Source organism: Primulina eburnea, chromosome 1 (genome assembly GCF_022965805.1).
Source record: "Primulina eburnea isolate SZY01 chromosome 1, ASM2296580v1, whole genome shotgun sequence".
NCBI lineage: Eukaryota > Viridiplantae > Streptophyta > Magnoliopsida > Lamiales > Gesneriaceae > Primulina > Primulina eburnea.
In genome coordinates this window covers 51,983,355-52,117,569 of record NC_133101.1, presented here as the reverse complement: position 1 = coordinate 52,117,569, position 134,215 = coordinate 51,983,355, and the positions used below count along the sequence as shown (strand labels likewise).

The window sequence follows — 134,215 nt, the reverse complement described above, 5'->3', positions numbered from 1 at the left end:
TATTGTTAGATATCAGAAACAGGAGAACAAAGGAAATTTATCTCCTGATGAAAGACAGCAGTGTTTGCAAAACCTTGCATACACAAAAGGTAGACTCTTACAGGCCGAAAAGACCAGATCTTCAATGATCTGTTAAATATGCCAGGGACTACCATCCAGTTCGAAATTGAACTTATTTCCTTAGAAATAATTCAATTAGAACAAGAATTACAGCGAAGAACATGCTTCACTGAACTCAGAACGAAAGGTATGCGTTTACAAGGTTTAAATAACCGTAAAAACATACTTCAAAATCTACTCATGAAGAAATTCTTCAGAGAACAATGGATCTGTATAGACAGAAGATCTACGAAGGGAAGCAACAGCACCCTCAGGTAAAAATTTATGATTCAGAATAATAAATTTCTGGAGATAGTACCAGACTCCTCTAAGCTCTCTCTGGATCTTAGAGAAATACAGAAAACGGTACAAAATTATGGCAATATGCTATATTATGTACCTCAAAGGATTGAAAAGGTCCTAGAGAAACAAGAAGAAATTCTTGAGATCTTAAAGGATATTCAAACAAGAATACAGAAACTAGAACAACAACCAAGTTCTAGTAGAAGAATTTCAGGAGGCTGGTTACCACCATCCTTTGGTACCGAACCTTTGTTACATCAACAAGGAAAGGCCAGAGTGGTGTCAAAACCTTTAACTGGAGAAGAAAAGATGATCAATCTAATCAAGTCTGTTTCAGAAAAGAAATTGATCTGATGACAACTTTAGAAAGGATTGGTTTGGAGGATCTACAAGAGCTTGCGGAATCTTTCGCAAATCTCAAAGTAGTAGATCTAAAGATGAATACAGCAGTAGGTGAAACACCACCTGCAATAACCTGGTCATCTTCTCAGGAACCACCAAGGGAAATTATGGGATCTCATAATGAAAATATGAGAGAATCTCAGACTGATTTCCATACTGGTGGAGGATCACACCCAGCGGGAACAAGAGCAAGGAGAACTCAAATCCCTTTGCACCAAACACCCTATGGGAAAACTGTTTTAGATCCTATACATCCTTACGGGGTTATGCTTAACCTTGATGTATTGGACTTCAAAAACAGAGAAGATCTCATAGACGATTGGACATCTGCTATGAGAATTGCAGCAGGAACACTTGATCTCAACAAAGAAGGATTCATTAAACTTTTGGAAATGAGTCTTATGGGATCAGTAAAAATTGCTTGGGACATGACTTCAGCAGACATGAAAGAGTCAGTCCTAGTTGGAGAATCTCTTAGTGAGATCGCTGGAAAGATGGCTACCCTATTCAAAGCACACTTTATAGGGGTAGACTATTTCAACAGTCAAAATACAGAGAAGAAGAAAAAATATACTCAAGCTCTATATAGTCTTGAATTACATGATATATGTTTGGTAGATGAATACATTATGTTATTCACCAAATATAGATGGAATTCAGGAGTCGAAGAAGATATAGCTATGCAGCTTTTCTTCGCAAAAATGCCAAGCCCGTGGAGAGAAATGCTCATAAGGGAATACGTACCTGGTAATCCAGATACATTGGCAAGAAGAGCCTCTTTCCTTAAAGGGAAATTAGCAGAATGGTGTCACATGGCAGCATTACAAAAGAATTACAAACGACTAAGGAGTATCAACAAAAGAACTCCTTTGTGTTGTAAGGAAAATGATCTTCCAACAATTATTGGAAGTAAACCACAGAAGCATAAAAGGAAAAGTTTTAGGACTCATCCTTATGCACGAAGTGGAAGAAGTTCTTGGAAACCAAGAACCGTATGGTCTAGACAGAAAGCCAGATCTTATAAATCTGGACAAAGAAGCGGACCATCAAGAAGTAGGATATCATCCCAAGCATCGAGCTCATCTCGAAGCACGGGAAGAACACCTACAAAGAAAACTTTCAGAAGAGCTCATACTAGAGCCAATGAAAGTTTCAAGGATTGTAATTGCTGGACATGTGGAGCAAGAGGTCATATCTCGACCAATTGTCCAGAGAATGAGAAAAGAGGTATTAAACGTTTTGATCCTACTCCGGATATTGAAGAAGCAGTTTATTACCAAGATCTTATTCAAGTATATCGATTTGAGGATATCGCCTCAGATGAAAGTATATATGAAGAAGAAGAAGTCGTCTTAAGTCAAGAAGAATCTGATGGAACAGAATCGGAATCTGACTGAAGATGAGGTGTTTCGACACGAAACACATGAAGATTTGTCTGGGTTTTTTAGCCAGACAACAATATCTCATAACATGGTTCAAAGAATCATGAGAGAAAATCCGAGTCTACAGAGATATCAAGGTTTCTCTGCAGGACAGGTAGAAAAGTTCTTAGGAAGTCTTGGCCTAAGAAACAGAAAGCATCATCTAATCTATAAAGTTTCTAGAAGGGAAATGGCAATCCCAATGGAACTTACAGGAAATAGAATGGAGATGCAGTTAATTCCTTCCGAAGAAATAAAGGAGGAATTACAAAAACTCAAGATAGAAGTAGCAAGGACTATGTCCTGGATTCATATAGGAGCAATCCAGATTATGATAAAGGCTACTTTCAAAGAAGGGATAGATTCACCAATTGATATCGCCATATGCGATAAAAGAATGGGGAATCTACAAGATTCAGTACTGGGAACAATCTCAGGAAACCTCTGTGCAGGAAAAATTGTAGGAGTAATCTATCCAAGGATAGCCTACAACCTGGCAGATCGAGATTTCAGCCGAGCCTTGACATTACATCAGAACTTCAAGGAAAAAAGGTTGATGAAGGAAGGCAATAGACCATATTCTATTACCTATCAGATTTCATATGCTCTATCTAATACACATCATTCTGAATTGTTTATTAGAAACGAGTTTATTGAAATACCTGAGATATTTGGAAAAGTTGCGCAGGCAATTTATCCAGAAAGAATTGAGTTTCCTTTAATACAGGAAACAGATATCCAGATCCAAGACAAACCGATTCTACAGAGAAATCAAAGTCTTAGACTGGAACCAAGAAGACTATCTTTTCAAGGAGATAGAATTACAAGTTACAGATGGGATAAAAAGCCTGTCATAGAAACCCAACAGGAGTTGAAAAGTTTTTCTACAATAGGAAAGCTCAGATGCCCAGAAGGTTGGAAGGAAGTAGAAATAGTATTTGATATTACAAAACAAAGGAATCAATTTCCTTGTAATTCAATATACTATTTGGAACAACCGATGATAGGAACTTACCAAGGACTGATTAATATCGGAGAATTGGAGGTTCATATTCAAGGAATTCCAGGAAAAGAATCAGAACGATTGATTCTTGGGCTAGAGTTTCTCGAGGAACATAAACCTTGGAAACGTCTAGAGTATGGAATGGAGTTTATGGCAGAAGATAAAATGTGGAAAATCCAATGACCACAAGTCCATTCTCCATATACATTCCAGTAGGAATGTTGTATGAACAATATAAGGCAGAATACTTTGCTGCATATATTGATTCAGGTGCTGGAATATGTACAGCAAAACGAGGAGTTTTTCCAAATAATTTGGAAGAAGAGTTACCCAAGATTGCTGGAAGAGATTTTTCCAGAAGAATCTTAATCTTATGTAAAGGGATTAAGATGACTGAAATCATGATTGGCGGTGCTGGACAAACACCTTGGTACAAGGTAAAGACACCACCAATTTATTTTCATGATACAGGAGCTGACATATTGTTAGGAAATAATTTCCTACAAATGTTCAAGTCCTATACACAAGAAAATGAGACTAGAAGATTAGTGTTCACAACACCATGTGCTCACAAAATCATAGTCCAGAGACTTAGGGAGGCATTTTACAGAAAATTGCCAATCCAGTTTCGCAGCAAGCGTGGTGATTCAGGAAAACTTCTGAACCCAAAAATGAAGGATTCAAGACGGTTTGGAGAAACAATGCTCCAGTTAAGAGCAGATAAGGAACTCCAACCAGAAGATATAGAATGCCTTAAGATAACTCTACACACAAATGAAGTAGAGTTTGAATCTAAGGTATCACTGGAAGATGTCAAGAAGAGGATCAAAGAAAATTATAACGAAGATCCCTTGGCATGGTGGGACAGAAATCAACTCAGGGCTTGCCTTAAGATCAAGGAAGGCAAAGAGTATGAATTTGTCCGTTGTAAACCCATCCCAATGAACATCATTGATCAGAGGGATATGCAGATTATAATCAAGGAACATTTGGACCTTGGATTAATCAAAGCAGGTATGTCACCATATAGCAGTCCAGGTTTTCTGGTAAGAAACCATGGTGAAATTAAACGAGAAAAACCCAGATTGGTTATTAATTATCAAGAAATTAATAAGATTCTGGAGTTTGATGGGTATTTTATACCTAGTAGAGAACACTTGATTAGTTGCATTCGCAATGCCAAGATATTCTCTAAATTTGATTGCAAGTCTAGATTCTATCAGATTCGGATGCAGGAAGAAAGCAAGAAATTCACAGCTTTCTCCACACCTCAAGGACATTATGTTTGGGAAGTATTACCAATGGGATTGGCTAACTCACCCCAAATATTTCAAAGAAAGATGGATAATCTTTTCAAAGATTATTTCAAGTTTATGTTTGTTTACATCGACGATGTTTTAATAGCATCCAAAGATATGAATGAACATGTTAAACATTTGGAAATTTTCTCTAATGTTTGCAAGAAAGAAGGACTGGTTTTATCTGAAAAGAAAGCAGTCATTGCTATAAGAAAGATTGAATTCCTCGGAATTGAAATCGATGAGTCAGGAATAATTCTGCAAGAGCACATAGTAGAAAAAGTGCAGAATTTTCCAGAAAATCTCAAAGACAAGAAGCAACTTCAAAGTTTTTTAGGGGTTGTTAATTTTGCTGGGATGTTTATTAAAAACCTAGCAAAACACAGGAAGGTGTTCAGTCCATTATTGAAAAAGGATGCTAGATTTATATGGACAGACGAACACACAAAAGGACTTATCCATTTAAAGAAGGTTTGCAAAAATCTTCCAAAGATGGCTATTCCTCAAGACGAGGATGATCTGGTATTATATACCGATGCCAGTGATCATTGGTGGGCTGCAGTATTAACAAAGCTCACACCAGATGGAGAACAACCATGCAGATATTGTAGTGGGTTATTCTCAGACGCAGAAGCCATAAGATGGCATATCAACGAAAAGGAATTTTATGCCGTAAAAAGGGCTTTTGAAAAATGGCCGTTATTTTTACTTGCAAAAAAATTCACTTTGAAAGTTGATAACACTCAAGTTAAAGCCTTTTTGAGGAATAGAATTGAGTCTAAACCGGAGAAGGCTAGATTATTACGATGGCAAGCTTTATGTCAAAATTATATTTTTGATATTATGATAATAAAATCTCATGAAAATATTCTTGCAGATTTTTTAACAAGAGATGGACATCATTGACATTGATGCTATTATCAAGATGCAGAGGCATTTGAGGGAACACCTTGAAATGCTTCAAACCGAGTTCAACAAGTTAGCTGTTAACGCAGAAGTTGCGGGAAGGCTACAACAAGCTGATAAGAGAATTGTCTCTGATCGAATTACAGGATGTTTACAGGCATATACTCAGTTATGGTCTGTAACGCAAAGGCCTATCCTCCAGGGCATTGAGAGACCACTGGTTTCTCAAATGGAGAGTTTTCGAGTACAGGACTCTATACCTGTAGCGGGGGATTCAAATACCCCTTGCACAAGTGTTAAGTCGGGATCATCACGAGATGAGTCGGCTGAAACAAAAATTGAGACTCCTGATCCTTATCTTGAGTCCTCAAGTCAACCCTTCACCTCGGGGATTGAAGAGGGAGAGATCAACCTTAGGCCTCGTATTGACAAAGGCAAAGCTAAGGTTGGTACTAATGAAGGTGTAATTTCTCCATTCCAGGTTTATCAGCAGAATTGGGAGAAATTAAAAACACGTATTGGCATTAACCCAGCTACAAATAGGGTTGATGTTTCAGGAAAATATCCAAGGGTATGGATGAAACCTAATTCATATCCCAAGGAGGTTAAAGCTTGGTATGAATTTGGGGCTCTTGCCTCAGTTTATACTACATCACCCAGCTTTCCGGAAATCTCAGGTTTACCAAAGTGGATCCAGGAAGCTGTTCACGAGACTTGGGCAAACAATGATTATTTGTCCAGAGGAGATGTTTTGGAGCTATACTTCTTTAGTGCAGCACCAGAACCAGCAGGGAAAGGTTCTCACGAAGCCTTTCATTTCATCAAGCTAAGGAGGCCAGATTCAAATATCCAGAAATTTATCAAGGACCCTCCGACAGAAGAAACACCCCTAGTGTCTTCAATTACTGAAGATGACATTTCTACCAGAAGAGCTTGGGGTATTTGGGTCTGTCTCACTGAGATGGACAAAGTCAAGTTTCTGTTCAAATTCTACAATCATTCAGTGAACGGATCATTCCTGTTAAATACCATGACAGGAAAAACAACAAGTTTTGCAGAAGATCTATTTGAAAAGAAAAGAAATCTTTTGTGGAATAGCAAGCTGCCGGCAAGTAAAGAAACTCGTCGGAAATTCTGTAATATGGCACATGTAGGAAGATGGTCTGAAAACATCTGTCCAGAATGCCAAAACCAGAAGGAACCGGAATTTGGTAAAGGATTCAAGCCGAGATCTGATCGGAAACACTTTACCGATACCAGTACAAGTGGGGATGGACCACATTCACGATTTCCTCGAGGAAGCCGAAAGCCAAAGATTCCTCGACAGAATTAAAAGGGACATGTGACCCTCCATTACAAAAGCAGGACCACTACCATGTGAGTGGTAGAAACAAGACAACCACTAATTAGTGGAAAAGGACAAAGAAACCACTAATAACAAATGGTGGATGACTCAGCAAAGCATTGGATACCAATCTAAAAGGAATCCAATGAATAAAAGTAAATTAACTGGTCCCGAAAATTCATCCATAAATAAGGACAGAAAGGAAACCAGTTAACACACCAAAATCAAAACTAAAAAATGTATCGAGTATATTTAAAAGTTTTGAAAAGAAGGATAACATACAAGAGGAAAGAGGCAGAAGCTCTTAAATGGTCAGTAAATCATTTCAAAGAGTATAAAAAAGATGAAATTACTGCCGATATCCTGGAAACTCATCGCCAATAGTATCTAAAAGTGATAAAGGAAGATGAGAAGTTGATGTCCAGATTAATAATCTAGACAGGGACCCTTCAACCACTACATGGTCCCCAAGCAAGCTGTAAAGGCTAATGAAGATTTGAAATCCGAGTTTCAAATCCGAAAGAGCCTTCTATAAATAAAGCCGGAAGAAGGAAGTGAAGATCATCAAATATTTTCTCCATTTCTTTCATACAAGGTTGTAATATTTTCTTTCAAGTTTTATGTGTGTTAAGAGTTCAGCTACGATAAGTAGCTAAAACAAGTTTCTCCTCCTCTACAGGAGGTTACTATGTAATAAATAAATGTTTGTGTTTGAATAAAAGAGATCTTTGCTCTTAGCCCCTATCATGTATTATTTTCAAAAATTGATCTTTTGCTGTACGCTCTAAGGTAGGAAACGAATTAGAGCTGTGCTAAGTATTGCTGAAGGAATCTGCTTAGTAACCATCGGTTGCGATCGTGTGGTTGGACTGTGAGGAGCAGTTCGTAAAAAACGGTGGATATAACCCGGTGGTACTCTAGTCAAAAAGGTAAAAGATTCAATTTATTTTACGGAAGCATGATGGGCCTTTTACTAAAAAGAAAATCAATTATTTAAAATAAATATATAAGGGCAAACTTGGAAATTTGAGGGATATGGGGAGTTGAAACAAAGTTTTAATGGGGTAGGGAGTAAAGAGGAGGTTGAGAATGGAAATAGGGAGTTTTTGACAATTTCCCCTTATAAATTTGTTTAAAAAATTATTTTTTTAGTTTTTTGGGTTTTGCACTTTTAATTCTTTTTAAAATTTAAAACAAATCAAACATTTATTCGATCGTTACAACTTATTTTGTTTATTTTAATAAAAACATTTAAAAAAGACAAAAACTTGTATGAGACGGTCTCACATGTCGTATTTTGTGAGACAGATCTCTTATTTGGGTCATCCATGAAAAAATATTATTTTTTATGCTAAGAATATTACTTTTTATTGTGAATATCGGTATAGTTAACTCGTCTCACAAATAAAGATTTGTAAAACAGTTTCACAAAAAACTTAGTCTAAAAAAAATTAGATTTTTGTTTGATTAAAGAGGCTCGTGAGTTAAAAGCATTTTTTTTATTAAAAAAAAAACACTCATTTCTTGAAAATATAGTGTTTGGTTACAAAAACTATGTTTTTTAAGTTGTAATTTATGGCTTTTTTATTTTTAGTTTTGATTCTTTTAAAAAATTAAAATAAAAACACTTTTTAGTATTTATCCAAAAGAGAAAACAATTTCTATTTTTTAAAAAAAAATCACTCAAGAAAGCTGAATTTATTTAAGTATTTTTTTAATTGAATATTTTTTTAAGCTACAACTTTTATATATTTGAAAATTAACCCCCTGCATATGAAATCGGATATAAATAGTGATGTGTTATTCTCGCTCCAAAATTGATTATGAACGTAATATAGTTATATTTTAAAAAAATATTTTAATATAAAAATGTTTAATATTGAATAACAAAAACCTCCACACATTATATATTTGCCGGAAATTGCCATAGATTGTTTGAGATTACATAATCCAAATATTGATTGCAATAATAAAAATTAGTTCATTTATGTAATTAAATTTTTTATTCTTTCCTTTTACGTTTTCTTGTTTTGATATCGTTTACAATGGAAAAACGATTATAGCATCCAAAATTGTGAGATTATTGATAAAGTGAAACGTCTACTATTAAAATATAATTAGAATTTTTTTTAAAAAGCTCATTTCGAAAATATACTCAAGCACATGCATGCAATAAAGCTGTCAATCACATATTATAAAATAAAAGTATTCAACTACTAGTAAAAATACTGCAGTTAAAAAGAATATATCAACATCAAACCATATACTGTCGTTTAAAATAATTCAAATATGTGACATACAAAGTCCTGTCATCCATCAACATATAAAAACAAAAGCGTATAAAAATATTCATGTTTACTCATAACTCATAACTCATAAACATAATGTGCGAAAAATATGATCATCGGGTTAGCGTGCGCACATCCAGCCACGCCTACTCAGTCTTCGGTGCCTCCAGTCTCCATATCAATATGCTCACCTGCATCATTCACATCTAGTGAGTCTAAAGACTCAACACAGAGTCTAAAGACTCAATACACTCGAACCGTGATAGCAAGTACACATACAACATGCAACAGTGAAAAGTACTATAATTAAAATATATTTCATGATTTCAAAATCGTACGCATAGACATGACATGTCAAAGCATAAATGTGTCCATATCGCATCATATCAACATATAAGTGTTCTATTTTCTTTATTTAAATTCCGTTCATTAGTTGTGACTTTCGTATCAGCTATAGTCGATGGATATGTATAATTGTGCTACCCGGCGGCGGAGGCATCAGCGATAATATTACCCATCCACCGAGCCTTGGCCTTATATGTTCGTGTTCGTGTTTGTATTAGTCACAACCAAGTCCCATCTTTCAAAACATTTCATCATATTCATAACTTATAAAACCATACATATACATAAATTTCCTTAAAATAAAGCATGCCACGTGATGGATCGGTTCTGACACCTGCGAGTGTGCTTCAAACACAATATTCTCAATGAGCTGCAATATCTCGTGTTCTAAGAATGTAAACACCGATAAATTAGATCGAGTTTGGTTTTAAACCAAGCGGAAAATACTCGAAATAATAATTCGTTAAGAAAGCTGATTAATTTGAGAGCCTTTTACCTGCGTGACTGAATAACTGAAATGAGTGGGATCAGTTCTTGCTTTTATCAGTTCAGTTATGGCGGGAATCGAACTGATATCAGCTCGAACTGATCAAATCAATTTGAAAACAATAGTTAAACAGTTACGTACACAAGATATGTTTATGAATGTTTGGAGGCTTCGATTGCTCTTACATCACCCCTTCTAACACCTCGGGTAGGCTCTACTAGAAGACTTTGATTTATACAATACCTTGTACAAACCCACTCAGCATAGGACTTACGCTACTGCCTAATTGAACTCCTAGCCTAGACTGAAGCCATCATCTTCCAGCCAACACTTGTTTAATATATATGTGTTAAAGACTACATACACAAATTTACCATCTTTGTGCAAGACTCAATCAGCTATTCAATACGCTCTATTCTCTGTGTATATGTGAGTGATAGTGTGTGCGTGTGTGAGAACTGATATATGAATACAACATGAAGGTGTTCTCACATACTGAGGGAATTGTGCTTCTAATCTAAGCTGATAACATGTTGAAGTATTCCATCAAATCTAGGCTGGTTGCTTCTTGTAAGCTGAAATGAATTGAGTATGCCCTTCTTGTTTTCTCATGATTTTCACACACTTGTTTGTTGATGGTCTTGGTCTTGTATTTATACAGGCTTCGTGACCATTCTTCAAGACTCATCAAATATATATGTTGCAGTTTAAATATGTTCCTCGATATTTGTGTCTTGTTCTTTCTGATAGCCATTCTGGAACGTCTTGTCTTTAAGCTCTGCTGCAACGTTCATTATTGTCCTTTGACTAGACAATCGCTTTTATACCGTTGAGCACAGTTGGATTTAGGGATGTAAACGATCCAAACCATACCAAACAGTTTCAGGCTTGAGCTTGGTTTGTTTAAAATTGTTTGAGGCTCGAGCTCGATTCGAGCTTCTATTAACAGGCTCGAGCTTGGTTTGTTTTGAAATTATTGAGCTCGTTAAAAGCTCGAGCTCGGCTTGTTAAAAGCTCATTTAGCATGTTAATCAAGCCAGGCTCGAGCTCGTTTAACATGTTAATCAAGCCAGGCTCGAGGTGGATTCATTAATAGCTCATTTAGCATGTTTAACAAGCCTGGCTTGAGCTCGTCTCATTTTCGAGCTCGATCAGCATAGAATTGAGCTCGAGTTTGAGTTTGAATCGAGTTTGTTAAAAATTAAATATATCTATAAACTAATTTTAAATCAGACATAAAAATGTAAATTCATTCATAAATAACCAAACCGACACAAATAAGTGCAAAAAAAAACATAAATAAGTATATTATTGAACATTCCAAAATCATGTTTGCGAGCCACCTAAACGTGCCGAGCTCGAGCTCGAGCTCGAGTACGAGCCACCTAAACGAGCCGAGCTCGAGCTTGAGCTCACGAGCCTATTATCGAACATGTTTACGAGCTCACGAGCCGAATATCCTTAGGCTTGAGCTTGGTTTGATTAAATTTTTGAGCTCAAAATCGAGCTTGAAGCTTGGTTTGATATGATTAACAAATCACGAGCCTATTATCAAACATGTTTACGAGCTCACGAGCCGAATATCCTTATGCTTGAGCTTGGTTTGATTAAATTTTTGAGCTCAAAATCGAGATTGGAGCTTGGTTTGATATGATTAACAAACAAATTAAATGAGCTTTTATCGAGCCGAGCTTCGAATAGCTTGCAAACCGTTTGGTTCATTTACATCCCTAGTTGGATTCCATTTAGATAAGCTTATCGTGCTCTGCAAACTGGTCGACTCCTAACTGATGTCCTGAACTGGTCAGTTGAACTGGTCTAGAATTGGTTTGGTGAAATCAGTTGGCTCATCAGCTGAACTGATTTCACTGCTTCGGTTGAACTGGTCAGCTGGGCTCTTCATCAGTTGAGCTCATCATCAGCTGGCCGTGTTTCTGAAGGTCTTCTGCTGAACTACCTATCAGCTGGACAATCAGTTGAACTGGTCTTTGATATATCAGTTGAACTGGTTCAGTTTGGGCAATCGGTTGGTGTTTTCAGTTTGCGTCTCGATAGCTTCAGTTAGGCTCGGTAGGTTTCTGCGCACTTAGGTAAATTCATTGGAAAAAAGATAACAAGTTTTGTTAACATCAAAATCCCAATACAACGTATTTTCGTATTATCATAAAAATTCATGTTCATAATATCATATACATTTAAAACATGTCAATTTGTGATCAGAGCGCTGCCAGGAATGCTAACTCGACCCGGGTGCAAAATGACTATTTTGTCCTTGGAAACCCTAATTGACCATTTTACCCATGGACCTCAAATTTTTGACACGAAGCCAACCAAAATCCTTGAAACACCTCAAAACATAATTATAAAAAATTCCTAGACGTAGCCTCGAGCCTCCGCATTAATTTCTATAATTCATTTTAAAACTTGGACCAAAAACCTGGTTGTAATCATAACTCAATTTTAACTTAAAGCATAGTTTGAAGACTCATAATCAAACTCCGTATGACCTAATTTAATTGTCAATAACCTCAGTCATATCGACATATCGACACCCAAACGAGTCATAAACGCTGAAACCACTACCTCACCCACACTGGGCTTGTGCCTAGGCACTGACACTGTGGTGCTGCGGTGCTTGGTTAGCGCCTAGGTTCCAGAAATCAGCACTGCAGCGCTACCAGCCCCGAAGATCAGGCACTGCGGCGCCTAAAAGGCAATGCCGCGTCGCTAGCCCTGCGCATCAAAATCCCAAACAACAATTGAAGCCAACCTCTACCCCACGTTCAACTAGACCGGACCAGGCTCGAACCAAGCCACCCTAGGATGTGACTGGACTCTCCTAGAACGACCTAACCCCAGTCCACATCCCCATGCATGTGCGAACGTGCAAGCTTCTCCCGAACCCCACCAAATGCGAACTCTACCACGACTAACCCCTTCGATCTACTCCTAGTCCGCAACCAGCTGTGCTCGAGCCATCCTAAGCCATGTCCTGGACCCACCAGAGTCTATTCCACAGCCTGGAACAACCCTTGCACCACTGCTCACGAGCCATCATCCAAACAAGCCAATAAGTGCACTACAGACCCAACCGGTCGGCCCCCTTACGTAGACTCGATCCCGATATGATCTTGGCATCTAAGAACCTCCAAAACTTGCTGCAAATCATCTCTCACACGACAAAGCCCATCAGCCCCTTAGAACATATAAAAACATTACATAAAAAGTGTAGGCATATTTCAACATGATACGACTATGATTTTCTCATGCAAAAACATACAAACCAACATATATTTATGTGAATGATGAGAAAAACGAAATATATGTGTGTCTTTGCATTTTTACACTCGAAAACCTTGATACCAATGCGTGAACGTGCACCAGAGAGACGAGGAATGACTTCTTTGAAAAACCTTGAGAGAATTTAAAGGTGGCTGCTGATATAATTTCGAAAAAGCTGATGGAGAGTGATGAAGGGGGCGTCCGATAGGTGAGTGATTAGGTTTAGGATTTAATTGGTAAGTTTTAATATAAAGATTAGTATATAATGGGCCCTTAATTAAAATAATGTAGTCTTGAAGAATTTTGGGTCCATTATGCATTAGATAAACCCATTAAGCCCATACATTCTCTCGAAAAATATTTCGTTTAGGTACGTTTTTGAAAATATTGTTCGAATCTTCAAAAAGTCTCCCGACTTGCTAAAATTTGCGTATCGATTTAAATATGACCCGGCGAGTAAAAATACTCCACCTAGGCCCATTTTCGAAAATCTCACTTATTTAAGCCATATATTAAATAATTAAAAATAATTATTTAATAAAAAAATTCTTTAACTTTCACCGGTCCCCGTTCCTCGTTCGAGCGCGAAATAATACTAAAATCCCTAATGTATGAAATCTTAATAAACCATGAAATGAAACACATATCCATACAATAATCATGCATCTAAAGCTTTAAATAATTAAACACATATTTTAGTATTTTAGTAAAACCCTAAATTGCATGCAATCAGGTTACATAGCTCAAATTTCCCGAACCTTACAATTCCTCCCCCTTATAAAGAATTTAGTCCTCGAAATTTAAAACATACCGAATAACTCCGGGTAGCGACTCCTCGTCTCGGTCTCGGTCTCCCAAGTAGCCTCCTCCTCGGAATGATTCAGCCACTTGATCTTGACCATCTGGATCACCTTGTTCCAAAGCCTCTTCTCCTGTCTATCCAATACCTAAGTGGGTCTCTCCTCAAAATACAGCTTCAGCGTCAACAACAGTTGCTCATAATTTAGCACATGCACATGGTTCGACATGTACTTCCGCAACATCGAGGCATGGAACACATTATGATCTCCCGCCAGATTCGACGGTAATGCAATTCTGTAAGCTAGTGTCCCAACCCTCTCGAGGATCTCGAATGGTCCTATGAATCTAGGACTGAGTTTGCCCATCTTTCCGAATCTCATCACACCCTTCATTGGTGCGACTTTCACGAACACATGATCGCCCACTACAAACTCTAGATCCCTGCGCCGCTGATCTGCATAGCTCTTCTGTCGGCTCTGAGCGGTCTTCATCATGTCCCAGATCTTGACCACTAACTCTGTAGTCTAACTGAAAATTTTCGGTCCCAATTCTGCTCTTTCTCCTACCTCATCTCAATAAACTGGTGACCTACACTTTCTTCCGTAAAGTGCCTCGTATGGAGCCATACCGATAGATGCCTGGTAGCTGTTGTTGTACGTGAACTCCACGATAGGTAACTTCGGCTCTCAGCTGCCCTGGAAGTCGATAATTCAAGCTCTGAGTAGGTCCTCCAAAATCTAAATCATCCTCTCTGACTATCCGTCGGTCTAAGGATGGAAGACAATACTGAATAACAGCTTAGTACCCAATGCCTGATGTAGACTATTCCAGAATGCAGACGTGAACCTCAGATCCCTGTCTGACACGATGGAAACTGGAATCCCATTCAGTCTAACTATCTCTCTGATATACATATCTACGTACTGAGTCACGGTGAAAGTTATCTTGATCGGTAACTATCACCCAAATAACATTATATCCCCCAGTTGTCCTCGGTAGCCCTGTCAAAAAATCTATAGTGATGTTCTCCCATTTCTACTCGAGAATAGGGAGTGGTCTCAGCTTCCCTGTAGATCTCCGATGCCCGGCCTTAACATGCTGACACGTCAAACACTCAGACACGAAACAAAGATATCTTGCTTCATGTCCAACCACCAATATAGAGACTGCAAATCTTTATACATTTTCGTACTCCTCGAATGAATGGAGTATGGGGTGCTGTGGCCTCTCTCATAATATCCGCTCACAGAAAATCACCACTAGAGACTCACAGCCGGTCACGATATTTGACTAGGTCGTCCTCAACTGCATACAATCTCATGCCCTTAGACTCATCCGTCTGTCTCCACTTCTGCAGCTGCTCGTCAGAAGTCTGCCCTGCTCAAATCCTGTCTCTCAGTGTCGGCTATACTGTCATGGTAGAAAGACTAGGGGTGTCGCCCCTGGTATACACTGCAAGCTCAAACCTCTTAATTTCTGCATGCAACAACCTCTGTACCGACAACTGATCTATCACTGCATCCTTCCTACTCAGGGCATTCGCGACCATATTAGCCTTACCCGATGGTAGCTAATGTCGTTGTCATAATCCTCACTAGTCCTAGCCACCTCCTCTGTGTCATGTTCAGTTTTTTCAGCGTTAAAAAGTACTTCAGGCTCTTGTGATCGGTGAAAATCCTGCACTTTTCCCCATACAAATAATGCCTCCATATCTTCAAGGTGAATACCACTGCTGCTAGCTCGATGTCATGAGTGGGATAATTCTTCTCATAAACCTTCAAATGTCTGGATACGTAGGCTATAACCCTGTCTTTCTGCATCAAAACTGCGTCCAAACCGAGCTTCGAAGCATCTGTAAAAAGAAAAAGCTCCTCTTGCCCTGATGGTATAGCTAGAACTGGTGCTGAAGCCAATGCATGCTTCAGCCTGTCAAAACTCTTTTGGCACTCTGATCCCCAAATGAACTTGGCATTCTTCTTCGTCAAGGCGGTCATGGGCACCGCAATAGAAAAAAAGCCCTTAATAAACTTCCTGTAGTACCCAGCCAACCCCGAGAATCTGCAGATATCTGTCACACTCTTAGGCGCTGGCCAACCTCGGACTGCCTCGACCTTGTTGGGATCAACATCCACTCCATCTCGGGATATGATGTGGCCCAATAATGCTACTCTGTCTAGCCAGAACTCACACTTACTGAACTTGGTATACATTCGACGGTCCTGCAAAACCTGTAGCACTGTTCTCAAATGCTGACTGTGCTCTTCTCTGCTCTTCGAATAGATCAGGATGTCGTCTATGAAAACTATGACGAACTGATCCAAATACAGCTGAAACACGCGATTCACGAGATCCACGAAGATCACTGGTGTGTTCGTCAGTCCGAAAGGAATAACCATAAACTCATAGTGTTCATAACGTGTCCTGATAGCCGTCTTGTGCAAATCAGACTCTCTCACCTTCAAATGGTGGTATCCTGATCGGAGATCTATATTCAAGAATACTGATGTTCCATGAAGCTGATCAAATAGATCATCGATCCCGGGCAGCAGATACTTATTCTTAACGGTGACCTGGTTCAGCTCCCGGTAATCAATGCAAAGCCGCATGATGCCGTCCTTCTTCTTAACAAACAGTACCGGTGCGCCCCATGGAGAAAAGCTCGGGCGAATGAAAACCTTGTCTAGAAAGTCTTTTATCTAATCATGTAGCTTCTTGATAGTTGTCATTTTTACGTGTTTTACGGCATTAGTTTTGTGTGTGGTTGCATTGTGCATGCGTGCATTTAATGTACTTTTTGTTCGTTTTAGCGTAAGCATATGAAAATGATTTTGTCTCACTTCTACGTGTTGAATTTGCATGTAAAATGGCCAGAAAACTAGAATCGGAACTAAAATGTGCAAACCAAGAGGATAACGAGCAGAAGGGGACACGCCCGAGCGGTAAAATCATAACACTCGGGCGCGAGTGTGAAGTGCTAAGTTGATGTTCAGAGGACGTGTCGCTCGAGCGGTAATATTCTATCGCCCGGGCGTGAGAGATGTGAGCTCAGAAGCAACTGACAGAGGACTTGGCGCTCGAGCGGTAAGACCTTACCGCTCGAGCGTGGTTGGTGCGGAAAAAAAGTTGAAAACAGAGAGTGTGGCGCTCGAGCGGTAATATTCTACCGTTTTGGAAAGATTTGATGGCTGATTTCTTCCTTTATTCCCTCAAGAAGGTGGATATGGACGAGATTTTGGGGACAATAGGAGGCATTCAGAGATCATTGAGAGCAGCCAAAGGAGGAAAAGAAGAAAACTTGGAACAAAGGCTTGGATAGAAGATTCGAAGACTTCCGGGCACCGTTCCTCGCACTTTCGTCACGAATAGTATTCCTAATCTAGTTTTCATCATTTAAACATTTTTTTATTTTTTACTATGAATTCGAGTAACTAACTTAAATATTTGTTGGGATTTAATGGGATCCTACCCCGAAACCGATTTAGTTAACTCATATTTCGATTTTTGGTTTATTCTTGTTTATTTTATTGTGTTATCGTGTTGTTAGAGAGTAGCTAAATTTAATAACAAATTTTATATCGCGATTGAGTTCGAGAGTATAGCTTGTGATAGGAATGAATAGCATAGTCCGTGATTTACAATTTACATAGACTTATGAAATTAGATACGCGACGATAGTCATAGTCCGGTAGGACGAAAACTAGGGGATTTCATATATCGATATGTGATTCACTATTGATAAATAATTAAAGAAATTTAATTACTTCATTGAGTAGAGTTAGTTTGGCATAGCTCGAGAGGGCGTGCTCAATTAATTAGAAAATCATGTCGGAAGCGCAAATAACTAGCGAACGAATTAAGTAAATAACGAGGGGTAGGTGAATCGTTATTCCCAATAATTTCATTTCTCATTGAATTTTAATTAATCATTCTAGATATTATATTTCATTGTTTAATTCATGAGACTTTCTTATTTGCATTTTTATTTAAACATAGTAGAAAACAATTATCCAAATTTCATTGCTTAAAGCTTTAATAACTGAAAATAATAATTGCCAAATACAGTCTCCAGTGGAACGATACTCGTACTTTAGTACATTATATTATAACTTGACATAGTGCCATTGCGATTATTTCGAGCTTGAATATTATAAATTTAGACTAAGAGTTTTACATTGCAAGTTTTGCTCGATCACTCCTACATCTCTACAGGTGCTAGACGATAGGGTGTCTTAGAAATCGGCGCTGCACCTGGCATCAGCTCGATAGAAAAGTCCAGCTCTCTGTCTGGTGGAATGCCTGAAACATCATCCGGAAAAAATGCTGGGAAAATTCCTGACAACCACGACATCCTCCTCGTGCTGGTGGGCTCGGTCACTGTCACAATACTCGCCAAAAATGCCTGACAGCCTCTCCTTATGAGCTTCCTCGCACAGATGCAAGAAATGATGTGTGGCATGTGCTGATATCTGGTTGCCTAAAAAATAAATGGCTTACCACTAGGCGGTCGGACATATACTGACCTCCTTCGAAAATTTATGGCAGCTCCGTTTGAAAAAAGCCATTCCATACCCAAAATAATGTCGAACTCCGACAACAGTAGCACAATCAAATCTGCCTGCACCATATTTTTTCTGTAACAGAAGCTCCAATGTCTTCACTATCTGCGAGGTAAACATATGATATCTGGACGGAATCAAAACTTTCAATCCCAAATCTATAGCCTCTGATATGATTCATAGTCGCTTGAAAAATGACCCGAATATAGATGAATGTGTAGCTCCTGAATCTAGCAATGCATATGTGGCTACACACCTGAAATATATTTCCTTCCTGCGACAAAACATACCATCAAATCTGATCGTGTTGAAGCTTAAGAAATTTTCTATCATTGATTAACCCAAAATGTTCGAAAATCTCCAATTTAGTCCTAGAAGGCCCTCGTAAATTACAAAATTTGCCCTTAGAAATTTTTCAAAAATTGCATTCTATTCCCCAAAAATTCTAATATACTCGATTTAGGCTTTAAATTTTCAAAAATTATCAACTTTATCCCAAAATTTCGAAAAAAATGCGAAACAACCCCTCAACTTTTGAATTTCGCAATTAGGTCACTGTAATTTCGGTTACTGCAATATGGTCCTTAAAGCTTTTAATTAAGTCAATTCAACCCTTAAGTCCACTTATTAGAACATCAAACCTATTTTATTCTAAGTTCTCAATCCCGAAAATAATTCCAACAGGCAACATAATATCCCATACAATTGGGGCGATAAATAAAAATTTTAAACGTAAGGGTTACCGGTGATCTTTCTCGAGTCTAGCTCAGCCTCTGTCTTCTCGTCATGCATCACATATGCCCAGTCAGTAGTGGAGCCCTTGTTCATAGGGCAGTCAGCTGCTTTGTGGCCATCTTCTTTGCAAATGAAACAATTGAAGGTTCCCCACATACACCTACCGTAGTGGAATCGGTTGCACTACTTGCACGACTGTCTTTTCTCCGGCTTAGGAGCCCCTGGAGCCTAGGGTGGCCTCTGCTGTCCGGGCCTCTTGAACTAACCTTGGGGCTTCTGCTGCCCCTGAGACATGGGTGGCCCTGTGAACTGGTTTTTTGTTGTGGCAGCGAGCTCTGCTGGGCCTGATGCCTCTTTCGCTGCATCTCCGCGTCAATATCTCTCAAGGCTTGAAAAGCACAGACGGTGGCAGCATCATAGGTCGTCGGTCTCATCAGCATAACGTCCCGACGAATAGTGGGTGTGAGGACATGCATAAAATGCCTCAACTTCTTTGCCACATCTCTCGAAATAAGGGCACAAAGTGACAGCCCTTATCAAACCTCCGGATGAACTCCGCCATATATAGCTCGCCCTGTCGGAGACTCATGAACTCCCTCGTCAGGCGACCCCTGACATCCTCGTGAAAGTATTTGTTATATAATATATCCTTGAATTGACCCCAAGTAAGGGTAGCCAAATCCAACCTGTGTTCTGCTCCCACCCATCATAGGGATTCATCGTCCCTCAGCATGGCGCATTTGACCCTGTCATCATCCCTCATCTCTCAGTACTGAAAGTGTAGTTCCAATTACTGTATCCAATCCTACGCCACAAAAGGGGGGTAGTAGTAGCCCCGAAATCCTTCGGGTTGAGCCATCTAAACTGCTCATAGATGTCAGTCTGGGGTCTGGGAGCCTGCTACGCATGCTCCATCAGTCTCGAAATACCATCAAGGACTGGGTATCTGCGTCTCCTGGCGGTGGTAGTGGTGGTGGAAGGCCCCTATCGCCTCCAGAAGTATCATCTTGTTTGTCGGTTTATTATCTGAATAGAGTCCAAATTCTAAACGTAACTTGTAATGCAATTGAATCTAGTTTTCAAAATATTTAATCCTTAAATCATGTAAAAAGCTAAGCATATATGCTATAAATCACTGAAAAAAATATATCATGTACATATGCAGGTGATAACATTAAGCTATTTAAAACATGCAAACTTACAGACTTGAGGCTTGACGACTGAGCGGCTGAAGCTGATGGTGGCACAACCTTTAACCTGACCTTTGTTCTGATACCAACTGAAACGTCTACTACCAAAATACTACTAGAATTTTTTTAAAAAAAATCTCATTTCGAAATTGTACTATGCATGCAATAAAGCTGTCAATCACACATTTTAAAATAGAAGTATTCAACTACTAATAAAAATACTGCAGTTAAAAAGAATATCTCAATATCAAACCCTAGACTGTCGTATAAAATAATTAAAATATATGACATGAAAAGTCCTGTCATCTATCAACATATAAAAACGAAAGTGTATAAAAATATCCATGTTTACTCCTAACTTATAAACATAATGTTCGGAAAACATGGTCCTCGGGTTAGCGTGCGCACATCCAGCCTCGCCTACTCAGTCTTCGGTGCCTCTAGTCTCCATATCAATATGCTCATCCGCATCATTCATAAAAATCAAGCATGCAACGTATTTTCATATTATCATAAAAATTCATGTTCATAATATCATATAAATTTAAAACATGCCAATTTGTGATCAGGGCGCTGCCAGGACTGCTAACTCGACCCGGGTGCAAAATGAACATTTTGCTCATGGAAACCCTAATTGACCATTTTACCTTCGGACTTCAAATTTTTGACCTAAATTCAACCAAAATCTTTAAAACACCTCAAAACATAATCATAACAAATTCCTAGACGTAACTTTGAGCCAATGCATTAATTTCTATAATTCGTTTTAAAACTTTGACCAAAAACCTGGTTGTAACCCGAACTCAATAAAACTTAAACCATAGTTCAAAGACTCCTAATCAAACTCCGTTGACCTAATTTAACTGTTAATAACCTCAGTCATATCGACATATCAAAATCCAAATGAGTGATAAGCGCTAAAACCACTACCCCACCCACACTGGGCTTGTGTCTAGGTGCTGACACCGTGGAGCTGCAGCGCTTGGTTAGTGCCTAGGCGCCCGACATCAGCGCTGCAGTGCTATCAGCCCCGAAGATCAAGCGTTGCAGCGCCAGCTCTGCGCATCAAAATCCCAAATAACAATTGAAGTCGACCTCTACCCCACGTTCAACTAGACCGGACCAGGATCGAACCAAACCACCTTAGGATGTAATGGGACTCTTCTTGAATAAACTAACCCCAAGCAACAGCCCCATGCACGTGCGAACGTGCAAGCTTCTCCCGAACCCCAACAAAACCAAACTCTACCATGACTAACCCCTTCGTTCTACTCCTAGTTTGCAACCGGATGTGCTTGAGCCATCCTAAGCCATGTCATGGACCCACCAGAGTCTAGTCCATAGCCTGGAACAGCCCTTGTACCACTGCTCACGAGCCAACGTCTGAACAAGCCAATAAGTGCACTACACGACCCAACCGATCGAACCCCTTACCTATGTTGTTCAAATTGTATGGAAAAACAGGACAGATATGCAGTAAACCAAACGAGCGTGCTGTTCACAATAGAGTATGACTAATGCATAAAACTAGCAAATCAGTATCTTGAAGAAAACAATAGTATAATGCTTAATTAAATCAAACCGAGGCCTGTAGCTTGTACAGTTTCCTTAAAACCGATTCGCCCCCTCCAGTATGTGCTCCGAGGATTCAGCGGACGTCTGTTTCCCAGGATACAACGGGCAAACCAGCAGAGTTGCAGCACAAAGCACTATGCTAGCGAACAAAATCAGTATCTGAACTTTATCAGTGAACAGAGCAGAAGCAGAACACGCAGAAGCAGTACTGTAGCAGCAGAAGCAGCAGTACTGTAGCAGAACAGAAGCACTGTAGCAGAAGTTCTACTGTAGCAAAACAGAACAACTGTAGCAGAAGTACTACTGTAGCAGAATAAGCAGAGGAACTGTAGCAGCAGGAGAAAGTGGATTTTTTCGGTCTTTTTCTCTAGGCTAGGCACATCCCCTATTTATATATGTCAATACCATCCATATGAAAGGCCACAGGTTGCCTTAAATATGTCTTAAAGATGGTAGATGAAGCACTAACAGTTGGGGAGATGAAGCACCAACAGTTATGCCATGCGAAAGGTCTCAAGGGCATGTGAAAGGTCTCAACTGAAAATAACAAAAGATGGCATAGACTGCTCGGAAAATTTTGCCTTGATTGGTCCGACATTCGACGCGCCCAGGTCGCGCTCGTACGCTTGCACACAAGTCAAGCCTTTTTTCCCATGCAAATCGGGCCCATGATTTGCACCCCCTGTGCCTGTGTGCGCGAGAGAGAGCCTCTTGGACAATCATAGTTACACCTCCATAAAGTGTAACACAATATAAACTTATCTATACCACTTCATTTTTCCAATATGGGACAAACCCACCTTTCCAAATTTCCATTCACTCACATGGAAAGCCCATAAGCCTAAAAGCCCACCTTTAATCCAACGATCCCCCACATGAATGGGAATTTAAAGTTATACGAAAGGATTCCACTGATAATGTTCGACAGTTGAGTCTTGCATAGGATAGGTAGGTATTACCCTTTGAGCCTTCCTTTGTGAAAGCATATTAATTCACTGGTTGACAGTAGCATGATGTCTTTGAACTGTACATCCATTTGTGTGAATTGTGATATACTTCACACAAGACTCTCCCTGATACTATTAAGTTCTCATGATTGTGTTCTTTTTGGCCATGAACACACGCCTGGTTCTGCAAGAGGGTCTAGAATTGAGCCCTGCAATTCTTTCGAAGCGGCCTCACTTCTCTCTCACATAGGTGATTCTGTATTTTTTCAAATCAGAATCATTAAAAGCCGTAAGCTTATCCTCAACATTCAATGTTTCATAATAGGAATGGACTAGGGATAACCCCCACAGTGATTCTCCAAATTAGTGCGATTAGGTTGTCCCATTGAACCTAGTTCTTGGGATCTCCAGTCAGCGTAGGTTGTCTTTTCCTTCGCACCAATTTATTCTATAGGCTTGAGCCCCATTCCCCTTGACGATTTCGCAACTAACTATCTGTTTAACCCCTTGGTCAGTGGATCCGCTATTTTATCCTTTGACTTTACATAATCAACAGAGATAACTCCAATTGAGAGTAGTTTTCTAATGGTATTATGTCTACGATGTATATGTCTAGACTTACCATTATACATTTTATTCTGTGCCATTCCAATCGCAGATTGGCTATCGCAATGTATGCATATAGCTGGCACTGGTTTTTCCCATTCTGGAACATCTTCTAAGAAGTGACGCAGCCATTCAGCCTCTTCAGCACACTTGTCAAGAGTTATAAACTCAGATTCCATTGTGGATCTGGCTATTATAGTTTGTTTAGAAGATTTCCACGCAATTGCTGCACCTCCTAAAGTGAATATAGTATCCACTTATAGATTTTGAGTCTTTCATAGCAGATATCCACTTTGCATCGCTGTATCTCTCAATAACAGCAGGATATCTGCTATAGTGCAGCCCATGATCACGAGTGTACCTTAAGTATCTTAGCAATCTGATAATTTCTTTCCAGTGTTCAGCTCGTGGATTACTCGTGAATTTACTCAATTTTCTCACTGCATAAGCTATGTCTGGTCTTGTACAACTCATTAAGTACATCAGACTTCCAATGACTCGAGAGTATTCTAATTGAGACATACTTTCAACTCGATTCTTTGATAGATGTTGACTGGTATCTATCGGGGTTCTAGCCATTGTAGAGTCATCGTTATTGAATTTCTCAAGTATTTTGTCACCATAATGTGACTGACTTAGGACTAGCCCTTCTGATGTTCTATGGATTTTAATTCCAAGGATTACATCGGTTAAGCCCAAATCTTTCATGTCAAATCTTTAGTTCAATAACTTCTTGATGGATTTGATCATCTTATCATTACTACCAATGATAAGTTTGTCATCTACGTAAAGACATAAAACGACATATCCATTTTCAGTGGTTTTTATGTATACACATTTGTCACAATCACTGAATTTAAATCCACTTTCCAACATGGCCTTATCAAATTTTTCGTGCCAAGCCATACAGAGACTTCACCAGTTTACAAACCTTATTTTCTTGCCCAGTCGCAGAAAATCCGCAGGTTATTCCATGTAAATTTTCTCTTCTAAATCTCCATTTAGAAAAGCTGTCTTTACATCCATTTGGTGTACTTCAAGATTCCGCAACGCGGCAATCATAAGTATCACACGAATAGAGGTTATTCTCGATACAGGAGAACATGTATCAAAGTAATCAAGCCCTTCACGTTGATGGTAACCTTTAATTACCAATCTGGCTTTATACTTATCTATGATTCCATCTGATTTCATTTTCCTTTTGAAAACCCATTTACAGCCTAGTGGTTTGCTTCCCGGAGGAAGATTTACTAATTCCACGTATGATTTTGTAAAATAGATTCCATTTCGGAATTGATAGCCTCTTTCCATAGAGGTCCCTCAGATGAACTCATTGCTTCCTTGAAGTTCTAAGGTTCACTTTCCATCATGAAAGTGATGAAATCCGGACCAAAAGATTTCTCAGTCCTAGCACTCTTGCTACATCTAGGTTCTATGTCTTGATCAAGCCCTTGTTCTTCATCATTTGTTTCGTATAATCTTTTGGATGAACTTGGTTCTTCCTTAGATTTGCATGGAAACATGTGTTCAAAGAATGAAGCATTTCTTGATTCCATTATCATATTCTTGTGAATATCAGGTATTTGAGATTCATATACGAGAAAACGATACGCACTACTATTTTGAGCATATCCAATGAAAATGCAATCCACAGTTTTTGGTCCTATCTTTACTTTCTTTGGAGTGGGTACTGCTACCTTGGCAAGACACCCCCACACTCGCAAGTATTGGTAAGAAGGACTTATACCTTTCCATAACTCATATGGACTTTTATCTTGCTTCTTTTGGGGCATCTTATTTAAAAGGTAATTTGTTGTTAGAACAACTTCCCCCCACATGTTCTATGGTAAACCAGAACTTAATAACAACGCATTCATCATTTCTTTCAATGTGCGATTCTTTCTCTCTGCAATGCCATTTTGCTGAGGAGAATAAGGTACAGTTCTTTCGTGTTTGATACCGTGTTGAGCACAAAACTCAGCAAATGGTGATTCATATTCACCTCCATGATCACTTCTTAGCACCTTAATTTTCTTGCTAAATTTTTTTTCAACTTCACTCTTATATTGGACATATTTGTCAATAGCTTCATCCTTACTTTTGAGGAGATACACATAACAAAATTTTGTGCTATCGTCAACAAAAGTGATGAATTATTTATTTCCACCACGAGTTTGCACACTTTTTAGATCACATATATCATTGTGAATTATATCAAGTGGTTCACTATTTCTTTCAATAGTTCGAAAATATGATCTCGTTAGTTTTGCCTCAACACAAGTTTCACATTTGTGTTGTTTATCAATTTGGAATGCAGGAATGCTTTTCATGTTAATTAGTTTATGAATTGTATCGTAATTAACGTGTCCAAGTCTACCATGCCATAAACAAGAAGGCTCAAGCAAGTAAGCAAAGGTATTAACTTTATTCATCACATGCTTAATAGCCATTACATTGAGTTTGAATAAACCATTACAAACATATCCTTTGCCAACAAACATTCCACGTTTCGACAAAACCACTTTATCTGACTCGAAGACAATGCGGAAACCATGCTTGTTAAGAAGCGACCCTGACACCAAGTTCTTGTGGATGTCAGGCACATACAACACATTGTTCAAAGTCAGTTATTTTCCAGATGTCATCTCTAGGACAACTTTCCCTTGACCCTTGATCTCGTAAGTGACAGAATTTCCCATGAATAGTTTTTCCCCATTCATAGATTCCTCAAGAGTAGCAAACATCTCCTTGTCGGAGCAAACATGGCGAGTGGCACCCGTGTCGATCCACCACTCCCTTGGGTTAGAACCCACCAGATTAACTTCTGATATTACAGCACAAAGATTCATGTTCGAAACCTCATGAGATATGTTCTCCACTATATTCACCTCTCGGTTTCTCTTTGGTTTCTTACATTCAGATTCCTTGTGACCCATGCTATCACAGTTATAGCATTTTCCAGAGAACTTCTTCTTTGAAACACCTCCTTTGGGTCTGAGGTTCAACTTCTTGTTGGAGGGAGAGAAGTTTCTCTTTTTCGAGCTTTGGCCATGCTCGACAACATTTGCCTTAGCGACAACAGGAAAAAACAATCGTCTTTCCGAACTCTTGTTGTCTTCCTCGATGCGAAGTCTAACAATGAGCTCTTCAACATTCATCTCCTTTCGCTTGTGTTTCAAGTAGTTTTTGAAATCCTTCCAAGCTGGTGGTAGCTTCTCAACTATAGCAGCCACTTGAAAGATTCGCTCAACGTCATCCCCTCGGCGTGAATCTCGTGAAGAATCACTTGGATTTCTTGAACTTGACTGATAACCGGCTTAGAATCCACCATTTTAAAATCCAGAAAGCGGCCTACATGAAATTTCTTGGTCCCGACATCCTCGGTTTTGTACTTTCTCTCAAGAGATTCCCATAGCTCTTTGGCTGTCTTCTTTTCGCAGTACACATTGTACAACGAGTCTGCCAATCCATTCAGCACATAATTTCGGCATAGGCAATCAGAATGATTCCAAGCCTCCAGCGCACTGACGGATTCAACATCTCCTTCACCCTCTTTCAGGTTAGGAGCATCCTCGAATAGGAATCTAGCCAGGTTCAGTATTGTCAAGTAAAACAACATTTTCTGCTGCCACCTCTTGAAGTCCACACTAGTGAACTTCTCAGGCTTTTCACCGTGGCTAGCTGGGACATTAATCGCAGCAGCACGTGGGACAACAGTAGGGACAACATGACCAGTTTCCCTTTGCACGCTGGTTTCAGTAGCCATATCTGAACTTTAAACCACGTAATGAGTTTATCTGTTTTAAGTTTGTTGTTCAAATTATATGGAAAAACAAGACAGATATGCAGTAAACCAAACAAGCGTGTTATTCACAGTAGACTATGACTAATGTATAAAACCAACAGATCAGTATCTTGAAGAAAACAATAGTATAATGCTTAATTAAATCAAACCGAGATCTGTAGCTTGTACAGTTTTCTTAAAACAGATTCGCCCCCTCCAGTATGTGATCTGAGGATTTAGCGGACGTCTGTTTCCCAGGATACAACGGGCAAACCAGCAGAGTTGCATCACAAAGCACTATGCTAGCGAACAAAATCAGTACCTGAAATTTATCAGTGAACATAGCAGAAGCAGAACACGCAGAAGCATTACTGTAGCAGCAGAAGCAACAGCACTGTAGCAGAACAGAAGCACTGTAGCAGAAGTTCTACTGTAGCAGAACAGAAGCACTGTAGCAGAAGTACTACTATAGCAGAATAAGCAGAGGAACTGTAGCAGAAGGAGAAAGTGGATTTTTTCGGTCTTTTTCTCTAGGCTAGGCACATCCCTTTTTTATATATGTCAATACCATCCATATGAAAGGCCACAGGTTGCCTTAAATATGTCTTAAAGATGGTAGATGAAGCACCAACAGTTGGGGAGATGAAGCACCAACAGTTATGCCATGCGAAAGGTCTCAAGGGCATGTGAAAGGTCTCAACTGAAAAAAATAAACAAAATGGCATATACTGCTCGGCAAATTTTGCCTTGATCGGTCCGACATTCGACGCGCCCAGGTCGCGCTCGTACACTTGCACACAAGTCAAGCCTTTTTTCCCATGCAAATGGAGCCCATGATTTGCACCCCTCCTGCGCCTGTGTGTGCGAGAGAGAGCCTCTTGACCAATCATAGTTACAACTCCATAAAGTGTAACACAATATAAACTTATCTATACCAATTCATTTTTCCAATATGGGACAAACCCATCTTTCCAAATTTTCATTCACTCACATGGAAATCCCATAAGCCTAAAAGCCCACCTTTAATCCAACAACCTAGACTCAATGCCGATCTGATCTTGGCGTCTAAGAACCTCCAAAACTTATTGCAAATTGTCTCTCACACGAAAAAGCCCGGCAGCCCCTTAGAACTTATCAAAAACAATATTTACATGAAAAGTGTAGGCGTATTTCATGTCAAAATCGATTAAAATGCACATAACATGATACGACTAAGATTTTTTCATGCAAGAACATACAAAACAACATATATTGATGTGAATGATGAGAAAAACGAGATATAGGTGTGCTTTTGCGTTTTTACGCTCGAAAACCTTTGATACCAACGCATAGAACATGCACCGGAGAGACGAAGAATGACTTCTTTGAAAACATTGAGAGAATTCAAAGGTGGGTGCTGGTATAATTTCAAAAAAGCTACTGGAGAGTGATGGAGGGGGCGTCCGAGAGGCGAATGATTAGGTTTAGGGTTTAGTTGGTTGGTTTTAATAAAAAGATTATTTTATAATGAGCCCTTAATTAAAATAATGAATTCTAGAAGAATTTTGGGCTCATTATGCATTAAATAAACCCATTAAGCCCAAAAACTCTCCCGAAAAAATATTTCGTTTAGGTACGTTTCTAAAAATATTTCTTGAACTCTCAAAAAGTCCCCCCACTTGCTAAAATTTGTGTACCGGTTTAAAATATGACCTACGAGTAAAAATGCTCCACCTAGGTCTATTTTCGAAAATCTCATTTATTTACACTATATATTAAATAATTAAAATAATTATTTAATAAAAATATTTTTCCTTAACTGTCCCCGGTCTCCGTTTCTTGATCGAGCATGAAATACTATTAAAAGCCCTAATGCATGAAATCTTAATAAATTATGAAATGAAACATATATACATGCAATAATCATGCATTTAAAACTTTAAAATAATTAAACACATGATTTAGTTAAACCTAGATTACATGCAGTCAGATTATATAACTTGAATTTCCTAGACCTTACATAAAATATATAAAAGAATAAAATTAGCTATTTCAAAATATTTGACGAAATTTCTCATCAAGTACAATAGTGGTGTTCATCGGTCGGTTCGGTTCGATTTTTGGTTTTTTATTTCGGTTTTTTCTGTTTTAGAAATATATAATCCTATATCCGAACTATTTTTCTTTGGTTCTGTTCGATTTTCTACCAAAATGGTTCGGTTATTTCGATCGTTTAATCGGTTTTGGTATAATTATTTAAATTAATAATATAAATATATTGTAAATTATAATATGTTAAATTTCTATATGTTTTCTTAGTAAAATATTTAAATATAAGTTTTAAATTAATTAAATAATCAACAATCAACTAAAATTTTTCAAAATGGTTTTTAATTCACTAAATATCATATCAAAATATATAATATAAATAAAAATATAAAATAATTATTAATTTAATTAAATTTCGGTTTTTTCGGTTTGTTCGGTTTTGACATATATAATCAAAAATCGAACCAAATAAACTTCGGTTTTAACATTTATATCCGAATTACAAAATTCGGCTTTCGGTTCGATGTTCGGTTTTTTCGATTTTTTCGGTTTTATCCGAAGTTTGAACACCCCTAGGCTACGTTTGGTTGGAAGGATAGGATAAACTAATGATTAGTACGTAAATGATAAAGAAAATGATTGTGGTAGGATTGTAATATATGGTGTAAAATAATATTAAGTTTGGTACGATTTTTAAGTGTAGGATAATTTTGAATTTTTTGATGAAGAGACGAAATTGCCATTCTCTTTCGCGACGGCGACGGGTCGGAAACGGTCTCCTTCCTGCCGGAAAATTAGCGACGACTTCTGAAAACCCGTCGCTAATAGCGGCGGTTTTTGAGAAACCGTCGCCGATCTTGTGAAACCGTCGCTAATTTGACATTTAGCGACGGTTTATTAGTGCATGAAACCGTCGCCAATCTGGAGAAACCGTCGCCGATCTTATTTTGAGAAACCGTCACCGATCTTTTTTGAGAAACCGTCGCCGATCTTTTTTGAGAAACCGTCGCTAATTTGATATTTAGCGACGGTTTATAAAACAATCGTTGCTATTTGCGAAGGATTTTTACAAACCGTCGCTAAGCGATTTTCTTTAGAAGAAATAGACTCACCCACTTGCAATTTTTTTATTCACGGTAAGGGCTATTATGGTCATTTCTTTTTTCAGTCCACTCGGATAAAACTAATCCACCCTGAAAGCATGGATACATTTGCCCAGGTAAACAGTAGAAATTGTCCTACAATTACTCAATCTCAAATTTATAAATGGAACCAAACATAAGATTATCTAACAATCCAAACTTAATCACACTTACCAAACTGGGCCCTAAAGTACAATTCCATCACGAGATGTAATTTTCTCTTTCGACTCTTTGTTTTATAACTCTTCTGTTCTTGAATGATTTTGTGAGATTATTGAATAATTCTTCGTTTTTATAATTCTTCCATTCTTGGCCTCCGTTATGTTTTTGGTGAAGTGAATGTATATTTTTCGGTTCGTCAGTATAGTTACTTTGTGCTAAATTGCTGAATTGCTGCATGATTTTGTCGTTCTATCCTGAAAAACAGTTGTCCGTCCTGATCCTCGAAGCACATACGGAAGGGACAATTTTTTTTAAGGAAACTGTACTTCGTATATGCCTCGATTTGCTTTACTGTTTTAGTTTTGCATGCTGTATTTTCTCATGACATTGTTCATTGGTTTCTGTTCAGATTTTTGTATCTTTTACAAGTTTACCGTACTTTATTTCTCTTTCGAGAACTATGACATTTGCTTACAGTCATGAGTTTAAATCTTACCGATTGAATTGCTTATTGTTTACATCTTTACACAATTTGTGGTTTTTGTTTACAGAAAAATAGAAGCTTACAAATTGAAATTAGGCTTTCTTTTTCTTGAATTTTCTCGAGATTTAGATATGTTAGATGCAATACCTGAATCTGGGAAAACATTATGAACTTCAAGCCAAGTTAAAAAAATTTAGTTACGATTTGTGGGATCGAGGTTCATTGGATGTTAATGTGAGTAGGATGTTCAGAAACCAAATATTTTCATTCAATCATGATTTGAATTGGTTTTAAAATCAAATAAACCGAAAAATTGGTTTCATGTAAGTTTTGGATGAACCACCGATTATAATAATGTAAAAAAAAAAAATTCAGATAAATTTACTTAATTAGTCTGATTTTTTCATATATATAAAATATTTTATTTAATTTTTAGTTTGTATTACAATCCACTCACATTAAGAATTTATTTATTACATATCTTAGCTAAAATAACACAAGACAATTCTAAAAGTTTAGGTTTTGAATAAAAGATAAAATTATGTAACCTGTAAAAATATCATAATTTATTTTATTTTACTTATGATAATTTTAATCCACGATCAAATAAAATCTTTACTCAAATTATATCAATTGTCAATTGCTAATTTTTTTCAAAATTATAATTTTTTATCTACTAATTCTTTATAAATTCAAACTTAAAACTAATAATCAAAATCCGACTAAACCAAAATAATTCATGTTTTTGTACAATTTAAGATTTTGTGTGACCGATAAAATATGTTTTTTTAAATTATTCATCTAATCAAAACTAAATTGTAGTTGATAACTCCTAAATATTAATAATATTTTTTATGTCAAAATATTTTTTTCTCCACTACAATAAGAAATAGGTTGGAGTAGCCCACAGAGCGGTAGATCGTCGATAGCCCTAAAAAAGGTACTCAATTCCGACAACCTCAATAGTAAACGTCATTAAAGAACTCAATTATATAAAATAAAACTTTAATAACAAGGAATAGTTTTTAAAAGAGTTTCCTACTTTACTATTTACACTCGGGGAGCTAGCAATTGTTGTCTGGAATGACTGCTTACAATTATACAATGACCGTCAGAAATGAGGATTAAGCCAATTAGCCTGAAGGGAAGGTTTCGAAGAGTGGGTCTCAAGTGAGATCGTTTCACAGATCTTAATCTGTGAGACGGGTCAACTCTATCCATATTCACAATAAAAAGTAATACTCTTAGCATAAAAAGTAATACTTTTTCATAGACGACCCAAATAAGAGATCCGTCTCACTGACATATGATCCGTGAGATCGTTTCACATGAGTTTTTGCCCGTTTCGAATGCATAAGCCAGAGCTATAAAGACGCCGTAACCCTATATTCGTCCTGCAACAAAAACAGAAAAGCACGTGCTAAACAGAAAAGGTCAAATTTCATTTCCACACGGTCGGGTTAACTTGGGTTTAGGCCCCACGTGAGGTTTACGCATAATTTCATCGATATAAATGTAAAATATACACGAATCTTGATTCTTAATTGTTAATTGTGTTTTCAAATCATCATTGGTACTATATATTTCGGAGTGAACGCATATATCAGAGCAAATTAGGTGGCTGCGATCAAGAAGAAGAAAGATTCCAGCCGAGACTCGCAACGCATCCCGCTTCCATTCGATATATGCAAACGACAAATGGCGCAGCAGCCACCGCACGTTGCGATCGTTGGGGCTGGCATCTTTGTGAGAAATACTTACATACCCAGATTAGCGGAAATCTCCAACCTCGTCGTACTCCGAGCCATTTGGAGTCGCAGCGAGGCAGGCAACTCTGTTTTATCCTCTTTTCTGTTTTATTTTCCATGTTGATCTGTTCTCTTAGAGTTTCTTATCTGGGTCTCTGGGAATTCAGTTCGTAAGTTCGTTCTCTTTTTACTGGATTTACTAGGATCGACTTGTCTGACAAATGAAGTTGTGGGATACAGTTTTTATTTTCTTTGACAATTGATTTGTTGAAAATCCATGTGTTTTACAATATTTGGTGATTTCATTCTTGGAAGTTTACATTAATCATAACACAACAATAATGAAAGGACCCCTCTACAAACAAGAATGTCTTTAATAGGTACACAAATACCACGGTATCATAAGCTAGATCCTGAATTGACTTTAAAGGCAAAACCCAACTGTTGTACGATAGTTGCTAATCCAAGTTGCCTAGGATTTTTTTAGTTGTTTGGTGCCACTTCTGCGAATAACAAAGATGATATATCTGGATTCTGAACGGCATATGAATAGATAATCTTGATTAGTTCGATTCATTTGTAAATCCAGAAAAATTACTCAGAAGTTTGAGGAAAAACTTGCCATTTTATTGGTGAAAAATGTCTTCCTCGTACAAAAATGGCTAAACTTGAATTGGGTCGATCCATTTTGAACATCCTAGCATTATCTTTCAATCTCTATCCTTGATTTGAAAAGCCGATTACAGGATCTTCAATGGCTTTTTATCCCCATATAGTTGAACATAAAAATGCATGTGTGATCCTCAGTCAGTTTTTTCGTTTATCTTATCACATCGATAACTTATACATCGGGTTCATTGAGATAACTTGCTTTACCAGTGATTTAGCATTTTGGGGACCAAATTAAGTTCCAAAAGGCAGTGAATTTTATAATTTTAGAGCTATAGAAAATCTAATAACAACTGTGAGTGCTTGTACAACTGGCCTTTTAATTTAAACAGGAAGGCCATGATTTTGAAAACTTTAAAAAATAGTTTGGCAAATAGTGTATTTATCATCTTGCATGTCAAAAACTGGAAGTGATGACTGTTAAGAGCAATAGCGAACATTTTTAGATGTTTATGGGGACAATTTTCACTTTCAAGGATGAAAGAAAAATTTTAAAGTTGGTGAGAAAATATAAATGTTAGTTGTTGTGGTCATTAAGAGCAAATAAATTCAACAGGGAAACATGTGTGTATGCAGGAGTCAGCCCGAGGTGCTGTTGAAATTGCTAAAAAGTTTTTCCCAAATGTGGAATGTAAATGGGGAGATACAGGGCTTAATGAGATCATTGACGATGCCTCAATCATTGGTGTGGCTGTAGTCCTTGCTGGGCAAACTCAGGTATCTCACTCTTGCTCATAATTAGATTGGCATCTGATGTGGCCCAACGATGAATGCATATACAAAGGTTATTATCATATTAAAAAACAGCGGTTTAAGTAGTAAGGACTTCCTATGGGCACATACTAATTTATGCAATATACATTTTATTTTAAAAAACTAATATGAGTAGCGTGATACAAGCATTCAAACATGATAAGTACGTAGCTGTCTAACATTAACTAGTTTATTACATTCGCAAATTATTTAAATATCATGAACGACTGACATACGTGCAAAAACATGCAAGACTCTATCCTCAATGTTCCTTCTCCTGGCCTAGATCATCGCCGCCCTCTTGATGATCTCATGACTCCACCTGCAAGCCCAACCCACCGAAGTGAGCCGATCCGTACATACAACAACGTTAACAAGACATGCAATACTAATATAACTGTAAATCGTAAAATGTATGAATGCGTGAGATGCATGAGGTACACTTGTACAATAGGTACATGTCAAACTGCTCCAGGGCAAAGGGTGCCCTCAGACAGTTGACTTGACGCCTTTCAAACTCCATGAGAATAGAAACACCAAACTTTCCTGATTTAGGACAACGTCAGAGTAGCAAGCAGAAAGACCCAAACTCGTGTAACAAGTATATAAGAAGGGTATCTCGTTTGTCAAAGATTGAAGATTGCACAAGATCATCAAACTAAACTTGTGAACATCAGGAGCTGACCTCTAAACGATTCAAACGAGAGATAAAGCAATCTAAAGCTTTACCATTTCAGCGAACCTTGTAATTCGATATAAAGAAATACAAATGGGTTGATGCACCTATCACTAAACTGTACTTTCTAATGCATTGTATATACCTAGAATATTGTACGGATTGATGAATTTAGTGCATTGCACTTATCCATGGCCCGATGCATACTATAAACCTTGAATATTGTATGGAATGATGCATTTAGTGTATTTCACTTATCAGTAAAATGTATTGTCTAATGCATTGTTTATGCCTCGAATATTGTATGGATTATGATGCATTTAGTGCATTATACTTGATTACTAAATGTATCGCCTAAAATATTCTATATGGCCCGAATATCGTACAAATTGATTAATTTAGTGCATCACACTAACTCTAAATGTGTGGTTGGATGTATATTATACGCCTAGAGTATTGTATGGATTGATTCATTTATTTTTATTGCACTTGTCAGTTGTCACTAAATGTTTGTATATGCCACAGATATTGTATGGCTTGATTGATTTAGTGCAATGCACTTATCATTGAATGTGTGTCCAGTGCATACTAAACACCCATTTAGTGCTTTGTACTTGTTACAAAATGTAAGGTCCGATGTATTGTCTATGCCTCGAATATTAAAAGCTAGCCCATGAAGCAAATGAGGTATAACCATATAAAATATAATTATATGATTGAAAATGGTTTATGTTTTGATTTTGTTCAAGTTGTTAAGTAATCAAATATGATGTTTATTGAACTTCTGATAGTTTCAATATCTATTTTCAAATTTGTATTCAATTACTCGACGATTCATTTCAAAACTATCATATCTCCATAACTATTGATAGAATGTCAAATTACCGTAAAATTATTGATTTTACCATGAATTAGTTTTTCTTACATCTATGTTCATTGATGAATTAATATATATAATACTTTCATGATATATCTTTTGTGATAATTGTTTTATTTTGGTCTGGATTCAATTACTATCAAATATTGGTAGTCATTACACAAACTACTTGTAATGCAACTAATTAGAATAATTTGTAGAAATTAAATTTGCAAAGACAGTCGGTGGAATTTTCAAGCGGCGTGTCACGACCCGATAGTTTTGACGTGCAACACGCAAGGATTTTGGCAAAGGAAGTTGTGTCACACAGGCTTGGTGTCGTCCAGAACCTTTTTTAATACTCTAACATTCCTTTGAAGACAAATGAATGTTCTATAAAAAAATGTGAAGGAGAAATAAATTGAAGGTTCTAGGTTCATGCGGAAAGGACCTAAAACATTGTGGACAAGATTTGAACATTCAAGGTTCGTGTGGAGACTAGAAGGATTTAGATATTGTACGAGACTTGTAAATCTAAGGGTAAGACTTCATTTGTAACTCATCAACTCAACAATTGGACAATTCATTCTTTCCTCAACCAAGTGTAATATTTTCTCTCTATACAAATTCTTCGAGTCACTTGTTCTTATTTATCCACTTAACCATACAAGATCACCCTCTAAGTGTGTTTTGCTCGTCATCGTTAGGGCGAAGTTAAGGGTCAAAAGTCACACTTGTACTTAGAAGGTCTGAGTTAGTGACATGCGAGATCTAGATCTTGTTGATCATCTAGCATTGAAGAGGATAAAGATGAGTCTTTTAGCAAATGGATATCTAGTACTATAATAAAAAGAAAACTCGAGAGTTGAGCCAATAAAAGAAAATCAAATTATGAACAATTGTTTTGCTCATGTAGTATAAACTATACTCGTAAAACAAGAAGGTGCAGATGTTTTGACAAAAGAAGATAGTTGCAACAAGTTATGTAAATGTGACCCATCAAAATGTTGTAATAGATAATTAAACTCTTTAAAGTTTGACGAAGTACAAATTGTGAAAGTTTATAGAAGATCCAAATGGACGTAAGTTATTGTAAGATTGTTCCTAAATTTACTATTTTTCACGGATTTTTAATAGAATGTCAAATTGCATTATAAATTTCACATTAGAATAATAAATATTGCAGCATATTAGTTTTGTTTCATCGATGTTTGATCTTATGTTTTAAGAGCTATTAGTTTGTTTTACTTCTTACACATATATAAATTTATTTATGCAGTCGTCATCAAGTTTAATTTCTTAATTTGATACGAGATAATCATGGTATACAAGTTTTTAAGAAAATAAATTGCAACTAGAAAAGGAACTACATCAGCGCACAATTGTTTATGAGGTGATTAATTGTGAAATTAACTTTAATTGGGGGAACTTAGTATTAATTTGCTGATAATTTAATTTAATTCAAATATTTCTGTCCCGCTTCTGGAAATCAATCCCTTCGCAATCCAATTCCAAAATTTTGGGCCAGAGCACGCCTTCAGCTGTCAAACTTCTTCAGAATTCCTCATGTCGCGCTAGGGCTGCAAAATTTTCGGCCAAGGCACATCTATTCTGCTCGAGAATTTTAGCTTTTGTCCTCGTCCCACCGGGGTGCAGAAAATCACCACCATGGCTGATCCTTGGCCACATTTTTCATTAGTGTTCACGCCATAGTGGTTTATTTTAACTGCCCCGACGCACAATGTCCTATGCCGTTTCTGGAAATCAACCCTTCGAGCTTCAATTCCGCCGTTTCTCCTACGATTAGTCTAAACTAAGTGAATAGATACTATAATGCGCACATGGTTTAAATGCAAATCGGCTTAAAACATAATAATCGTATGCAACCTATGGACTAGAATGACCTATTTTAGTGTGTAAAATTAACATCTATTAACTAGTAATAACATGTCACATAAATATTTGAATTATTAATTTACAGTTTAAATACCTCATAAACAATTGTGTCATGTTGCAGTTCTTTTTTCTAGTTGCAAAGTGTTTTTCCTAAGAATTTGTATGTCATTATTATCCTGCATCAAAATAATAAATAAAACTTTATAATGACTGCATAAATAAATTCATATATGTATAAAAGTACGTAACAGTTAAAACATAAGAACAAACATTGATGTAAAGAAAAAACTAATATGTGGCAATATCAATTATTCTAATGTAATTTGACATTCTATTAAAAGTCACCGAGAAATGTTTTAGGAACAATGTTATAGTATTTTACATTCAGTTGGACATTCTATAAAAACCTTTACAATTTTTATTCAGTCAAATTTTTTATGGAGTTTTATTTTCTCTTGCAACATTTTGATAGATAACATTTACATAACATGTTGCAACTACATTTTATGTCAAAAAGTCCGCACCTTATTGTTTTATAAGTAGAATTTCTAGTACATGAGCAAAACGCTTGCTCATCATCAGATCTCTTTTTATTGAATCGAGTTTTTTTTTTCTTATTAGTAAATACTAGGTACCCATTCACGAGCAATCTAATCTTTATCCTCTTCATTGTTAAATGACCCGCAAGATCTAGACCCATATATCACTGACTTACCCCTTCTAAGTATACGTACGACCTTTGATCCTTGACTTTGCTCCTACGAGTATTAGCAAAACATAGTTAAAGGGTGATCTTGGGTGGTTAAGTAAATAAATAAGCACCAATGACTTGAAAAACTTGTAGAGAAAGAAAGTATAACACTTGTTTAAGTAAATAATGAATTGCCCAATTGTTGAGTGGGTTACAGATGAAGTCATGCATCTATATATACAAGTTCGTTACACTATGTAGATCATTTTAGTCTCCAAAATATTTCATGCCACTCTAAACACGATAGAGTATTCTAGATTTTTCTACAAATTTACATTTTACAAAATAATGGAAAGTTATAGAATAGTCTAGATTATCCAAGTCTTCACATTTTGGTAGATTGTCCCGTAAGTTTCCAGACCCAACTTTTTCCATAATATTTTTGGTCATTTCACATGAACTTAGAATGTTCAAGTCTTGTCCTCAATGTTATAAGTCATTCTGCAAGAACTAAAACCTACAAGTCCATCTTTCTCAACTTCTCTAGAACATTCTTTTGTCTGCAAGGGGATGTTAGAGTATTCAAGCAAGTTCTAGATATCACCAAACCTTTGTGACAGTTCCTTTGTCAAAATCCTCGCTTGTTGCGTGTCGAAACTGTCAGCGAAACTGTCAGACAGTGAGACGCCGCTTGAAAATTCCTCCAACGGTCTTTGTAAATTTAATTTATATAAAATGTTTTAATTAATTGCATTACAAGTAGTTTGTGCAATGACTATCAATATTTAATGCAATTGAATCAAGCGAAAAATAAACAATAATCACAAAAGTTCAATCATGAAGTATCATGTATATTAATTTCTCAATGAATATAGATGTAAAAACAAATTATTCAATAATTTTACATTCTATCAATATTCATAGAAAAATGATAAACTTCGGAATGAATCATCTAGTAATTATACACTAAAATTGAAATTAGAAATTTAAACTATAAGAAATTCAATAAATACGCTGTTTGATTAGTTAATAACTGAAGCAAAATGAAAGTAAAAATATTTTCGTTGAAATAACTATATTTTATATTGGTTAGACCTCATTTGCTTTATGGTCTAACTTATAATATTCTGAGCATTTACAATATATTAGACTATACATCTTGTAAGAGCTGCAATGTACTAAATGCATCAATCCATACAATATTTTGGGCGTATGGTATGCATTGAACAACATATTTAGTGATAAGTGCAATACAGTAAATGCATCAAGCCATACAAAATATTCGGGGCACATACAATGCATTAGACTATACATTTTAGTGATAAATGCAATACACCAAGTGCATCAATCAATCCACACATTTAGAGCTAAATGTGATGCACTAAATTAAAAAAATTACAAAATATTCAGGCCGTATAGAATATTTAGACCATACATTTAGTAAGAAGTGTAATGCATTCAATGCATCAATCCTCACAATATTTAGTGCATATAGAATGCATTATAGAAAATACATTTTAGTGATAAGTGCAATACACTAAATGCGTCAATCCTTCAATATTCAGGGTATATTTTTTTAAGCCTTCACACCTTTTCTTTATTCAATGCTAACGATAATTGGCGTGTCATGTATGCATAAATTACATATTAATTTTAATTTTAATTTCATTTGAAATATTTTTTTAGCAAAATATATAAAATTGGTATAATTTTTCTTTATCTAAATTTTTGTTAGTGTAAATTAGGAAAAACAGGGTTTGTAGAATTTAGGAGAAATGGGGTTATAATTGTAATTTCAATTTGGCCATATCAAAATACCAATACATACAACAAATCGACAACTATCCCTGTGATGATTGTCGATTTGGGAGCTGGATCTTATGAAACTTTAAAGGATGCTTCTTTCAAGAGCAACCCATTATGATTCCACTTGTTAGGATTGTTGAGGCAGTTTAAAGGGGTCGAAATAAACTACTGATCTGCTTTTGCAACTATTTTGTGCAAAGGTGGTTTTGCAACTATTAGATCTCAAATAAGTGTTCTTGAAAGTTTAAGCATCGAGAGATTAGGTTTGAGTTCAATTCATCAAATTTCTTAAAGTGTCTCCTTTCGATGAATGACCGAAAGGAGACATTTTAAGAAATGAATATTATGAAATCAAGCGGAAGACATTCAATCGTACCCCTCTGATGTACTGATCTGATTTAAAAGAGTTTGTTCGAAATAAGTATTTCAGATTAGTGCGTGCTGATTAAAATGGGTACGTAATAATCAGACGAGTTAAAGGGTTGAAATGCAACACCTGTACGAATTCGGATGAGTATGCAGATGTAGTATAAAATATGCAAGTACTTAATAATGTAAGTAAAAGAGATGACATTTGTTTATCGTATAGAAGAGGAGGTTGGACTTTTTTTTCTAAAATTAAATAGCATGTGAAGTTGTAAATGTAGAAATTTGAATAGTTGCGCAATTTTCTCCCTGTTGTTAACAGTAAAGACTGCTGAATACTGTTGTATGTTTTCAATAATAAACTATCTAGCAAGTAGCAACTGGATAGGAAACTCTCAAATCAGGCCAATGAATACTTTGGCTGCCGAACTAAAAAACATCATCTCCTTCATGCAAACATTTACTACGCTAAGATCTTATGTTTCATTTTTAAAAAAAATCTCATGTTTCTCTTATTTGTCTGGGTACGGTGAAGCTCATGTCACTATCTAAGAGTAGATGCTACTTTAATCTCGACGGTTGTGTAATCACAATGTCACTTGGGAATCATTCTATGCAGGTGGATATGTCTCTGAGGTTGCTGAAGGGTGGAAAGCATGTCCTGCAAGGTGACTGACTACCAATTGTTTTCTATATTGAAAATTACGTACATTTGTCACATGGTAAACTAACAATTTTACATTTTATGCATATCATGGGCTTTGCATATTCTGGTTCTAAAGAGAAACCGGCTGCAGCTTGTAAGTGAGATGCTTCTCTTTTATGTGAAAGTTTGAAGATTTAGGAACCTAATCATTTTTTTTCCTGGGACTGATATTTATCCATCTGTTTAACATTTTAAATTGTATGCAATTTTTCCCTCTATAAATTTCATTATTTCCAAATGTTGTCAAAGGAGAGAACATTAAAAAATACAATGTTCTCAGCAATTGGAATTTGGAAATCTTATCCATCAGGTTGTTATTCAACCCCTTTTAAGTCAATCTGGAAGCTAATTTTCTTCCTTGGATATTCAAGAGGCTCACGAGCAAAGTTGCTAAAAATATAATGTTCTCAGAAATTGTCTTTTTGAATACTTTATCAATAGGAACCCGCTTCATTGTAGAGGTTATTTTTATGTTTATATGTTTTTGATGAAAATGCGTTGAAAACATAAATAGTACCAACAAGGATGTTTACTCTAATTTCTCTCAGATGTTCTGACTTCTGATTATGCTGTAAATAAAAAGGATAGATTAATTTCAATACTACTTTTGGGCTAATCGATCGATCCATTCCATTTATGGATGCATTTATGAAGTAACAGAATTTTCGTATCCCCCTCCATAACAAAAAGTTATTATGTTGCACTTAAAATGTTGATTCATGTGTAACAACCTTTATTTTCATCTTCCAGTGAGATCTTATTCTTTCAGGTTTTGGTTTAAATTCCTCATCTGAATTTGCTCTTTGTGCTGTTCCCTTATGTTTAAATTCTAGAATTGCAGACGCAGTTTACAAGGTTGCTTCTGGTAGCTTTCTTTGAATCTTTGTGACACACCTATCTTTCTTTTTGTGTTCTGTATCTATGGGGAATGTTAGATATAAATGATGTTATTCAAAAACTACTCTCGCTCTCCACCTCCCCCTGTGATTATGTTTCTGTATCTGTGGGAATGTTAGTTATAAATGATGTTCTTCAGAAACTACTCTCTCTCTCCCCCCTTCCCTCCTGTGGTTGTGTTTCTGTATCTGTATCTGCTGGAGTGTTAGTTATAAATGATATTTTCCAGAAACTATTGTTGGAGTGCTGATTACTGTTGCGTATTCAGCTGTTAGTGAGCTTGAAACAGCAATTTCCTGCTACAACTCTTTCAATGTTGCGCCAATCTGGGCAATTGCTGAAAACTATCGTTTTGAACCTGCCTTTGTTGAGGTATATCTTGTACACGTAGTATGTACTCACTTGATATGATTGTTGTGGTCGCCTAGTAAAACCGAGTGTGGATTTCACAGGGCAGAAAACTTCTTACTGAAGTTGGAGACATAATAAACGTCCACACCATTATTGAAGGTTCAATGAATAGCTCAAATCCATATTTTTCAAGTTCCTGGAGACGCGGCTTTAATGTGAGTGACTTCATGTTTTAATTCCTCGAGCGTTTATCTGGTAGACGACTTTTTCTGGTGATAAGTATTTATCTGCACGCAAAGCAACAACGTAAACGGATTTCGTTCAAGTTCATTTCTATCTTTTTTATGTAAACATGAAAAGTATTCAGTGCCTTTGTCTGTGCTGATAAAGTCTAAATGGAAGGAATAATTTTCCTACATTTTGTTTTAGGTCTCAAAATAATATGAATTCTATTTCTCATCTGTTGTGGACAACTTTTTGCATATTCTTGAGTCAGTTTTCTTTGTTCTGTAATCTATCAGCCAAATCTGTATATTTTACTGATCTGTGTTTTGTGTTCTGCAGGGGGGTTTCATTCTAGATATGGGTGTTCATTTCATTGCTGGATTAAGAATGGTTAGTTACCTTTTAGATGAATCTGAATGATAATTCTGTGATATCTATTTATTGGAATCTACTTCAGCGGTGCAGCCTATCAATACTAACATTTCAGATTTAATTCATTGAATGACCATCTTACCAAAATATTATTCTTGGATCATAACTTGCTCTAGTTTGAAAAGAGAAGCATATTTCTGAATATCACATTCAAGTTGTGATTATATCGTCGATCTATTGCTAAGAATGTTCATACTGCATCTATCTGGTTTTGATGATCTTTGTCTTCTATACGAGAAGCTTGTCGGGTGTGAGATAACTTCGGTGTCAGCTCTTACATCTCATATTGATGGGACTTTGCCTGCCCCAGATCATATCTCCTCAACAATGTAAGATTTTGATAATGAAACTATTTATAAGAAATTTTATATTATTGGGCATTTGAAATATTATATTTGCATTCTTCTTATTTGCATATCGCCTTTAGTCAGCTGGAGAATGGGAGTTCTGGTGTATTTGTGCTGGTGGTGTCATCTAAATCTCCTAAGGTATGAATTACACAGACTGAATGTATAAATTTATTTCGTCTCTATTTGTACCATATACATCAGAGTGTTCATTTGAGGCTGTAAGCCGCCTGTAACACTTTCGACATTTGCGTTGTTCACTTGTATTTAGGTGCTCTGGCGAGTTGTGGGCTTGAAGGGAACTATACAAGTTGAGCGCGGAGACATAGATGGGAAGCATGGCTACGCAGTTAATAATTATTATTTCTGCAATCTCCTCTTATCATTCTTGAGTCTAAGAACTTTAGTTTTTTATGGGTTATATTATTATCATAGGTCACGCTATTTACAGGAGATGGCGGAAACAAAAGCTGGTTTTACCCATTCAGTGGTGTGACTGATGAGCTTAAAACATTTTTGGCAGATGCTTCACTTGCGACCCTGAAGGTATTGTTCCCATAACAATCTTGAGTTGACTAATCAAAAGTCTTTTATGGCTCGATTGCCTCATTTCTGGCGTTTCTATTGTCCTTGTTGGCAGGAAGATCAGAGTTATCAAGTTGAGCAGCGCCTTTCTTTTCTCGAAGGTGCCCGAGATGTTGCTATTTTGGAGGCAATGCTTGAATCTGGGAAGAGTCAAGGTGCTGCTGTCCAAGTGAGAAAGTTTTAGCTTAGCATCTCCTCTTCAGGTTCAACTACACTTGTTTGCAAGACGTACTCAAAACAAGCTATTAGCAAGATCAGTAAGAATCCGTGTCGAGAGTATTTCATGGCAGCTACTTCCCCACAATCATACTGTTAAAATTATCTAATATTCATGTTCCGACCACCTTCACACTCGAGTTATAATTTGCAGTTTAAGTTGTATCTTTACATAAAATTTATAGGCATTCCAGTTCTCCTTTTTTTCCTCTGCCTTCCGTTTTCACCGTTTAGCTTATTTCTTGATGAAATTATACAATTCTTGACGTGTTGCACCGTGCACGATCCCTGTTTTGCCTGTTCCATGGACAGAGGATTTCCTTAGTTTTTTTTTTTTTAATAAAGATTTTGGTACTTCACTCTTTTCTGGAAACAATTGGGATAATCATAGGACTATGCCAAAAGAAGGGTGGTTAAAAGGGCTAGAGAAGGTATAGGGAAGTGCCCTTATTTCAGGAGAGAATCACCGCGCCGTCTGAAACTGACAGGAACTCGAAAAAACGATTCACATGTAAATGCATACACGGGCTGACTCGCGAAAGGAGTTGTTTAAAGCAGTACAATGATGGAAAAAAACACTTGTATCTTTTACGAACAAAATCGAATCTTCCGATGTTACCTGTGGGTGTATACAAATCAAGCTTGACCATAAAAATTGAGCTCTAGCTCAAGATATACAAGCTCGGGTTTGAGTCGAGCTTTAAAAACTTTTCGTAGGAATTTTCGAATGGCTCGAATTGAACTAGTTTAGGCAATCGATTATTATGCAGTGAATGAAGGCTTCACTTCGTTGACTACATGCATTATATATGGTAAAAAAAGTTTTATATTTTTAGAAGGTAACATGTGTGTAATATATCAAAACTATATATATATATATATATATATATATATATATATATATATATATATATATATATTGTGTGTAAAACTATAAAATAGAAAATAAATAGCTTTATTAAAAATTAAAACATTAATACAAAAATATGAAAACATACTTATTTTCGTCTCTATTGTATGGCTGATTCAACTCATCTTCTTTATCATGGGGATGATTATAGTTTACACAGTAAAGAAGATAGATTGAATCGGGAAATTACCTAAACTATATAGATAAAAATGAGTATTTCCCCCAAAATATGGCAAATGCACGCACTGCATGCTCTTGAAACACTAGTAGAAATCAAAAGATTCGGAAACCAAAAAGAAATTTTACTCCAAATAAATAAAAATAATAAAAAAATGGAGAAACAGTCAAACAGAATCAATCAACCAAGGTGATAGCTAGCAGCAGGCTGAGATAATTTTGCCTTAAACGAACAAAATCTGCCTAACTTGAAAAGTAGAATCATTTTGTTTAATTCTGTTTGGATCACTGCTGCATATTGCAAGAGTCTATATACACAGAGCATTTCAAGTCCTTGAATTTTTTTTTTTTTTATGATAGAGCAGTAGGTTCACAGCGAGCTAATTTGTGGTTTGAGTTTTTTTTTTACTCTTATGTAAAAACAATTTTTATTTTAATAATATTTTATAATTTTATTTAATATGACATTTACTTTATTTGTATACTAATGCAAGATGTATAAATAAAATCATTGAACATACAATATGTACAATGAGGTTTGTCTCTCAATGTAAGATCATAAAACTGACTAAGAAGCGTACTATATATTTTAAATTGATTCCTAATCAATTCACCCGTCTAAAATAAGGATAAATGTCGCTCGAACTTAAGACTATCATATGTAATGTAAGCGTTATATTTCATTGGTAAGAGCATGAAGATTTTAATCATTTAGATGAGTGAAAATTTGATGATGAATTGAACAATATTCCCTCAGAATTTTTAAGTGGTTATCACTTATTGAGTGGAATAGTCTGGGATAATAATTGTACACCATTAGTCTTTTGACCCGAAACAATGTGGATGCTTTACGTAGTAGCATGCACTTTGATTTGTTTACCAGCGCCATTATGGGTTACCAGATGATGAGGTTGAGTGTAGTTTAGAAATACGTAGGAGTTAATGTATTGCAGTCGAGGATTCACAGCTCACCAATAGGTGAAGATATCCTATGTGATCTGATGAGTTATTGCTGCAATTAATCTCTTGCCATAGTAATACATATGCATTTTGAAAAATTGTTTTCTCAGTTGCACATATCATGTCACTTTTAGTACTCAAAGATACATTACATTGTTGTCGAATTTATTTGCAACTATCGATATACCAATGGTTGCAGATTCGATCGGAATATATGAGTTGAAGGGACCGTACTGTATGTTAATCATAACTTAAGATTCTTGCAGGCACTATCAGTGATACTCATGGGATCATGAGTCAATACTACTAGACGCTTCTACCATGATCTGAAGGGTGTAAAAAGACTTGAGTTCTGACGTTCTTAAATATTCATCAAAGGGTTGATGAAAAGAATGAGTCTAATTAAAATAAGCCCGAATATGAACATATGTCGTTTTGAATGACATGAACTTGTGAACCCACAACTAGCTATATACCCGAAACATTGAAGGTCACACAAGTATAGGATATTGTGTTCCCATTGAAATAGTCAAATTCAAAGAGTTGAATTGGTCAATTGTAATTTGATGAAGATCAAATATATTGCTTATAAATGAATTTATAAATTGACTGCATTGTGAAATTTAGCTTAACTGCTAATTAAGTGAGAATAGTAGAACTACCCGTTTCAGTGAAAGAATTCATGAAACTAATTGCAAAAAATGAATCGGTTAAAAATTTTGTTCTTCAGAATTTTCATTTTTCATTAACTGAATGAGATTTGTACCTTTAATACATCGGTGTTGTCTGTTAATTGATCGGGGATATAATGATTTCACAATTATTTATTTAGAAAATTTAAAATATAGTAATTAAATAATAAATTAGTAGTGATGACTACAAAATGTAAAATTTTCATGAAACATTCTAGAAGAGTCTAGAATAGATTAATTAATAAATAATTAAATGTGTAATTATATAAAAGATATTTAATTTAAGGAATAAATAAATATATTAAAGGAATAAATAAATATATGTGTGTGTTTATATATTATTATTATTATCATCAAAGTTGATAATAATTTAATTGTGTTGAAAATACCTATACTAGAGTTTTTGAATAATAAAAAACAATATAATTATAAAAAGAAAATCCTGATTAGATCGGGAAGATGCTTTTATATATGTGTACTTAATAGTTGAATTATACACGTAACTTTTACACATAAATTTTTGCCAACAATTTTTTCTACTCTCTCTTCACAAGAATAGACCACCTTTTCCAAGGGATTCGGTCGAACCTTCCACCACATCACCGTCATGACGCCACCGCACTATGAGTTGAAAGGACCGTACTGTATGTTAATCATAACTTAAGATTCTTGCAGGCACTATCAGTGATACTTATGGGATCATGAGTCAATACTACTAGACGCTTCTACCATGATCTGAAGGGTGTAAAAAGACTTGAGTTCTGACGTTCTTAAATATTCATCAAAGGGTTGATGAAAAGAATGAGTCTAATTAAAATAAGCCCGAATAGGAACATATGTCGTTTTGAATGACATGAACTTGTGAACCCACAACTAGCTATATACTTGAAACATTGAAGGTCACACAAGTATAGGATATTGTGTTCCCATTGAAATAGTCAAATTCAAATAGTTGAATTGGTCAACTGTAATTTGATGAAGATCAAACATATTGCTTATAAATGAATTTATAAATTGACTGCATTGTGAAATTTAGCTTAACTGCTAATTAAGTGAGAATAGTGGAACTACCCGTTTCAGTGAAAGAATTCATGAAACTAATTGCAAAAAATGAATCGGTTAAAAATTTTGTTCTTCCGAATTTTCATTTTTCATTAACTGAATGAGATTTGTACCCTTAATACATCGGTGTTGTCTGTTAATTGATCGGGGATATAATGATTTCACAATTATTTATTTAGAAAATTTAAAATATAGTAATTAAATAATAAATTAGTAGTGATGACTACAAAATGTAAAATTTTCATGAAACATTCTAGAAGAGTCTAGAATAGATTAATTAATAAATAATTAAATGTGTAATTATATAAAAGATATTTAATTTAAGGAATAAATAAATATATATAAAGGAATAAATAAATATATGTGTGTGTTTATATATTATTATTATTATCATCAAAAGTTGATAATAATTTAATTGTGTTGAAAATACCTATACTAGAGTTTTTGAATAATGAAAAACAATATAATTATAAAAAGAAAATCCTGATTAGATCGGGAAGATGCTTTTATATATGTGTACTTAATAGTTGAATTATACACGTAACTTTTACACATAAATTTTTGCCAACAATTTTTTCTACTCTCTCTTCACAAGAATAGACCACCTTTTCCAAGGGATTCGGTCGAACCTTCCACCACATCACCGTCATGACGCCACCGCCCAATTGTCACCATCTTGCCGGATTTCTGAAATTCCGACGATCAAGACTTTCGTTTAGATCTATATTGCGATTTATACGAGAAATCCAGTTTTTGATCATAGACTTGATTAGACGATTGAACATGGAGAAAGACCCGTTCGTAGAGATTTATGACAATAGTTATCACCGCTTAAAATCTAGAATATTTGGAGCCGACGTTATATACAGGAAGATAAATTATTTTAAAACACCTTATTAATAGTTTACGTCCTACGATGTCCAAGGAGCGTTTTGAACGTAAATTTTTTTTTTTCGTTACTTCTAACATACAAGAAAATGGTACGTCAATATTTACAAGAAAAGTTTTACTAGCTTTCCAATTTAGTTGCAGCAACTCTCCAATCAATTTGAATCATCCCCACCCCCGCCCAAACCTGCGACGCCAAAAATAAAATAAAAGACACATTTCACGCACACCCTTTTATTGGATGGGTATCACTTCCATGTTTTCAGAAAAAGTAAGAACATCGTTATTATTTAATTTCTTGTCTTTATTTCAAATCCTTGCTTGCATGGATGGAACAGTGGATCATTTTTATGCTTACTAAATGCTTATCAATGAAGCAATCATTTTTATGATTTATGTTATTTTTATGATTTATGTTATCTGTTTTCCTGCCGTGAATGGAAGTTTTAGTACAAATAGTGTTAATTTTTTGGTTCCGGCCAAGCATAATGTTTTCTTTTTGGTGGATTTTCTTCTTGATGGCTAGTTATTATACAAAGGCGCTGCGTGTTCTTGGTTGATAACTCTGAAAAAAATTTAAGGTTCTTTCGTCCAGTTGTTAATGAGAAATATTTCAGTCATCCATGTTTCGTTGTTCTTTATCTTGAAATTCTTCGGTTAAAGAATCAATTTTTTTGGCGATAAAGATTGTGATGAATTGACGTCAATTCATTCCAAGATGATTAGCAGATTCTGGTTTTATTCGATCAGTTGGATTATGTGATCCTGATCAAATCTCCATTCTTTCTTTAAGGTTTTATCCATTTGTTATGACTTATTTCAATAATCCATGGAACGGCTGAATCTTGTAACCAACTTGCATCAAAATCATTGTCTCAGGAAACTCGTGTAGATGAGTGAAGAAGCCTAAGCCATATATCTGTTCGCATGAGAGAAGTGATACCAATAACTGGCAGCTACGAAGTTTTTGAGACCAGTGGACTGATAATATTCAAAGATAATCCAAGAAAATGACGTGGGGTCCGGTACCCGAAGAGTTAGCTCTGAAGCAGACGGCTCCCAAAATAGTTGGCTCAGGGGTGATCACTAGTGGTGACAAGGTTATCTGTGCATATGACCTCGTTGAGCAGATGGAAGATCTCTATATTCGAGTTGTAAAAGCTAAAGAATTACCCGCAATGCATGTTAACGGTTCTTGTGATCCATATGTAGGTGATCCATATGTAGAAGTAAAGCTTGGTAACTACAAGGGAATCACAAAGCATTTTTCAAAAAAGACTAAACCACAGTGGAATCTCGTTTTTGCCTTCTCCTAGGACCAGCTTCAAGCTTCATATGTTGACGTGATTGTGAAGGAAAATGATTTTGTGGTAGATGATTTTATTGGTAAAGTCACCTTTGATCTTGTTGACATCCCACGATGTGTTCCGCCTGATAGTCCCTTGGCACCACAATGGTACAAGCTCGAAGAAAAGAGAGGTGAAAATCTCAGACGGGGAAATAATGCCAGCTCTTTGGAAAGGTACTCAGGCAGACGAGGTGTTTCATGATGCATGGCATTCTGATGCAGAAGCTGTTGGCAGTGTTGGAGTTTCAAAAATTTCGTGGTAAGGTGTACCTTTCTCCAAGGCTTTGGTATCTCAAAGTTAATGTGATTCAATGCCAAGATTTGCGGCCAAGTGACAAGAGCAGGCTTCCTGAAGTTTTTGTGAAGGATAATCTTGGAAACCAGGCTCTTAAAACGAGAATATATCCATTGAAGAGTGTGTATCCATCTTGGAATGAGGATTTAGTTTTAGTAGTTGCGGAGCCATTCGAGGAGCCACTCATCTTGAACTTGGAGGATCGATTAGCACCCAACAAAGACGAAATCTTGGGCAAATGCATGTTTCTGCTAAACACCATCCCTGTGAGGTAAAATATTGATGGAGACGATGAACCAGAAAGATTAACTCCATTGATTATAATGTGTCCAATATATACAGCCATCTATACATATAATATAGGAAAACAAACAATAAGTAGCTAAGCTTGTGCCTAAAGAATAAGAATCAAGAAATATAGGAAAGAAAGATATTCTAAGATATGGAACATCTAAATAAGGAACGTGAATCACAACACTCCCCCTCAAGTTGGAGCATGAAGATTACAAATGCCCAACTTGCTTAATAAGTGATGGAACTGTCTGAATCCTAGTGCTTTTGTGAAAAGATCTCCAACTTGATCACTTGAGCGAACATGAGAAGTTCGTATCTCATTACTAAGCAGCCGATCACGACGAAATGACAATCTATCTCGATGTGCTTTGTTCGTTCGTGGAAAAGTGGATTGGCAATGATGTGGAAAGCAGCTTGGTTGTCACAAATGAGTGACATAAGCGACGAGAATGTAACTTTGAGCTCCAAAAATAGGGATCATAACAACATTAACTCACATGTTGCATTTGCCATTGCTCGATATTCAGATTCAGCTGAAGATCATGAAACTGTAATTTGTTTCTTTGATTTCCAAGAGATGGGAATTTGTCCAAGGAAGACTATGTAGCCAATGGTCGATCGTCTAGTGTGGGGCAACTTGCCTAACCGAATCACAATAGGTTGTCAAGTGTAATGAGTTCGAAGAAGAAATGGTGATGCCTTGACCAGGCGCAGAATTTAAGTAACGAAGAATGTGAAATTCTACATTTAAATGAGGCATTCGAGGGTCTTGCATGAATTGGCATAGAACTTGTACATGGTAAGTGATGTCAGGCCGTGTAATGGTCAGATACAACAGTCTACCAATGAGCCGGCTGTAACGATCATGGGCCATTAGGCTGAACCAACAAAGGCCTCGGCCTATACCCACGCACCACTACTGGTCATGGGTCGTTAGGATGGCCCATGCCCATGCACCGCCACTCACAGAATATCTCACTCCTGGAAAGTGGTTTCTTTCGCCTTCCCCAACACTTGAACCTAGGACCTCCAGGATTAGTACCTAGATTCCTAAGTGTTGGTACCAGTTGAGCTACTAGCCCAACTGGTACCAACACTTAGGAATCTAGGTACTTATCCTGGAGGTCCAAGGTTCAAGTGTTGGGGAAGACGAAAGAAACCACTTTCCAGGAGTGGGATATTCTGTGAGTGGCGGTGCATGGGCATGGGCCGAGGCCCATGCTGGACCATCCTAACGACCCATGACCAGTGGTGGTGTGTGGGTATGGGCCGAGGCCTCTGTTGGTTCAGCCTAATGGCCCATGATCGTTACAAAAAAAAGGCGCCTTTTTTTTTAACGATCATGGGCCATTAGGCTGAACCAACAGAGGCCTCGGCCCATACCCACGCACCACTACTGGTCATGGATCGTTAGGATGGTCCAGCATGGGCCTCGGCCTCGCCTGGTACCAACACTTAGGAATCTAGGTACTTATCCTGGAGGTCCTAGGTTCAAGTGTTGGGGAAGGCGAAAGAAACCACTTTCCAGGAGTGGGATATTCTGTGAGTGGCGGTGCATGGGCATGGGCCGAGGCCCATGCTGGACCATCCTAACGACCCATGACCAGTAGTGGTGCGTGGGTATGGGCCGAGGCCTCTGTTGGTTCAGCCTAATGGCCCATGATCGTTACACCGGCGATATTGTCCCACATCTAAAACTAGATCTCCAACATTGGCAGCAAGATTGTGTCGTGATTCCATGGGGAAGCTTGCTGGTTTAGCATCCAATAAGCCCACCTCTTTAAGGAGATATAGTGCATATTTTTCGTTGGCTAAGTGTGATTTCTTCTTTGTTGCGTGCCACTTCAATGCTGAGAAAATATTTAAGGGTCCCTATATCTTTGATGCGAAAGGTTGAGTCCAAATAGTCCTTTACTTGACTTATAATGTGCAAATCATTTCCTGTTAGAACGACATCATCAACGTAAACCTGCAAAGCTACAAAATGATTATCTCGTACCAATGTAAACAAGGAGTTATCTGCTGCACTTTGCTGAAAACCAAAATGTTGAAGAGACTTAGAAAATGTTTGGATCCAATTTCGTGATGCTTGCTTAAGTCCGTAAAGGGATTTTCTTAACCTGCAAACACGATTATCACGTGGTTTAGCAAATCCTTGTGGGAATTTCATGTAGACTTCCTCATGTAAGCCTCCATGGAGAAAGGCATTGTTTACGTCCAGTTGATGTAACTCTCAGTGACGTATGGCAGGAACTGAAAGCAAACATCGTAAAGTTGTAATCTTGGCAACTGGTGCAAATGTATCACGATAGTCTAACCCTTCAACTTGCGTGAATCCCTTAGCGACCAAACGCGCCTTAAAACACTCAACAGTACCATCGGATCGATATTTAATTTTATAGACCCATTTAGAGTCAATGGCATGTTTGCCTTGCGGTAAATGTTCCAAAGTCCATGTATGATTCTCCTCCAATGCACGAATTTCTTGCTGCATCGCATGTTGCCACCTAGGTCTTTGACAACTTGATGGAAAAATTTAGGCTCATCCAATGAAGAAATAGAGGCCAAGAAGGCTTTGTGGCTATTAGTAAAACGAGAATAAGATAGACAATTTGAAAGAGGATAGGACATACCAGAGTTCGCTGATGGATGAGAGCCTTGTGATGGCGCTAAGGATGGCAATAGCTCATAGTCGAAGCCAGAGAGCTTTGTGGACACACGTCGGGACCTGACTGGTCGTTGGAAGAGAGAAGAGCTAATTTCATTATTGGTGATTGGTTCAGGTTGAGTGGGATTATTGGTTTGGGAACTACAACGATGAATTTCAGGTGTGTTGTGGTTGAGAGATGGAGATCTGACTGGTGAGGTCATTCTGGTAATCTCTTCGCCTGTGTCATCATTTGGATAATTGTTAATCTGAACATGCTCGATTTGGTCGGATACACCATGAGCTGAAGGATGTGCTGATTGGTCAACCGACAGTGATGGAACTGGTGTATTCAGGTTGGTGTTAGTTTGGAATGGAAAAATCCTTTCATGGAATATCACATCTCTAGACACATACAATTTCTGTTTTTCCAATTATAAACCTTATAACCCCTTTTTCCATGTGGATATCCCAAAAAGATGCAACGATGTGCTCTATGTGAAAATTTGTCTCTTGGTTTATCATGAACGAAACATAGGGAGCCAAAAACTCTCAAATGGTCATAATCAAGTTTCTTATGGAATAGAACTTCATAGGGACTCTTATTGGCAAGAATGGGTGTGGGCATCGAATTTATGAGATGGACTATAGTAAGAACACACTCTCCCCGAAATTTTAATGGCAAGTGTGCATGGGAGCATAAAGAACGTGTTACCTCAAATATATGACAGTGTTTTCGTTCCACTCTCCCATTTTGTTGTGGTGTATAGGCACATGTAGTTTGGTGTTCTATCCCATGATTAGTAAGAAAATCCCTCATTCTGTTTGAAACAAACTCTCCCACATTATCACTTCTTATCACCTTGATCCTGGAATGGAATTGGTTTTGCACAAGATGGTACAACATGGTTAGATAATCATAAGCTTGTGATTTATCTTTCATAAGATAAACCCTAGTACATCTAGAACAATCATCCACTATTGTCACGAAAAAATTAGCACCACTTAATGAATGAATTGAATAAGGACTCTAAACATCCATATGAATAAGGTCAAAACAATTGATCCTTTTTTTTTTTTATTGCTGATAGGAAAAGATAAACGAGTTTGCTTTGCTCTATGACATGCATCACAAAATTCACGAAAATTATTAGAAGGAGAATTCTCAAAAATAAATTTAAATTTGCTAAATGGATAATGTCTTAATCGCATGTGCCACAAAAAATAATCTGTTTCAAGAACACTTCGACTCGCTATTCCATATTTTCGTTCCATTTGATAAACGCCATCTCTCAGCTTACCCGCTCCAATCAATGTCCTCGTACGTAGGTCCTGGAAGATACATAAATTAGGAAAGAATGTGGCTGAGCAGTTCAGGTCATTAGTTATCTTAGAGATTGAAAGGAGGTTATATTTAAAACCAGGTATGCACAAAACCTTTTTTAACTCAATGTTTGGTGTAATGCGTACATCACCAACATGAGTGACTGAGAGGGAAGAACCATCTGGTATTTTTGCATTTGGGTGTGTCAAAACATTCACATAGTGATCAAATTGCCTCTTATCCTCCATCAATGATTGGAGGCACCACTATCAACAATCCAAGGATCATTAGTCAAGGAAATTTTACCTGCAAAGTTTTCTAAACCTTCATTACCATTGTTCTGATTGGTAGATGATGTGAGAAAAGACATCAATTTAGAGCATTGATCTGCTGTTAGTCCCAGAGTTTGCTGAACTTGATGTTGTGCAGTGTTAAGCTCATGATTTCCTGGTCCTGAGTTACGCCATTGCTGTTCACCAAGGCTTGATGATCATGATCCTGATGTGGTTGTATTGTTGTAGCCTTGCTCACCAAGGCTTGATGATCGGGACCCTGCTGTGGCTATATTGTTGTAGACTTGTCGCTGCCTCAAGGCACCTTTTCCATTGCTTCCACGGTTTTGTTGGTTGTTTTTCCAATTGGGAGGATACCCTATGATCTCAAAACATTCTTCCTTGATGTTTACATTATTGCCACAATAGACACATCTCTTTTTAGACCGATTTGCTGAGTTTTGGCCTCTATTTGAATAGTTCTTTTCGTCATCATTTTGCCTTGTTGCGAACGCTGCAAATTCTATAGTAGATGGTTGATCTGTATCCTTTTGCATAAGAAATTTTTGTTCTTCTTGTATTGCCAAAGAGAAAATTTTGTTGAGTTGTGGTGCTGGTTCCATTGATAACACATGAGACCTTAACCTATCAAAATTGCTGTTCAAACCCAGTAAAATTTGATGAGCTTTTTCCCTTTCGCGATGTTCTTGAAATCTTTTTGCTGCTTCACACCTGCAATGGGACAAGGGGTCACAAATTTGTAATTCCTCCCACAAGGTTTTGAATTTGGTATTGAAACGTCTGCCCTTTTTATTGCTTTAAAAGTACTAGAAAAAAAAAATTTCCCAATTTTTCGGCCATGTACTAAACTCCATAAAAATATTTTAAAATAAAACATCCATTAACTAGCATTTTAAAAAATCAAGTGAAATAGTCATAAAAATGAAATCATCGCATGTTTTACCAACCTAAAAAGCAATAAGTTTGAAACGTATAGCCCATAATAAACCGCTCAAAATCTCTCAAAAACATAAATAAATAGTCTTAAAATCTTTGACGTAAATCATGAACCATAAAACGTAAATGCGGAAAAGAAGAAGCGCTGGTCCTCGAGTTGTGTTCATCGACAGTCCAGCAAAATCACCCATCAAGTCCTCAAATATCATAGTTATTAATATAACCTGCATCACACACACCTAGTGAGTCTAAAGACTCAATATGTCATATCCTTGATAACTAGTAATACGTAATACAGTTCACAGACAACAGTGAAAATTACTTGTACTTAAATATCGTTTTCATAATAATACATAAACTTTAACTTAAACATTTTCATAAACATAATCATATAAACATATTCATATTCGTATCCATATCCATATTCATGTTCATGTTCGTGTTTGTTGAATTCAGATCGTGATTGTGACTCGTATTCTTAATAGTATTGGGCGATGGATCCATCTACATGTAACCACAGTACAGGGCGGCGGGGACACCAGCGACACTCTCACCCGTCAACTGGGCCTTGGCCAACGTGTTAACATATTCGTATTCGTATCACGTATTCGTATTTGTATCCGTATCCAAGGAAACACGATCGTCGGGTTCCCACTAGGACTATAAGCCTCACGATATTTCCAACATATTTAGTCACAATCCATTAACGTCCTTCAACATTTCGTATTTCCATCACTTAATAAAACATGCATATAATATCATTTTTCTTTTAAACCAAGCATGCAACATATCTTTTAAATGTCAATGTTAAACCATAAAAATTCATAAATATTTAAAAATCATAATTTTACATATTAAAATCATAAACATCCATAAACAATTTAAAATAAACATTTTAACATATTAAAAACCCGTAAACATAAACGTTTTAACATCTTAAAAATTCATAAACATTTAAAATTGACATATTAACATATCAAAATTCATAAACATACGTAATCATTGAAAATAATCATATTAGCATATAAAATAGCATTCAGAACACTTCCATGACGTTTACTAATTTCTAGGTATAAAATGACCGCTTTACCCCTAGACGTAAAATTTCACGTTTTTGATTTTTTCTTAATTTTCTTGACTCTAACATGTCCCCAATAATTAGCCTACTTGAATTTTCTCATATTTTTATTTGACTTAAATCGACGACTTTTAAATTAATCTTTAAATGTAACGTATTAATGTGTTTTAATCCCGAATTAACCAAAGCTTAATATATCATTCCCAAATTAAAAACTTAGACTTATAATAATTATTAAGTTTAAACCTAATTTTTCATAATTTTATAAAGCCTAAAATTAGTCGTTTCAATTAACTCGTTAATTAGCGTTTCGTGCGGTAATTAAATCCCGAATAAATCCAAAACTCGTTATTTTGATTCCAAATTTTTGACATAACATTTTTAATATTTATTCTACCCTTAAAAGTCATGAGCCACCCCCGTGGACCCATGGATTCAATTTTAGTCTAATTAAATTCGAAATTGACACTTTATCGAACACATCGATCCATCTCCTAATTTCATCGAGCCACCTTGAGCCAAAACCTAGCCAACCCACCTAAGGACCCTCCTGACCAAGCCCATCCCAAAAACCCGACCCTGGCCCGCTCAAAAACTTGCTGGACAGAAGGCCCGATTGCATGCTTGTGTGCGTGTGTTAGTGTCTTTGAACAAAAGAGTTCCTAACTAGTCTAGGACTTCTCCCAACCCTTAACCACCGAACCCACCTAACACTGACCATCCCTGGACCACGCCTAGACTGGACCCAGACCAGCCCAAGCCCATAAACCCGAGCAGCGAACCCCTGAAGCTGACAGCAACCTCACGCAACCCCCTTGGTGCCAACTCACGTTTCCCATGTTTTTTGCTGCTAAGGCCCCAACCACCAAGCCAAATCTTGAACCATCCCCTCAAGCACCTTCCTAGGACCCTAAGGAACTAACCTAGCCCAGCCCCAAAGCCCCTGGCCGAGCCACAAGCCTGCACAAGCTGCTGCCAAACTGCGGAACTTTCACAATTTATTCTCGGGTGGAGTCCTTGTTGGCAAGGACTCCTCCCAGCCCCTGGATTTCGAGTACTAGCATGGCTAGGACTCTTCCCTTGACCCCTCACTCACCCTAGCCAAGCCATGGTCCCAACCGAACACCAGCCAAGCAACCCAACTCAAAAAGACGAGCCCCTCATCCCCCTTGATAGAAAAGTGGTTCAGCTTATTTCCCTTGATCGAGTGCTGTGTTATGGTTGAGTTTTATGACCCTAAGGCTTCGAGTAAACCCCCTTGATTGTACTCCTAACATGGCAGCCCTCATAACCACATAATAACATGAATATGAAATAAAAAACAAGCCAAAAACAACCAACACATGAAAAGAACGTGAATATCACAAGTTATCCCTTGTTTTCCATGCAAACTAATTTTAAAAATTACTATGGTGTGAATGATGAGTAAAAAGGAGAATATGGCGTGCCTTTGCATTATATACGCACGAAAAACCGTTGGCGACGAAGAACGGGACGAAACCTTTGGCTTGTTTCCCTTAGCACCCTTCGAATTTTCTCTTGAAATTGTGAGTGTGTGTGATGTGGGGTTGAGAGTGGTTGGGAGAGATTTCAGAAATTAGACGTGAGTAGAATACATAGGGTTTGGGGTGATTAGCTTAATATATAATAATAAAATCCTTAGTTAAGCTTAGGCCTATTAAGCTCATAATTTAGGCCCATTAAATGCTTAATTAGGATTTAATTAAAGTATTAAAATATTTTTGGTTAAAATATTGTGAATTTAATAGCCGGGTTGCTATAAAGTTCGTATTTTTGTTGAAAAACCAACACCGATAAAATTTACGTCCCGACGTATAAAATCACCTAAAAATCCCTTATTTTCAAAAATAAGAAAATCCCACAATCATATTTTTAAATAATTAAAAATAATTATTTAATAAAACATTTTACGTTTTTCAGCCATCGGTCTCCGTTCTTCGATCGCAATTTGAATAATACTCAAAATTACAATTTTATGCATAATGACCATAAAATCCTATTTAACATATAATCATGCATATCACATAATCAAGTAAGCAATAATTTAATTACCCATTTTTCAGAATTCCTAGATTTGCATGTCGTTGGATTACGTCGTCGTAATTTTAGACCTTACAGGTATAGTATTGTGTTAAGGGTTGTCCATCTTCTTGACTGAGATTAGAGAACTCCTTTTTTTTCATTGCTTTCCCATATCTCTTGCAAAGTTCATTCCATGTTGATGGAGACGATGAACCAAAAAGATTAATTCCATTGGTTACAATGTGTCCAATATATACAGCCATCTATACATCTAATATAGGAAAACAAACAATCAGTAGCTAAGCTTGCGCCTAAAGACTAGGAATCAAGAAATATAGGAAATAAAGATATTCTAAGATATGGAACATCTAAATAAGGAACGTGAATCTCAATACCCTGAACGACCCGACAACAAGCCAGTATCAGCCAAGTGGCAAAATCTTGAGAAGCATACAATTTTTGAGGGAGAAAAGAAGGATACTAAATTTGCTAGCAAAATTCACTCGAGGCTTAGCTTGGATGGTGGGTACCATGTGTTGGATGAGTCAACATATTATAGCAATGATTACAGACCAAGTTACAAAATTCTTTGGAAATCGAGCAGTGGTCTTACCGAGCTAGAAATCATAAGCACCGCGGGTCTGTCACTGATTAAATCAAAATATGGAAGAGGAACCACATATGCATACTGTGTGGCTAAATATGGCCCTAAATGGGTATGAATAAGGACAATCATCGACAACATTTCACCAAAATATTATGAACAATACACATGGGAGGTATTCGATCCTTGTACTGTCATCACGATCGTAGGTTTGACAACGATCATTTGCAAGGAGGAAAATATGCCAGCATGGGAAAAGTTAGGATAAGGCTATCCAACCTCGAAACAGAACATGTTTACACAAACTCATACCCTCTACTCGTGCTGAAACTGGCCGGCGTCGAAAAGACGGGGGAAGTTCAGTTAGCTGTGAGATTCTCCTACACATCATATATCAACATGCTAAAACTCAGCCATTAGTCGCATTTAGAAGGAGGGTTGAATAAACACTTGGAGATTATGAAATCTTTTCGTCGAAAAGTATCAGTTTGGCGACAAACTGAAGCAAGAATCTTGTCGGTCAATGACAATCAGTTTAACTGATAACAGTTGCGGAAAATAAACTTGTGAGGCCCGGGGCCGAAGAGGGCGAGGGTGATTGCCGGTGCCATGAGAGGTGGCACGGACAATGAGCGGCTCCTGGCAGGCTTCTAGGTTGAGGGAACATGAATGAACCGTTCTTACACCGGAAGGAGAGGGATTCCGAGACTGTTCAATGTAATGGACTGTGCAGTTGAAGAGAGCTTATAAGATTTGATTGGTACTACTCATATCGAAGGTGCATCTTCTTTTCGGTAGCTCATCACATAAGAACTCCAAAGTTAAGCGTGCTTGACTTGGGACAATTTTGGGATGGGTGACCTTCTGGGAAGCTTTCTAGGGTGCGTGTGAGTGAGGACATAAGCACGCTGGAAAGACTCGTCTTGATACAGTGAGGACAATCATCAAATCTGGGGCGTTACAAAACTGATTGACAGATATAATAAGTAACTGAAATGATAACACATACAGAGTTATGGATGTTCGGAGAATTAAATACTCCTATGTCACCTCTTCTATCACAAGGATAGGATATGCACTAAAAGACTTTGATCGATACAAAAATTATACAGATCCACTTCAGCTTGGACTAAACACTGCCAAAACTGAAACTCTTAGTTAACAACAATTTTCATAGTTCTACAACTGATCTTATCACAACTGATCTAGTTAAAGATCGAATGTGATAGAAAATAACTTGTGCTAGTTAACTCGAAAGGTAGCTTCCACTGCTACAAATGAATCTTATAAGCATGAGCTTTTTATACTTTGAGTATGAGTAAATCTTAGCAGAGTAACAGCAAGGTTTTTGAGAATAGTTCGCGTATTTCTTCTTGACTGCTCTTCTCTTATATTTATAGGCTTCTCTTTCAACGGTAACATTAAATAATATTTGAATCTTATATGCGTTGATTGCCACCTCACTATTATTCTGACATTCGTACACTGTAGACTCTGAAATGCGGCGTTCCACTGCGAGTTGCAGTCTACTTTGTACTACTGTCGGTTGAACGGTTGAATGTATTTTTCAGCTGATAATGTGTACAGCTGAATGATTAGCTGATATGCAATAGCTGGTAAGCTCATAACTGAATGAATCAACTGATCAGCTTCCAACTGACCAGTCAGTTGTAGATTCAATTCAGCTGGTATCAGTTGCCTTTACTAATGCTAGTCTTCAGTTAGGCAAACTGTCATTTGAATTGTGTAGTTCGATTTCTTGATCAGTTAGTCCAATAAGTATATAGTTTGTCAAACAGCCGAAATTATGTTTCCAACAATTTTCTCCTTTTTGGTGTTTGACAAAACTTGTAAAGTATGAACTGATCAACTGAACTAAATAAAGGTTCTTCAAATTTATTGTAGATAAAATAATTTTTTAGTGTACAGATTCGTACAAGAAAAATCCCTTGTCTTCTTCTGATCTACTAGTCTTTCATCAATCTATCTGCTTCACCCTTTTTGTCAATCACCTTCTTTCATCAATCTATCTGCTTCACCCTTTTTGTCAATCACCTCAACTCTTCGAGATAAGATGCAAACGTCAGCTGCAATATCTTTCACTGCATTTAGCACAACTTCTTGCAGTAATTCAATCTTTTTGGTGACCATACTTTGCAAAGAATCAAAACGTTTGCCAACTAATTGTTGAGTTTGGAAATGAGATTCAGTCACAGTCTGTCTTTCTTGATTTCGTTGATATGAATGTAGAGAGAATTGACATGCTGAGTGAGCTGATTTAGTCTGCTAGATGTAGATTCATGATTAGAGTTTAGCTTTAATGAATGTGAAAGCTTAGTCGATTGAATTGCAGAGATTGCATTCATCATGTTGTAGAGATTTTGCTGAACTGTGTGAATTTCTTCAATCAAAGCTTCTGTATCAGAAATTTTAGGAGACAAAACTCTGGAGGGTTCTGGACTATGCACCCTTTAATGTTGAGTAAACACGACCAAGGTGCCTTCATTTGTTTCAGTTATGTGTTCCGATAATTCCGAAATAGTTTCAGTTGCTTGCTTTTGTTGAAGCTGTGAAGGAGAAGAGACAAAATGAAGATCCATGGTCGAAAATGGTTCTTCAGTTTGATGAGCAATTGGTTCTTCAGTTGGTTGAGAACCTGGCTCTTCAGTCGGCACTCCTTCAACTGTAGCTGAGTGTAGTTGGTTCAAAAATTATATGTGCAGTCACTGGTTCGACAGTTTCTTCAAGAATAATCATCACAGCTGGTTCTTCAGTAATTTCAGCTTGAGCAGCTGATTCTTCAACACAAACAGTTTCTACTGATGCCTCAACAACAAATGTATCGGCTAGTTTCTCAGTTAATGCATCATCCTCAACTGTTCTGAATAAATCAAAGTGAAGATCAGTGGTAACTGACGTGATGACCTCATCAAGATTTGTCAATGAAAATTCAGCTTCATAATAAATTGTTGAATCATCAGTAGGAGGTGCTGTCAATGATGAATTTTGAGCAACTGAAGATGAAGGTACAACTGCCTTTTGAGAAGAAGTAGCAGCAGTGTCCTTAAAAGGCTCTTCAGCTGACTTTTCAGCTGGATCTTCAGTTGAGAAATCTTGAGAAGTCGCTGGGATGATCAGCTCTTGATTCAATTCCCACTGTTTGATTTCTCCTTGTGATCTATAAGATCCGTTTCCAATTGGGCATACACTGCTTTATCATTGAATGCAGTTGGACTCGTAGGATTAAAGTTTTGTCGCAGCTCATCAACTATCTTTTGTAGCTTCTTTTCTCTTATAAGATTAAAGAAATATTTCTTCCTTTCCAGAATTTGAGCAACGGTTGATGCCTTTACTGCTTTCATAACTACATTCTCTAAGTGAATGAACTTTCACAGTTTAGACTTTTTTTGAAGGTCTTTGGAAAAAACTTGAGTCCTGAATTTGACCCACTCATCAAAAATTTGAGTTTTTCTTCTGAAAATTCATTGACCTCTTGCTAAATGAGATCAATGTGAGTTTGAATAGCATTTGTTGGTTTGGGATCTTCTTGCATTTTGCCTTTGCCCTTTGTATCAGTCAAAATATGATGAATGCTCAATCCTAAGGTAGTTACATCAATGCCCTCTCTGAGCACCACCCCTTTTGGTCTGGCAAAAGGTAGAGGAGTGTAGCTAGAGATAGTGATCAGTGGAGCTTTGACTCCAGCAATTTTCTTCTTGTCATCAGATTCAGTGACTTTCTTCTTCGGTAGAATGAAGGAAAGAAGCAACTGATCCTCAATTGCAGTTTCAGCTAGAACTGATGTCAGAAGAACAGCCTTGATAGGCTGTTGAGCTTCCGATTCCATTAAGCTATCAATTGGCATGGTTCCAACTGTTGCAACAGGATTAGTCTTCAAAGTCCTTGGCTTTTTGATAACTTTGGGAGACAGATTCTTCTCGGAATCAGATTCACTGACAATCAACTTGTGTTTGATTGTCTTCTTCAGGACAGTCTTATTCTTTTGGACTAATTTGGGAGCTTCTTGAGTCCCAATCTCCTTCTTGATTTTCAGAAATTGTTCAGGTGACATTTCCAACTTTTGCTTCGGTGGTTGAACATTTTTGGCGTTGAAGATTTTCAGTTTGGATGATCTCTCTGAATCATCAGCCACTATCCCCTTGACCTTCATCAAATAGATTAGCTGCACCACAAAACCCTTGGACTGCTTGGTCGACTGAAACATATTCCTCAAAGTGTTGAAGATGATGTTCTTCTAGTTCACCTTCCGACCAACCATAATAACAGTCATGGCTTGAAACTTTTCCAAAGTCAGTGCAGCAAAGGATACAGCCTTTGCCAAGAGCTCCTTTGCTACTATATCTGCCAGCAGTTGTACTTCTGGCTTCAGTTCCTTTTTGGGATCAGAAACTTTGATTTTCCGATCATCAGCTGAGAGTAGGGTTTGCATTTCTTCAATATCAGATGATTTAACTTCAGTGAGATAAGCTAGCCCGTCAGTATGCAGCTGAAAAAGGTTGCAAAATAATTCTTCCTCGATGACCAACAATTGACCATTCACAGTAGTCTTGATCCGTTCTGATCAACGAATCCATTTGCATAAATATCCTGAATCTCTTTGGGATAGATTTCTTGGGAAGATAAACCCAAGAATAATTTTAATTCAGCTGCTTCTAGTTTCAGAAAAACATTCTTGATTCCTTCGTCTTTCACAGTAAAGATAGAGTCAAAATCAATAGCCATCACGTTCATTATGTGAGCAGGTTCCTGTCCAACCGATTGATATAATATTTCTGGTTCAGGTGTTTGAAGGATGTTTCGATTGATGTAATTCCTTAATCTTCATCATCTTCCAAACCGATTACTGTAAGTCGATCAACTAGCTCAACTGGATCAGTTGTCTTATCAATTAACAGTTTTTCATCAAAATTAACATGGATGGATTCTTCAATATTTAAATAATTCTTATTAAAGACTCTATATGCTTTGCTAACTGAAGAATATCCAAGAAATATTCCCTCTGCATATTTAACATCAAAGGCATTTAAATGGTTTTTACCGTTATAAAGAATAAAACATCTACAGCCGAATATCTTGAAATAAGAGACCACACTTTTTCTTCCATGCCAGATCTCATGAGGTGTTTTCATATCATTCTTATTAATCATAGATCTGTTCTGAGTATAACATGCAGTGTTTACTGCCTCTGCCCAAAATATTTGAGAGATACCAGAATCAACAAGCATTGTTCTAGTAGCTTCTTTAAGGGTCCGATTTCTCCTCTCAGCTACAACATTTTACTGAGGAGTTCTAGCTGCTGAGAGCTCATGCTTGATCCTTGTATTTTCTAAAAAAATTGAAAGATTTTGATTGATTCAGTCCCTCTGTCAGACCTGATTTTATCAATTCCAACTGATTTTTCATTTAGAAGACTTTTGAAAAACTTAATCATTTGTGGAGCCCTTTGGTATTTGGATTTGAGAAATATAACCCGAGTAAATCTTGAAAAATCATCTACAACCACCAGAGTGTATTCATTCCCCTTAAACTCGTGACTGTATTGGACCAAAAACATCCATGTGTAACAGTTCTAAGCATCAGGAAGAAGATTTATAACCTTTTTTTGTCTTTAAATGAAGATCTTACTTGTTTACCAAACTGAATGCTGAACAGAGTTTGTCTTTGGAAAAATCAACTTTGGGCAAACCAGTTACAAGATCATGATTACTCAGATATGCAATAGATTTAAAATTCAGGTGGTTCAGTCTCTTATGCCACAACCAGTTTTTAGAAGATTTGGAAGCAATGAAACAAACTGGTGCATTAGGTTGTTCAGTCCAACTTACTTTGTAAGTGTTTTCACAACGATTGCCAGTGAGAACAACCTCACCAGTTGAGTCTCTAACTGAACAAATGTGTTTATCAAACTGAAGTGAGAAGTTGTTGTCGCATAACTGACTGATGCTTATCAAGTTATACTTCAAATTTTCAACTAGCAAAACATCTTTAATTGTACAGTTACCATGGATAAGCTTACCCTTACCCACAGTTTTACCTTTGAAGTTGTCTCCAAAACTGATGTTTGGTCCAGTATAGCTGATTAGTTGAGATAGAAAATTTGCATCTCCTGTCATATGTCGCGAACAGCCACTATCTAGGTACCATGCTGATTCTTTTTTTGTACTTGTTACCTGTAATCACGTATAGTGTATAATTTTTGGTACCCATATTCATTTGGGTCCTAAACTGATTAGTCTTTTAGGAACCCAGACTTGAATCAGTCTCACTGATTTCCTAATTGTTGTGTTCCAAATGGTTTTTCTCGAATTTTTGGCATTGTATGTCTGATGTGAGGATGAAGCAATATGCTTTGTTTCCTTCTTCCGCTGACTGCTCTTTTGATATCTCTTCTGAACTAGCTTACAGTTGAGGTAATTTTGATGACCATTCCTTGAGTACTTATTTTTCTGTCTGAACACTTTAGGTGACCAGTGTATTATATCAGTTGTACTCTCAGGGCTATAACCAATTCCATGCCGTTTGCCCTTGTTCTTACTCTCAGTCAATTGAAGAGCCGGTTTACTTGGTTCTAAAGATTCATTTACCATAGTTGACTTTACAAAGGTAATATACTTTCCTTTGTTCTTATTCAACTTGGTCTGAGTATCATTTGCAGAGTTTTCAACATGATCGTTAAAACCAAAACCAGTTTTGTCAGCAACTGATTTTTGGGCATTCTGCATTTCAGTTAACTTAACATACACTTGTTCCAAACTTGAATCAGTTCATTATTTTTGGAAATTTCAGTTTTTAATTTATATATCAAGGTTTGGTTCTCAATTAGTTCGGCTTTTTGCTGTGAAATTTCCCTCTTTATACTCAACAGTTCAACTGATTTATCAATTTTTGTTTTGTTGTCATGGAGATCATTTTGCTCAGTTTTATCCTTCTGAAATGATTTAGCAATTTTGTGATACTTATCTACCATGTCATTTAGAGTGGTAATGAGTTCCTCTCGTGTAAAATCAGTATAAATGAAATCAAATACATGTTTACTTGCTGACTCCAGTTCTTCATTGTCAGCCATCAAGCATTTGGCTTCCTCTTCCTCTTCACTTGAACTGCTTGGGCTTTCTGGTTCTGATTAATCACTGTCAGTTTCAGCCCACTTGGATTTGCTTTCTTCAGCCAGAAGCGCTTCATGCTTCTTTTTGGATGATTTCTTGTCATCTCTGGTCCTTTTTCTGTGCTCATAAGGATTCTTTGCCTTCTCAGTTGATCCTTGACTGTCCTTCTCTGGCTTTGGACAGTCTGCTATAAAATGACCAGATTTGCCATAGTTGTAGCAAGTATAGGATTCATCTTTGGGTTGACTTTTCTGATACTACTTTTGGAAACTCGCTTGATTCTTCCTCATAAACTTTCCAAATTTCTTAACAAACAATGACATGGCATCACTACTCAGTTGATCATTAGTTTTGTCAGCTGAAGCAGTTGGTTCCAGTCTGACTGCAGTTAAAGCTGTTGTGGTAGTTGGAGTTGAAGGTTCACCCTCTCTGGTTCTTAGTTCAAACTATTAAGCCTTTAAATCAGCAAACATTTCATGGAGTTCGATCTTGTTAAGATCCTTTGACTCTCTCATAGCCGTGGTATTTACATCCCATTCTTTGGGAAGACCTCTAGTCACCTTTAATGCCACTTCTTTGTTCGAATACACTTTTTCAAGTGCATTCAGTTCATTTATAATACCACTGATTCTTTCATCATATTCAAGCATGGATTCTCCAGCTTTCATTTTGATGTTTTCATATTTTTGAACAGCAACAGAAAGTTTGTTCTTTTTCGTTTGTTCATGTCCTTCACACAGCTGGATCAGATTCTCCTAAATTTCTTTGGCTGTTTTGCACATCTTGATTTTGCTGAATGTGATTTTATCCAGCGTCTTGTAAAAAATGTCCTTAGCCACATTATCTAGGTTGGCTTTCCTTTTATCCTCAGTTTTCCATTCCTCTCTGGGCTTTTCTATTCGTTGAGGTGCCCCATCAGAAATGACAACTGCTGTATTGGTTTTTAGAATCTTCATGGGACCATAAAAAATGACGTACCATATGTCCTCATCTTGTGCAGCTAAATGAGTCTGCATTCTTATTTTCCAATCATCAAATTCTTCTCTGGAAAACATGGATATTTTGTTGAATGAAGACATACTGATCAATTTCGAATAAGAATATCCTCAGACAAGATTAACACTGCTCTGATACCACTTGTTAGAATCGGTTTATTTAATGAAAAGTGTTTAGAATGGGGATTGAATAAACACTTGGAGATTATGAAATCTTTTCGTCGAAAAGTATCAGTTTGGCGACAAACTGAAGCAAGAATCTTGTCGGTCAATGACAATCATTTTAACTGATAACAGTTGTGGAAAATAAACTGATTGACAGATAGAATAAGTAACTGAAATGATAACACAAAGAGAGTTATGGATGTTCGGAGAATTAAATACTCCTATGTCACCCCTTCTATCACAAGGATAGGATATGCATTAAAAGACTTTGATCGATAAAAAAAAATTGTATAGACCCACTTCAGCTTGGACTAAACACTGCCAAAACTGAAAGTCTTAGCTAACAAAAATTTTCACAGTTCTACGACTGATCTTAGCACAACCGATCTAGTTAAAGATCGAATGTGATACAAAATAGCTTGTGCTAGTTAGCTCGAAAGGTAGCCTCAACTGCTACAAATGAATCTTATAAGCGTGAGCTTTTTATACTTTGAGTATGAGTAAATCTTAGCAGAGTAACAACAAGGATTTTGAGAATAGTTCTCGTATTTCTTCTTGACTGCTCTTCTCGCCTATTTATAGGCTTCTCTTTCAAAGGTAACATTAAATATTTGAATCTTATATCCGTTGATTGCCACGTCACTATTCTTCTGACATTCGTATACTGTAGAATCTGAAATGCGATGTTCCACTACGAGTTGCAGTCTGCTTTGTACTACTGTCGGTTGAACGGTTGAATGTCCTTTTCAACTGATAACGTGTACAACTGAATGATCAGCTGATAAGCAATAGATGGTAAGCTCATAACTGAATGAATCAACTGATCAGCTTCCAACTGATCAGTCAGTTGTAGATTCAATTCAGCTGGTATCAGTTGCCTTTATTAATCTGAGCTACTCTTCAGTTAGGCAAACTGTCAGTTGAATTGTGTAGTTCGATTTCTTGATCAGTTAATCCAATAAATATATAGTTTGTCAAACATCCGAAATTATGTTTCCAACAACATCCATCCATTATCAGTCTTCCAGCTCGACATATTATAGTTCCAAGCGATTCAGATAGTCTCCGCCATGCTGGGAAGAGCTGAACCGCAGTTGAAAAAGGAGGTCATGGAGTACATCTGTACATGCTAGGCGTTTGATCGCATTTATGGAGCGTTCTAAAGGCGAAAGCAAACTTTATGAGGATAATGAACGTGATGGGAGGGCTGGTCCCTATTGTGAAATTGTTTGATCAGATAAGCCATTGGAAAAATCCATTAACAACCATTCTAATTCAAATAGTCCTTGTAATACTAGTCTTCTTCCATGAACTGGCCTTACCCACTTTCTCTTTCTACCTTTTCTTCATCGGTATCTGGCGATACAGATGGAAGCCGAGGCATACTCCCCACATGGACATACGTCTCTCGCACGCAGATGCAGTCGGTCCTGACGAGCTAGACGAAGAATTTGACACGTTCCCGAAGTTTAAGTCATCGGACATCGTGCGTAATAGTTACCACCGGCTGCGGAGCATCGGGGGGAGGATTCAGAATGTGATGAGGGACTTGATGATGCAGGGTAAGAGATTCGAAGCTCTGTTGAACTAGACAGATACTAGAGAATCGGTATTGTTCGTGGCCTTTTGCTTGGTTGTCGAATTGTGCTGTATGTTACGCCGCTGCAGATGGTGGCCTTGGTGGCAGATTTCTCTCTGTTGAGACATCCTAAGGTGAGAAGTAAGGTTCCACCATTTTCGACTAATTTCTTTAAGAGGTTGTCTGCAAGATCAGATTGCATGCTGTAATTTATTTCTCTTTTTTTCAAGATTTTTATGACAATATTGCTAATTAATTATATCTATTCAAAAGAGAGTATAATTTATTATGTAAGAAAATTTTGAAAATTTATTTTATAACATTTTCATGGCAATATTGATAATTAATTATATATATATTCAGACAGTATCCATTATTGCAAATTAATTATGCTTATTCAAAACAGTGTATAGTTTTAATTTTAAGAATATTTGAAAAGAATTGTTTTATAAAGATTTTACGTTTCTAAGTACTTCTATTTCAAAACATTTGAAGTAATCTTATTTTTCCGACATAGACAGAAGAAAATATTTTTAATATATCATTGTGATATTTTCATTTTAATTAAAATAATAATAATAATTCATTTTCCTGGTATTAAACATATACAAGTACCTATTTGTAAGCTTCTTAAAATCTCGACGAGAAGTGAGGATATGATTGAGAAATATGAAGGATATAACTGAAATTTTTGAATTTTTTTGGGGAAATTGCTTATAAAGACATTAAAATATTTCTTTTGTACAAAAATTCCTTTATAATTACATTTCTTATAAAGAAAATCATTCCAACAATATTTTGCATACCACATAGCTCAATTATGGATCTGGATCCCATGCAGTGTGTACCAACAACAACATTTGATGTTGTGAATATTTAATGGCTGGGTTAATTTGGGCTTATTTTAAACTAATTTTTTAGGTTTGAGTTTATTTGCTTCTCCGCTATTTCATCTCCTCTTCTTTTATCCATTTCTTCTTTTTCTTGTTTATTTCCTCTCTCATTCAATTTTTATTTTTTATTTTTATAGGAAATAGTATAACATACAAGGTTCGATTTTCTTGTTCTTTTAAATGTCTAATTCTTTTTCTAATTGTTTGGCTATCGAATTTTTTATTTGGTTTTGTTTGTTTGTATTTTTATTGTGCTATTGATCTCAAACTCTTATTAATTGTGTGTATTGATTGCGGTTATCGATACTACCTTTAAGAGTAGGTTTTAGCTCATGATATTCAATAATTCTTGGTAAGAATGATGAATTTTCTTGGCTTTCTTGCTTGTGGATTTGGTTTAACATTAATTTAATTTTTTAAAAAAGAAAATATATGGTTCTGATCTGTATTAAATTAGTAGATTATATAATATCAAATATTTAATCAATAATTATAAAAAAATATTGAAGAATGTATTTTCGAGATATTAAATTACGAATTTTCCTTCGTTTTTGCACGGTTTAGAAAATTGGTCGTGATGTATTTTTAATAGTTAGAACAATATTAGAAAAAAGTTACTGTTATAATTTAATCTAAGATTAATTTTTTTTAATAAGAATCTTATATTTATCACTAATAAGGCTATCATTTGAATATGATTTTTGTACGAATTTTACATATTGTACGGTGAATATGGAGCAATACAAAATACTTCATTCAGACCAATAAAACAATTAGGCTATTTCATTGTTCTCTTGTACATGCTGTGTCTCTTGTACATGACACAGCTCGCCTGGTTTAGAATTTTGATTGACACTGGTTACAATTGACGTACTTGACTTATTGAGTTTTGGATTATTTATCTTGGATATTAGTTGAAAAAATTATTGTTTTATTATTAATTTGTTGCATTTAATATGCAACATAGAAATTTATTATATTTTTTGTCACCGTTGTTGAAAACTGAGACTGAAACAAACCAAAAATGTTAATAATACTTCGAGATTTTTGATGGATTCTAGTTCAAATATCGAGTTTTAGAAACTGGTCTTGGAACTAAAGTCTATACATTGTTATTGATAAACTGATTTAGCTCTTCTTGCATAGCATTTATCCAGTTAAGATCAGCTAGAGCTTCATCAGTTTTCTTCAGCTCAAGTTGAGAAACAAATGTTGAATGAACAAATAAATTAAACATTTAGTTTCTATTTCTGACCGGATCAGATGGATTACCTGTCACCAATTCTTGTGGATGTGATTTGTTCCATCTGTAGTTGGGATTAGTCGGATCGACTTCAGCAAATGGTTCAGTCTATAACTGAATGTCTATTTCAGTTTCAGTTGTTGCGGTTTTAGTTGGCATTTGGATATCATCTTGTTCAACCGTTTGATCCACTGTTTCTGGTTCTGGTGTTTGAAATATATTTCGATTTATGTGAACTTCTTCTTCAGTATCATCCTCCAAACTGATTTCTGTAAAGCGATCATTTAGCTCAACTGGATCAGTTGGCTTATCAGTTAGTGCAGATTCATCAAATACGACATGAATTGATTCTTCTACATTCAAAGTACATTTATTAAACACTATATAAGCTTTACTAAGTGATGAATAACCCAGAAATATTCCTTCTGCAGATTTAGCATCAAAAGTTTTCAAATAGTTTTTGCCATTATTATGAATAAAACATCTGCAACCAAATATTCTGAAGTAGGACACCGCACTTTTCTGTCCATGCCAGATCTCATACGGTGTTTTCAAATAATTTTATTAATCATTGATCTGTTCTAAGTATAACACGTTGTGTTTACTGCTTTTGCACAAAATCTTTGAGATATACCAGAATCAGCAAGCATTGTTCTAGTTGCTTCTTTAAACGTACAATTTCTTCTTTCAGCTACACCATTTTACTGAGGTGTTATAGCTTCTAACAACTCATGCTTAACTCCAGTATTTTCTAAAAATTGAGAAATATTTTGATTGACAAATTCAGTCCCTCGATCAGACCTTATTTTGCCAATTCCAACTGATTTTTCGTTTAATAATATTTTGAAAAGCATAATCAGTTGTGCAACAATTTGTAACTGATGTTGTCCAGCTGTTTGGCTACGCTATTTAACTGATGACATGCCAAGATGATTTATCAGTTGACTCTATAGCCGATTCGATGAACTGACAGTGTAACTGATCAGTCTTAACTGATAGTTCATTTTGCTACACAGCTTCAGTTAGCTCTAATCAGTTCAGTTGCCTTCGATTGTTTAGCACATTAATTATCAGTCGGGCAACTTCCGTTCAAATCATTTCAGTTCAGTTACGTTCAGTTGAATTGATCAGTTCTGTAATCTTCAAACGCTCAATTTGTCAAACTCCGAAATTCTGATTCGAACATGTTATGTTGCTTCATATTAGTGATCATATGAAATTCTTTTGTTCGTTTTGATCTTGCAGGTGAGATAATGTATTTATTACGAGCTTCAAGGTCTTATTATCTAATCTCTCAGATATTCTCAACAGATTCACTAAATCATCATTATTATGGCTTCTTAGACATTTTTTTTAATTATAATCTTTACAGACAAATTTACATTTTGGTTGGTAGATTTTAAACTCAAATATTTCAAGATCTAACAGATTTTGATCTTTTATATGCCACATTTGCATCTTACTGATATGACATATTTGAATATTTGCTGCATATGTATTTAAATATGAAAATTTATACGTGGAGAACGCATATGATGGTGGCAGGAATTCGACAAATAGTGTTCATAAAATGAATATTTTCTTATTACGCTAGACGAGATATGGTTTAGCTTATGCCTAAAATGCTTAAAGATAACTACAACTTTAATAATTTTATTCAATTTATTAGTTGAATGTAGAAGATAAATAGTAAGCTTTAATATTCAATAAATTTTAATTTTATGATATTATTATATTTTTGGACAATCTTTTGACTATTTGTTTACTTCTTGTACATTAAAGTTTATCATTTTTTCACATGAGATGATATTACTGTTTCAAAAGAATATCATTTTTTATGATCAACACCAATATCATGTGAGGTAACAAATTGAGTTTGACATATTTATTTATGATTCTGAATCCCTTGCTTTTCATGGGTCAAGTATATAATGTTTTGGTGTCATGGTGTTGTAATATCATAAATATTTAATAGATTAGCCTCATATATTCATGACACACGCAACGCTTGTGCCTCGATGCTTAGTTTATCGAAATAATCTGAATTACAAATTAAACGTTCTATGGGCCAACCTCATGATAAGCCCATTAATGATTTGGGCTTCAATTCTAGAACTGTGTGAGCCGTTAGCCTGTCATTGTCATTGTCTTATTTTATGATGGGTGACAAAGAAAGGCCCACCACATGTGCCAATGCGTTTATCAAAATCCATTAGTTCTTGTACTATCCATTGATTTGTTGGAATAAAATATTCTTTTAGCTTTTGTACAATTTTTTATTATTATTATAAGATATATTATCATAATCTTTAAAAAAAAATTAAAAATTAAAACAGCTTCCAAATCAACACTCATTCTTTGGTTCTTGAAGCTGCTATTGATCCTCATTTACAATGTTGAAGCCATCAAAAGAACATATAAAATTTTAAAGTAATTAAGAACTAAAACTAAGTAAGTCACAAGCTGCATTACCACATTGAGATAACAAATGAATATCAAACCAACGTTGGAATTTAAGTCACATGTTTATATTTGCAAAGAACCTTACACCTGACTACTCTATCCTGCACGTAAAAACCAGGCAACACCATAATTTTAACCCTTCCAGTATTCTGTAATCTCTGCCTCTCCGCGAAAATATCCTCCATATAACGAGCTTCGAATGGCCTACTTTCATAGACCCTCATGATGCAGAATGGAGGATCAGATGAAAATGCAAGCAAATGTAGTAACCAAATAGATTTTGCAGCAGCGAAAAATGCTTGCAGAAGCTGCTCGGACCATGGTTTAGTCCACCGTAGAGTTGCTAGAATGCCACCCATTTTATTATCACAGAACTTGCTGAATTCGTCGCTGAAGCAGTTGATCCCTTTATGCAGCACATCGTTCCAGCTTAGATTTCGCAATGCGACAAACGAATTAAACTTCTCGTTGCGATCTTGTTTGGGGTCGAGGATTTTTGGGGTTCCATTTCTCTGGAACATGCTGTTCTCGAAATCTTGGAAGAGTGATTGGTTTATGACAGCCTCTAAGTGGTAGAGCACTGGTTTTATGTACTTCGAATTTAGAGAAAGGTTGTATGGTTGGAGCACCAAGTTCAGATTGTTCACAGAGGTGTGATCAGTTTCTTGAATCTGCCCTACTAAAATCTTGCAGAATTGCTTCACTGTTAGTCTTGATTCTGAAACAAGCTGCAAAAATCCCTCAACCAACTCTTCCTCACTTACCGGCATGATATTTTCTCCATTGCCATAAACAGATTTCCCAGCTTTTGTAGGATGTGTCTGAGGATTCTTTACTTGCAAGGCCTTTTTTAATTCTTCACAGTAAGTTTCCAAATACTCCAACTTATGGCTTAGTTCCCCTAATACAGACTTCATTTCGGCTACTTCGACCAAGGCTGCATCTCGACTTTCGTTCGCTTTGATTAGCTCCTTCTTCAACGTCTCAATTGATACTATCTCTGAATCCTTGCTAGTTTGAGAAACTTCCTCTGTACTTGGCCGAACGGGTGAACCTTCATCCTTGCTCTTCTTCTTTATCCTGGGAAACAGGCATGAAAAGTTCATTCCCTTATTTGACGGTTGCGAATTAAGGGACGGGTTTGAATCAGCATAAGGCACGATCATGTTGGACTTCTTGCTGTTCTTCGTAACGCCATCTGATTCAATACTTATAATAGCAGGCTTGCATTTGTTGCAAGATGAAGCTGGTATAAGTGTAAGGTCTCCTAAACTACTCCTCCTGGACTTGCAGGAATCAGGCCCAGGCGATGCTCCAAGAACGGTAATATTATTAGCGCAAGAACATACTGCAGAATTTTGATAATCTGAAGGAGATATGTGACTATCAAAGCTTACCAATCCGGAGGGTAACCCTTTCCTGGAAAATGGATTTAGCAATCTATATTCTGTTGAGACAGTTTCATTAGCAATTTCCCTGTCTGAGGAATACTCACCCCAAATTTCAGCGTAATTCCCATTCTCCAACACATGTTGATACCCTGGTAAGGATTCATCTTCATAACTCTGTTAAAATTCGCCATTAAGTACCGTTTGATCCAAGAAAATCAGTAGATAAATATGACTTAATCTAATCCATAGTGGGCTAAAATCAAAATCTTGATACGATTTTGACTTCAAGTTAGAACTCTAAACACATATCCATTAACCCTTTACTCGATCTGATTTCTTTTACAGTTACACTCACAAGAAGGAGAAAAGGAAAAAAATGAAGAAAGCAGTGCTCAACTCCAAACTTGTTAGCTTGTTAGAGCATTAATGTTTTAGACTCTGTACTCTGAGTAAGACTCAAAAGTCTCAAGTCTGGAAACTCAATTTTCACAAGAAAAATGATATAATTATATGTCTAAAGGTTGAAAACTCAAAGCCCGCAAACAGGGAGAAAAGGGTCGAGAAATGAATACTCACTGGTGTGAAAACAGGGTAATCTTGTGCAGAGAACTGGGAAGCGTTGCAAGAAACAGGAGAAGCCAAGTCGAATCTTAGCTTAACAGGGCTATTCCCCTGCATCAGAGCAGCGTGAAGCGCTCTAAGCTCCATGGATTTGGCAATGGCGGCTTCTATATCTTCCCTTTTCACCTCATCCCTGCTCCCATTTCCACTGTCCCCGATGCTACTGCGTACTTGATTGATATCCGCCATGAACAGAGGACTTGAATATTTACATGCAGAGCCACAAATCAACACTTGGACGGAAAAAAACCTGGCAAGAAAATGCAGAAGCTACACCAAGAGGATGAGTTCGACCATAACCCCCCGGAATATATTCTTAAGGAAATCTAACGGTTGGATTTGATTTGTTCAGACAAGCAGATCATATCGTACCCGTCGAAGATTCTGAGGATCGAGTGAAATTTGAAAATGGAGTGAAACAAAAAGTTTCCTGTCTTTTGTTGTAGATAATAAAAGAAGAATAAAAATAGGAAAGAATGCATGTGAACAGAGGAAAGGGGAGAAGCTGGAGAGGGACTGCGTATGGACTACAGTTTAGCTGAAGTTACTAAAATATCCATCTCTTACATTTTCAGATAGTCTTTTTTTTGAATACAAATTTGTACTTTAATTAAATTTGAGATAATAAATATAAAACCTTATTTCTATTACTAACTCTGGATTTTAAATTTTTTTCCAGATAATTTATATGACCGAATATCGATGTTCGAAAAAAAAAATTTATATAAATTATCTATAATGATAACTTTTTATCGATGAGATTTTATATATTTTGGCAAAAACTTGTGTGAGACGGTCTCACGGGTCAAATTTTGTGATACGGATCTTTATTTGGGTAATCCATGAAATAGTATTGTTTTTTTATGCTAAAATTACTATTTTTTATGGTGAATATGAGTAGAGTTGACCCGTCTCACAAATTGAGATCCGTGAGACGGTCTCACATGAGACATACTCATATAACTTAATGTTTAAAAAAAATAAAAATGTGTAGTGAATTATTTTTAACGGTTATCAGAAATCGTCTATATGTATTCTTATGTTGTATAAATAAGGGTGTGCAATCGGTCTATTCGATTACCAACCGAACTGAATAGACATACAATTGATTTAACCGATTTTATTTTTCGAAGAATCGAACCGATCGAAATATTCATAGAAATCGAATTAACCCAAATAACCGATATTTTTTAAAAAAATGTGAATTTTAACACACACAAAAAGAAAATATTGCAGAGCTCATAAATAACAAGAAAAATTGAACAATAAATATCAATAATAAATAAAGATATTGAAGATAAATCATTGGACGAATGAGCTTCCTTCTAATGTATGAAAAATTGGATTTTTTTTTTCTAATGTATTTTTAATGTTCATATACAATTTAAATTAATATATACACTAAATCGATTAATTCGGTTTCACCGAATTTTTCATATTGAAACGAAACCTAACCGAATTATCCGATTGTTTAAAATTTCAAAACCGAACTTCCGAATTAGCCAAATGTTGCACAACCTTATGTATAAATATATTTGAAATAAAATTGAAAATAAATAAATCATGAGGGCAAATTGGTCAATGAGAAACTAAATAATAATTGGTGAAGAATGGGGCAAAGGAAAGGATGGGGGACAGAAGTGTCCAATTGCTGCTAAACTTTCGTTTTCGTGTTTTACTTTCAGAAAGGGGAACCCAAGGAGCAAAATGACATTTAAAAGGGACCCAAAAATAACAGATAATATTTTTTTAAAAAAAAATTGCATTATTTTTAAAGGAAGTTTGTTTTATTCTCCAAATCATTGCCAATGGTTTTCTTTCTATTTTGCAATGTTTTGTACGCACTCGTTTTAACAATGCCCCTATTCATTTTAGAAATTTGAACACCTATTCATTTTAAAAACTTGAACAAAAGCCTTTATTATTAACATTACATATATAGTTTTGGGGAACAATAAGTTCTTTAAACGTTTATGATATTATGCAATACCAAATATCTGAGTTACACAGTCACCGACAATTTATAATTTTTGGTAAAATATCATATGCAAGATCTTATAATTGATATCAGATTCAAAGTCACACGTACAATTCTCATGAATTGCAATGTAATAAAATTCTTGAGAGTGAAATTTTTGCTAAGCAACAAATGTTCTTGCTGGGATAAAGATCGAAACTTAGCACTTGGGCTGTTGAACAATTCAAAATTTTGAGTTACACCGTTATCATCATCAATAGATTTTAATAAAACGATACATGATCGATTTTACATATACTATGAAAAAATCGTTATTTTTTTTCTTCTTGTCATGAAAAGAGATCCACATCCTCCATTCTACTCGTCATTCTATATTTGAAAGAAATGTGTAAAACAATTTTACAAAAAAAGGATTACATAACATAGATAATCGTAATATATTTGGAATATTGTTATGTCATATTCAGCAATTATTTGTTCTTAAATTGGGTTTTCCCCTATGCGAACAATGGGATCTTGTAGGGAACACTACGCGATGGAGTGGTTGATCCAATAATTGTTTTGTTGCCAAATTGTTTGTTCACGAATCCCTAAGCTAATCAACCACTACTTTTTCAGAAAATTAGGCCAAAAATATACGACAGTACTACTTCTCTTGGCAATGTAGGACGATCCTTCCGTCATGATAGGTAGGGGTGTTCATCGGTCAGTTTGATTCGATTTTCGATTTTTTATTTCGGTTTTTTCGGTTTTCGGTTTTAGAAATATATAATCCGATATTCGAACCATTTTTCTTCGATTCGGTTCGGTTTTCTACTAAAACAGTTCGGTTATTTCGGTCGGTTAATTCGGTTTTAGTATAATTATTTAAATTAATAATATAAGTATATTGTAAAATATAATATATTAACTTTCTACACGTTTTCTTAGTAAAATTTTTAAATATAAGATCTAAATTAATTAAACAAACAACAATCAACTAAAAATTATTCAAAATGGTTTTTCATTCACTAAATATCATATCAAAATATATAATATAAATTAAAATATAAAAAAATTATTAATTTAATGAATTTCGGTTTTTTCGGTTAGACATTTATAATTCGAAACCGAACCAAATAAACTTCGGTTTTCATATTTATATCCGAATTACAAAATTCGGCTTTTGGTTCGGTTCGGTGTTTGGTTTTTTCGGTTTGGATTTTCGGTTTTTCGGTTTTATCTGAAGTTTAAACACCCCTAATGACATGCCCATCACTTTTTTTTAACGTTCAAATTAGTGACAGAATTCATAAAACCGTCCCTATATGTATGGACGATTTAATCAAATCATATCAATAATTTGAAATTTGGGATGATTTTTATTTTAAAACCCCGGTTTTATGAATTCCATCACTAGCTACGATTTATGTATAATTTTCGTCGCTAGTTGCGTATATATTATACTCTCTCCATCATTTTTTCAACGATATTCATTTTTTTTCCTATGTTATGAGCAAGTTTTTTCCTTTTTGCAAAATTTCATGCATTTTAATTACTCTAACTTGTGTTTTCGTCTAATACTGTATATTAGGTTCATGGCTTCAACTTTATAAATACTATATTTCATCACATCTAATGGTGAGTGACATCTCATCGGTGCTCACATAGGTATATACGATAGATGTGCAGCATAACAAAACTATATATATATATATATATATATATATATATATATATATATTATAGAAAATTAACTTATTGATATATATTTTATATTGAATTGCGCCCATGCTAGATCTAACTTTTTTAAAAAAAACATATATATAAAAAAATTATTTAATTTAGGTATGTTTTTTTTTTTTAACAAAAACCGTCTTAAACAAGCGGGCAATAAATAAATATCAAATGGTTTGGCGACGATTTTCTTCCAAACATTAACGACGGTTGAAAAATGTCGTTATAGGTCAACGACAACTGATTTAATGACGAAATTCAAAAACGCCGCTAATTAAAATATTGATTGTTTTGATCGTCACTGATAGCCTTTTTCCTTATAGCGCATGCATGGTTTCAATGTGTGAATTATGTCGCGTTAAACTCGTACATTTTGACATCAGCTCGTGCATGCAAATTTACTGGATTATACATGCTCGTTCGATTGATATTTTATATACATTATGGAAAAGAATATTTTATTCCTAATTAATATTTGTCATTTATTTAAATTGAAAAAATAAGAGTTTTGCATTTCTAGACTAATTTGATTTGATCTAGTAATGAGATTTATTCCTAGATAGGATTACATTTATCCTATATGATTTGTTTTTTATATTTATCTCTAAGATATAATATCTTAGATTTGAATAGGCTATTATTCCTAATAAACTCTTGTTTTCATATTTGTAGGAATTTTGTTCTTACGGAAAGAGTATTTTTACGCAGCTGCTGGAGTTTTTCTCTAAACATACCCGACATTCAGAGTTGAAGATAATTTTCATGTTGAAAACTTTGTGTGATTGCTTCACATAATCACCGTGTTGCTGATTGGTGTTGAAGACACGTGAAAAACAACACTGACGCAGAGTGTTAATTTAAGACTGTTATTCTATTATTTGTTTTTTACGCCTCTAGTTTTTAGTTTGCTTTATTCTGATGCATTTTAATTCCTTGGATTGTCAAGGAATTTAGTTTTTTTATTTTCACTAGTATTGTTTTATGTAAACAAATTACATATTTTCCTAGTGAATTTTTTCCATGAGACGTTGCACAAATACTTGTGCACAATTTAAATCTGGTCTCTATTTATTCATGTTATACTTGTATGTTAATTATAATTAATTTCTGCTGCATGTTGTGTACTCGTATTGACAACACTAACTTCTGATACACACAATATATTAATTTCCTGTACGTTTATCATCAAAGTCCTATCAACGATTATCGAATTATAAATCATTTCTTTGAACTTATATGTACAAAAAAATGATAACTTGCAAAAATCCCTTTTTACTCAGAATATCTGAGTTATTTATTATGCCGAAGATGACTGAAGTAATAGTGTACCTTTCTTCCAAATACCCAAGTTGTAGTATGATCAGCTTTTGTGCCGTTTTGGGGAAACGTCCAATTGGACGGTGCGAAGTAATTGTTTTTCTTCATATTGAATATGTATATATCTATAACTTCCTCTTATATTATTTAGCGACGGAATTTTTGTTAAACCGTCGCTATTTTTTTTTAACCGGCTATGCGACTATGTTAATACCGTCGCTGAATGCCGAAAAAACCAGTGTATAGCGCGGGATAGAGTCCGTCGCGCGCTAAATATTTGGACATTAAACACAGCTGGCCATGCGTCTATTATCTCTAGCCCAATCAAAACGCAGCCCATGCATCTATTTCTCAATGAAATAAATAATAATTATTTTTTTAAAAAAAATATCATCAACTAAGAAAGTATGTATACTTATTCATTTTTAAAATGAAATATTTGCATCAAGAAACTCCATAATTTAAATATTATCACGTTGACATCAATAATTCGATATTAATTTATCTAATAAATTTTGGTATTCTTGCTTCGAAAAGGAAATTCCAAAAAATTATTTATTTGATATATTAGCCCGAGGTTCAATCTTTCATTCCAAGTAATTTATTAATTTAATGGATTTGAAAGTAATTATTGACTTAGAGATATAGTAAGGATCCTGAATACTATTCGAAATTAAGAAGAAATCTTTTCCTAATCTTTGTGATGTAGAAGACCACAATCCTTAAAAGAAAAGGCTTAATCATATCAGTTGAACTTAGTGTTCTTTAAATTGTGACTCAGATTCAAATGCTAAATGATCCATACACGTTAATTTAGTCTACTTTGGGGGATCTGTAGTGCGTTACCAGAGAAAAATTTGCCAAAATAGTCCATTTTTGTCATCTAAGTAGTCGAAATATATAGAGTATTGTTCTTGTAAGTTGATTTTTTTTTGTTTTTGGTCTTATTTTATTTTGTCGAATGCTGGGATGACATCGAACAATTTGACATTTCTGGTATCAAATCGTCATTTTTCATTATATCGGTATTTTAAAGATCGAGAAATGTTGATTAAAAGGACAATGAAGAGTGTTAACAACTTCTAATTATATTGAGGCAAAATGATTGCAAGTTTTTATTTCACATGGTGTAATTAATACACAATTTTTAGAATCACGAGGGTTTTTTGTGTAAAATCTCTTTATTTGTTTTTTTTTTTTTTATAGAATCAACCATCAAGTTAAAATAATAACTGAGAAAAGCCCACATGAGGAAAATATATTAAAACTTTATATCTTTTCCTTCAAGGGAGCAAGAAACTGCTTTTGAATTCCGAAAGTGTTTCAATACCGATTTGTTTTTTTTTTAAAATATATAAATATGTGAAATCATGAATAATTATTCGCATATCAATGGATAAAAATGAAATTCTTTTAGTTATGTTTTTTTATAAAAAAATATAACTTGCATAAAAAAAAATTCACAATTATATTTATGTGAGTTTCACGATTTTATTAATTTTTTTTAATAAAAGTGATTTTAGAAAAACTGAAATATAATAATTTTTTTATAATTAAAAATAAAATTTGAAGTTGAATAATAAGAAATCATAAAAAAAATATAAAAATTGTGGAAAATTTAAAATTTGAATTTAAGAAATTAAAATTATAAAATTAAAAATGTATATAACATTGTGGGGTATATAGAAAAGTAAAATAATGGTAGCACATCGCGACACTAAATATTTTGTCTCTATCATGATCCAAATATTATATATAGTATAGTCATATGCACAAACAATAAAAAATAGCTTTCTTGTGAGACGGTCTAACGAATTTTTATTTGTGAGACGTGTCAACTCTATCGATATCCACAATAAAAAGTAATACATTTAGGATAAAAAGTAATATTTTTTCATGGATGACTCAAATAAGATATCTGTCTCACAAAATACGACTCGTGATGTGAGAACCGAAAATTTCTCAACCTTTTTTTAATCATGTGTAAGGAAATTAAGATATCAGATTCTTGAGATAATTGAGGAATATATTGTACACCCTTGTATTGGAAATTTTATATATTAAAAATATTGGGTATCAAGTCAATAATATTCACATCAAGGCATGCTTAATTTCGAAATTTGGGAAGATGATTTAGGAGATTGAGATATCATACAATTTTAGGAGAACTAAGGCATGAATATTGCTAGTAAAATTCGAAAATTCTCCTATACTATGTTTGCCTAATTGTTATGATGGATAGATACTAGGTTAATTGGAAATAATCCATCAAAACCTTTACACAGATCCTTAACCAATAGAAGCGTCGGAATCAAGGATTAAATCCCACAAATTAGGAAGATATATCATCAGCCTTGGCAAGAAAATTGGGAGTCAAATTTATGAGATTTGACATGAATTTGGTATGATTTAGGTGCCATATCAAGCCCCGTTCTTTTCCCCTATAAATACCCCATCACCTCTTTCATTCTCCTACACCAATTTTCGAAATTCCCCTTGCTGAAATTCTTGAAATTCAGAAGCTCCATAGCCGAAACTCTGTCCAATTATCGTCACAAAGTTAGCCTAAAAATCGAAGCCGAAGCACCGTCCGAACAAGAATGAGAAGCGATCCAAATTCCAAAGCCAAGCATCCACGTTTTCTTAGCATTCAGACACTGTAAGTGGGCTTGTTTTTAAAACTTAAATTTCGGGTTTATGCACTTAAATTTTCGGTTTTGGTTTAAAAATGCGGTCGAGTACCGTCGTTTTGTCTATACGTTTTTACGAAATTTTGGTACGTTTATGTTTGACACTATGAGGATTCTCTGAAAATGGGTGGAATTCCAAAATATGGCCCTTAATGGTGGGATAGAACCGTTTTATGGCCTCGCCCCCTTAGAGGATCAAAACTTAGGGACTGACGTCAGGAAACCGTTAAAGGAGAAAAATCGCAGTGTCGTTATGTTACGAATACGATGTTACGTTTATGAAAAACATGCTGTATTTATATGTATGCTTCGAAAATGTTATAAAATTATTATGTTGTGTTCAATATCCCTCATTTACTGAGTATTCCCAAAATACTCATCCCCTTACTCATCTTTCCCAGATAAGTCCGAAGAACAGGTTGAGGACGAAGAATCAGAATAGTTTTGGGGCTGGTGATTCACAAGATCAGTAGTAGTTGTATTTCGAATTATAGCTTATTACTGTGTAAGACGCTTCCACATTTATTTCTGTCGTTTAGTGATTTTGTTTGTAAAGACAATGTTTCCTTTGTGTTAAAATTATGATATATATAAACTGGTCCGGTTTATATTGTGCTACAAAAGGCTTGTTGTTTCGATTGTGTGATTGTTAAACAACGCTGGTGTCAATTCCAAGTTTCGAGGCGTGACACGTGAGGCCGTCTCATACAAATTTTTTCTTAACAATAAATTTGTTTTCAAAATCCCAATTCATTAGTTATTATAAATATATACTAGATTATGGATTTTTTCGACCACATAAAACGAGCGTGGGTGGGTCGCTTGTCTCTTTTAAGTAATTTTTTTAAAAAAATTATGTTAAAATCATCTTTTAAACGACAATAATAGCAACTATTTGAATATTTTTTTTAAAAAATGTTTTCAATTTAAAAAATATTTTCAATTTAATTTAGTTCTCGATAATGTTATTAAAGAATTTGAATTAAATTAATAACTATAATCATCGAAATAAAAGGAAAGTAGGAGAGTCATAATCCCACAAAGGCGTGAGCAACAAAATAAACGGTGTGCACCGTTATTACTTCCTTGTCTCTACACTCCAAACTAGGGGTGAACAAGATTTCGTTTAAGCCAAATTAACCGACCGAACCGAGCCAATTCGGAAATTCGGTTCGGTTATTTTGGAAATTTGGTTTTCAAATTAAAAAAATTCGGTTATATCGGCTAATTCGGTTCGGTTCTGTTACGGTTTTCAAAATTTTGAAATCGGTTAACCGAATTAACCGATATAATAAATAATTTAATAAATTTTTTAATTTATCAATTTTTATAAATATTTTAATTTTTAATTTTAAAATCGATATAATATGTATTAATTGGGTTCAAATAAAACTTATACATTTGTGATGTGTGTGATTTTATGTTTTTATGCATTTCTATAAACTTTAGTGTTAAAAAAAAATTATATATATAATTAAAGTTAAATCACAATTTTTTTTAAAACTAATCGGTTAATTCTGTCTTTTTATGCATTTGTGTAAATTGTAGTGTTAAAAAAAATACATATATAATTAAAGTTAAATCACAATTTTTTTAAACTAATCGGTTAATTCGGTTCGGTTTTTATCGGTTATTAAAATTAATTTGCTCGGTTCGGTTATGACTATATATTTCGGTTCGGTTCGGTTATGGCTAATTCGGTTCGATCGGTAACCGAATTGACCGAATAGTCACCCCTACTCCAAACTATTCAGCATCAACGGTAATTTAACTTCTACAACTGCCATGATGACCCCATTTTTACTTTTATATTCAAGAATAAGTTTCTTGTAAGACGATCTCATGAGTCTTTATCTGTGAGACGGGTTAATCTTACCAATATTCACAATAAAAAGTAATACTCTTAGCATAAAAAATAATATTTTTTCGTTGATGACCCAAATAAAATATTTATCTCACAAATACGATCCGTGAGACCGTCTCACACAAGTTTTTGTTTCTATTCAAATATTTTAAACTGTAACGTACGTTAACATTGATATTTGTATATTAAATAATAGAAAAACTAGCATTGTGGTTTTATATACATTTTGTTTTCATCTATATTATCAAATTATAATTTAATCAATTTTTTTTTCGAAAGCGTTGATCATATAACTTCTGAGAGTGCATTACCCTTTCGTTTGATTTGAGTGATTGTCTCTCTTTGTTAGGGGGAAAAAAACCTGATTTTCGCCTGAAATATATATTGAAAATTTATGTTTTTTCTAATGGATGCAATGTGAAAGTGGCATCGATACTCGTACAATATTTACTTTGAGGAGATTCCTTTATTAAATAAAGCTACGAGATAATTATTCGATTGCCCAAATGCGTCTGCTAATTGCATATAATACTAAAAAAATATTCAAAATATCAGTGGCAGAATAAGACAAAAAAAGGGCCTTCGGACAAAAAGTAAGAAAGAACAACAATTTTGCCCAACAAAATCAAAAGCTCCTTCTATGGTACGTAGGACCTATCCAAGAATTTTCATAAAGCATGCATGCATATCCATCTATTCAAAATATAAAGCCCCCAACACAAGTTAACTCCTTCCCTCATCTCTAATCTAACCTGCGAGTAGAATTTAAAGTAAATATATACATACGTACAAGTAATTGAAATGAAGGATAGCAGTAGAAAACAAGGGGCGGCGTGCCCATGCGCAGCGTGCAAGCTTCTCCGGAGGAGATGTGGGGACGATTGCGTGTTCGCGCCTTATTTTCCTGCCGATGAGCCCCACAAGTTTGCCAGTGTTCATAAGCAATGGCGGAGCCAGAAATCAAAGTCTAACCCGGCTAGAATTTTAAACTCTAAAATCTTTTAATATTTTAAATTGATCTACCCGAGCTAATATCAATTTTATCCAAAATTATACCAAAATGTACCTATAATTTTTTTAAAAAAATTTAGCACCACCCGGGCTAAAGCCCGGGTGGTGAATACATTGGCTCCGCCCTTGTTCATAAGGTGTTTGGCGCCAGCAATGTCAATAAGATGCTGCAAGTTAATATCCCAATTTCGACAAATAAATTGTGTACATGTCTTAAAAACATAAGTTGTTCTAATCCACAAGATCAAATTAATGTTCACCATCATCATCAGAGATAATTAGTAAGCTTGCCACTTGGGAAAGCTTCGGCCTTCTGATTTAGCTGATTGGATATCTACACAACATGCATAGCTTTTGGTCAAAGAATCAATAGTAAAAGTGAGCCCAAGACCATTTGTCACCACTTTTCTTTGTATCTTTCTGTAACTTTTTCAATGTCCGTATAATAGATAAAAATTGTAACTTAATTAGCTTCGCCTCTTTTGATTTGCGATTTAGAAAACTTTTCGAACATTAGTTTTTCTTATCATTTTATTAAGCTTCTGCTATAGTTGGGATATAATCAAGATTTAACATTAGTTGGACTCGATAAGTTATTTTTGAATGTACGGGGGAGGAGGTTGTATGACATAGTATCTAAGAAACATGAAAATGTGACTGGAAACTTGGAACTTGCAGGAATTGCAAGAGCATCAAAGAGGCGATGCTGTTAGTTCCATGGTTTACGAAGCGAACGCAAGGATAAGGGATCCGGTTTACGGTTGCGTAGGAGCCCTATCTTCTTTACAACAACAGATTGATTCATTGCAGACTCAATTGGCCTTTGCACAGGCAGAAGTTGTGCACATGCGTATGCGGCAATTGTCGTCACCAGAAAGTGCATCATCTCCCTCGTCGGGGAACACCCAATCAAGTTGGGCTGCCAAGTCCCTTTTTAACATGGACATGGTTGTGGATCAGACCGATATGGATGACTCAATCTGGCCTTAATTAGAGTCACTTCTCTGCCTCACTATACATTGTGGCTTTCTCTTTATTGCTTGCTTTTCTTCCTTTTTACTCTTTGCTTTCGACGCGCACACATACAGATCTTTATGTTATAAAGGCAAAAACTTGTGTGAGATGGTCTCACAGATCGTATTTGTGAGACGGATCTCTTATTTGGGTCATCATTGAAAAAGTATTATTTTTTTATGCTAAGAGTATTATTTTTTATTGTGAATATGGATAGAGTTGACCCGTCTCACAGATTAAGTTCCGTGAGACGGTCTCACATGAGACCCACTCTCTTATAAATTGTGTTGGGTCTGTGGCATTTATTCACGTTAAATTTAAAGCTTTCATAACATGCAATTTTAAAATACAAGGAAAATCAAATGTCAAGCATCGGGTCTTTTTTGAAGAAAACAAAAAAGTTCAAAAAAACTCCACTAAATAAACACTTGAAATGTAAGGTCTAGAAAATTCAAACTATTTAACCTGATTACATGTAATTTAGGGTTTTCTTAAAATATGTGTTGAATTATTTTAAAGCGTTAAATGCATGATTATTTCATGGTTCATTAAAGTTTCATGCATAAGGGCTTTCAGTAGTTTTCGTGCTCAAACGAGGAACGGAGACCTGAGACAATTAAGAATAAATGTTTATATTAAATAATTTTTAATATATGGTGTAATTATATGAGATTTCAAAAATGGGCCCTGAGGAATTTTTTTACTCGCTGGATCATATTTTAAACTGGAACGCAAATTTTAGCAACGAGGAATTTTTTGAGGGTTCGGGCAAAATTTTCAAAAACGTATATGTTGGAACATTTCATGTTCACAATCTTGATTTTAAAGATTCACAAAACTTGTTATTTTTTATTTTGTTTCTAATAATTTTATTTAAATGTACAGAAACTGAAACGGATCAAGATTCGAACTGATCTCTTGATCAGTTATCGAGCCAAAACTGAAACTATCGAGACGTAAATTGAAAGAGCCAACTGATCGCCCAACTGAACCAGTTCAACTGAAATATCAAATAACCATTTCAACTGACTGTCCAGCTGATAGACAGTTCAGCAGAAGACCTTCGAAAGCCTGGCCAGCTGATGAAGAGCTAAACTGATGAAGAACCTAGCTGACCAGTTCAACTGAAGCAGCGAAATTAGTTCAGTTGACGAGCCAACTGATTTCACCGAACCAGTTCAAGATCAGTTCAACTGACCAGTTCAGAACATCAGTTAGGAGTCAATCAGTTTGCAGAACACGACAAGCTTATTCAATGGAATCCAGCTGTACGCACCGAGGAAAAGATTTTGTCCAGTCAAAGGACAATAGTAGACGTTGCAGCAGTACTTAAAGCCAAAATGTTCTAGAATGCCTCTCGAAAAGTACAAGAAAAATATCGAGTAATTGATTCAAAATACAACATATACAATAATTGAGTCTCATTGTACTATCAAACTTTGCTGCCTATAAATAGAAGATAAAGATCAGTGAAGAACAATGAACAAACTGTGTGGAACACACAAGTGTGTGAAGATCAAAAGAGAAAAAAGGGCATGCCAACTGCTTAGTATAAAAGCAAAATTCTCAGTGTGTAAGAACACTTTCATATGTATTCATAGTTCAGTTTTCATGCACACACACACCATCACTCACATATACAGAGAGTTGAGCTTATTGACTAGCTGAGTGAGTCTTGCACAAAGACTTAAAACTTGTGTAAGTAGTCTTTGACACATAGACATTAAACAAATGTTGTCTGGAAGGTGCTGTCTTTAGTATAGATTAGGAGTTCAGTTAGGCAGTAGTATAAGTCCTAAGCTGAGTGGGTTTGTACATATCTTTGTATAAATCAAAGTCTTCTAGTGAGACCTATCTGAGGTGGTAGAAGAGGGTGACGTAAGAGCAGTTGAGGTCTCTTAATATCCATAAACATATCTTGTGTTATTAATTGTTTAACTATTGTTTTTAAAACTGATTTGATTGGTTCGAGTAATTGGCAGTTCAGTTCTCACCATAACTGAACTGATATATGCAAGAACTGATCCCTCTTATATCAGTTAATCATTTTACACGAGTTAAAAGCCTTAACTGATTAGCTTTCTTAATGAATGATTATTTCTAGTATTTTCCGCTTGGTTTAAAACAAAACTCGATCTAATTCATCGTTGTTTACATTCTTAGAACACAAGCTATTGCAGCTCATTGAGAATATTGTGTTTGAAGCACCTTAAAAGGTGCCTGAACCGATCCAAGAACTGATCTCCTTTATATCAGTTTACACAAGTTAAAAGCTTTAAATTGATTAGCTTTATTAACGAATGATTATTTTGAGTATTTTTCACTTGGTTTAAAACCAAACTCGATCTAATTCATCGGTGTATACATTCTTAGAACACGAGCTATTGCAGCTTATTGAGAATATTATGTTTGAAGCATCTTCAGAGGTGCCCAAACCGATCCATCAATTGGTATCAGAGCTAGTTGTTCTAAGAAGGACATCTTAAATCTAATATTTTTAAATATGTTTCAAATTATTAAAATGGTTTTCAAAACCCTCTTAAAAATTTTATGTGAGTTTGCCGTGGGAAGAGAGAAGGTTTTTGGCTCTGCAACTAACATTGTAGCCACTTGTCTCGACTCCGTAACTTTGTTGTTTTAGAAGCTTGCAGGGTTTTGAGTTCAACTGACAGCAGAACAACTAAACTGATCCGTGCACAAGATTTCAGTTGTCAGCCTACTAGTTCAAGCTGATCAACAGACGAAACATAGCTAAGCTGAAATGCTGGATGATTAAAGTGGAGATTAATCATCAATAGTATATCGCCGCTTAACTGCCATATCAGATCATAGTAGATCAAGTCCAAGGCAAATTAGCTGCTCTTCTGGCAAAAAGAGACTAAAAATCGATGCAGCATTTCAGAGCATTCAAGACGACCAGTTGTCGGTATATCTAGTTCTAGCATGTACAAACTAACTGATATTTGATGTTGTTTAAAATTGGCTAATATCATAGCACTTTCCTTTACAAAAATTTGGTGCACTTAAATGTATAAAAGGGACGCGTAATTGATTAAATAAACATCTTTTTATCCAGTTAGTTTCTATGTAACTGAACTGCTATTTACATATGTGTTGCCAAAATTGCTTGAATGTTAAATGATGCTAAAAATCATTGTTAAAATGGCGTAAATGATTATATTTTGAGGGGGAGTTTTTAATTTAGTTCTTGAGGGGGAGATTTATTTAAAATTTAACTAGAATTGAAAAATGTTTTAAATTCGTTTTAAACTCATTTTTAATTTCATTTCTTGAGGGAGAGCTTTCTTATTCCTCAAACTAAAAAATTCTTTTTAATCGTTTTAAATGTTTTTGATTCTCACAAAGGGGTGGAATCAGTTAAATTTTAAATCGTTTTAATTGCTCAATTTTGTGATTATCAAAAAGGAGGAAGTTGCTGGAACATTTCATGTTAGCAATCTTGATTTTGATGATTTGCAAAACTTGTTATTTTGTTTCTAATAATTTTTCCTAAGTGCATAGAAACAGAAACTGATCAGAATTTGAATTGATCAGTTATTAAGCCAAAACTGAAGCTATCGAAACGCAAAATGAAAGCGACAACTGATCACCCAAACTAAATCAGTTCAACTAGAAATATCAAAAGACCAGTTCAAATAATTATCCAGCTGATAGGCAGTTCAGCAGTAGACCTTCAAAAGCCCGGCCAGCTGATGAAGAGCTCAACTGATGAAGAGCACAGCTGACCAGTTCAACTGAAGCAGCGAATTAGTTCAGCTGACGAGCCAACTGATTTCACCGAACCAGTTTGAGATCATTTCAACTGACAGTTCAGAACATCAGTTAGGAATCAATCAGTTTGCAGAATACGACAAGCTTATTCAATGTAATCCAACTGTGCGCACTGAGGAAAAGCCTTTATCCAGTCAATAGACAATAATAGACGTTGCATCAGTACTTAAAGCCAAAACATTCTAGAATGGCGGTCGGAAAGTACAAGACAAATATCGAGGAAAGGATTCAAAATGCAAAAAAAAAAATAATAATTGATTCTCACTGTACGATCATGTTTCGCGCCTATAAATAGAAGATAAAAATCAGTGAAGAAAAATGAAAAACGTTTGTGGAACACACAAGTATGTGAAGATCAGAAGAGAAAAAGGGCATGCCAAATGCTTAGTATAGAAGCAAAAGTCTCAGTGTGTGAGAACACTTTCGTATTGTATTCATAGTTTAGTTCTGACACATGCACACATGCCTTAACTCATATATACAGAGAGTTGAGCTTATTGACTGGCTGAGTAAGTCTTGCACAAAGACGTAAAACTTGTGTATGTAGTACTTTTGACACATAGACGTTAAACAAGTGTTGGCTGGAAGGTGCTGCCTTCAGTCTAGAATAGGAGTTCAGTTAGGCAGTAGGGTACGTACTAAGCTGACCTGGTTTGTACAACTCTTTGTATAAATCAAAGTCTTATAGTGGATCCTACCCGAGGTGGTAGAAGGGGTGACATAGAGCAGTTGAAGTCTCCGAACATCCATAAACATATCTTGTGTTATTAACTGTTTAACTATTGTTTTTAAAACTGATTTGTTTAGTTCGAGTAGTAATCAGTTCAGTTCTCATCATAACTGAACTGATATATAAAATGAACTGATATATGCAAGAACTGATTCCCGTTATATCAGTAATCAGTTTACACAAGTTAAAAGCTTTAAAATGATTATCTTTCTTAACAAAGGATTATTTCGAGTATTTTCCGCTTGGTTTAAAACCAAACTAGATCTAATTCATCGGTGTTTACATTCTTAGAACACGATATATTGCAGCTCATTGAGAATATTGTGTTTGAAACACCTTCAAAGGTTCCCGAACCGATCCATCAGTATCTAAACGAAATATTTTGCCATGAAGTTTTTGGGCTTAATGGGCCTTTAATTGGTTTTGGGCATAAACTCCTACACTTCCTAATTTTTTTTAATGGTCCATTATGCTCTAATTACCCTATTTAATCAACCATCCGAAAACCATAAACCTACCATAGGACAATCGGCTTCCCCATCCCCTTTCAGCAGTAGCCTCCCTCGATTTTTCCATCAGCTATCCTCCTTAGTTTCCCAAGCTTCTTTCAAAGGACTCCTTCCCTGTCTCTGTGGTGCACGTTCTATGCAATTGTGTCGAGGTTTTCAAGCTTAATTATGTAAAAGCACGCCTATATCTCTTTTCTTTACATCATTCACACCAACAAAAGTTATGTTTTTGCATGAGAAACATTCAATCTATCATGTGGTGTAAGTTTTATGCGAATTTTTTCATGAAATAAACGTTCTTTGCATGTAACTAACGTTTTGTTATTCTTGTGTAAGGGGCTGCAGATTTGAGATGCTAGGGGGCTTAACAGGTTGAGAGATAAGGTGTCAAGGTGTTCAAGTCTCGGGTTGGCCACGTTTTGGTAAGGGCCGATTATGTCCTTGGTTGAGTGTCTCGGTTGGGACTAGATTGAGAGTTAGGTGTGAGCCATGGTGCAAAGGCTATTCCAAACACTAGATCCTGGTATGTCTGAGTCGTGGCCTAAGATAGCTCGAACTGCTGGTCGTGGTCAAAGGGTCGATCGAGAGAGTTAAATGGAAGGGTGCATGACTTTGGGTGTCTTCGGGTGATTCATGGTGAATCGAGGGGTCAATGTGCATGGGGCTGAGGGAAGTTGCTAGGTCGGTCTAGGAGTGTCCAGAGTGAGCTAGGAAGGGTTGGTTCGAGCCTGCTCCGGGCTAGTTGAACATAGGATAGAGGTTGGCTTCGAAGTGTTTGGGATATGTTTCTTCGCAAGCTTAGCGCCGCGATGCTGCCCTTTAGGCGCTGCAACAATTGATCTTTTAGGCTGGTAGAACTGCAACGCTGGTGTCGGGCGCCTAGGCGCTAACCAAGTGATTCAAGGCCACAGTGTCAGCGCCTAGGCACAAACCCATTGTGGATGGGCTAGTGGTTTTAGCGCTTATGACTCGTTTGGACTCGATTTTACATCTGGGAAATTGTTGTAAGTATGTTTCAAGGTGTTCTAATAAGTTGTTCGACTTTGGGTCGAAATTTTTGAGGTCCATGGGCAAAATGGTCATTTTGCACCCAGGTAGAGTTAGCAGTCATGGTAGTGCCCTGATAACAAATTGACATGTTTTAAACGATTGGTTATCATGAACTTGACTTTTATGGAAATATGAAAAATACGTAGCATGCTTGATTTTAAAGAAATTTATGTATATGCATGATTTTTATAAGTCATGAATACGATTATAGATGTGAGTTGTTTGTGGCTCATACGAACACGAACACGAACACGAACATGTAATGTCACGTCCCGAAATCGAGACGTACCATCAGCGTTTAAAAATTTAAAATCGTATAACGACAAGCCATGCAGTACATTAAATAGCCAAAATTCAGTGTATTACATAAATCAATAATCTTATTTACAATGCGATTAAAACGAAATGCGGAAGTGTAAAATACGATAATCTAACTAAAAGACAGAATAACAAGTCATGTCTTGAATTGGATTGGCTTCATCAACATCCCCATAAATATTCTTGTTCTTTATCTTTGATTTGTTCCTCGTTCTTATCTGGGGTGGGAATTTAAGGGGTGAGTATTTGAGGAAATACTCAGTAAATGAGGGTTGATCATACATAACAAATATCAAGGTTATAACTATACGAATACATTATCATAATTTCAGTAATAAGCATGTTGAATCGAATATGAACAAAATACAATATCTGGGGTGAGAATGTAAGGGGTGAGTATTTGAGGAAATACTCAGTAAATGAGGGTTGATCATGCATAACAAATATCAAGGTTATAACTATACGAATACATTATCATAATTTCAGTAATAAGCATGTTGAATGGAATATGAACAAAACACAAACATTGCATTGAAAATCATCTCATTTTCATGGTTTATTGATCAGTCCCCAATATGTTACTCCTCTAAAGGGTGAGGCCAAATGAATGGTTATTATATCCCAGCGCATCAAGGCAAAAAAAAAAACATATCAAATATTGAAATTTCTTTGTCATTTCTAATTCGAATCATTACAGTGCATTTCAAAATTTTCAAACATGCTTTCAAATATTATAACTAATATCAAATAACAAATTGTTCAAGGGTTTTCATAACAAATTGAATCGAATATCATGCCGATCAAATTTTTAAAGACATATGTATATCATTTTGAAAACAGTAATAAACCCACTTACTTTTGCAAATCTAGCGAGAAAGAATGCTGCTTGTTTTGGGAACCTAACTTAGCTGCTGCAAGGCTTAGAAAATGGACAAGGATGAGATGCTACAAGGCTTTGAAAATGGACAAGGATTAGCTGCTACAAGGCTTTGAAAATAGCTGCTGGTGGTGTGATTCCTCATAACCTTTGGCCACTATTTATAGGTGAAAATGATCAACTGAAAAGGCAACTATTACCACTCAATAATCACTGTTAATGGACCTTAAATTGGCTGTTACAACTCCTCCCAACCCGCTGCATATGTCATTTAAAATTTGAATTTTGAAGGTTGTATGCTTGTATTTTAAGGCTACTACAATTGGGTGAAATGGTATTTAATCCTCTTTTATTGTGCTGTTACAACTTGCTCAATTCAACTTAGTATAATGATGATTGAATAGAGGGAGAACATTCTGTACATTTATTCAAAATGCATGGAATAATGCAAGACCAAATTGATTGGGTTTTCACATGTAAGGCCAATGCTCAGTGGATGGATAAAACTGTCGTTGATGTTCCCGCCGTCGGGTACCATGCACGGTTATACGTAGATGGATCCATCGACTAGAGCTGATACGAAAGTCACAACTAATTATTTGAATTCAAATGAGAAAAATGAACACGTATATGTTGATATGATGAGTCATGTTTTGGATACGTTATGCTTGACACGATATGTTTAAGTTCATTTTTTAAAATCATGAAGTTTATTTAAAGTACAATATTTTTCACTATTGCATGTTACGTACATGTACTTGTTATAACGATTCAGGTGTTGAGTCTTTAGATTCACTAGGTGTGAATGATGCAGGTAAGCATATTGATGAGGATATGAGAGATGCCGAAGACTGAGTAAGTGGAGCTGGATGTGCGCACGTTAACCCGAGGACCATACTTGTAACGCCCCGAAAATTTAAAGGTCCACGCAAACCACATGCATGCAATTATTAATTCTTTTGTATTTTAGTTAAATGTTTTAATTGCATGAATTAATTATGTTGTGTATATTTGCATGTTTAAAATATATTTTTCTTCATGGTTGCATTAAAATATATTTTTAAAGGTTATTCGAGTTGCGATCAAGAACGGAGATCGAGGGCTGGAAAATAGAAAATGTTTTTATTAAATAATTGTTTTTAATTATTTAAAATATGGGTTATGCTTTTTATTATTTTTGAAAATAATGGTTTTGAGGTGATTTTATACGCCGGGACGTAGATTTTATCGGTGTTGGTTTTTCAACAAAAATACGAACTTTTTGACAACCCGGCTATTTAATTCACAAACTACTTTTACCAAAACTATTTTAGTATTCTAATTAAATCCTAATTAAGACTAATGGGCCTAATTTTGAGGCTTAATGGGCTTAAGTTTAATTAAGGGTTTAGTTAGTGTTTAATATGTAAACTCGCCCCAAACCTAGACACTTGCACGCCTCAAATTTCAGAATTTTTGCACACCAATACACGGCACACAACACCACAATTTGAAGAAGAAAGCTCAAGGAGATTTCAAGCCAAAAGTCTTGCCCGTTCTTCGTAGTCGTCAATGAATACTCGTGCGTTAAAAACGCAAAGGCACGCCATATTTCTTCGTTTTCTCATCTTTCACATCATAGTAATTATTTAAAATTATTTTTCACGAAAAACATGGCACACAAGATGGAATTTTCGTAACTACATGCATAGGTGTCTTAAACTTGTGTTTTTGCTTCCCAAAATCATGTTTTATATTGTATAAAGGGCTGCCATGATTAGGACTTGATCAAGCATGAATTTACACAATTTTAGGGTCATAAAACTCAACCAAATAAGTTGCAAACGTAAGTAACAAAAGCTGGAAACCAAATTGATAATATTGGTGGCATAGGTGATCGGTTAAGGGGAAAGGGGACGCATGGCTCGGTTTGGCTGGACCAGGGCTAAGCTAGGGTCGTGCTTGGGTCAAGGGAAGAGTCCTAGTCATGCTAGGACTCGAACACCAGGGCTGGGAAGGAGTCCTAGCAAGCTAGGACTCCAACCCGTGAGTTCAAGGAAGAGTAGCAAAGGTGGGCAGCAGCTTGTGCAGGGCTTGTTGGCTCGGTCAGGGGCTTTGGGCTGGGCTAGGTTAGGTCCTTAGGGTCCTAAGAAGGTGCACAAGCGGCTGGTTCAAGGTCTGGTTCGGTGGTCAAGTGGATAAGCAAGAAAACGTGGAGTCCTAGTCTAGGTGGGTTTTCTCGGCCATGCTTGTGCTGAAGTGGGGGACTTCGGTTTTCAAGTTGGGGCTCGAGTCATATGGGTTCTAAGGGTCCAGTGGGGTGTCTAGAGGGGCTTGTCATAATCTGGTGCAGGGTGGCTCGACATGGCTCGAGCTAAGCACAAAACGTGGGGGGAGAAACTCACGACAGCAAGTTAGGCGAGAAGTTGTTGTCAAGCTTCAGTGGTTTGCTGCTCACGACAAGGGGCTTAGGTTGGTCTGGGCTTGGTTTATGCGTGGTCCAAGGAAGGTTAGGGTCATGAGGGGTCAGTGGTTAGACGGCTGGAAGAGTCCTAGGCAACTAGGAAACCCAATTCAACATGGACACTACAAACACACACACGTGCAGAATTTTATGGCGACTTCCAGGAAATTTTTGATCGGGCCAGGGCTTGTTTTATGGGCTGGGCTTGGTTATTATGGTCCCTAGATGGGTTGGCTAAGTTTTGGCTCAAGGTGGCTCGGGCGTGGCTCGGGTAAATTAGGAGATGGCTCGGTGTGTTCGATAAGGTGTCAAAAACGAAAATTAAAAGGCTAAAATTGAATCCATGGGTCCACGGGGGTGGCTCATGACTTGTAATGGTATAATAAATCTTAAAAATGTTATGGTTAAAGTTTGGGATCAAAATAACGAGTTTTGGATTTATCCGGGATTTAATCGCCGCACGAAACGCTAATTAACGAATTAATTGTAACGCCTCGTTTTAAGCTTCATAAAATTATGAAAAATTATATTTAAGCTTAAATAATTATTAAAAGTCTAAGTTTTAAATTTGGGAATTTTATATTAAGGTTTGGTTTAATTCGGGATTAAACGCATTAATACGTTATATTTAAAGATTAATTTAAAAGTCGTCGAATTAAGCTAAATAAAAAAAATGAGAAAATTCATGTAAACTTAAATAATTATTTGAGACATGTTAAAGTCAATGAAATTAAGAAAATGTCAAAAACGTGAAATTTTACGTCTAGGGGTAAAACGGTCTTTTTACACCTAAAAATCAGTAAACATCATGACAGTTCTCTAATGTTGTTTTATATGCTAATATGATTATTTTCAATGATTATGGATGTTTACATGTTAATATGTCAATTTTAAATGTTTATGGATTTTTAAGATGTTAATATGTTTTATGATTTAATATGCTAAAACGTTTATTTTAAATGTTTATTTTAAACATTTATGATGTTAAAATGTTTATTTTAAAAATGTTCATGGATGTTTATGATTTTTAATAAGTTAAGTTATGATTTTTAAATGTCTATGACTTTTTATGATTTAAATATGGACATTTAAAAGACATGTTACATGCTTGATTTCGAAATAAAAATGATATTATGCATGTTTTTATTAAGTGATGATAACATGTTGAAGGACGTGAAGGGATTGTGACTACTGCATGTTAGAAATATCGTGAGGGTTATGGTCCCAGTGGGAGCCCGACGATCGTGTTTCCGTTGATACGAATACGATGATATGATTAGAGATGTCGTGAGGGGAGAAGGCCCCAGAAGAAGCCCATTTATGGGAAAAGGCCCCAGAGGGAGTCCCGACGATAATATTTCCAATTACACGAACATGTTAATACGTAAGGCCAGGGCCCAGTTGACCGGTGAGAGTGTTGCTAGTGTCCCCCGCCGCCCAGTACTGTGGTTACATGTAGATGGATCCATCGCCCAACACGTTTAAGAATACGAGACACAATCAACGATCTGAATTAAACATACACGAACATGAAGACGAATATGAATATGATTATATTGATATGAACATGATATGAATATGAATATGTTGATATGAATATGTTTATGTTTATATGAAAATGTTCATGCATAAAATTATGAAAATGGTTTTATTTAAAAGTTTTATGCATTACGAAATTGTTTACGAAAATGTTTATGTTTATGCATCTTCATGAAAATGATATTATAAGTACAAGTATTTTTCACTGTAATATGTTAACTGTATTACGTATTACTCGTTATCAAGTATATGACGTGTTGAGTCTTTAGACTCACTAAGTGTGATTGATGCAGGTGATATTGATTATGAATATGATAATAGAGGTCTTGATGGTTGACTTGACTGGACTGAAGGTGCACATAACCCGAGGAACGACGCTAGTTTTCCGCACTAGTTATTATTTATGATTTTAAGTAATGTTAAAGATATTTTTACGTCTTTTATTTATGTTATGAGAGATTTTTGAGAGGTTATAGTATGGGCTATACTTTTCAAATAATGTTTTTAGATTGTTAAATGTTTGACGATTTTGCTTTAAAATATTTTTCTTTGGACTTTTGAATGGCAGTTGGATGTTTATTTTCAAAATGATGTCAAAATATTTTATGGTTCGGCCGATGCTAAGTGAGGTTTTAAAAAAAATCCTAGTACTTTTTAAAAAAACGAATAAGCAGACGTTTCAATACTTTTTCCGCACATTATGTTTATGAGTTATGATTGAACATGGATATTTTCATACACTTTCGTTCTTACATGTCGATGATTTGTCAGGATTTTTTGCATGCTTCATATTTGAGTTATTTTACACGACAGTATAGGGTTTGACGATTTCTCTCATTTTAAATGCATTATTTTTACAGTAGTTGATTAATTTTATTTTAAAATGTGGGATTGAGAGCTGTTATTACATGCATGCATTTAAATGCATTTTTCGAGATTTACTTTTTTTGTTAAAAAAATCTAGTAGTATTTTAAGTTAGACGTTTCATGAAAAGTTGTAATTTTTTATATCCAAAACTCAATCTAATATAATATTCTATTAAAAAAGCTCATGAGTTGAATTGAGTATTGTTTATATTATCTTTGTATTCATATTTTGAGCGGTTATGTATCCACATTGTGACTTGTGAATCGTCTTTAATTTATTGTCAATTATTATTTTTATATTATTATTGTTATTCTTTCTGTTTGATGGATACATATTGGGAGTTGTTTTTAATTTAATGTCTATTATTATTAGTATTTTATATATTATTGTTATTTTTTGAGTTTGATGTTGTGTGATATTATTTTGTAATAATTTATTTGTACTCTTAAACGGATGTATTGATGTTTAATTTATTGTTTTAATATGTTATTTCTCTTAATTTGTGATACCCCATAAGGATCCGGGTCGTCATTAATCACGGCTTGTTACTTGGATAGCTCGAGACAGAGCTAATATGCTGGTCATTTTCCAGAGGACTCGGGCAGATCTCTTCATCCTAGGAACTTCTTTTCTTCTCGGGCAGCCAACATAGCCCGGGCTCTCATCCAAGTACCCGAGTAACCTACTATCCGGGACACCTCAAGAATTGCACCACACTCGAGTATAATTAATATAGGCAGTCTAATCTGTCAGAACAACTTGGGTTTGGAATGTCCTAGAAGTCATCAGAAGCTACAAGGACGGGCAGCCGACTTGCCATACTTAGTAAGTGGCACGAGAATCGAGGTACTTACACCATTTTTCTACTATAAATAGCAGTTATTAGTCTCATTTAATGATTCTAAAATCTTTGAACTCATTACACATATTTTCTCGCAAATATTGCTTGTGTTCACCTTGAACCTACTGACTTTAGCATCGGAGTGGCTACGCCGGACGCCCCTCCGGCGCTCATTCACGAGTTCTTTTCATTGTTTGCAGGTGCTACCACAGTCGTTATCCTCACTCAAGATTCCCAAACACTATAAATTATTGATATGATTCGTTGGAGCTTCTTACCCGGCTCACTCATTTCAGCGAGATTACATCATTGGCACCGTCTGTGGGAAGCTTGAGTTCAAGACGTTGATATGGCTCGTACGAGAAGAACCAACCAAGATAACTCTTGCGCCCAGGATGATGGAGGGTAGACTTCAAGACAAGTTTATGTTAATAACACCGGACCAAATCTCATTACTTTGACCTCGGAAGAGCTGCAAAAGATTGTATCCGATGCCATAAAGCAATCTATGGCCAGGAAAGAAGTTTCTCATCATGTTACACCACCCGAGGATAGACATGAGCATGAGCAGGAGCAGGAGATGAGGGAGGAGGAGGTGAGAGGAGAAGACGATGGCAAGGTGATATAGTGACAGATCGGGGGATCAAGGTGAATCAGGAGAAAGTCAAATCTGTGATGTGCATGTCATTTCTCGATCTGTCAAAGAAGTACAGAAGCTGACCGGGAGGATTGCTTCCCTTTCTCGATTTATTTTCCGGTCAGCGCACAGGAGTTATCCTTTCTTTCAACTCTTGAGGAAGGCCCAACAATTTGGATGGGATGAGAAATGTGAACAGGCCTTCCAGGATTTGAAGATTCATCTTGCAGAGCTCCCTGTGTTGGTGAAGCCAAAGCCCGGGGAGAGATTATTTGTTTATCTATCTACTACAGAGTATGTCGTCAGCTCAGTTCTAATAAAAGGAGAAGGCTCTGACCAAAAGCCTGTCTATTATGTCAGCCATACTCTAAGAGGACCCGAGCTCCGGTACAGCGAAGTGGAGAAGATTGCTTTGGCCTTGATAATGACTGCCCGGAAGCTAAGGCCTTACTTTCTGTCTCATCAAATAGTTGTTCTTACCAATAGTCCTCTTGGTAGGATCATGACTCACTCTGAAGTGTCCGGGCGGATGATCAAGTGGACAGTAGAGTTAGGAGAATATAACATTGAGTACAAGCCTTGGGTTGCCATCAAGGCACAAGCCTTGTCAGATTTCTTATCAGAAATGGTTCAACTCGAGCAAGAGGAAGTATGGAGAGTATTTGTGTACGGGGCGTCGAGCCTTGCTGGATGCGAAGTAGGGGTTGTAATAATATCTCTCCCAGGAGAAAAGATTAAATTGGCACTGAGGATTGACTCCCAGGTAACCAATAATGAGGCCGAGTATGAGTCTGTTCTCGCAGGTATCCGAGCTGCCCGAGAAGTTGGAGCTTCCCAGATTATCCTATATTCTGATACACAGCTCATCACTCAACAAATATAAGGTGTTTATGAAGCTAAGGATGACAGGATGCTCAAATATTTACAGCTCATCAAAGCCCAATCAGAAGTCTTTGTTGATTGGAGTATGCAACAAATACCTCGGGAGGAGAATAGAGAGGCAGATGCTCTGGCAAAAAAATCGATGCTTCTTTGTCTGAAGTCGGCACCCAGGAGGTCCTGCTTGTTTCTCGGTTGATGCTTTCCACCGAGGAAGAAATATTTCCAACAACCGAGGACTCCTGGATGATACCTCTGATCAAGTTTATTGTAAATAATGAACAGAACTCAAGCTCAAAAAACTAAGAGATAAGCTCTCAGGTTTGTTCTCTTAAATAATATGTTGTACAGGAGATCATTCCAGGGACCTCTTTTGAAATGCTTATCTGAGAAAGAGGTGGATGATGTCCTCCGAGAAATTCATGAAGGATGTTGTGCCGAGCACCTCGGAGGAATGTCTTTGGCTCGAAAAACAATGCTTGCTGGTTTCTGGTGGCCAACCTTAAGTCAAGATTCTGCTCGAGTGGTCCAAGCTTGTGAGGACTGTCAACATCTCTCGAATTTCAAGCACAACCCGGCCACTCTCATGAAGCTTATCTAGGCATCTTGCCCCTTTGATCAATGGGGCATGAATATTGTGGGTCCGTTCCTAATTGCCCGGGCTCATAAAAAACTCTTGTTAGTGGCTGTTGATTACATTTCCAAATGGGTTGAAGCTGGGCCCTTGGCAAAAATCACTCAGCAGGAGGTATTGTAATTTCTGTGGAAAAATATTGTGTGCCGGTTTGGAGTGCCCAGAATACTGATCTCGGACAATGGGAGACAGTTTCAGGGCAAAGGAATTACGGCATTGTGCAGGGAAATGAAGATCACTCAATATTTTACCTCTGTTGCATATCCTCAAGTTAAAGGCCAAACAGAAGTCGTCAACAGAATTATTGTACAAGCGCTGAAAACAAGGCCACAAGGCAAAGGAAAAGATTGGGTGGAAGAATTACCCAGTGTTCTATGGGCTTATAGAACCACTCTTCGGGCACCTACTCAAGAAACTCCTTTCAATTTGGTATATGGTTCTGAAGCAGTCCTTCTAGTTGAGATCGGGAAAACTTCTTCCCGGATAGAATCTTACCCGGACAATAATGACCAAAGCCGAGCCATGGAATTAGACTTGGTAGAATAAAAGAGAGACCGAGCATTCATTCGGATGGAGGCATATAGGGGCCGGGTTATGAAATCATATAACAGAAAGGTCCGGATCCGAGACTTCCAAGTAGGGGATTTAGTCATGAAGAAAGTCGACCCTGCTGGGGATGTTGGGAAGCTGGAAGCTCGGTGGGAAGGACATTATAAGATTAGCAACATTATCTGCGGAGCCGACTTTGTCAATCGAGAGACATCTCCTCTTTCCACAATCACTTGGAGGATGTGGTACTTTCTCAATACGTGTTCGGACTTCTGATGAGACCTTGGCTCCTTTGCTTGAGATATAGCTCCCGTGTTGTCACACAACACCGGGACAGAAGCAACTCTATTAAGAATGACGCCCAACTCTTGGACGAAATTCCTTATCCAAACAGCCTCCTTTTTCTGCATCTGATGCAGCAATGTATTCGGCCTCTATGCTGGAATCCGTAGTATTGTCTTGCTTGGAATCCTTCCAAGAGACAGCAGCACCATTGAGCATGAATATAAACCCAGAGGTTGACTTCAAGTCATCGATATCGCTTTGGAAGTTAGAGTCGGTATAGTCTTCCAATTTCAGTTCTCCACCCCATAGACCAAAAACAACTTATTGGTCCTTCTCAAATACTTGAGGATGTCTTTCACATCTTTCCAATGTGGAAGACCAGGGTCCGATTGATATCTACTCACTACACTTAGTGCGAAAGCCACGTCAGGACGTGTAGATATCATCTCTTACATGATGCTACCAATAGCAGATGCATACGGAATGCGTGTCATCGCCGCTATCTCTGCATCAGTCTTGGGAGACATAGACTTGGATAGGGACACGCCATGACACATTGGTAAATGTCCTCTCTTGGACTCATCCATCGAGAATCGCTTCACTATTGTATCAATGTATGTGGACTGAGTGAGACCAAGCAATCTTTTTGATCTATCTCTATAGATCTGTATTCCCAATACAAAAGATGCTTCACCCAAGTCCTGCATCGAGAACTAACTCGCTAACCATATCTTAGTTGATTGCAATATTCCTACATCATTCCTAATGAGTAAAATGTCATCAACATACAACACCAGGAATGTCACAGCACTCCCACTGACCTTTTTATACACACAGGATTCCTCTGGATTCTTAGTAAAACCAAACTCTTTGATTGTACTATCGAATCAAAGGTTCCAACTCCTAGATGTCTGCTTTAGAAAGTTTGCATACCATATGCTCACTTCCGACAGATGTAAACCCTTCAGGTTGAGACATGTAAATCTCTTCCTTAATATCCTCATTAAGAAAGGCTGTCTTGACATTCATCTGCCATATTTCATAGTCATACCATGCATCTATGGCTAGCAATATCCTTATGGACTTGAACATTGTAACTGGAGAAAATGTTTCCTCAAAATCAACTCCTTGCCTTTGAGTATATCCTTTTGCTACCAATCACGCCTTGAAGGTCAATACCTTCCCATCCACCCCAAGTTTCCTCTTGTAAATCAATTTACACCATATGGGAACAGTTCCCTCAGGTGGATCCACAAGGTTCCACACTTGGTTTGAATGCATGGAATTCATCTCAGATTCCATTGCTTCAAGTCACTTGGATGAATCGGCATCAGATAACGCTTCCTTGAAGGTCCTTGGATCACATCCATGGTTAGGCTCATCATGGCCCTCTTCAAGAAGCAGACCATACCTCATAGGTGGTCTCGAGACTCTCTCGGATCTTCTAGAAGCTTGTATCTCCTCTCTTGGCTCTTCGGGTGTGGGTTCTATAATTGTGGGTGTTTCTCGAACCTCTTCGAGTTCTATCATCTCTCATTTTCTATCTAATAGAAATTTCTTTTCAAAAAAGTTGCATTCCTAGAAACAAACACCTTTGTTTCTTGGGGATGATAGAAATAATATCCAACTGAATTCTTTGGATAACCCACAAAGTAACATAAAATGGATCAAATATCCAATTTATCTCCCACTACTTGCTTCACATAAGCAGGGTACCCCCATATTCTAAGATAAGAATATTTGGGAGGCTTACCCATCCATATCTCATATGGTGTCTTGTCAACTGCCTTTGAATAGACATTGTTCAACAACAGTGCCGCTGTCTCAAGCGCATATCCCCAAAAGGATGGCGGCAACTCCGTGAACCCAATCATAGACCGAACCATGTCCATCAAAGTCTGGTTACGACGCTCCGAAACACCATTAAACTGCGGTGTAGCGGGCGGAGTCTACTGCGAGAGAATCCTATTCTCCCTAAGATACTCTTGGAACTCGGCACTCAAGTACTCACCACCTCGATCCGATCGAAGTGTCTTGATGCTTCGTCCCAACTGTTTCTCTACCTCACTTCTGAATTCTTTGAACCTTTCAAAGGTTTCAGACTTGAATTTCATCAAATACACATACCCATACCTCGAAAAGTTATCGGTAAAGGTGATGAAGTAGGCATGTCCATGCTTAGTGGTGATGCTAAGCGAACCGCACACATCGGTATGGATCAAATCCAATAATCCTTTGGCTCGCTCCACATGGCCCTTAAAGGGAATTTTGGTCGTCTTTCCTTTCAGACATGATTCACAAGTCGTGAGAGCATTAATATCAGATATATCAAACATGCCTACTCCCACTAGCTTGCTCATCCTTCTTAAGGAAATATGTCCTAATCGAGCATGCCATAAATGTGCCGAATTTAGAGTATCTTGTTTTCACTTGTTTGTTGTTGTTATAGCTTGGACATTGTTTAGTGGAATATCTTTCAATTTTAAGTTATAGAGATCGTTTTCAAGTTCTCCAGTACCAATTAAACATTTATTCTTGTAAATGTTGCAAACACATTTGCTAAATAAACAAGAATATCCATTTTTATCTAGCATAGAAATGGAAACAATTTTTTCACCAAATCTGGTACAAACAAAACATCTCTTAAAATTAACTTAAAATCATTGTTCAACAGCAAGTAAACATCTCCTTTGGCCTTGGCAGCAACTCTTGCTCCATTGCCCATCCTCAAGAAGGTCTCACCTTTCCTAAGTCTTCTACTTCTTCCCATCACCTGTAACTCATTACAGAGATGTGAGCCACAGCCGGTATCAAATACCCAAGAAGTAGAATTAATTAAAATGTTTACTTCAATGTAAAACATATCATTTCCAGAACCTTTTTGGGCAAGATATTCTCTGCAGTTACGCCTCCAATGTCCAGGCTTCTTGCAGTGATGACAAATATCAACAGTCTTGTCAGCCTTGACTGGTGTGGCTGCCACAACGGGTGTGGGGCCCTTAGCACCTAATCGTTATTACAACACAATCAGATTAGGGTTAATTAATCACAGCAGAAAACGAGTTTAAAAATTCTTTACAATGAGCCCAAGTCATTTTATTTTAATACTAAAAATAGTATTTCATCTCACGTCATAATCATGCCCACACGTAATTACAATCAATCACATAGAAACATCTCATATCCTCGTGACATGCCCCGGTATATAGATACATATACATATATACTAGGAACAAAACATAAACATAAACCTCAGCCCAAGTTGTGGCTCCCACCAGAAGTACCCTCTCCGGTCTCCTGATATCCTGGAGTACCTGCCATTGTCCACACACAAAGACAACAACAGCCCCCCTTGGGGGTAAGCAAAGCTCCGTATGGAACAACCAATCATATATACCACAGATATCTAAACAATGATATATGGTATGCAATGCATGTATGTCGTGGAGGTATCAGGTCAAATGCCCATCCACTGAGCACATGTCAGAATCAATCGAATCGCTATCAAATCAAATCAATGCTCGAGATGGCACACCGGCCGATATGGGAATACACGTATGATAGCGTCGACGAAGCGCCATCAATCCCACATCTCATATCCAATCATATGGGGCCACAATTGTCTATGCTTTACGGGTCATATAATACCGGCATAGCGATTGTGTTCACAAATCCCGGAATCCAATCCAATCATATCAGGGTATCCAAGGATCATAGCTCAACGTGCATGTCATGTATCGATGTATGCATAAAATGATGTGTGTTAACAAAACATTTATTTTATACATCGATATCTCAATCTCAATGTCATGTATGCCACATCAAATCATCAAATAGGCACATAAACACGTATTCCAATCCAATGAATCCAACATATATCATATAATACAGATACATGTCGTATGTTACCCGGTCGCAACATACCTCAATTCTTCGTTTCCAATTGATGTAGCTTTAAGATTTCAGTATAGAAACTATATCTACATCAATAACACATTCATTTCAATCAATAACACTAATCCAAAATCACAAATATGAGTTTCAAATATCTTCTGAAACTTCAAAAATTCATATCAAATCGAAATCAGAACATAATTCAGTTCCGACTTCAAAACTTAGTTTCTTGTCAGTTATTCTACCGCATATATAACCGACAAATAATTCTTCAATCTCAATCAAATGATTAAAATTCTCTATTATAATAAATTGAGAATAATTCAAAATAACATCACTATAATCATCTCTTCTTCGTTAAAATCATACACTATTCAACAATCTTCAATTCCAGTATGATTTAACAATTTATCGGATTTATTCCAAAAATCGACGAATTTGAAACATCACCAAAACTATAAAATTTATACCTCAAATCGAAGACCTCGTGTCAACGATCCCAGATCTAAAGTCGGTTCGTCGATTGGATAAACCGCTAAGTCGCACGATCGAGAAGAAAATCAAAAATCATATTTCCTCTTCTTCTCTCACCCTCGGTCGTTCCTCTCTGTTGCAAAATGAATTCTTTCACGTAAGTTGCAAGTTTATCTTTTTTTTTTTATCTTTTTAATATTATATTATTATATTATAATATATACTATTTAAAATTTTATCGCCGATATACGTCTTTGGACCAGTCAAACGTTCCAATTTTCCAAAACTCAAAACATGAAACTTCTCTATCTTTGAGTTTTCTACGTCATATCCAAATCTCAAATCATTTGGGCTTCATATGAAAAAGATTTGTCACTATTTACCATTTTGCCCTTAAAATTAATTCATTATTTTTCAACTTATCTACGAAAATGCCATCAAAATAAATTGAATATTTTTCAACTTATTTACCAAAATGCCATCAAAGCTATTTTAGTCTCGGGGTATCACAACGGGACTCGGAGCTAGCCTCTTCAAGGGCACGTTCTTCTTGGGACGTTGGAAAGAACGCTTCTTTCCCTTCCCAGGTAGATCAATCTTGTACCAGATGAAGAACCCACATAAAGAACTGACTTCTCATCATTCATAGAAGCCTGCATATAACACTTGGCTTTCAAGTCATGGTCACACCATTCCTCGTAAGTCTTCAATTCCTCAGGAGTGCAGTCAGTCGGAGCCTCAACAGGGGGCGACTTAGTAAGTGTATATGCTATCCTTTCCGAATTCAAGACGATTTTCAGATTTCTTAGCTAATTGAGGTAATTAGGTCTGGTTTATACGTGTTTGTCGAGTATTACATATAGAGAATTGCGAATCGAACACATTGTCAAAAAGTATTCAAAAGTAAACAGATAAATGTTAATGACTATTTTAAAATATTTAGTAAGATATAAAGTATGGACTTTTACTTTATAAATGTTTACTCCCACTGTTTTAACATCTTTCACTACCCTCTAGTGAAAACGGGAAACTCCTTTCCTCAGTAGGTACGCAAGGTCCAATTAGCGAATTATGATCCCGAATAATATCAGCCAATCACAATTCCTAAAAGGTAGTTTCAAATTGCATCACCATGCAACCCTCTACGTAAACTTTTGTCTCATGTTTGATTAGGACCCAATAATATGACGTCGTTCATCTTTATGTGTCAAGCCTTACCCATCGATGTTGAACCTTAATAGACGGTCGCCATGAGTTCCCTCAATAATATGAGCCGAAATCATGGGAGTTCCACGTGGTTCACATCACCATGTCAATGGATGTCACAGCTTTCCGGCACCCAGGGCTCCCCAATAGTATGAGCCGAGCCCCGACCACAGGTAGCGTTCATCATGCACTCATTGTCGATGGAAGACATGGAAATTATATACAACTCTCCTTTTCGGGATTGATATTAATTTTGAATCTTATTGAAAATGAGGGTTTTTAATTTTGAAAGGTCTCATCATTAATTTTATTTAAAAGCTCGCCATGTTTAATCGTATGTTTGTCGGATTCATGCAACTTTGTTATTATCATAATGATAACGCACATACTCATTATTTATAACATATCATGCATATATTATAAACAGTAAACAAAACAAGGATGATCAATCGCCCCAAAACTAACGGCCCGTGTGAGCTAAGCACGGGCCTAGGTCCAATCCTAGGGAAATGCATGGGATGCAAATGCAACTATTACATAAGCTTCCAATATTTACATGTCTTCGATCTTCATAATCATCAAGGCCACCATCTTCCAATCTTGATCTTCCACTATTCTAATATTTACAAATAAATATCCATGGCAAATAAGGATACATCTCATGGGGTGGGAACGGGCCATAAACCAAGCCCACTTTAAATTTGATAATTATTACAATCATTCAACACAAAATATCCTAGCATACACCTAGCAAATTGGGCTTGGGCTTTTGATCATCCTTCATGCATAATATCACATATCATATACCATCAATTAATTATCACAATAATTAATTGATCCAATATTATATATCTTGATCCAATCACTAACCGCCACGATTATAAACTAAATTAACAAAGTATACAAACTCATTTGTCTACTTTCTAATTAATTTATTTATAACCGAATTTCTTGTAAATCACCATTTACTATAAATAATTAAAGTCCAACTTAAATTATTTATTTCATGACAAAATATTTGCAACTTTTTTAAATTTAAACTTAAGGGCCCAAAAAATCATTTTTCACCAAAAACATTTTGGCCCATTTAAATTTCACAAATATGTTAGCCATCTAATGGCCCAACAACATCAAGGCCCATGACACTTTGATATCCCAAAACACTTTTGAAAACCCTAGTCGTCATCACCGTCGTCGGAGCTCCGTCGCCGGATTCCGGCCAACTTACAAATTTTTTTTATTAAAAACAAGGGGCTGTTCGGGCTGCCCTTGCTGCCCGAAACGGGCAGCCCGAGCTGCCCGAAATGGGCAACAACTTGCTGCCAACAAACACCCCAAAATCGGCCTTGAATTTGTTGCAACAAATCATCTCATGCGGTTAGAAATCGACCTCAATATAATATTATGTATAAGCTACACAAACTAGTACCCTTAGCTCATGATACCACTTGAAAGGGGATCGATTAAGATGCTGGTTGCGCAACGGAAGTTTCAAAAAAATTAATTTTTAGCAAGTAAAACCGAACACCTCATATACTAGTGTGTATCATATACGAAAAACACGAAATATGTCATACATAGAGTATTTAGAAATGTACCTATCAATCACAAGGATTGATTATGGCTCCAACTAAGTTGTAAACAACTTAGCTCTTGATGGTAGACAATCTACAAGCTTCACCTTGCTTTTGGACTCCTTTCTTCAAAATTAGGTCCACCACTAACAAGGTAGATCCACTCTAATTTTGCACTAGAAAAAATAGAGCATTTTTCTTTAAGAAGTGTTTTCTTTCCTCAACAATTGAAGAAGAAAAATTGGGAGAATTTTGCTCAAAATTTCGTTCAACATAAGGGGAGGAGAGAGGGAGGAGTGTTTTTCTTGGTTGTGGAAAAAGTTAAAGCAAAAAAGTGCATGAGCATGCCATGCAATTAACTCAAAAGTTGTCTCCAACCCTTCACCTTCCAAGCATGCATTTTACTTGGGCTTGTAACAATTACAAGGCCCGTGGACTTTTATTTAAATGTCTCAAACACATTTGAGACCATTTAACATTTACTTGATTTTACTCAAGCCCACTAGTTTAATAATTATTTCTAATTGGGCTCTACAAGGCCCAATGTTTTTTAATTAATCCAACACTTGAATTAATTTAATTATTTGGACTCTACTAGGTCCACTAGTGTCTAATTAATTCAATACTTGAATTAATTTAATTTAGTCCATAATAATGTATATGAAAATCACAATTTTCAAATACATTACTCGTTTGGCCAACTTTTAATTTAGGAACACTTCCTCAAATTAAAAGTTACATTCTCTTTATAGAATTTATACTTCTATTTTTATTTATGCTTATAAACTCATTTATAAGTCGTTCAACACATTGAACTATTTTAACTTCTCAACGGGATCTAGAAAGTTAGCACTTGTGTGACCCTCAATAGTTCATTGATACAACTAGCCATAGGTTCACATCTCCATGCGATTCGGACTAAACATGTCCTTATACGAGCATACCCCAATTGCTCCATTCTTACTTATCAACTCCTTGATAACAAGAACGTCAGAACTCAAGTCTGATAGTACCCAACCAATCATGTTAAACTCCTAGCAGCATCGCTTACATGATTCCCTAGGTATCAAATGATAGTGCCTGCAAGAACCATTCAATTATGGTTAGCATACAGTACGATCCCTTCAACTCATATATCCCGACCGATTCGACAACCACTGGTATATCGAGAGTTTTCAATGAATAGATACTATATGTCATGTCGTAGTTGCATCGATGGTGTAATCTAAGAAACCTCTTTCTTAATTACCACCATACTCTGATCAGAGATTTCAAACTACATACACATGAGATCACATAGGATATCCATACCCGAAGGTAAGCGGTGAATCCCCGACTACAATGCATCAACTCCTATATGTTTCGACAAAACACCCAGCCTTGCCACCTGATGACTCCATGGGAGTCGGTAAACAAGTCAAAGTGTAATGCTAGGACATAGAGTCTCAATGTTGTCCCGTGTCATAAGGACTAATGGTGTACAACCATAAACTAGGACGTTTCCACTCGATAAGTGAGAACCACTTGGAAAGTCCTTTTATGGAGGGTTATTCAGTGCACTCTACCAGGAGCACCTATCTGTATGCTCGGACATCACAATGTCCCCTACCAATGAAACATGGTACTTCACATCACAGATACTAGTCTCGAACTCGAGCGGCATATATCCTTCTTAACGGCGGCTGAATCGACTAGGAACTATTTAAAATATATAGTATTCCAAATATGAGTTTCATGATACTCATCATATGAGCATCTCATATGCTTTCTACTATTTGTATATTCAAGGGCTTTATTTATGCAACTAGCATGGGTATACAGATAAAAATGTGCCAAAATAATAATTTCAAATATTATTAAAATAAAGATCGTTTATACATAGAGTTTCATTGTGAACACTCGGCCAACACTTGGCTCAACGTGCACCTACTCTAACAACCTCGACCATTCCCAAGTCCCGGGACATGCTCCCCGGCCCAAGGCTCCGAACCTTGGTTCTTAAAAGCCCAGGGCACTACACCCTGGCTCGGGGCACCACACCTCGACCATTCCCAAGTCTCGGGACATGCTCCCCGGCCCAAGGCTCCGTACCTTGGTTCTTAAACTCCCAGGGTACTACACCCTAGCTCGGGGCACCACACCTCGACCATTCTCAAGTCTCGGGACATGCTCCCCAGCCCAAGGCTCCGTACCTTGGTTCTTAAAACCCAGGGCACTACACCATGGCTCGGGGCACCACACCTCGACCATTCCAAAGTCCTGGGACATGCTCCTCGGCCCAAGGCTCCGTACCTTTGTTCTTAAAAGCCCAGGGCACTACACCCTGGCTTGGGGCACCACACCTCGACCATTCCCAAGTCCCGAGACATGCTCCCCGGCCCAAGACTCCGTACCTTGGTTCTTAAAAGCCTAGGGCACTACACCCTGGCTCGGGGCACCACACCTGGACCATTCCCAAGTCCCGGGACAAACTCCCTGGCCCAAGGCTCTGTACCTTGGTTCTTAAAAGCCCATGGCACTACACCCTGGCTCGGGGCACGACACCTCGACCATTTCCAAGTCCGGGGACATGCTCTCCGGCCCAAGGCTTCGTATTTTGGTTCTTAAAAGCCCAGGGCACTACACCCTGGCTCGGAACACCACACCTCGACAATTCCCAAGTCCCGGGACATGCTACCCGGCCCAAGGCTCCGTACCTTGGTTCTTAAAAGCCCAGGACACTACACCCTGGCTCGGGGCTCCGCACCTCGATCAATCTAAACCCCAAAATATGCTCTCTTTCCCGAGTTTTCTACTTGTTATACGCGCCAAGGTTTTATATACGGGTTTAATGTTGCTTACATCTGGGTCAGTTACGAAGCATGAGGCATTTTATTCATTACGGGGATCAAGATCTCGGGTATTTATCTGAAGTTAACGGTTAATTCGCAACACTTAGAAAATTTTCTGGTTATTTACATACAAGCAGTTATATCACCCAAGTTATTGAAGACTTATCAGGATATGATTGCAGAGAAGATAATGTGAAATGAAAATTTTCATTAATAAAAGCCCGAAGGCCGAGAGATTACAAGACAGGAAAAGACAAATGAAAATACAATCCTAATCTATATCTACATGATCAGGCTCGGGCTGCTCTTCACGGGTTGCCTCATTCTCCTCCTCGCCATCCTTGGGAAAGGATGCAATAGCCAGGACAAAATCAGGAAAGTTTTCCTTAACTTGGGGCAAGAGTCCGGCCTCCTCAAATTGTTCCCGGCATTTTTCAAAACCGGTCTGAAAGAGATGATAGGCCTTATCTACCACGGCCTTCTTGAACTCGGGACATTGGAGGAAGGAGGCCTTCCATTTGCCTTTATTATACTCAGCCATGGCCAGGGCATTCTCAGCTCTCTCGGCCCGGTGCAATTGCACCTCTACCTGATTCCTGAAACAAATAGAGAGCGTTGCAGACGTTCCTCTCGGACAAGGACTTCATTGAGATCCTCTTGGGCCTTATCCAAGACCGAGCGCAGATTAGCCACTTCCTCCTCATGAGTGGCTCGAGCCCGGGCTAGCTCCTCTTACAGCCTCTCCTGGCATCTTGGAAATGCGGGCTCGCTTCCCAGAGACAGTGGCATCCCCTGCAACCTCCTCGAAGGCCGAGATCAGCAGGTGAGCAGCCTGTTTAAAAACAAGGTCAACAAGAATCAACAATGATCAGAGCAATAAAAGATTAAGGAGATCAATAAGAACTTACCTTCAAGAGTTTGTTTGAGCCCTCGAAAAGCTTGGTAGAGGCTCGGAAATTCTGCAAGCGGCCCTCTTCATCAGGAGTGGGGAGCTGCTTGAGAGTCTTTAGCCCCCTGGCCGAGGATCCCGCATCAAGGATATTGACTCGGGGAAGCTGCTCAAGGAGGGGAGGCTGGTGGGGTGGATTGTTGACCGGGGGGCGGGGGGTGAATGATCGAGTTTCTTGGGAGGAGCTTTGACCCCCCCCCCCCCTCCCGGCGGTCCTCAACCAGAATCTGCTTCGGGCCTTTGATAGCCTTTCGCTTCGTCTGGGTAAGGAGTATGTGGTCTTCAGGGTCTTCCTGGGATGAATCCCGGGTCATCTCTTCTTGTTGGGCCTCCGCCCGATTCAACTTAGCTTGTCGGGCTGTCTTCTCCTCGGCCTGTTTCTTCTCAAGGGGCAGCTTTCCGGGCTGCCAACTTTTTCTCTTTGGCCGTCTTTTCAGCCGCCCACTTCTTGGCAAAAGCCTCCTACATTTTTGAGTTATCTACACAAAATAAGAAGAAGGTTTAGTACGAATAAGTAAGTGTGGAACTGTAAAACAGAACTAGGATAACAAGCATTACCGGGTTGAGCGCCTGAGACAACTACCTCATCAATCACCCTGTCTAGGGGGTCCTCAACCCGGGCACTCAACCCATAAGCGCGACCAGATTCTCGTTGGAGATGAGAACGGAGGAGAAATATTTGTGGCCCTCTACCAGGGTTTGACTTGTGAGAAAATGTTCCTCAAATTTGTAATCTCGGGGAAAGGCTGGTTGCGTTGGGAGAGAAAGGAGAAACAAGTCAGACAAGGGAGAGGATTGTGGAGTTGAATAAAGAAATATCTTCCTTTCCACCCTTTCTGTGAGGAAGGGATGTCATCAAGGAATCGGGCATTTTGCCGGGTGGTCAAGGAAAATACATTATCCCCGAGCCGGCAGAAAAATACATTATCCCCGAGCCGGCAAGAAAAATAATAGTGAAGAACAATGTGGCTGATAAGAAGATTATTCATTTTAAATAGAACATAGGCCAAAGCCATGATGCGAAAGGAATTGGGATGGAATTGGTTGTCAGGCACACCGAAAAACTTGGCGACCTGGATATAAAAAAGAGGGAGGGGGAATCGAAGACCATTTCTGACTTGGTCCCGGAAGAAGGTAGTATAACCCGGGGGAGGACTGTCTGCCCTGTCAGAATCCCCGGGAATTATGATAGAGTAGGAGGAAGGAATAGACCCCAAAGTTCTGAGTTCCTCGTCCGCCCCCGAGTGTAGAGAACTGCTCATTGGGGAGAACCAAAGAACTCCCGGAGTCTCCATAGAAGGGTGACCAGAAGCCCAGGCTTTGCCCTTACCCTTGTCCTTTTTAGAGACGCAGGGAGGTGCCCGAAGAGGAGGGTTTGGTTTGAAGAATTTTTTATTTTTGAGAAGTTTGGGTAAGGAGGCGACGGCGAGGGGAAGATGAGGAGGAGTTGGAGCGCAGCGCGGTGGACTCATCACTGGGAGAGGCTCGCACATTGGCTCCAGAAGTAGAGGAAGTAGAATTAGACATGGTTGGGAGAGAGAACTTACGATTTTAAAAGAGAGAGTGGTGATTGCAGCGGCAGAGGATCGTCGGAGGTGGAGGAGCTTGCGCGGATGAGCTTCGAGAGAAAAATTTGCAAGGGCTTCGCCTAGGTTGTGAATTTGCAAGTGTTTTTTTCAAAAATAGGAGGCCTAATATTATAGGCGATAGGGAGAGATCTCAACCGTTGATGTAAGTGCACGTGGACGATCACGATAAGCCTCGTAAATTGTACCAAGCATATGAAAGGACGTGCACATATATCAAGGTGTCAGACTTATCGGATTCTTGGGATATAGAACGTTTTTTCGGCGGGAATTTAATGCTTAAAAATGTAATAATGACACCTCTTGGAATACTCGAGAATACTAAAAGACAGAATATCCAAGCTCGGGAGATATCAGGCCCCGACATCTTATTCAAAACCCGGGTTGTATCAAACCCCGATATCCCATTTCATCTATGGATATATGAGGCCCTCGATTCTCTTACTCATTCTGAATTATGTTTCAACAAAACAACAAGTATGACTGATCGGGGCAGCGCCCGACTATTTTAGGGATGGGTGGTGATACCCCATAAGGATCCAGGTCGTCATTAACCCGGCTTGTTACTTGGATAGCACGAGATAGAGCCAATATGCTGGTCATTTTCCTGAGGACCCGGGCAGATCTCCTCATCCCGGGCACTTCTCTTCTTCCCGGGCAGCCATCATAGCCCGGGCTCTCATCCAAGTACCCGGGTAACCTACTATCCGGGACACCTCGAGAATTGCACCACACTCGAGTATAATTAATATATGCAGTCTAATCTGTCAGAACAACTTGGGTTTGGAGTGTCCTAGAAGTCATCAGAAGCTACAAGTATGGGCAGCCGACTTGCCATACTTAGTAGGTGGCACAAGAATCGAGGTACCTACACCATTTTTCTACTATAAATAGTAGGTATTAGTGTCATTTAATGATTCTAAAATCTTTGAACTCTAAGCATTACACATATTTTCTCTCAAATATTGCTTGTGTTCACCTTGAACCTGCTGACTTTAGCATCGGAGTGGCTATGCCGGACACCCCTCCGGCGCCCATTCACGAGTTCTTTTCATTGTTTGCAGGTGCTACCACAGTCATTATCCTCACTCAAGATTCCCAAACACTATAAATTATTGATCTGATCCGTTGGAGCTTCTTACCCGGCTCACCCATTTCAGCGATATTACATCACTAAGCATTACACATATTTTCTCTCAAATATTGCTTGTTTTCACCTTGAACCTGCTGACTTTAGCATCGTAGTGGCTACGCCGGACACCCCTCCGACACCCATTTACGAGTTCTTTTCATTGTTTGCAAGTGCTACCACAGTCATTATCCTCACTCAAGATTCCCAAACATTATAAATTATTGATCTGATCCGTTGGAGCTTCTTACCCGGCTCACCCATTTCAGCGAGATTACATCAGTTTGGATACACGTCTTTCTATTTTTTTTGTCATACTACTGTATTATGCGTGCTAGGCTAATATTTTAAAATCATTTTATGTTGTTTTCTCTTCTTTTTCATTGTCTCTTCTATGTGTTATCAGGTGTGGATTCGCAGTTTTCATCTAGCCACAGAGATCCATTGCAAGATTTGTGTTAAATTGTGTTTGATATATTTTATGTTAAATAATTATAGTTGTCGAGCTTGATCTATTTTGTGTTAAATCTAATATGTGTTTATTTTGTGTGTTAAATTATTGTTTCTAATTTGTGATAGAATTGTGTATAGTCTATATCGTCTTTAAGCCATCTTCAAGACTGCACCAAAATGGTGCAGCCAATCTTCTTCCAAATTAATATAGCGCATCCACATTCCTCAGCATCTCTGCGCCAAAGTTGGCGTCGGGGTTTCTTTTATAAAAAAAAAATTATTTGTATTTATTATAAATATTTGTATAACATATAAATATTATTTAAATAATAGTAAAATATTTATTTTAATACTTAGATATTTAATCATATTAAATTAAATTAAAAATAATAATTGGTGATTTTTAACATATTTATTTATTTATGTTAATTATTAGTAATTAGGGAGTAATTTGATTTAATGATTTATAATTAATATAATTTTAATACAAATACAAAATATTAATAAAACATACAATTCATAAATAAATTTATAAAGTAATTGAAATACAAATACAACTTGAAACACATAATTCAAATACAAAGACATAATCGAAAGGAAAATATATTTAAAAGATAAACAAACTAGATAACTTTAAATTTATTAATAATAAAACAATAGTCATAATTAAAAATATATTAAATAAAATATAATAATTAATATATTTAAAATAAAAGAAATATTTCGAGAATATTCGTTTTGGTGTAAGATTTGAAATAAATGGGTTGGAGATGGATGTTGTATTTGATACAGAAATCGCACTATTTTAGTATAAAATTTGCACCAAGATAGATTTTGTGCACCAAAATAGATCATGTAGTTGAATATGCCTTATATGTATTGTTTAATTTATGCTATGTTCTAAAAGATCTGAATTCAGACCATTTGATACTTTTGGTCACGTCCTAAAAAAGCCTTAGGCCATCTCCAACTATAAACTCTATTTTGGTGCAAATTTCATACTAAAATAGATGCGATTTCTGCACTAAATACAACATTCATCTCCAACCCATTTATTTCAAATCTTACACCAAAAAAATATTCTCGAAATATTCTTTTTATTTTACATATATTAATTATTATATTTTATTTAATATATTTTTAATTTTGTATGTGTATTAAATTATATTAATTGAAAATCATAAAAAAAATAGTTTTTAAATATTATAATTAAAGTAAATAAGTAAATATTTTAAAAATGAACTATTATTATTTTATAATTTTTATGATTAAATATCTAATTATTCAAATAATAAAATCAATAATATACTATTATTCAAATAATATTATAATTTTAAATATAATATTTATAATTAATATAAAAAACATAAAAAAAATTAGAAAACCCCTGCGCTACCCCTGCGCCAAATTTGGCGCAGGAGGAAGGTTCAAAATAGCACAGTCCCCGTTGAAGATGTTAGCGCTGCACCAAAATGGTGTTTTGGTGCAGTGTTGGAGATGACCTTAGAGATATAATTAAGTATTGGTTGAATAATGTGACCAATTATGTAGCTATGATTCATTGCTACCAAGTAGATATCATTTTGATATATATCGAGATTTTAAAATTAATTAAATGAAAAAAATTTACTTATATAAAAATATTAATGTAATTACGATAATGTTATAAAATATTTTATTTAAAAATAAAAAATATTCAAAATATTTAAAAAAATTAAATTTAGTGGTGCACAGAAAAATTTATAAAAAATAAGATAGATAAAAATTATTATTTTTTACATTGTTCAAATAAGAAAAAATGTCATATAAGTAAATAAAAATATAAAAAAGACAACTAATCTGGGATGAGAACAATATTGAAGTAATTTAAAAGGTTAGAGATGATTTTGAAATTGATTTCAAATGTGAAATATGCATATGAATTCTACTTTTTTCTAATATTGTTTATTAAATGATTTTTCTTAACAATAAATTGGTTCCTATGACTAGGGGCCTAAGGTTGGATATTCTTAAGAATATGTCAGATGTCCATCGGTATTATAATTCTCACCACGTGTTTCACCGGCAACAACCCGAGGAAAAAAGAAACATTCGAATCGGACGCAAAGGTGGTAATTGATTTTGTAAACTCCTCGCCTGTTGGGTCAGATTCACGAAGATTGTAGAGTCCTTGCTATGAAACTACCATCTATTTCTTTCTATTTTGTTTGTAAGTCAATGAATTGTGATATGTATTTCTAACAAGTTTGTTATATATCTTAATTGAAGTATGCTTCGCAATTGTTGGTTCAAATTTTATTTATGTCAAAATATCACTAAATTTTCTACTTAAATCAATATGAAATTTATATACTCTTCTATATATTACTTTTTCTATTCTTACTTTTATTATCTCCTGATTCTATACACTAGTACTTTAATTTAACAGGTTGAAGAAATATTGAATGAATTTTAAATGGAGAAAATGATAAAAGAGTCGAATTAATTAAGCCTTCTACAATCCAAGGACAAAAATAAAACCTTATAACAGGTAATGACGGGGTTAAGTTTCACAAATTTCAATTTTGCAACAAAAGCAGCTATCATTAATTATATTTTCTATATGGCTGTCAAATAATACGATGTGTTCACAACCTTATATCATTACATATAGAACAAGTATTACTACACCAAAAATGTCGAGACAAGAATCTTGACTCTATTTTAAGGTCTAAGTCAACTTATTGGCCTATATGATGCAAGCCAACAACAATAGAGAAGTCGTTTTAAGTGAAAGAAATGACAATATCGGCCCAACAATGAAAGAGCATGAATAACTCTCAAATCTTTTAAACAGTAGTCTATTCTGCCAATACTAACAGGAATAATTGACATGTCTATTCATTTACTAACATGAGTATCATTTATTCTTAAAAATTGGGAGAAAAGGAACAAAATTATGATTTCAAAAATGGTCACAAAAATCTATATCTATATATCTATATACCTATAAAAGTGTGGATGATGGGCAAAGTTTTTTGATTGTGATTTTACTACATTGCCCAAAAACTATGCATTGTTTGTATTAATTGCATGGGCATTGGTGGAAAAAATATATAAAATTTAGGGACAAATTTGGGATAATGGATTTGTAATGTATTGATTATGTATTTAATTGAGGTATTTATTTTTTTGAACTCATTAAACACATGAGGATCATAGTGTTTTTATTTTTTTAATAGAAAATTGTAAAATAAGAAATTTCGAAAATAATATTACATAAAAATTGAATCGATATTCGATAATAAAAAATATATTAGAAAAATAATATTTTCTTCATACATAATTCTTACAAAAAATATTAAAAAGAATATATATTTAACTATTATACTTATAAAAGTACAAAAAGAATAACAAAATTTTCTTTGTAAATTTTCTACTATTCTCATAAATTGTGTATTGTTAGATTAATTGCATGAAAATTACACAATCATTAAATACATAAGGATTAAAATAGTGTTTTTATTTTTTAATAAAAAATTGTAACATAAGAATCTTTGAAAATGATGTTACATAAAAATTGAATAAATATTTTATAATAAAAATACATTAGAGAAATAATATTTTCTTGATACATAATTCTTAGAAAAAATATTAAAACAATAGCTTTTTTTAATTTTAAAAAATCATTAAAAATATTAAAAGAATATATATTTAACTATTATACTTATAAAAGTGTAAAAATAATAACAAAGTTTTTCATTGTAAATTTTCTATTATCCCCTTAAATTGTGTGTTGTTAGATTAATTGCATGGAAATTTTCTACATAATTTATGGGAAATCTATGCATTAAAAATGAATATATGTTTGATAATAAAAATATATTTTTTTTATCTATAAACCTACGTAAGTGTAGATAATTGACAATTTTTTCAATTGTCAAAAGATAAAAATGACATCCTCATCAATACAAATCCAAAAATTCAATAAAGATATATTTGTAAATTTCTAATTGTTGTAAGTGTAAAAAGAAAATATCAATTTTTTTTATTTATTCCACCTAATATATAATTAATTAGTAGCCTAATTATTCCACATCATATATAATTAATAGTCTAACAATTGCTAATGAATTATCACTACAATATACATTGATTGTAATAATTTATATCACTTCAAGAATAAAATGTAATTCCTAAATTAACTTTCTCAAATAATCCATCTTTATACTAAGTTTAAATATTTTATCCTTTTAATTTTCTTTCTACATGTTATTTTATTATTTTAATGCAATTTTGTAATTATATTTTAGTGTAGTTTCTAATTAAGTAATAAATTATAGTATCACATGAAGATATAAGAAAAAAATAATTATATATGCAATAATACAATAACATGATAAGTATATAATAATATAATAATATGAAATTTAATACTAATATATTTTATTATTTTTTAACTAAGAATTGAAAGTAAAGAATTTAATAAATTATTTATTAGAATTTATATCAATAATTATGAATTTTAATATACTAATAATATCATAAAATACGAATCTGATAGAAAAATTAAAATAGTTAGCTATAATAAGAAGTTTAAATATTTTAGTCGCACACATATATATATATATATATATATATATATATATATATATATATATATATATATATATATATATATATATATATATATATATATATATATATATAAGACAAAGTCTTTTAGTGAAATCCTTTTTACAGAGGAAGGAGTGACGTGTGAGTGTTTTACATCCATAAAATTCCCGTGTCTTTACTATTCACAAGTTTTTACATTTCAAACTAGGCAAAAACGTGTATGAAACGGTCTCACGGGTCGTATTTGTGAGACGGATCCCTTATTTGGATCATCCATGAAAAAATATTACTTTTTATGCTAAGAATATTACTTTTTATTTGAATATGGGTAGGGTTGACCCGTCTCACGGATTAAGATCCGTGAGACGGTCTCACATGAGACTAACTCTTCAAACTATATCTTGTTGTTTAGATTGTCAACTGGTTGAAAATATCATTAGAAATATTGAACCGTCTTTCACACTTTTCACGTGGTTAATATTTATAACCGTTTGAGAAAATCTTTCAACCGTGTAAAAATGATTGAAAACAAATTTTAAAAGCAAATTTTGAGTATTATAGGTTATATTTTATTATCAATTATTATTATTTCATTAGTTTTGATAATATTTTGACGATTTAATCATAAATATTTTAAATTGACAATTATTTGTCTTTAGTGTGCTTCACTTATATAAATTATGATTTATGCATTTATAAAATCCATAATCTGGTTGATTTTTAGGTTATTATACCTTATACGTGGTTCTTAGATATATATATTTTCAAAATTTGTTTCAGTTCAATTCATTCTATATATTATGCTAATTATAATTTATTATATAACATAAAATTAACGAATTGAATTTCAATTTGAGAAACAATTTTGAAAGTAAAGTATATAAGTTCTTAATTAATTTATTCGTCTAATATGACAAAAGACTAAATCAATATAAATAAAAAAATGAATCAAATTATTTTTAAAAAAAATCAAATTTTAATTTTTATTAAATAATTAATATTTACGTGCATCGCACGTGCTTCTTGCTAGTAACAACAAAAGGATAAAAAAAAAAAAACCTTAGTTATTTGTGAAAACAACAATATTTTGGTCGATTTTAAAAATGAAATATAATTTCGGGAAAAAAAGGTTCGAACTTTTGTAGATTTCAAATCTTTCTTAAATTTCGACGATCTCTCGCTTCGCCATCGGTGATAACGTCTATATTATCAGTTTTTCACCGAAGATCATTGTTTTTTTTCCCTCGATTTTGCAAACAAATAGCCCACTTCAGGGAGCTAGAACAAACAAAGTCTGAATTGAAAACTGACAAGAAAGAAAAGTTTGATATTGAGGATTTATTAATCATTTACCCTAACAGATATTTGATACCTTTTCTTCAAAACATTGAATAGTACTAAATCGGTTTTTGTTCATATTCGATTAGACTTTTTTGTTTAAAGTATAAGTGGTTAGGCTGTTTGAAACACATAGCGATCTGAATTTCGAATGGTTGGCAGCAATCAACAAGAACATCATTACACCTGATCGAATTGTTCTGTGCATTCTTGATTATCCGATCCATCTTAATTGTAAGGCTTCCTTAACATGAAATATTAGGTCTTCTTTTTACGGTAGATGAGATACTACCTGTGTGGGCACTACCTTCACTTCATTTCAACGGGTAAGATTTTGCCACACATACAATTTCAAAAAAAAAAGTGGGTCCTATATATGCATGGACAAATCTTGGTCATTCATCCTATAATGAGGACAATGTCTCCGGTTTATTTCATCCTACCCATGTGGGCATTGCCCCATGATAGGATGGATAGCCAAGATTTGCTCATGCATATATAAGACCCACTTTTTTTTTTGGAAATTGTATGTGGTAAGATCTTACCCGTTGAAATAAAGTGAGGATAGTGTCCATATAGGTAGGATCTCATCTACCAACGTCTACATGGATCGGATGAAATATAATTCGATGTATTTGCGACAAAACAGCCGTGGAACTGTGCCTAAATGGACGTAAGAAGGCTTATTTCATGCATATGTACCAGAAAACAAGCTGATAAATTATGACATGTGATATTTTCATTCTCATAAGATCTTATTACATACTATATATACACATTACAATCTAGGAGTTTTATAATTAAAATTAAAATATACAGCGTAAGATTCATCCTTCAAGCTGAATAATGGAACCATGACGAAATTCCTGTCAATCCCTTTTGCCACGAAGCTTATAGGATGATATTCACTCAATCCCTCCATCAACCTGAAGCTTGCAGCCTCATCAAATCCTTCCTTCAATGAATTTGGCCTACAGTTAAGCTTCATGATCGCCCCGGAACGAAAATCGACACCACTGTGAACGAAGCAACCTTTTCTATCCACGGATTCTATGGAAACTGTTCCATCTTTCCCACCAAGTCCAGGAATCAACCAAAAAGTCGAACGAGGGGATTCCTCAGAATCTGTAACTCCAAGAATCTTCCCTTCTCCGTTATGCACGATGATCTTGCCTGGAAAATTAAAAGGCTCTAGCATGACCAGCTTTCCTATTGCAGTCTGCTGGTCCCGAGAAGCTTCCGAGTTTCGGATCTTTCAGAATGAGCCTAAAAGTTGCATTAACTGCAGAGTTGGTTCCAGGATCTGGGATTCCCTGCATTTGTATGTATCCATATGCATTTGTGAAGGCTAATGTTGTGTTTGCAGATTCTTGTGTTAGGGAGATCAGATGGGAATGGTGGTCATCTGGAACTGGAGTGATCCAGTCTGAAATTGGAGTTTTTGGATCTGCTTTGATGTCAAAATCACTGCTGAAGAGGCCGGCTAGAAGGTATGGACCGTAAAATATTGCTTGAAGAGAAGAATACTCAGACCGGTCATCTAAGCCACGTAAATAATTTATCAGTGTTCGAATAAAGAAACTGATATTCTGCTACAGATTGATGAAGTGTCGATGGAACGAGCCGGAGAAGTACCTTTAATAGCCTCAGTTCTTAGGCTTATAGGCAGCTCAAATGTCACTTTGTCACCAGGACTCCAGTTTCTGGTAAGTGAAAGGAAATTGCCTGCATACCAAACCAATGAATATCAGGAAACTAGGAGTTTTACTTTAGGAAAGTTAAAAGGAATAAGATAATTTTTTTGCAACATAGAAAAAATGTAGGGTTGGTTTCACCTGGACTTGGTAGGGAGATATCCTGACCATTGAATGATGCCTTTGCACCAGCCGAATACGTCCATGGTGGTATTCTGAAGTTCAAGGTAGAAGTTGCACCTACTGCTTGCTGAAAAACAAGGTGTAAAATAAAGAAATTCAGCCTATTATTGATTCAGAATGGAGTAAGAAAAACTTTATTTTGACGGAGACCTCCTTGGATAAAACAGTCAATCCCACACGAAGCCGTTGATCCCATGAAACGATAGTTTCTACTTCCTGGCTGAGAGAGATGTGTCCTGATCTCCAGTTAAGTGTGCTTGTTATGTACTGAATAATGTAAAGGGCAGGTACGTCTCCTTCCTCTTCAAAGTATATCGAATCTCCTAGTTTTGAAAACGATTCGATGCCTACACAAGTGAATGAGAAAAAAGAATCACAATGAAAACCAGTGCCATTAACACAAACAAGAAAGTTTCTTCTTCTTGCATTCAAGAAAGTTAAATAAGGCTGGTTCTTGTGCATACCGGTCCCATAGCAGCACCAGAAAGAATCATACTTCGTTCCCCATCCGTGGTAACTTACGGCCTTAGAACCACCAGGCTTCAGCGGGAGCATGTAAATCATTATTCCAGGATCCCTTCCTCTTTGAATGCTCAAAACACCATTTGTTATGGCACGTTCGTAGTAATCTGCGTAAGCGATCTCCTTCGTCCATCTGAACAGATTGCGTGAAACCTAGTAGAACGAACTATCAATTGCTTGTAAGAGTTGAAACCGGAAATAATGGACAATAGACAATGTCCCTTTATTCTCGAATAGCATTAGTCCTTTACAGTTGTATATCAGCACAAATCAGTTCACCTTTAACATATTGTAAGTTGTGCAAGACTCTTCATTCTCTTCCCCAAGTGTACTGGCTAAACGCTTTGGATCAGACCTGCATAACAATTCAAACAAAATTTGGAATGACATAGTGATAGATGTTGTATAAAAAATGCTCAGGATCAAGGTGGTGCTGTCTGTACCAAAACTCGCTGTTTGACGTTCCTCCTGTAGCGTAGCTGTGAGAGGAGTTAACTATATCCATGAAGAACGTTCCAATTTCCTGGCAGATTTTCAACTTATGGTGAAAAAGAACTTAAAGTTATTAACTTGAAACATTTTCAGGTTCTTGTCTCTAGTAATTAATACCTTATATTGCAGATCACCAGTGACCTCATACCGCATTTGAGATCCAATAACAACAGGAATATGAGTATTGGCATGAAATCCAGATATATCATCGGCCTAGAAGTTTGAAATCATTTTGGTAAACAAAATAAAACACTATTTCTTGTTTGTAGAAGTTCACGATGATCACCTTAACAGCCAACAGCCCAAGAAAGCAAGGTTTATCGAATAAATGAGCTAATAACAAGTGCTTCTGATCACCCTGCGATAAGGAGAGCATAGAGTATCAATGTCGGGATCAATTTAAAAAGTTGACAATCTCTGTAATGTTGTAATTCCACACCGTTATGCTGTATAATCTGTAAAGAACGTCGTTCATGCCTCCAGTTTCTTCATTCAATGAAGTCCAGTGTCGTTCAATCGTGTGCCTCGAAATTACATTTTGCACACGATTATAGAAGTATTCGACCATCCATTTCACCATTTTGAAAGCTTGATCATTTCCAGCCAGAGTATACTGGTCCAGAAGGCCAGCCAGTATCTTGTGAATTGTGTAATAAGGTGCCCATACAGGCTGTATGGCTTCGAAACGATCAAAAAACTCAGCGGGGAAAGCCGAAAGATACCCTGTTCCCATTAAATCTTGGCATGAAGATAGAGCAGAGACTACAGCAGTCATTTTCAATTTAAGGCTCTCATTATGTGTACTTGCCCACATGTGCGCCGAGGCACTCAGATAATGCCCTACAATATATAAAAATACAGTATCAGTTAAACCCACAAAATCAATAAACTGAAACGGATATTCAGTGCAAGACATATGTCGATGAACTGTAGACGCACAGAGGAACAGGCTATAAACAGAATCAAAAAATCTTGAATTTCCGATTTCAGGTCAAAAAAAGAATTCATCATAAATGTAACCAACCTACAAAGTGACCCCTAAGATCGGAAGCTGGCTTCTCCCACCCGCCGTACGGCTGGCCTGGTGGCTCAATGCCAGCAGTCTCTCTAAAACTCCAAACTAATCTATCGACATCCATCATCATCAGATACTCTAAATTGGTATTCTGCGCCACACCATGAATTGAACCAGGATCCAATCTCACGTCGTGCAAGGACACTTCCTTAAGCAGTCCTCCGGCCCATTTCACCGAACCATAATTCTTGACATTTCGATACACCATCTCCCAATTGTTCTTATCCTCCTCCCTCAACATTTTTCTTGGAAACAGACTCGACCAGGCAGAATCATCGGTTGGAGTCAAATGGTAATGTGAAAAAACCTCCCGTTTCAACGATTCGTTCTTCGACGACAATAACTGATCTCTAAACGTATGAGAAGATAATGCAGTAGGAATGTTAGTACACTCCTTACTCAAAACACATCCACACAATATCGATAAAACTATCAGCCCTTTGAACAGGATTAAAGACTTCATTTTCTTATCGAAAGTATGAATCTGAAACTCAACCGAAACGATATATAAAGCCTAGAGCAGAAATCAAGCTAGTGGAAAAGCATGTTTTAACCAACACCAATTACTCCGAACAACAATCTCAATCAACCAAGAATAGGACAAGTAAACCTGAACAATCAAACAAGTCTCGTGAAAGCAAAGAATGGTTTCTTGTACAATAGCAGTTCTCCAACAAAAACAATATCTTTAACACCAAAAGGGAATGACCAGTAAAAAAAATTTAACCGAGACGTCAAAATTGCCCTCTATAGAATTCAGTAAAAGATTGTGAAATGAAAGATTTTGGTATAGCAAAAAGCTCGAGCTCTACTGCGTATATAGATATATATAACCACCGGTTTTGCACCCGCCATTATTTGCTGTAGACTTGGCAACAAATGGAATTCAAGAAAAGGATGAAAATAAATATGAAATCTTGGTTCATTAATTGATACAACCAAAGATATTTATAGCATGGAATGCGTGAACAATGGCACAGAAGATGATGCCAAAGCAGGTTCACGGATCCGATGAGGTGTCGTTATCTTTCGAAGTTCGTTTGAACTTGACTCAGCAAGACTGTTGTGTCTTTCGTCCTATAATGTGGCCGAACACTCGACATGTAGCTTCTGTAGTCGATGGAACAGCTACTTTTAAATTTCAAATTTACATTTTTGGAAGGTGGAATCGATTGAGTTTTGAATTGAAAAAGTTGTTGCTGGAGAGGTGAATATTGGGACCGTAAAATCTTGTTGATTTTGTTGTGAAAATCACGGGGATTCTCTGTTTAAGTGGTAGCATGAAACTGAAGTGAATTTTTATATTGCATAATTTTCTTGATCCAAAAACAAAAAAATCATGTTTCATCAAGTCTATGAGTTATAACTTATCTCACATCAATATCATATGTTTGAGACAAGATTTCGAGCTCGAAATAATAAATGTAGTTAGTATGTAATATATCTTTTTAAATATAAAAAAATTAAAAAAGTCATTAAAGATTTATTTACAAAATAAATTTAATTTAACAATCCATTGGCTGCCAACAAGCAAGTTTCATCTGCAGATGATTTTATATACACAAACCCGTGACTTGCAATGCTGGAATTCCTAGACGTATAATTTTGTTGAAGAATTATCATTAGGAAATTCGGGTTGTCATCATATGGCATTTATTGCGGAAGGGGACAACTTGAAAGGTCATCAGTAACCACATGCTAGGCTTTTTTTATTTAATTAATTGATTTAACAAACACATACTTATCCTAAATTATCACAAACATTTTCATTTTATTTTTATAAAGTCTCACATATTATTCTATCAAACTAGTTAATAAAACAGATAAAAACTTATGTAAAACGACCTCACGGGTTGTATTTTATGAGACAGATCTCTTATTTGGATCATCCATGAAAAAGTATTACTTTTTATGTTAAGAGTATTAGTTTTTATGTGAATAGCTGTAGGGTTGACCTATCTCACAGATAAAGATTCGTGAGATCGTCTCACAAGAGACCTACTCAATAAAATAATTTTAGTCAAAATTCAACCTATAATATTTTTCTTTGACACTGGTTCTATGACATCCATTTTCTAGATAGTCTCTTCGGCTACGCCGACTCTCAACGAGAACACCAATATTATGTTACAAACCGAAGAAAAGTATCATCCCAAAAAACTTGTCTACTAATTACTATAATCTTCTTGAGTTTATAAGTCACTCATCATCAGTTTACTCATGGTAACAGCATACGTGCGAAAACTTACAAGAAAATGATGTATGATATTATTAATTTGATAATGACTTTGTAAGAAGTCATGAAATGTATAACGAGTTCGAAGAGAGACACCAATTATTTTTACTTTTCTCTAAAATTATTCCAGAATTAGTATGAATTTTATTATTCCTGGAAGCTTTTTTACTCCATAAAATCGGTGGATTTACCTTAAATAAATTTATAAGTGAAAGTATGCTATGAAATTTAATAATGAAAGGGAAATAGCCACAAAACTATTTAAAGAGACGTGGATATTACATTATTTGATGTCTCGCTCAATTAGTTGGAAAGTTGGGTCCAACTCTTTTTGGCTTTTGCATAGCGATGAATGCAACCATCTTCACATATCTAGATCACACACACACACATTTTCCTGATGACATAAACTTGTGTGAGACGGTTTCACGGATCGTATTTATTAGACGGATCTTTTATTTGGGTCACCCATGAAAAAATATTACTTTTTATAATAAGAGTATTACTTTTTATTGTGAATATGGGTAGGGTTGACCCGTCTCACAGATTATGATTCGTGAGATGATCTCACATGAGACTCGCTCTTTCCTGAATCACATTTTCATGAAAACTTGGAAACAGCATAAACTACCTAAAATGCTACCCAAAATTTAAACTCGTGATTTATTTTGAATTTGTAAAGCTAAAGTGTAAAATAAAGTATAAAATGTTTTATAGTGAAAAAAAATATTGTAGATTTATGTGAAATAATATTGTTAATATCTATCAGCAAAGATCCAATCATCCACTGATTTTCTTTTGTGTTTAGGGCCATTTCTTAATTTAATTTGGGCTGCCATTGGCCCCAAAATTTGAGTCAACCAAACTCGGGCTCAGTTCGGTAATATCAATTATCAATTGGGAGCTCGAGTTTAACATAGAAGGAAATTGTATGGAAGTAATATTTATTTGTAATTATTAATAATATAAATGGGCCAACTCGTAGGTGATCCTAGATGCTGCACAACTAAGGTAGATCATTAGTAATACAATTAACAAGTTTTGTTACCATCAAAATCAAGATTGCAAACTTGAAAAGTTCCAACAATCTCTAAGGTAGATCATTAGTAATACAATTAACAAGTTTTGTTACCATCAAAATCAAGATTGCGAACTTGAAAAGTTCCAACAATCTCCCCTTTTTTATGGTTACAAAACTTGAGCAGTTAAGCGCAATATATTTAGTTTAAGAGTTAGTACATTCAAATTGTCGAAAACAACTGAATCAAAAAAAACAAAAAACAAACATCTTTTAAAACTGAGTAGAAAGGAAAAAAAAAATTAAAACAGTATTTATCAGTTGACTGAGAGAGTAACTGGATTTTATTACATGTTTTCAGTTAAAAAGAACGCTCCCCCTCAGGAACTGAATGAAAGCCCGTATTTGAGAATTATTTAATTAGTCGTTTAATCATTCAGGCATTATAGACAAGAAAACTGAGAATATCTATTCAATCACAACGAGACATAACTGAATAATCATGATGTTTTATTTGAATAAACTTTCATGCATTTACATATGAGTACATACATCAGTTGAGAAAAGAAAAATTGCTATAACATTAGCATATTTTAAATAACATCAGATATTAGTTGATTTCTATGACAGAACTGGATATAACATCAGCTGGTTGTCTTGACTGCTTGAACTGCTGCATTAGTTGTGAGTTCAATTTGCTAGAGAAACGAGTAAAACTGCTTTGAACTTGTCCTCTGTGCTTAACCAACTGGTCGAGCAGACTCTGACTAGGCTCACGTGGAGTTCAGCTGGTGATAGAATCGACCAACATCTTAACATAGATGAGTTTCGTCTGAAGAACAACTGACTTGGCAAGTTTGCAACTAATTTCTTGTTCAGTGAGCAATTCAGCTGTTCATCTTTGGAGATGTTCCTCAGTCCTCTGCAAGCTGATTAAGATCTCCGAGGTTAGAAAATTGAAGAAGTGACCATAACGAAAATTGTAGGACCAATCCTCTCAACTCTTTACCAAAGAGCGACATAAATATTTTCAAATATTTTTTAAAATTGTATAAAACGTTTTAAAATAGCTTTTAAAACTTTTTAGAGTAATAGCTTTTAAAACACAGTTTTCTTCAAATGTTCTTCTTAGAACAACCTGCTCTGATATCAATTGTAGGACCGGGTGCTTATCGTTTCACCAAAAGCTATAGCTAGTAGTAACGGTGCAACTCAAATCTTTTAAAACGCACAACAGTTCAAGCACCACAGTTCGATCGCTCTATCAAACAGGGACAATTATTGCACCCAACACAAATGTTATGTAATTTAAGACTATATCGAGTTTGAGTATATTTCTTTTTCTTATCTGTGTCTTGAGTGTTAAAATAATCTACTCATATAAATTGTGCTTTAAATAGCGTAGCAATTCTTCCGGCTATCTCACCGAGGGATTATCCGGCTATGACCGACTCTTTGATTTCTACCAAAGTCATGTCCCAAACAATTTTAACTGATCTCATAAGACTCATTTATAAAAATTTAATGAATCCTTCAACGATATAAAAGTATTCGATTTTTTATATTTAACTTTGATTAGAACTTCTTAATTCAAATATTTTAAAATTTTAGAATAAACTTTGTAAATACTTAATCTCGAACAAAGATTTATATCCATATTATTTGATAAAATTTTCTTACGAAAACAGTTAATTTTTTAATAATAATAATTTTATACGTTTGAAATAATTTATCTAAATTCTGATACTATATTTTGATCGTTAAAAATCAATTATTAAAATCAACATGTATAAAAATATTTTTGTCAATTTTATTATTTTAGAAAGTTGAAACAAAATTTTTTGAGTATAATAAATAATGATAAATGTATGTTTGAGCTTGAAGATTTTTCTCACATTTATCTTAAGAGTAAATATTACTTAGAGCAGCAAAATAAATATTGCAAAAAACAATAATTTTCGCAATGAAAAACAAATATTTAATTCTAAATCACAAGAACACCCCTATCATATAATTGATCGAATTCGCGAGAGTAATTCTCCTTCCTAATAATTAATTAATCAGCTCCAACAACGGAAAGCCCAAATTAATCGAACCAAAACCTAGAATTTCGGATCATTTGATTCAAACTTTGAGGATTTTGGCGGCTCTGATGACGGGATTTTCCCTCGCAATCGCCTGGCGGCCGGCCGCTTTGTAATCGTAGCTGCAATCGTGCCGATCTGAATATCTGTGCTCAGAACAGAACACTTCTCCGCACCTGCACCGGAAACCCATCAACCCAATCCGCTTCCTGCAGCCCGACCCGGAACACCTGTTCACCTCCCTCGGTCTCTTCAAAACCCGTTTCTCCCCAGGATCGGAGCTTTCCAGCGTCAACCCCGAGCTGGATCTCGAGTCACACGCGCTCGAAATCTTCGGATCCGAGCCTTCCGTCATCCTGGAGGCCGGGACATGCGACGGAGGCGCGGAGATCGGCTGCGGTGGGGTACATATCCGCAAGCTCTCCGGAACCTTGAGTTCGGTCTCTTCTTTCTCCCTCTTTTGTGCCATGTCGTGGTCGATCTGTTCGAGATCGGAAGGTCCGGCGAAAGAGACGAAGGCGGCGAAGGAATCGAGGAGGTGAGATGAAATGGGAAATGAGAGTAACCGGGGGTATTAAATATGATTCCGAATTAAATATGGGGCGAATATTAAATTAATGGAATCTTGTGGGTGTCTCTGGAACGCGTGAGGGTGGAATCGCTGTATCAGTCATTAAGGCCCATTGAAATGACTGAAACACCCCTCGGGACTTACCTTTTTGGTTCCTTTTTCGTAGACAGTGACGTGTTTCCCGCATGGGCTGAAATAAGGGTGGACTTTGTCTTTTCATGTGGATGAATAGAAACAGGGATTGAGGCACCAATTTTGACGATAGTCCGTGTCACTATCTTTATTTTATTATTATTATTATTATTTTAAATAAAATTATATTAAACCATGTT

The 134,215-nt window shown here is 36.1% G+C and overlaps 6 protein-coding genes and 1 pseudogene across 6 annotated transcripts; 4 read left to right on the top strand and 3 right to left on the bottom strand.

Moving 5' to 3' along the window:
* Nucleotides 1-32,742: 32,742 nt before the first annotated feature.
* Nucleotides 32,743-44,617, top strand: LOC140830652 (dehydrogenase FPY6-like). The gene is made up of 12 exons (XM_073194073.1): nucleotides 32,743-33,013; nucleotides 34,183-34,323; nucleotides 41,270-41,318; nucleotides 41,433-41,450; nucleotides 42,522-42,625; nucleotides 42,706-42,819; nucleotides 43,169-43,219; nucleotides 43,502-43,590; nucleotides 43,689-43,749; nucleotides 43,880-43,957; nucleotides 44,044-44,154; nucleotides 44,249-44,617. The coding sequence occupies exons 1-12, from the start codon at nucleotides 32,888-32,890 to the stop codon at nucleotides 44,375-44,377; spliced, it is 1,071 nt and encodes a 356-aa protein (XP_073050174.1). The 5' UTR covers nucleotides 32,743-32,887; the 3' UTR covers nucleotides 44,378-44,617.
* Nucleotides 44,618-49,897: 5,280 nt separating this feature from the next.
* Nucleotides 49,898-70,035, top strand: LOC140812396 (multiple C2 domain and transmembrane region protein 5-like; annotated as a pseudogene).
* A 4,271-nt stretch (nucleotides 70,036-74,306) lies between these two features.
* Nucleotides 74,307-76,918, bottom strand: LOC140830645 (IRK-interacting protein-like). The gene is made up of 2 exons (XM_073194064.1): nucleotides 76,393-76,918; nucleotides 74,307-75,990 (listed from the first exon to the last, which is right to left on the bottom strand). Exons 1-2 carry the CDS (start codon nucleotides 76,624-76,626, stop codon nucleotides 74,476-74,478), a joined length of 1,749 nt encoding a protein of 582 aa, XP_073050165.1. The 5' UTR covers nucleotides 76,627-76,918; the 3' UTR covers nucleotides 74,307-74,475.
* Nucleotides 76,919-86,760: 9,842 nt separating this feature from the next.
* LOC140812387 (LOB domain-containing protein 4-like) lies at nucleotides 86,761-88,111 on the top strand. Its single transcript, XM_073170645.1, has 3 exons — nucleotides 86,761-86,934; nucleotides 87,141-87,186; nucleotides 87,692-88,111. The coding sequence occupies exons 1-3, from the start codon at nucleotides 86,804-86,806 to the stop codon at nucleotides 88,001-88,003; spliced, it is 489 nt and encodes a 162-aa protein (XP_073026746.1). The 5' UTR covers nucleotides 86,761-86,803; the 3' UTR covers nucleotides 88,004-88,111.
* A 13,391-nt stretch (nucleotides 88,112-101,502) lies between these two features.
* Nucleotides 101,503-103,690, top strand: LOC140807924 (uncharacterized). The gene is made up of 6 exons (XM_073164882.1): nucleotides 101,503-101,613; nucleotides 101,795-102,434; nucleotides 102,516-102,687; nucleotides 102,862-103,046; nucleotides 103,194-103,258; nucleotides 103,337-103,690. Exons 1-6 carry the CDS (start codon nucleotides 101,503-101,505, stop codon nucleotides 103,688-103,690), a joined length of 1,527 nt encoding a protein of 508 aa, XP_073020983.1.
* Nucleotides 103,691-124,676: 20,986 nt separating this feature from the next.
* Nucleotides 124,677-128,955, bottom strand: LOC140830636 (uncharacterized). Its single transcript, XM_073194052.1, is given in 12 exon segments — nucleotides 124,677-125,230; nucleotides 125,232-125,548; nucleotides 125,644-125,733; nucleotides 125,844-125,952; nucleotides 126,036-126,232; nucleotides 126,350-126,560; nucleotides 126,687-126,762; nucleotides 126,851-126,930; nucleotides 127,017-127,112; nucleotides 127,186-127,257; nucleotides 127,339-127,739; nucleotides 127,924-128,955. Coding segments are annotated over 12 exon segments (2,607 nt in total). The 5' UTR covers nucleotides 128,438-128,955; the 3' UTR covers nucleotides 124,677-124,786.
* A 4,228-nt stretch (nucleotides 128,956-133,183) lies between these two features.
* On the bottom strand, nucleotides 133,184-133,898 carry LOC140830627 (zinc finger A20 and AN1 domain-containing stress-associated protein 5-like). Its single transcript, XM_073194040.1, has one exon. It carries the CDS (start codon nucleotides 133,779-133,781, stop codon nucleotides 133,353-133,355), a length of 429 nt encoding a protein of 142 aa, XP_073050141.1. The 5' UTR covers nucleotides 133,782-133,898; the 3' UTR covers nucleotides 133,184-133,352.
* Nucleotides 133,899-134,215: the final 317 nt, after the last annotated feature.

Coding starts and splice junctions, on each gene's coding strand:
- LOC140830652 (XM_073194073.1), top strand. CDS start 32,888: ATGGCGCAGCAGCCACCGCACGTTGCGATCGTTGGGGCTGGCATCTTT. Junction 34,324..41,269: donor TCCTTGCTGGGCAAACTCAG/GTATCTCACTCT, acceptor CATTCTATGCAG/GTGGATATGTCTCTGAGGTT. Junction 43,750..43,879: donor TGTCATCTAAATCTCCTAAG/GTATGAATTACA, acceptor ACTTGTATTTAG/GTGCTCTGGCGAGTTGTGGG.
- LOC140830645 (XM_073194064.1), bottom strand. CDS start 76,626: ATGGCGGATATCAATCAAGTACGCAGTAGCATCGGGGACAGTGGAAAT. Junction 75,991..76,392: donor ATTACCCTGTTTTCACACCA/GTGAGTATTCAT, acceptor GAATTTTAACAG/AGTTATGAAGATGAATCCTT.
- LOC140812387 (XM_073170645.1), top strand. CDS start 86,804: ATGAAGGATAGCAGTAGAAAACAAGGGGCGGCGTGCCCATGCGCAGCG. Junction 86,935..87,140: donor GAGCCCCACAAGTTTGCCAG/TGTTCATAAGCA, acceptor TGGCTCCGCCCT/TGTTCATAAGGTGTTTGGCG. Junction 87,187..87,691: donor ATGTCAATAAGATGCTGCAA/GTTAATATCCCA, acceptor TGGAACTTGCAG/GAATTGCAAGAGCATCAAAG.
- LOC140807924 (XM_073164882.1), top strand. CDS start 101,503: ATGGCCAGGAAAGAAGTTTCTCATCATGTTACACCACCCGAGGATAGA. Junction 102,688..102,861: donor CTGAAGTCGGCACCCAGGAG/GTCCTGCTTGTT, acceptor TATGTTGTACAG/GAGATCATTCCAGGGACCTC. Junction 103,259..103,336: donor CAAAAATCACTCAGCAGGAG/GTATTGTAATTT, acceptor AATGGGAGACAG/TTTCAGGGCAAAGGAATTAC.
- LOC140830627 (XM_073194040.1), bottom strand. CDS start 133,781: ATGGCACAAAAGAGGGAGAAAGAAGAGACCGAACTCAAGGTTCCGGAG.